The 144,179-nt window shown below is 45.1% G+C and overlaps 2 protein-coding genes across 5 annotated transcripts in view; both read left to right on the forward strand.

Moving 5' to 3' along the window:
* The first annotated feature begins 24,870 nt into the window (after positions 1 to 24,870).
* On the forward strand, positions 24,871 to 114,683 carry rerea (arginine-glutamic acid dipeptide (RE) repeats a). Of its 4 annotated transcripts, none has more exons than XM_041945074.1 (22): positions 24,871 to 25,359; positions 42,618 to 43,128; positions 50,995 to 51,065; positions 74,931 to 75,036; positions 76,831 to 76,927; positions 78,464 to 78,568; positions 83,282 to 83,330; positions 84,624 to 84,748; positions 86,904 to 87,003; positions 87,715 to 87,813; positions 97,042 to 97,122; positions 107,100 to 107,262; positions 107,380 to 107,472; positions 107,993 to 108,192; positions 108,453 to 108,614; positions 108,708 to 108,821; positions 108,923 to 110,295; positions 110,942 to 111,164; positions 111,261 to 111,981; positions 113,747 to 113,920; positions 114,031 to 114,211; positions 114,315 to 114,683. In XM_041945074.1, exons 2-22 carry the CDS (start codon positions 42,762 to 42,764, stop codon positions 114,346 to 114,348), a joined length of 4,638 nt encoding a protein of 1,545 aa, XP_041801008.1. In that variant the 5' UTR covers positions 24,871 to 25,359; positions 42,618 to 42,761; the 3' UTR covers positions 114,349 to 114,683. The 4 variants fall into 4 exon arrangements, with proteins under 4 accessions (XP_041801008.1, XP_041801009.1, XP_041801010.1 ...); XM_041945075.1 differs by having other exon boundaries at positions 24,877 to 25,359; positions 113,777 to 113,920; XM_041945076.1 differs by lacking the exons at positions 24,871 to 25,359; positions 42,618 to 43,128; positions 50,995 to 51,065; ... (1 more) ...; positions 76,831 to 76,927; positions 78,464 to 78,568 and adding an exon at positions 80,547 to 80,613.
* Positions 114,684 to 129,603: 14,920 nt separating this feature from the next.
* Positions 129,604 to 144,179, forward strand: part of samd11 (sterile alpha motif domain containing 11) — an 84,596-nt gene continuing 70,020 nt past the window's right edge. Inside the window, exons 1-3 of the mRNA XM_041946661.1 lie at positions 129,604 to 129,679; positions 132,937 to 133,077; positions 135,978 to 136,099. The gene's annotated coding sequence lies outside the window, so the exon portion shown is untranslated. The remainder of the gene's footprint in view (positions 129,680 to 132,936; positions 133,078 to 135,977; positions 136,100 to 144,179) is intronic.

Below are 144,179 nucleotides of genomic sequence, written 5' to 3' on the forward strand. Positions count from 1 at the left end.
TTGCGAGCACTCTGCCAGACAAGTTTCCAGGCACTCAAAAGCAGCAAATCGACTCACTGTAGGATTCACTGTCACTTAGCCGAGCTGGGGCATAGCAGCGCACTAGGAGGCCAAATCCTCCTCCTCCTCCTCTCCCCATTTCACCGCCTTCTCAAATGAAGAAAATGCTATTTGGCATGGCATTGCTGAGGCCTGGTACTCAGTATAGATTGGCTCATTCAAGTCTAGCCCTCCAAAACCCTTTTTTTTATGCCTCTTCAGTTATACATTAGAGGGCTCACACTGATGACGACTTGATTAAGAGCTTGTCACATTTCAGATAAGCCCAACTGCAAGGGTCTAGTGAGCAGCGTTCCATCTTGCTCTGCTTCATTTTAAACAACACAATTGGCAGGCAAGGTGTTTTTGTTTGTGCACAGATTTCTATATCGTGATTGAGCAAGAGCAGAATGCTGTCAGAGTTCCGGGCCCTTCCTTTTCTTCTTGGCACAAAGCAAACGATCCGCTCGGCACAAAGCCAACGCTCGCTACGAACACCGAACGTACTAAGTTAGAGGAAGGTGGCTTCGCATCGTGCTTGTGCACATGCACTTAGATGGATGCATGCACAAGCATGCAGACACATGCACACAGTGTATTAAAAGCCCCAAAATTCTCCTGACAGCAGGAGTTTAAATTTCACTCCTCAGTGCGACAGCTTTGTCACTGGGAAGAGATTCACCACCCCTGGCAGCCCGCAGAGACCCTTTCCTGGAGAACCAGCAGTCATCTCTTATTTTCTCCCTGTTTCCCTCTGTATTTAGCACTCTTCCTTTTCCTCTAATCAACGACAGGCTTGTGAAAATCTCTACATAAAACAATGCACAATGCTGCTTTATTTTTTTTTCTTTCCCTCTGCCTGACTCTTCCCCAGAGTTCTTTTTGTCTTGCCTGTGCAGCTGCTGCTGTGAAGAGGATGACAACAGGCATAGAAAACTAAAAGGACACGTCGTCTTGACCCCCCCCACCCCACCCCCCTTCTCTTTTCTCTTTTCGCCTCTCTCTCTATCTCTTCACGCTCCTCTGTAAGCAGCTACCTTGCTAACGTAGCTGCTTACATTACACAGGGCTCGTCCACCTTGTGTTTGCTGTTGCAGAGAGATAAACACGATGAAAGTGAGAAATACGTGTGACGCTCTCTGGGAATGTAGCTCAGGAATTTGGGTATACGTGTGGGTGTATGGCAGGGAGGATGGAGGGCACATGAGTGGATATTTTATGTATTTATTTATTTTTTTTAGATTTGTGTGCATTTTGTTCGTAAGCAAATGGAGAGTGGGAGACCTCGTGGGCACAGAAATCGACAGGCGTGTTTTAATTGTTTGTGACATGTGAAATGAGGAACAATAACGTGCGACTCGTGGGCCCGGGAGATTACAATCTGCTCGGACACTTAAAGGAGTGTCAGAGAGATGCATTACCACATCTTGGTTTCCCTTTCTGCCCCTTTGAGCCATAAGCCACTCACAAGCATTTAGCCAGCAGTGATTTGTCCTCGGTACACCTCCTCGCCCTGTTTGTGATCCTGTGGAGCTGCTGGTGGAAAACCTCCCAGGCTTCTTGAATGGATTCTCTAATGTGTGTGTGTATGTGCGTGCGTGTCTGCCTGCTTGCAGCCCTGTTTCTCTGCAAATCTCTGCAGCACCACCTGATTTGACTTGGTAATGGGGCATTGATGAGTCTTGGGGGAAATCGGAAAAGGAGCACAAAACCGTACAGCGAAAACCCACTGCTGTGAGGCGGCGGTAAAGACAGCGTCAGGTTTCTCAATAGCAATTGACAAAAGAGGAAAAAAGATAGGGTGAGGTAAAAATGGAGGACTGTGGAGATATAGCTGTCATCTGTCCATGTCCACGGCTGCCTGCTATTCCTACAGGATAGAGAACGAAGCTTACAGGTGGAGATAGGCTTCAACTCGATTTGTATTTCTACTCCACTGTTCTGAAAAAGCCGGTTCTCTCCCCAGGACAGCAGATTATTTACATCTTTAGCAGAGCTCATTGCTCACAGAATATTGAGTTCAGTGTGGAGGACATAAAAGGTATCCAAGCCAAGAGTAGTAGGAGAGATAAAAGCATGATCGCTTAAGCACTCTGTGTTATTTGAAGCACATTTCTACCGCTGTTGATGTAGCCACTAGCCTAATAATTCATCTTGCCTGGTTTTTATCACTCAGTGCGCGCCCACGCTCATGCACACACACGCACACACAAACGCACACACACATGCCCACACACAGTAACTACTCACAAACACAAATTCCCCTCGCCGGCAAGGGTAGGCCCCCTCTAATATAAAACAAGCAATTCAAAGATGAAATGCTCATCATTCTGCCGTCTCACCACGGCCATCCAACAGATGAGTAGTGCTGCTAACAAAAAGCAGGGGCTGCCTGCGCCCGGCTCTCTCACAGGGGCCTCTTGTCTGTGTTATCACTCCAGCTAGTGCTGCAATTAATATTAATGTGCTTTAAAGCACGCTCCAGCAACCCTGCTTCCCTCTCTCTCTCTCTCGCTTTGTGTGTGTGTGTGTGTGTGTGTGTGTGTGTGTGTGTGTGTGTGTGTGTGTGTGTGTGTGTGTGTGTGTGTGTGTGTGTGTGTGTGTGTGTGTGTGTGTGTGTGTGTGTGTGTGTGTGTGTGTGTGTGTGTGTGTGTGTGTGTGTGTGTGTGTGTGTGTGTGTGTGTGTGTGTGACTCAGGAGGAAGAGAGCAATAAAGCCAGCAGGGGATAAGAATCTAGGCAGGATATGACAGTCCTCATGTCAGCTGTCTTGGAGCTGGAGGGATATGTGGATAAAGACAAGGGATGAAACTGAATCCCAGCCAGCCAAAGAGGCAGGTACTACGGCGTGTAGGTAGAGACTCCCAGCATCCACAGCGGCTGGGCCGGGGGGGCTCTGCGCAGCCTGTTTATTTAGTCATGTTGTAATAATGCTTGACCTTTTCTTTCAAGTCCGCGGCCTGACCTTTAGCACCTTACTCCTCTGCAAATCAGTGAGCGTGTGTGTCTCTCTCTCTCACACACACACACACACACACACACACACACACACACTCATGCCCACACATGCACATGCAGAGAGGGAAACGAGCACCTCCTTTGCAGGGAGCTTCATGGTCTGCCAACTCCAGGAGTGGATTGTTCCAAATTAGTATGCATTAGGTGGTTAGTGCAAAGCATTTAATTATGTGAGATGGCACTAAACTGTCTATGTTATGATTAGCCCAACACGTTACAACCTTAATTTCTTCATTTTTTTCCCCCCTCTCTCTTTCCATGGGTGAGGGAGAGGTACAGGGTGGGTAGGGGGTGGTGAGGGAGCAGGGGGGAGGTGATAGGCTGCTGAAGGAAGACAGCTATAGCAATGCTCCCATATTCCCATTAGATGTTCCAAGTATCCCCAGTATCTCTGCAGCCAATGTTTTCTCCCCAGAAGGATTTTGATATTTTCTTGTCTCCGCTCCTTTCACTCCCTCCGCATGCCCCCGGTTACTTTGTCAGACGATATTGAATCAAGTCACTTTCTTTTATGTGTGTATGTGCACGTCCCCGCTCTCTGTTTTCACTGAGCCGCTTTTCATGGTAGGCAAGGCTTTTTAATCTTGGGCAGCAGGCAGCGGTGGCAGAAGCAGCCTGGGCAGAGTCAGAGCGAGCCAGGCAGCCATCCAGCCAGGCAGTCAGTCACTGCAGTGGAGCCCCAGCAGCTCCCCGGAGGAGCCCATTATACAGGAGAGATATCAAACCATGAATCATTTACGCCAGTCCTCCCCTCCCCTCCCTTCTCCTACCCTCGCACGCAGCCTTGACGCCCGGCCGGCCGGCAGCCTGCTTGCTGCTGTCTGCATCTTTAATGAATGATTATTGCGTTTCATAAACATGGGCTACAGTAATTAAAGTATTATTGATCCTTTCTATGTTGGCTCTAAGGTGGACAAAAATGCTTTTTTCTTTTCCCCCTATTCACAAAACATCTTTTTTGTCGCTATGCTGGATGGAAAAAGTCCCTCTAGGAACAGCAGACGGTGATTTATTTAGCCTGACGGTGTGATTTTTTTCCCCCCTCCTGTTAAGGCATTTCAAGAATAGCCTTCATTCAGGGAGGAGGGTGATAATACAACAGGGTGGGGTTTTTGGGTCATTCTCATTGTGCAGCGTGTTGTGAGGATTGTGTTGGAGTGTTTTTCCTGCGCTGGTGTTTTGTGTAAAAAGTGGAGGGACACAAGGGTTAATATGCTGGAAAAGAGTGATTTAGGTCAGTGGTCGTGTCTGCATCTGTCACTCTGACAAGCTGCCGCTTTAGGAGGCTGTGCGGCGTTGAATAAAGGAGCGAGTGAGAGACAAGTGAGGAGAGAGCTGGCTCTTTCAAATGGAAAAAAAGGAAACCTGACTTGACTGTGATTTGTTCTCTCAGCGACAGGCACCGTGTTACAAGCAGCCGTTTGATATAAACCTAATCAGTTTCACCTCTTTATTGAGGATCAAGACAGTTAAAGCCTCTGCAAATAAGTGCACTCCCTGCCTCCCTCCATCTTTTCCCCCTTCTCTCTCTCACCCTCCTCGAGCTCTCCCTGCTATCATTTCTCCTGGTCATTTTTCCTTCTCTCTTCTCACTTTCACTACACTTGTTGTTCTCTCTCTCTCGGCATCCCTCCCGTGTTTCCTCATCCGTCCTCTCCACCCGTTTCAATCAGGAGCGCACTTTAGTTTCTGTGTAAATACCACAATCACTGATGAGGAAAAAGTGCTGGCATCTCCACAAGGGGATTAGAGAAGCCATTTTGTATATTACTTATTAATGTGTCTCTTTCTCTTTTTTTTTTTTTGTTTGTTTTTTGCATTCCCCGTTAGCTGTATGGATTGTTTCCTGCTGTACAGGCAAACATAAATCTGTTCACGCCCCGCAAGTTTTTACCTCTGTAATTGTTTGACAATTGTCAGAGTTCAGTAGTAAAATTTTATGTAGAGATTTATGTTTTGATGTGATATTGGTTAAACCAAATTATGTTTATTCACTGCTGTTGTTTTTCTTCATAAAACTGCTGCAATAACATCATCATAAAATTAGACAATCCAATTGATCCAGCCATTAGAAGTCTGAGATGGCCTGCCTCAGCTAGCCTGTGCTGATTGCTAGCCTTCTCTCTCTGCCCTATGGCTTGTCCCTTTTGTTAGTGAGCCACATGGCTCTCCACAAGGCTTAGTCTAATCAGTGCTAAATATGCAGTGGTAGCCCATAGCCTAATCAGCCAGAGCATAATCATTGTCAACCAATTGCATTCCTCTTGACCTCCCAGACGGAGGTAAACTGCACAGCCTCTCCATAGCGCCGCCTCAATTACTGCGGCAGTAATGGTGATAAAGAAGACCACAGGCTCAAATGAAAACGCCTGATTGATGTGGACACACATGGCTTATAATTGGATTATAAGGAAGGATGTTAATGGTGTTAGGGGCACCGTGGTGGAGTGAGATTCTAAACACTGACCAGGTGTTTAGTGATTTACCCCTCCTGCCTCCTCATCTAATGCAGTTGTGCATCATAGCAGTATCCTCGGGGGTCTTGGCACCTAAAGCAAAACCCTCTTGTCCCGCCCCTGCTGCGGTGTCAAATGTGTGTGTGCGTGTGTTTGTGTATAAGGAAAATGCCTATGTGAGCTGTCAGTGACTGGCTCTCTTATGCGAGTGACAGCTGTGGGGTCAGAACAAAAAGCTGTCTATTTCCAAAGCAGCAGCTCTCCATGTCCTCCTGTCCAACTCCCACAGAATGAGTCTGTGGGAGACTTCGGGGAGACGAGATATGTCTGTCCTACAGTAGCTGCAGTGGTGAACAAGGCTGCGACTGAAGCTCATTTTCCTTATCGGTTAATCTATCAATTATGTTTTCCTAATTGGGTCTGTGGCCTTCCCTTCACAATGTCCCACAGCTCAAAGTAATGTCTTGGAATTTGTTATTTTGTCCCACATAAACAAAAGTATTTAATTTACAATCCAATGAAATGGAGAGAAGCAGCAATCCTCACATTTGAAAAGCTGTAACTGTGAACATGTTTAGTGTCACATAGTCCTTCTTGGAGATAGTAGTAGACTAATTGATTTATCAAGAGAAGGAGGAGTTGGTCAGTCCTGCAGTTTCGGGGTGGAGGGTGGGTGGTTCAGCACTTCCCTGTGTTGTCAGACTGCTCCCCATTTACTTCTGTTTATCCTAATGGAGAGCGCTAAGAGAGGGATGTAATTAATTGACCCTGGCAGCTCAAAGGGGGCTGTGGTCGAGTCTGGGAGCAGGTGCTGACTGTGCTGCTCCCCCGTCTCTTCCGCTAGTCATCGTCTCAGTGTGCATATCTCTGCCGAGTGCCCGTGACTCCCCGCTGACCGATTGGCTCTCGGTAAGTGCAATGATGCTGGATGCCTGAGCCTGCGTGAACGGCATAATACCATCTAATGCCTGAAGGAGTGCTCTCCCTGTTTCTATCTCGCCTCTCCCCTCAGCCGCTGCTTAGCCAAGCCTGGCCGGTGCAGAGCAGAGCTGAGTGCCTCCTTTTCTACTCTCACTCTGCTCTGCCTGGCAGTTTATTAAAGGGAATACTAGCTTTTTCCTCGCGCCCGGGCGTTTGATTTCGACAGCAGCAGAAGCTGTCATGGCAGATAAAAGGCAGCAGGGCCCCAGAATTACGGTGCACGCAGCATCTGTATTTACTGCGTCATTCTCCCTGCCTCTGACAAGGGAGGAGGAGGAGAGGAGGAGAAAATGGAGGACGGGCTGCTGCATTCATGTGTCTTTACATTGACATGTCTCATCAGGGAGAGAGGTGGACAGACAGTCTACAGTGAAGCCATCAATCAGCCCTTTTCAATACGCCCGTCCAGCACACTGTAATACTGGCACATAAAGACTGACAAAGGAAGGCATTATTGCTGCTGTTGACATGTTTTTATAAAGCTAGTTTTCAGCCGGCTGTGTCAGATGGAGTAAAATAGTAAGGCGATTGTGTTGTGCTGGCTAAAAATGTCAAGAAAGCACTTTTATTGTTTTGACTGAGACATATTGGATTGATATTGTTGTTGGTGTTGCTTTGATTTTTTTTGTTTTACTAATTATTACCGACATATAAATAGGGCTGGTTGGTTATGGCAAAAATCATAATCATGATTGTCACTGATATCGTGATTACCCATTGGAAACATCATACATTTATTGAAACTTTTAAAAAAAGGTCTTTTTCACAGTGAATCTCCTTGAACTTTAAATACAATTCAACTGCACCCCCCTTAAAACAAATAATAATAATATAATGAATATAATATAATATTATCCTTTTTGGCCGCTCCAAGCACCGTTGCTGTAACAGGAAGGAGAGTGGTGCTTGATTTTTAACACGAGAGAAAAAGAGAGAATCACTGTGAAACAGGATGCAGCCCAATAATCAATTTATTTTGATGATCTTGTTTTCACGACTGTTGGAACCCAGGATCGTAATCGAAAATAAAAATCTGATTAACCGCCCAGCCCTGCGCATAAATGATACAGTCATCGTGCATTTATAAAGGGGTATAGAGAGCAGTGCTTTGTTCTCATCTGCGGTGTAATTGATTCTTCAGATGTTTGCCACTTCTCGTTAATCAGATAATTGGTGAAATGATGATTTATTTTTATTTCAGTTGCTAAAAAGTGTTCTCTCTGTAAGCCTCGCCTTGAAAACAACTTAACAGAGAGGGCCATTTTCCTGGCAGTATCCCTCTCTGAGGCTGTGGGTCATGCTAATTTTTCATTGGCATCATTTCATTGAGCTTTAATTAACACAACAAGGATTCGGTGTCCTCCAGTGTCATCCACTCAGACGGCTAATACAAACTCATTAGCCTAACTCCCAGTAACTCTGAAACAAAATGTTATTACACTGTTTACTGTTTTGGTATATATTAGAATTGATTATGCTGATGTATTCATCCACATAAATTAAGGTTTTCAGATCATATCCTGAAGGCCATTTCATCTGCTTCAAATCAGAGGTCTAATATCAGCCTTTGTTCAATACGATACAATCCTGCTGCTAGTTTGCTCACCCTGCTCCAGCAGCGTTTGAAGCAACCAGCTGTCCGTCTCCTTCGTGCGTCTCGATGCTCGATCTGGCCTGTGGTGACAGCAAGACTAATGTATTCATGCCGCCGCCACGGTGAGAGGCATTACTTTACCTTTGCTTAATTGAGGGGAAACTCCCCTGACACCTGCTTAGCGCAGCACTCGGCTGGCGGAGCGGCCATACTCAACCCTAGGAGCTGAGGCCACTGAACCCTGACTGAGAAATAACACAACCCAAGACCACCCAGGGACTGCCGAGGGGAGAGATGATTTAATAATGTTGATGAGATATTATGCCAACCCCTTCCTCCGCTGTCTCTCTCTCTCTCTGTCTCTCTCTCTCTCATTACTTCTTACCTGGGTAGGGAGACGGCTCTGACTCGGTGCCTGAAGGTGTATAAAGATGGTGCTTGCTAAATATTTCACACCCTAAAGACAGAAGTGAAAGAAGAAGAAGCAAAAGGGGGAGCAAAATCAGTGCAGAGGGTTTTGACATGGATTGTGCAGGAGGTTAGAGAGTGTAGTCAAGGGCAGTCAGGGCAGGCTTGTAATTGGCTGACACCAGAATGTAGCTCTGTGTGTGTGCGTGCGTGTATCTGAATACTGTAAGGCCAAATATATCGCTCCAGCCAGACTGCATTGCTTTCAGGGTGTTGATATGCTGCCATCACCTCACACTACAGTGAATGTTGATCTCAAGTACAACAGGCATAGTGTGTTATTTTCTTTGGGCTCCGATACCAAACTCCCCCCTGCTTCTGCAGCGATACGGGCAAGGTCTCATCTGAAACTCTACATGACAGCTCCGCTGAGCCCCTGCCTCGTTTTTAATTGTCCCATGCCCCAGGGGCTGCTGGGAGCTAGCTGGGCGGGGCAGAACATTTTCTCCGGGGGGACGAGGGAGAGGTGGGTGACAGAACACTCGCAGTGTCAGGTGCAGGTGCGGAGAAAGGAGATGGAGAGGGGGCTGACAAGGAAACCGCGGGGAGTCGAGTAGTGGGAAACCATTCACTCACATGCGGAGAGGAGAGAGCTTTATATAAGAGGAAGAGCACACAGGAGGCATCCATCACCTCGCTCCAGCACCACTGCACTCACTGATACATGCTATCCAGCTGCTCTATTAACAGACACCACCGCCAGTGAATGAATGCAAAGAGCACAATGTGGCTGTCGATGTTTGCACTGTAACTCATCCCGCGTCTTTTAGTTCAGACGAGGTCTTGTCAATGCAGGACTCTAGGAGTGTGTATGTCTGTATGCTGGACACAACATCATCCTGGTTTTATTCATAGCTGTCCCCACTTGGCGTCCAGTTTCAGACTATCTTGATAATAGATTATGCACTGAAGTAATTTTAAAGCAATTATGCTAAACATTTGATAGTTCCAGCTGCATAAATGTGAGATTTGGCTGCTATCTTAACAAATAAAACCATAAAAGTGACTCTTTTTGTGACTGTTGGTCAGACCAAAAGCTTTAGGGCATGTTTTTTCTGAAATGAAGAATCAATTAATTGGGCAAATGATCTGAAGATTAATTGATAATGACAATAATTGCATATATAGTTGCAGCCCTAGATGTGATCCACGTTTACATGGACTGCAACAATCTCACAATTGACCTTATTCTACACACATTTATTTTTATTAGCTGTTTATGTGGGTTACTAATTCCCATTGATATGCTACACAGCATGGCCCAATTAATATCTTTAGACACCTCCTCCACATTAAGTTGCGACATCAGTTTCCCTCCAGCATTCAGCCTCATGCTATGACCCTCTGTCATGTTGCTACTGTGTTATAGCGTTTGTACAGATTCTGCAATAACACTGTGCTTTGTACTATTCATCTTGCAGCTACATGAAAGCTGAGTCAGACGGTTGAGCCTGTTTTGTCAAGCAGTTGGTTTGCTGAAAAATACTGTCAAAGCTCCCAATTGTGATTCATCATTCCTTTGAGGTGCACACATATCTGAAATGCTGTTGAATAAGGCAGCTGGAATGCATGTCTTAATGTGATTATCCTCTCTCTGTATTCAGGTTGGGGTAATTGGAAAAGTATGTTTACATGGCAATTTGTTATTCACAGCGTTGTCTCAATTGGGGAGAATATTGAAAAATTGCAGTCCCTATAAGCGTAGTCATTGAGCTGTTGAGTCCTTTTTAGTCAAACGTGTGAGCAATAGCAGAGCTGTTCAGGGAATGAAATGTTGTGCAGCAGAGAGGAAGCAGCGGTGTGGTTTTGGTCTTGCTCTTCCTGTGTTGCTGGCACAGAGACGTCATCCAGCCAGTCATGCAGGGGTCAGAGGCTCTGAAAATAGCCCTAAGGGGATTCAGGCTGCACTGATAGCATACCTGCTGTTACCCTGAGATGTTATCCAACTGCAAGCCAGCCCTGGCTCCCACCCAGCTGCTGTGCTATGCTTTGGATTCTTCTGCAGTACCTCACGCAAAGATGGAGTGGAGCCATTATACCTCTGGCTCTGTAACACTCCCTGCAGACACACACACACACACACACACACACACACACACGTGCTTACTTACACCTGCTCAAACATGCATGCACATACCTGCAGCCATGCACGCCGTCACTGCATCCAGCTCTGCATATGTTTGTCTTTGCACGAACAGATCACCGCACACATACACGTACGTGACCACACGCATACACGTCAAACCAGATTGCGCCATCACCACAAAAAGCTTCGTCGCGGCAGCGCAGGCAGGCTGGCTTCTCGCAAAGGGTCAGAGCTGACTGCAAATTGCAGCCGGTGGCCGACCAAGGCTGGTGATAGATCTCAATGCACTCTGTGTTTACCCACACACCTGCACCCCCTCGGATGGGAGAGACGGCAGCACAGCCGAAAGCACACAGCCATTTTGTAACACCTCAAGGAACTCTCCCTCCTCTCCCTGTATGAGGAATAGATGAAGTGGTGCCATTAAGTGAATTTGCTGTTATTTCCCCAGGCTCTTAGCTGAAGATGTCAAACCTCAGCCACTGAGGCAGCCAAGGATGACTGCCGACTCAGGCAGAGGCAAACACACACGCGCCACACTCTCTGCCATGCACATGATCAGCTTTCATGCTTCTGTGTAATTTATCAAATTGCTTGGGCATGTGATGAATGGGCCCAGATCTCAAAAGGAGAAAAAGACATTTATTTTGCATTAGGTTGCTGTTATGCCCATGTAGCAGCTTAGAATTTAATTACAGTAAATGGTGAACCTTCGCATTTTCTGAAACAATAATTCAGTAGGTCTAATTGCGTTGTAGTTTCACATTCTACACTTGAGCGATTACACAAGTTGAATCGGCTTGTTAAACAAAAACTGCTCAATCCCATTACTTATACGACCAATAACTGTATTTTCTTAGTGTGCGGAAGGAGCAAGTAGGCTTAACGTTGCCTACATTTTCTCACAAATGGCCCGCACTCACACATCCTTACTGTAGAAGAGTCTGATTCTCTCCTGGTTATTTGTCACAGTCCTCCATTGTATTACCCACCACCTCTCACTCCTACTCCAAATCCCCCACTCCTTCTCTCTTTTCTTTCTCCCTCCCCTCCCTCGCTGCCTAAATCATTTCTTTACATGTGTGTGGGTGCCCCCTCTCGCTGTGATTCTGATACTTCATAACGGCGGGAGGAAATTGAGCTGACCTTGAGGCTGCCGAGCTGCTTTATAATGCTGATGTATGGGGCTGTGGGCGCGGGCAGCCAGTAAGTGAGAGGCATGTTTTTATTTGCCGGGGAGCAGGGCCCAGTGTCAGGACACATAACGGGGTTCATTTCTCGCCCACTCGAGCTAGCTAGCACGCCAGGAAGCTTAGCGTCAAAGCATTCAAGTCCACTAAGTGTTTACCTGTATTAGCCTTTGTGTACTGGAATACGCTGCATCGTGATGCCTAAAAGGTGATGATGGGGCAGAGCCGCACATGGAGTTAACCCTGTGGATAGATTGGATTGCCAAAGTGTTAGTAAAGATGAATCCATTGAGGATTGTTTCTGCCCAGTTTGCATTTTATCAAGCGAGTGGCGACCATGTTTTACAAAGTACAGTCTCTTTGACAAACTTACATCAACCCAGGCTGTCACTTGATGTCATTATTTGTTCAGTGTAGATGGCCCACTTTCTTCTCTTCAGCAGCTCTCTACTCATCAGCGCAATCAGCTACCTCCTAACACAATCAGGCTGCGCTCAAATTACAGTCATGATTGAGACCAAGTCGGTGGCAGGAAAAGACGAGGGGGCTCGTGATTCAAGCACGAGCGCTGTTCAGGAGGTGGACGTGTTGAGCTGGTATCCGTAAAGTAGAATGCAATCCAGTGCAGTAGCCCTGCAATGAATGGCACCTGCTTTTTATCAGAGAGGGGCTGATTCAGCTCTGAGGTAGTTTGAGGCTGTGTTCTCTTACTCTTATTTTGATTTGCATTATATTGAAAGCTGCTTCTGTTATTTAGTGTTATTTTTGAGTTTAAGTAATATCTGTACCACAGCCAAAGTCCAACTAGGCCTGCAACTAAACATTAGATTCATTATTGATTAATCTACCCGTTATATTCTTTGATACTCAATTCATCATCGAAGGTCCAGTGTGTAGTGTTTAGGGGGATCTATTGGCAGAAATGGAATATTCATTATTATTCATTATTATTGTCTGTTATCTTAATTATTTTCATTAGTGTGTTGTCATTAGTTTATAATCACCGAATATAAGAATCCCTGTATTTTTGCAACCTGCATGAGCTCCTCATATCTACAGAGTGAGTGGGTCCTTTTCCACGGAGTCTGCCATGTTGCACCGCCATGTTTCTACTGTAGGTCAGAACGGATAAACCAAACGCTGGCTTGAGAGAGGGCCTTTCATTTTTCGCGGGTTTCAAGGCCACTTTATGTTCTCCTACGCACTTGGAAACAGATGGCTGAGGCAGGGGGTATTCAGTTGTTTGCACTCTGCTACCTCACCAATAGATCCCATTAAATTCTACACACTGGTGCTTTGATTTTAGAAAATGTCAGCAAATTGCGAAAAATGTTCATTAACAAATTTACCAAGCCCATGGAGTTGTTTGCAAATGTTTTGCACCAGGAGTCCAAAACCCAAAAATATTCAGTTTTCTGAGAAGCGCACTATCCAGTTTAATCCATAAAACCAGTGACTTTTGTCCACATTTCTGCTAAAATAAATTACTTATACCAGAAATCGATTTTGAAAATTATTGCAGATTAATTTTCTGTTGGTCAAGTCATAGTTGTAGCACGCCAGCACGTTGGTCTAAATTAAACATTAAAGTCATTTGCATGGCTTATTTGATTGTAGTTGATCAAAGTGATGTTCAAAATATTGTGTCCACATTTGTGCATTTTTTTTTTACCTGTTTTATTTACCAAGCCACTCATACCTACACATATAAATGTCAGCATTAATTTTTAGTGATTGCATAATTCTAAACCTATTATTCAAAACAAATCTCACCTCATGCTGCTGAAGAAAAGAGGAAATGTCTGAAAATGTCACACGCAATTTAAGTGTCTAAATTCATACAAACTCAAACTAACTTCACCTCAGAGCTACGCCTGCTTGTTCACTTTGGCCAGTATGGCCTTCAGATGGCACTGCAGTTGTGTTGCAGACAGTTCTCATGTCCACAACCTCATATACGTCAAGATTGAGACAATGTAAATAAGGATTTACTCTACTTTTAGATCACACAGTGTCCTACCCTCATAATACAATGCAAGTGGAAGAGTGTAATTTGCTATGATGATACCTTTCCATCTTCCACACTCGGATGTTTTGTCTTCAAATGCGTAACCATGCATGTAGAACAAAACCATCTGCCTTTGCACAGTGTGTAAGTTAGAACACATTTCTTCTACTCACAAGCTCAAAATAGTCTTTCACATTGCGGTGGCGTGACTTCTCACAATGACAAAGACAATAGAAATAATGTACAAGTATTCATTTGTTTTGACTTTGTCAGGATTGGAATGTTAAGTAGTCATTTTAGCCCTAATTTGGAGCTTTGTGTGGAATGGTAGTGGCTGTGGTTGACATTAAGACAAGCAGAGGAAGCTGATCAGCCCTGCCAATTCGGCTCACTTCTCACATGGCACCGATCCACTTGCCTAACCCCATGTCTGGATGCTGCACTCTGAAAACAGGCAAGGACCCAATTCATTCACCGCTCATCCAACAACACATTGACTGTGTGCAAAATATGTTTTAGCAGCTTAACAGCGGTAGACTAATCAATTGATCCAGATTTTGCCGTCCATTGATCTTGGCACACCCTGTGTCCAGACAATTACAGTGCATGTATGATAATGATATCATTAGCAGCCCATGGCTGATCTATTAGGGCAGGGGAAATGCTAGTAAAAACCACCCGAACCATGCATAAAAACATTTGCACTGCCAAATGCTGGAGAGAGCGGTCCAAATCTGCTTTGCAAATGCCTCCCTGTCACTCTCCCCTCCCCGCCTCACCACAGTAACAGTAGCGTGGTAGCGCGGCGGATGAGCCTGCTGGTGCTGCTGACTGGCATTCTGTGTGTTGATGAATGTGCCGGCCTGACGGCTCAATGTGCTTACCTAATAGGAGCTGCTCTACTGTCACACTGAGTTTCTCCGTCTCTCTCTCACTCACCTCGCTCATGTCTTCTTCCTCTTTTTTTTTCCTCTTTTTTTTTTGCGGAGGTAGTAAGGAGAGCGTTCCACTTGGCTAGACACTGCAGCCTCCACACTCTGTTTCTCAAAGGTTAATGGAGCTGCCTCACAACGCACACTAATCACCAGGTAATTGCTTTCGTTTGGCTTGATAGGTGGCTGAGGTCAGCCATGATGACCAGTGTAGCCATTTTGGATGAAAATCAGGTTGCTGCTGTTTGCCAAATATGGTTGCCAAGACTATGCTTCGCCTTCCATGATCTTATAGGCTTTGCCCTGTTTTTCTGTAGAGCCGAGTGCATTTTCCCCTAGAGGTAGAGGTGTAATTACTGTATGTATTTTGGACTACATTTCTTATGGCAGCATGTTGTCTTCTGGAATCATTTCTCACATCCTAACATACTTGACACTCGCCTCTTAGAGTATGGAAATAGAGGAGATGCTATCTTTGGTCTCTTCATGTTGTGCAGTGGAGGTGGTTTAGCATGAGCCTGGTGTTAAAATAGTGGCTTTTCTGACAACCGTGTGCCGGACAGCCGGAGACACTGACAGACTGAGAGGCGGACCAAAGTCATGAAAGCGAAGCGCTTGTCTTTGATGTCAGCCAGCTTCCAAAGGGCCATGGTGGTCGGAGGGGATTGGGATTTCAGCACCGGATTTTGGGATTGTCGTGTCAAAAAGGTCTCTGTGGGGCTAAGCGAATTTTGGTGTGTGTGTGTGTGTGTGTGTGTGTGCGTGTGTGTGCGTGCCTGCGAACACATGCATATTCATGTACTAAGAGTGAGACCAGGCAGCTGAAGAAGGAACGGCCAGTTTGTCTTTGTCATCATCCGAATCACCCCGTGGTGCTCACATATAATAACCCTCAACTGGCAGAGCATGGCAGTGGTCTTTCACTTGAGCACACATGCTAGAATATAGGAGTGGACATTTCTAGGCCTGTTGAGCTTGTTTTAGTTGCTCCGTGTTGACTAGTAGGAGAGACTGGATGGATGGGCAGTTTGTGAAAGGAATGGTGTTGCATGCCTTGTGCTATTTGGATACAGCCTCTAGGCCGAGATATGAGCAGATTAAAATGGAGATAAGTTAGTCACAGACTGATTTTTAGAGGGTTTTAAAAAGCTGGGAGACAGATGAGTCCCTGTGTGTGTGTGTGTGTGTGTGTGTGTGTGTGTGCGCGTGCGCGTGTGTGCGCGTGCGCGTGTGTGTGTGTGCGCGTGTGTGTGTTAGCTTGATGGCCACATTGTCTGTCACCGTGGAAATCCCAGAGTTACTGAAGGGATTGCAAAATCAATGTGAGCTATTCATACAGGGATCTAATCCTCAGATTTACTGCCATTTAATCTGTGGTTATGGCACAGCTCTGATGGCTCTAATGCTGTCAAACAGATGTCCCTGCTCAGCCACCCAGGTTAGGCTGCACCTGGTGACACCGTTGAGCCCTGGCACTAGGTGGCCCACTGCACATTTCATCTTCTCCTCCGGTGGCAACTATTGTATGAAAACATGCATTATACTGTCATGGTGCATTTGAATCAAGCCAAATGTCTGCATCAAACGCATGTGACTGCGAAATCTTTGATCCCGGCGTGAATATGAATATTACGTGCCTATCTGGATTATTGTTGTATGTATTTGTGCTATTTTTGACAGCACGGCCTGCGTGCTGTGCTGTTGAACAGCGCTGAGATTCCAGGGATAGAAATACTTGGGTTTTATTCACTGCACACCTGGTGTTATTTTCAAATTCAACAAGGAGCAGACCATTTCACTTCAAAATGCAGGCTGAATTCAGGAGGCGTAGTGCATCAGAAGCAGAGAATGAATAATAACAAACTGTATCTGGTAAATATGTTGCCTTGTTTTGTACTGTCGATAAATAATTGAAAACCAACCACACCCTCCTTTTTAAAGCGAAATAGCTCAGACAGAACTACACATGTTCATCCTACAGTGCCCTACATATTCATTAGGTCATTTTATCTTGTCTTTAAGGTGTCTCATTCTCATTCTCATAATATTGCAGAGCTACATATAATGACAACAAACACATATACTAGGTATCATTCTAAACCATTTTGACAAATCACATGGGAAGAAAGTCACATGGGCAGACTGAAGTTGCTGATGGTTGATAATTGACTACAATGAACAGTGATCAAGAAAAAGAAGAAATCTTTTAATGATTGAGCTGTTGTAAAAATCAAGATGTCTCCACACGCCCCATGTGTCACTGCAGGCGCACACGCAGGACAGAAATACACACATGCTGTGCACATCCCCAGTCTGTGCAGTGTTAAAATGCTTACATTGAAATGTAGCTGTGTGTGCGCGTGTGTGTGTGTTGCATTTCTGGGGTGTTAAAGAGAGTAAATGCAGGGAATCTCTGTGTGTGGATGCTGAATGTGAAATGTCAATGTTATTGAACAGGTGCTGCGAGGCAGAGCTGTGATGTTTTTATTTCCAAGCTCTTGTCAAGCAAGGCAGAGAAGAGAGGGCTCATGGGATAATGGGGTAGGTTCAGGGGTGGGGGACTGTGTGTGTGCGTGTGTGTGTGTGTTTTACAGTGTAGCAGGTATGAGTGCCTAGATCTCTGCGTATCCAGAGAGGTTTATTGAGAAGAGCGAAGTGAATGCAGGCTTAGAATACATGCTCTCAGTCTCCTCATAGAAAATGTTAACTGCACTGTGAATGGTATTATTTTTATATTGTGCACCTTCATGTTTTTCACTGCCTGCATTGCCCATGTGTTAAACATTATGCCAAATATGGCAGCCGCCTTCACCCATGCATACACCTCTACTGTCAAGCTGTTATCACCTCGTTTGTCCCATTTACACATCGTTCATGTTTTTTCCCCTGTCCTCTGTGTGTGTATGTCTGCCCCCCCCCCCCTTCAGTTTTTCTCTTGCAGACTGTCGTTGTGTCAATACTTGTTGAGAGGCAATGTGGCAGTGAGCTAGGAGGTGAATGCAGTCAAGGTTAGTCAACAATGCTTCGTGACACTGGAGTGCTGACTAACACAGCGTTTGTTTTTTTTTCCTCTGTGCCCTAACCCCCCTCTCCTTCCCCCAAAATGCTTCTATTCCTGCCCCAGCCGGTGGACCTTGATCATGTTCTCCACCTGACCTTGGTGCTCTGATCCTTGGTCTTTACCCCTCACCATGCTTTGCCTTCTCCGCCGTCCTCGAAGCCATCTTTCCTGCTACTTTCTGTGCCAGTGGAGTGAACAGCTCAATCCTGTCAGACCCCCTGCATCCCCCAGCTGCTAACTCATGCTAACCCACTCCTGTGTTTGTGCCTGGATGCATCATTTACTCGTTTTTTAGCATTAGCTATACGCAGGCCTTTCTCCTTCCTTTGCAGCTAGTGCAGTGCTGTCTTTGGCCATGTCGTTCCTTTAATTGCCAGCGTTCATCATTGCGGTTTCACCGGAGATTCTTTTACTTTTCTAATGAACGCACGTGAAAATGTTATTACCCTGTTCCCATTTACACTCCCCTCCCCAGCCATTTTTTTAAAGAGGTGCAAGAGTGAGAGCAGCGCCTATCTGACTGTCCACAACAGTGGCAGAGAATCCAGCCACGATATGGAGGGGGGGGTGCTGCAGTTCAAAGCCGACTAGCAGGTTACTTAATGAGTTTGGTAATTGGCTTGCTGTGGCCTCCACGCATCTCTGCCCTCCTGCTGCTGATGTGTGCAGGAACAGAGAGAGCTGCCGCCTGCGCTCCCTCCCTCCCTCCCTCCCTTCGCCTTCCTTTCCCTCACTCGACCTGTCCATCTTTCCCTCCATCCTTCCCTCCTCCACGAGCTGACTAAAGGAGCTAATGCTGCGCCAAGCCTCCTCTGTCTGTTCCCCACCGATCCTTCCGTAAAGACAGCATGCTGCATGTTAGGTTTCCAGTCTGCTCAATATCAAATATCAACAGCGTTACTCTATCTCTCATTCCCCCAGTCTCTCCCACTTGGCTGCTATCTTTTACACACACACACACACACACACACACACACACACACACACACACATACATATCTATTATATGTTAGATGCTTCATGCATTATGCAGAATATGTGCATCCAAACAAGCAATTTGCAGAATTTCCAGCTCACCACTTCTGAGTAGTAATTCTCTGTGTGGCCACAACAGCATAATGAGAAACACACTTCCATGCTCAGTTGATTCATAAGTCCAAACAATAAAGACAAAGAGTAGCAGGCTTGCCATGTAATCATAAATGACACCTAACATATTATTCTCAGATTTCAGCACATTATCTCCTCACCAGAGACATCAAAGGGACAGCTATTCTTCTTGTCTCTCTGCTGTTATAATAATGTGTCATGAGGGAGGGAGGAGGGTGGGCGACGGCATCGTATCTGGTTTAAATCTCATTAACTCGCGTGTTGAATCTAAACTATACGTTAAGATAATTGTTAGGAAAAAGACCTAAAACGACCTTCGCGGTTTAGTTGTAACTGTGAGTGGTATGGTTTTTAGTCTGGATTGTTTATTGCTTTGTTTGTGTATAATAAACCTCTAGATTTAGTGCCTTTGGGGATCTGCACTAGTGAGGCTAACCTAATATATATTCTGGCTAATGAGCGAGCTCCCCACCTTCCTACCTATTCCCATTAATTTCCATTTTGTACCTTTAAAAGGCCATAAATAAAGCCTGCATGCATTAGTAAATGTAGCCGTCTCCAGTTGCAAGGCTGCTGCCAAGCTTTTTATCTACTCCCACAGTAGAACGGTTGATTCTGACCGCTGCAGGGGTTGGAAGGCCAAAGCACAGCTAAGTGGCTCCTCTTGACCTCAGCGCTGATCTCCAAACTGTCTGCTCCGACTGCACACAGACACATTTTGCCAGTTCGCTCCCACAAAAACAGTCTAATCTCATAACGCAGCCTGTCTGTGTGCCGTCTCTTTGAATAACGCGTCCTTTTCTCACCGCGCCCAGCGCTGACATGCTTGACCGTGCATTTGCTTTTGAGATTACTTCTGGCTGCTATTGTTCGTGCCAAATTTAAAAAAAAAAAAAAAAGAGCAATGTTAGGAAAGTACGAAAAACTCGAAATGTGAAAAATTGGCTTGAATGACTTGTGAATCCTGTTCCTCTGACCTATAATGGATGCACTTACTCTAGTTATCACTATCTATCTGTAAACTAGATGGCTGAATCATTAGCTTACACACCGAGAGAAGCCAAGTGTGACCAGAGGAATAATTGATTTCTGAACAAACGTTGGTACTAATGAAAAGGAAAAAAAAAAAAAAATTTGTCCGCCTTATTGAGCATCTGCATATCATGATTTACAGTGTATATGGAGAGAGTTTTGTTGTTTTTTCACACATTGTGAGCCTCCGTTCCCCCACTCCACCTCCCTCTTTTAGCACAGCAACAACGTGAAAGCTGCACCTCCCCTCACTGTCCATCGGGTGGCAGTGTGTGGAGGTGAGACAGCCATGTGCTCTGTGTGAAATGGAGCAGTCACTGGCTATTTGAGCAGATTAGCTCAGAGACAGTAACCACACAGGAATCACACACCCCAACCGCCACTCTCTCTTTTGCTTTCATGATCACGGACCCCGTTAGCTTTGCTGACTGTTGATCACATTTAAACACATTTAAACCCGGCTGGAATCGGATTTTCCTAACTGGATCCAGAGCTGAGCATCAGACACATGTACTGTTTGTTTATCTTGCTGTGTCTTTGTTCACAAAAGGATTTGCCTGAAATGTAAACTTCCTCTTTACGCCGCAGCCTGCACTCTGTGGCTCTCCTTGGAAATACAGTCTCATTCCTCAGAGTGTGCTCTCAGTGCAGCCAGGGCAGGCTGAACTGCTCTTTTATTCAGATGAATGAGGCCCTGTTTTCACCTGGAGAATCAGACAGACACAGACAGTCCATGTGAAAATCAGGGCCTCAGTGAAGTTGCATCGAAGATGTTACACGTGTCCGTTTGTTTTTTGTCTGTTTTCACTTAGTTGGCGAGCTTCTGGCCACGCAGAGCTGGCTGATTATTTTCTGGTTTCGCAAACATCTCGCAGCCTGATTTTCTTTTACCTCAGCCGCCTCCTTCATTTCAGCAAGCTGTGAACTAATGGAAACGGTCAACCTCGCAGACATAGTGTGAGCTTCTATTAAAAGCTGTTTGTTCTTTGCTCATATATATCAATGAGAAATCAGGTGTTGCTCTGTTTTGTAATGAGAAAATGTTGTGCTTCCTCTCACTAGCATTCCATCAGTTTGTCTGCCAGGTGGCAGCTACCTCCATCTGGAATAAGGTTTACTTACATTCATTTTTCTTAATATGCAATAGTTCTACCAAATGGCTGCTGCAAGCAAGTTTCCCTCTCTTGAGTAGCTTGTGTAGCTTGGCAAAGAGATTAGACATATGTAGCCTACAAGTGTCTTGGTTTTCAGAGGGTTGCGAGGCTGCCAAATGTGACTGTGAATAGCTATGTAAACAAGATAGCTATGTGAGCCTAGACCTTGCTCTGATTGCCTAAAGTGAAATACCACTCCTTGGCTTCTCTCACATTTTTACAACTGTGTTAATGATCGCAAATAAAGGCTTGCTAGGTAGCAGCTTAATTACTAGCTGTCTGTTTGGACCGTCTCCAAAGGACATCTTGGTACGGCTTTTTGCTTGTGTCGAGAAAAGTGTAACCTCTACTGTTTAAAGGTCCTTTATTCCCTTCTTTAATTAATGAAATGTTACTCTGTCGAGGACCGTTCTTTTTAGCTAAAGCAATAGTGCTTGAAACCCGTGAATCTTCATATCCACAAGCGTGCAGTTAACCATATTTAGTTGAGTAATTTCCTTGAGTTACTTTGTTGGGAGATTGGAGAGGATTGTTTTATTGCTTCCCCTTCTCTCAAGCCCCTCCAGGCAAAGTCTGTGTTTTAATTAGTCGTGTAAGACCCTATTTTCCCTTTGGATTCCCCCAACTTGTAAAGTGCTCTCTTAAGAATCCATGAAGGCTAAAAGGGGCAATGAATGATTTGAAGTCAGCTTTTTTTTTTTTTTTTTTGCTTGCCTGCCAGCAGAGAAGGGAGGAGGGGGCTATCAGCAGTTGCCGTCAGCATGAGGAACAGTAACTTCAAGCAGCAGTCACACAGAGTCTTTGTTCTTTATGGATTTAGTACGTGTGGCGAAGAGTCACTGCTTTAAAAGCCCATCTGGAAAAGCGCTGCTCAAGTTTCTAATATGAGTGGAGCAGCTCCTGTAGATAATACCTGCCCGAGAATGGTAAAACAGTCTCCAAGTTCAATCTAGCACATCCGCTTTTTTTTTTTTTTCCTCCTCCCGTATTATGTTTTGGCAGCAGGAACGTTAGCTTGTTACACTGTAGAGATTTAGTCATGTGTTAAAGTCGAGCTTCTGAAGTACACCCCCACCACTGCCACAACCTAGCCCTCCTCTTGGTTTACAAGTCTGTTTTCTTCTCTCAATCTCCCTTTTTTTCCCCCCTTCAACTTGTCTGCTCATCCCCGGTGAATGTATTAAATGAAGTTACTAGATATGAGTGCTTAAGAGGCCAGGGCCTCTGAGGCTTGCCAAGTCTCTCACAGGCTTGGCTCAGTCATCCATGTCACTTTTTTCTGTTGTTTCAGCTACTGGCTGACTTGCTTGTACCGCCGAGCACTTTCTCCCCCTGTCCCGCCTGCTCGCTGTGTTTGCTGCCTCTCAGTGGCTTGTTTTTCTCCACTGCGGAGAAATCAGGCTAAAGCAAACAGTGTGTCAGCCACAGCTTTTGTTAAGTATTCATTTTTAATGAGCGTAAGTGGCTACAGAATCCTATAAACCATAAACGGAGTAGTCAGACTGGGGGAGGAGGGAGGGAGGAGGGGGCATGTTGGCCTTTGATTCAGTGGCAGTCTTGCAGTCTTTTTGTTTAGTAGCACTTGTACTAATTATGCTTGATGTGGATGAAGAAAACATATTTCAGGATGATAGTTTGTGTTGCTTTATTGTGCCGCTTTTTTCTCCTTCCCTCACACGCCCCCTCTGGTTCTGTTAGCTCGTACAAGGAATTGTTCTCCTTTAATAATCTTTAGGAAAAAGAGTGTCGCAGAAAAGTGTCATTTTTCTCTTTCGAGCAGCGCGCAGCTCTGTTAGATTTCATTTCCTCTGAATTCAGAAAGAGGCACAGAGTAACCAGTTTTTGTTCTGTCGGGATCGAAGGCACCGTAGCTGTAGGAGGAGGAGGGGGGGTGCTCAGGGAAAAGGTATTGTGATGGGCCGTTTGAATGCTGAACAGAATTGAATAGACACAGTCAGCTTCCCAGATACATGCTTAGGCCTGTAGAATGTGGAGTGCTTTGCTTGTAACTGCACCGGTTGTCTCCTTTCATTATCGGTTAATGGTGCCCAACTTGACAGAGCCATGTGATAAACAGTGGAGCTGTGAAATCCTGGAGGTGGAGTTCTCGTCTGCCTGATAATGGGATCTCATCTGCCAGGGAGGGGAGCCTGCCCAGCCAGCCAATCCAGCTTTGCTCTGCACTGCCTTCAGAGAGGATTCACTGCACTCACCCTTCACTGCCGTCTTGGTCCCACTTAAGCCTCACAGACCTACTGAAGATGTTGGCATTCGGCTGGTTTCTGCGAATCGTTTCTGGAGCCTGAATATTCCCTCGTTAGGCTTTGATAGTGTGTGCATTTCTGCCTACTGAACGATCCTGGATCCTTACACATGTTTGTGTAACTGAGGATAGGAGGCAGACTGTGTGTGTGTGTGTGTGTGTGTGTGTGTGTGTGTGTGTGTGTGTGTGTGTGTAAATATCATAAACATTGACCTTGTGCAATGTATACATGCTGTGATAAGGGAGGAGCTGTGTTTGCTGTGGTGTTAGGTTACCATGTGGGGTGGGGGGACAGTTGCCTCAGGAGCTGGGGAAGGTTTTGGTTAAGGTATTGAAACAAAGACGACCAACATGGTTTGTAGCACAATGAAGGACCTCCTGCACACCACCCTCAACTCAATTGTTATTGATCTTCACTGCCTGTCTCTCCTGCTGCCCGGCTTTAATGCAAAAAAAGGAGCCCAATGCGCAAACTGTTTGCTTTAGTTAATTGGATTTTGACAGTGATCCAATATCATGTTTAAGACAATGAAAATGTGTCAAGCTACCCGCTCTGTGAAATGGAAATCATCCTATTAATTTATAACTTAATGGGGTCCATCTTTGTTTCGCCTGCTCCTCCAATGTGTGCGGAGGATTGTCACTTTTTTTTTTTTAAGGCGAAAACAATTAATGTATATTTTCTGCCACGAAATGAGCGCCGAGACCTTGGAAAACAACCAGGATCACATTTTGATGTGACGCGCAGGCCAAGCCATTACAATCAGCCTGCCAAATATTGCTAATGGACTATTCACATTATCATCCCTGCTTGTTTCTGCCTTTTTAAATGGGTGGGGTGACTAATTAATTCATTATCCAAAAATGCAAATGAGCCCCACAAGCCCAAGCAGCGTTCAAGACCCTCCGCTCATGTGGCGCTTTCCACACTCGTGTTTATTTTGCAACCAATAAATAATGAAATGCAGTTTGCTGTGCACCATCACTGCTGCTGCTGTTAGTAGCTTTCATTGTCTCGCTGTGGTGTTTCAGTCACATTCCCATAAGCGGTACCATTGATCGGTTGATGCTGGTCGCTCGGGCCACTTTGGCTGTCGTGCACCTCGCGTCCCCCTATGCAAGCGAACACACACACACACACACGTTGCACGAAGCGTTTTCCTACGGAGGCTGCCATCAATCAACAGCACCATTGGCGTCCCCTCCTACCCACCGCCACCACCCTTTTGTCCCTGACGATTATTTGAATCCAGTCCATGTTTTTGTTTCGCTCGGATTTTTTTTTCTCTTTTTTTGTTGAGTGTGGTCGGGGTAATTCTCCTTCACTAGTGTCTGGATAAAGAAAGACTAGGTCAGCCATGTGGATGCGTCTGTTGAACAGCTGAAGAGGAGGAGGAGGAGGAGGGAGCGATAGGGGGAGCGTGCAGAGTGTGTGTGTGCATAGGAAAGAGAGAGAGAGAGGAGCGGGGGGAGACAGAGAGAGAGCGTGTGTGTATGCGTGTGTATGTGTGTGTGGAAAAAGGAAGCGGAGCCTGTAAACGGCGAACTCGCTGGTTTCCTACCCCTCGAAACAACTACCAGCGCCGCGTTACTTTTCATGTGGACGCTATCAGCGACAGCGACACGGCCGAGGGGACAGGAGCCGTTTCGAGGGGGGGGGGGGCTGGTTAACGTTATAGTGCCTTTTTTCCGCTCGGCGATCTCGGACGTGAATAGTCCATCAGTAAAGTGAAACCGTCTTTTGTTGAAGCAAGTGCTCGCCTGAGCCCCTCCGTGCGGGCAGCGGGTTTTAAAAAAAAGAAACCGGGGATAAGAAAAAAAAAGAAAGTGTCCGTGTTCGCCTCGTTGTGTCCCGGTTCTTGGATTTGGCCCAGCTGGCTTAAGTTCGTCGGGTCATCTCGGGCAAGGATCGCGTTTTCAACTTGTTTGCAGCAGTCTGTGGGACTCCAAGAATCAGCAGACTGGCGGGTGAGTAGCTGAATACAAAAAAAGATTGCAGGACGGTTGTGGTCGGAGGAGGAAGAGGAGGAGGGGGCGCAGACAGGGGGAGCAGTGTGCGGGTTATTAAGACGAAAAAAAGAGAAGAATTTAGGTAAGAGTGTCGACTAAAGCCGGGTGGCATTTAGACTTTGACCTAAAAGCGTCTAAATTGTGTTTATACCCGGAGGAGGAAGCGCGTGTGACCTCGAGTCAAATGTTTGTGAGTGCTCCGCGAGCTGAAAGTTGGCCGCATTGTTGTAAAACTTGGCTGTCTGTGGACGCTGGAGCAGGACCCTCCAGCACCCTCCATGACCCGGCCGCACCGCAGCCGGCCTGCAGCAGGCCTGCAGCGGCTAGTGCTTTTAAAGGCAGAAGAATGAAGCAAACAGGGGAGAGAGCTCAAATGGCAACCTCGCTGTCCAGGAAACAAACATCAAAGATGTGAAAACTACTTGTGTGTGTGTTTGTGTGTGAGAGAGCAATCGATCAACTTCGAGGAAAGAAAAGTTGCACTCTGACAGGGAAAAATGTTGAAATGGATCTTGATGAGTCAGTGGCACATAAATTTGATGGGTGGGATTTCCCCAAGTTTCACATAAAGGATCGGCTGTTGGATTTACAGCCTCGCTCGTGTCATAAATTGATTATTGGGCTGTAATAATGGAAAATAGTTGAACCTTGTTTGAAAGGAGGGTAGGGGGCAGTGTGTGGGAGCCCAGCTGAACCAGTTGCAAACTGTTGAAGGGACCACCAAATTAACTTGACTTCCCCCTTTCAGCACCCCAGAGGCTATGAACTCTGGCCCAAGCACATGCAGCTCTCACTGTGGTGGGGGTTGGGGTGGAGGGGTGGGATGGAGGGTCTGTGCCTGTTGAAAAGAGCAAGGGGGGCTGCTGGGTGGGGTGTGTGTGTGTGTGTGTGTGTGTGTGTGTGTGTGTGTGTGTGTGTGTGTGTGTGTGTGTGTGTGTGTGTGTGTGTGTGTTTAGGAGGGGGCAGCTTAGGATTTGAGAGCAGACTACAGTTATTTGTCTGAAAGGCAGCTTATCTAATGTTTTCCAGTCGTAGTAGAAGGGGGACGAAGGCTTGTTTACTTAAATCACTGTAAAATTGGTCGTAGTAAGTCATAAAGTGAGTCTGCATGTGGGTCCAGTCAGAAGCTCAATCTGCAGGGTATGTGGCCACATAAGCACCAAATGATTCAGCCCTTAAATAAGATTTGAATCTGGGGGGATGGGGCCAGTGATTGCCTTCAGTCTCTGCCATATAAAAACAATCCCTTCCTGCAACCCCCCCGCTCCTTCCATTTTCACTCTGCTACTACATGGACTCAGATGTTGCATCGCTAATTGTGAGGAGCTAATCTCCACCATGCCCAGCTTCCTGTTTTGTTTTTTTTCCTGTTGGTCCTCCTGCTAGCTGAGAAGTGACCTCTAGCTTAATGATTCAGATGTGATTAATCCACTTGAGTGGGACGACACTGCACGGGCTAATGTATGGCACAAGTGCCACAGATAATGGACGGTGGTTGGAACATGAGGGCGTTTGCTCCACCTAAAAAGAATGAACATTTGAGGCTGGCTCTGCTTTAAAAGTCATGCGTATGTGAATATGGTGCGTTATATAAGTCATGAGGCGCAATTCTAGATGTAACGTTGACAGTGGTTGTCTGTCTAGTTGTTCCTGTCAGTAACAACTCTGAACGACGCTGAACTGTCAGTTGGTGCTCTCTAATCTTTGTCATTAACAGATGGAGTGTGGAGATTTTACAGACGACAAACCTCGCTTCCCTTTTTATTGATGATTTGCAGGTGATGCCACTTGTCACATGAGTGTATTTGCAATATGGTGATGTAAACAAGACACAGCATTCCACTCTTATTCATAGGTAACACTGAGGGCTTTTACATGCATGCAAATTTTCCACTATTATTACTGAATATGGCAATATTCTGAGATTGATACGGGTCATATATGCAACATATACTGTTTGGATATTCTGAATGAAGCCTCAGGCTTCTGGGATGTGCCCATATTATTCCGGTTTTAGGAGCATTCTTTTGACATGAATTCTAAACAAACCAACTAGCCAGCAGTGTGCAAGTCTGGGATAGAGATGCAGATTTCTGGTTGGAAGGAGAAGCACACCTACTTTCAAACATTATGAAAGACTATCAACAGGTTTTTGGACATGCAACATCCGTCAACCTTTTCAAGAAGGTGACTGAACGAATGAAATTCAGTACCTCTGTTGACGCCAGTATGTTAATCAGAGTTTGCATGGCTGCATGTCAACGGGAATATTAGCGCAGTATTCATTTTCATGAGCCGTGTAAACAGCCTAGTAGCAATATTGTCTTTTTTGGAATGAGGGCAAAAACCGCAGTATTTTTTCTGCATGTAAACAGCCATTGAGGCTTTTTCTGTTTTTTTTTCTTGTGGTCACTCTGAAGAGCTTTTTTCCTTTTAGACCATAACTGTTTTTTCTGTCTCTTGGTGGTCACTGAATCAGGAGAGGATTAGCCCTTTAGATGAGTGTCTCTGAGACGGTAGCGAGACATAAATCATTTTGGTTGTGTGGGGTGACGTGCAATCGCAGTCACAATCTGCAGCTTACACTGTCAGGCGGGAAAACTTGCATAGCTTGTCTTTCTGAACACATTTTGAAATGGCATGTTCCTCACTTCCCCCAGAGGGTTAGGATATCCATTTAGCTTCACTACTTGTGGATTGAATGGAAGAGGAAGTGGTCAGCCCTCTTAATGGAGTAGTACACAAGAGCCCGAGCTATTCTGCAGTGTGTGATTTGTTTTGGAAAAGGAGCGCTGAGGTAAGGCTGCTATCAGACGGGAGTATGGCAGCCTAAATCTTAATTATGTACACACGACCATACTGCTGTCGGTATCGCTTCACATCACCTCCATTTGCAGTGCTTCGTACTAGTGTCTGTAGGAAATTAAATCTGATGTGCAATTTGATCTGGGCCTGAGTCCGCAGTCTGTGTTGTTGATTCATGTAAACCAAGGGAAGCGTAGTAGGGGTGTGAGTCACCCCACACACACACACACACACACACACACTCTCCACAAACAAGTCTCACCGCTGACAAGGTACAGAGAGCTAGTAAACATTCAGCTCACATACAGGCGCGTGTATGAGTGTCACCTCTGAGGAATCTGAGGGGCGATATCCGGATCAAAGAGGCTGTTTCCGACCATACAGAGAGAGCGATGCTTCATAGAGTGAGCCTGTAACGGCTGTCTAGCTGCTCAGAGGCGGCTGAATGTTTGACAGGGCATTGGAAAAACGTTATTTAATCTGCTCACATGATGGTCCTCGCTGGGATTGCACCACGCTGCGTCTCTGGCCGCTTTTTTCTCCCTGTGTCAAGATGATGGCAGTTGTTGGCTGGTAGAAAAACACTCAGCGGTTGTCTGTTGTTTTTTAAAGATATGATGTAATGCGTAAAGAATCAGGAAAATTGTAATTGATGCAATGTTGGCAGGCCTCTAATTTTCTTCCTAATGAGTGAGTCTGCCGGGGTCATGATATCTTATCCATTTGGGCAGCAATCTAAATGACTGTATTCCATTGCAATCACAAAGAAATGACCCAATCGTTACTATAATAAGCCACATAAATGAAAACAGATGTGATGTTTGACCCATTAAAAACAAACAGTTTGTAGGAGGCTGATCAGATAAACGCACCTAAATTACACCTCTGGCATTTTGCTTGTCTGAATGTTGCTGGACTGCATATATCTCAGCCACACAAAAGGCATCACTTGCAGTTACCCTCCCATTTTTGACCCCAACAATACAGAAATGCGAGAGCCACCTTGTCATAAAGCCAGGCGGAAAATCAATGAGGAGTCATGGCTACCATACACCACCCTGCACAGAATCAGACTCATGGTTCTGAGGAGCGGCGATAAATCTCCTCAGGTCTCGTTGATTCTGTAGATGGGTTTCATCGCTAAATGGAACAATCCAGCTCGGCTCTTCCTGACCTGTTGTCCTTGCAGATAGTGGTTTACCAGTGACACATTTAGAATACATTAGCCACTGACTGACACAGTGCACATGAAACACTGCTAAGGAGGCAGTACCCTCTGGTGGGTGACTACTGAAATAGAGAGTGATGAAGGACTGAAGAGGTGCTTTGATTGTTCATAGGATATTCCATCTAATTTGTTGTGTGCACAGAGGAAGGGCCGATATCTTTAATTAACATAAACCTCGGGAGCCAACGATGAGTGAGAAATTGGGATAATTGAAAATAGGCCCCATCTCCTTTTCCCCCTCTCTGTCTGTACATCCTTAAAGCAGCTGAGCCCATCGGAGGGCACTTTCACACATGTTAAGTGGGGGGACATCTGGCCTCGTTAATTCAGTGCATGGTCATAAAGTGGAATGGCGGTCCCCACAGGGCCGCCTCCTCTGAACACCGTCAGATGGAGCCTGTGTGTCCTCGCTGCCTTCTAGTTCTCCCTGTTGACTGTTCCTTGGACACCAGCTCTGACACTTCAACAACGTCTTCGCAATCCCAGTGTGACACTTAAACTTTAGAGATGTAACGGTCTGTGTATTGGTCCCGGACCGTGTCGGCGCAGGACGTTTGATCCGGCATGCAGCTTCCTCGGATCAGTATGCCCTGTGAACCAAACAATTGTAAGTCTAAGTAGTCTATTTACGCCCACCTACTCGCCCACGTGGAACAGAAATTTCAGAACATGAGTTGAACCCGGATTGTTTTGGCTGCGTATCAGCTGTATCGTGCTGGCCGGCTTACCAACGTTAGTCAAGCTCATGTAGTGCCGCTTCTTCACTGTATGGGAGCGTTACAGTTTTCATAACCCTAAAACCAGGACACATCCCAAACCATGATGTCTGTGTATCGTTACGCCCCCATTAAACACAGATGCTGAAGTCTTAAGGAGATCGAGAGACAGAACGTAAATCTTTATGAGCCAGAAAATAAAACTGTGTAAACTGGAAGGCTGTAGCATGTGGCTTTGTTGACCAGTCCTAATTTTCATTTACTTAGTGCAACAAAGAAATGAGACGCTCTGTGGGATTTAAGCAATCAACTACACCTAAACAGCCCCCCCACCATATATAGGATATCAGCAGCCTGTGTCCATGAAGTGTTTGTGTTTTGATAAGGGGGCTTTCAGGCTTTATTCCTGTTCCTGCATCTTCAGGACTGGTAGCAAATAATCGAGTGGCTGCAGCAGGGAAGCACTCGTTCTGCGCATTCATTTCCTATTTTAGCAAGTAAACATTTAATGCGTTAAAATGTATCACAGCTTTATTTATGCATAGAATCTGCTGTTAAGTCTGAATTATACATTAGCCAATGAATAATGCATCAGTGCCATTCCTTAATGATTACTCGCCAGGCAGCGAATGGTAATATTTGTTGATAAATTTACCCATTGATCTTGCTTGTGTTTAACCAGGCTTGGAGAGATGATGTTTGCTCCATTTTGTGTTTGGGGAGGTTTTTTTTTTGTCTAAGATGTAATCAAAAGCAAGCTAATTGTCTGGGTATTTTTAAAGATGTCTTTTAAAAATGACAAGTGAACCCTGAGGAATTAAATCAAAGTGGATACAGTCCGAATTCTCTGAGCACATACTACTTAGTGCTTGTAGGTTTTGTTACATCTCAGCAAGGTTTGTGTGTTTACATACTGGTCTCTTCATGGCTGCTCTTAGGATGAGCTAGTTATCCTTAGACCATGACAGATCAATGTCCAATTACAGTTTTGTCTTTGTTGGCTTGTAGCCAACAAAGACAAAGAGTGTGTTTGTTTGACGTTAGGAGTCTAGACGATGTCTGGCGAGTTTGTAATTTAGCCCATACTTGGTCTTTTTTTGCTGTAGCGCCTTCATTGGTGCTGGTCTTACGAGCCACACTGAGCCAGATTATTGGCACATTATCCTTATAATGCTGGGAGTCTAGCGTTGCCTAAGCCTCGAATCACAGCCCGTTACTGTGCAGATATATTGCCTGTCCACACAATGAGAAAATATTGACTTGTTGTCACTCACTCATTTGATTAGTTGTGCGGGTGATTCTGCTTTTCATTTGTCACCCTGGCAACGTAAATGGGAAAACAGTAACAGCCTCTTTCTACCCAGTAATGAAGCACTGGAGCATTGCAGACTTATCACATCTGGAAAACCTCTCTCTAAGCAGGAATGAATGTCTTTATCACTCATTGTAGTATATTGGCACTTGTCAGCTCAGCTAGTATCCACAAAAAGCCAACATTTGACAGCTTTCCTCACTGCAGAATGTGCAGCTGCGTGGGAGTGATGTACTCCAACAATTCCACTTTGATTTTACAGCTTAGTTGAGTGAGATTTATCCGTATATTTACAGTGTTGGTGATTTACTCAGCTTTCTTTTGTCTGTAAGCAGAGCAGCTTAAAGCAGTCTGCTGCCGCTGCTTTGTGTAAGCCAGGTCGTAATGAGAGCACCTTACATTTAACCCAACAGGATTCATCAGTGGCCTTGTTCTTCCGAAAATAATGAGGTAGACAGTAAGGGCTGCCCCAGGCTGCATGTAGGGAGATGATCTCTCTGAACTGGCAAATCATTCCAGTTTTTTATGCTAAAAAGACAGGCTAATGACTATTCTTGATGTGTGTCAGAGCTGTAAGTTAACTAGCATTAATTCACGGAAAGATCTAATGGGCTTGATTGTCAAGCTGAGAAGCTGAGTCGAGGCAGTCGGTGAGAGGCTTGTGCTTGGGAGGGGGTGGGGGGTGTAATTGTTTTAGCTGGCGGTGATTCTCTCTGGAAGGGATGACTGCACAATCCAGATATGTAAACCAGGAGAAACTGAAAGGCAATATGCTGATACCTTGTCTGTTTCCTCTTGATCAACCCAGCTTTTGGAATTAAATTTCGAGGCTCTGCCCAAAAACACTCTTTGGATTCAGCGTGGCGGTAATGGGTTGCTTTACAAACCCGTGTCTGCTCAACTAAGCATTACAAACATGTAAATTGCATGTGAAAAACTGAGATCTTGGGCAAATCATTGTCTGTGGCGCCGCACCATAAAACAAAGAGAGGGAGAATTTAAGACAACAGATGCTCAAAGGGTTTGAATCTGCTTATTGGAGCATGACACTTATTTAGTCCAGCAGAGGATCTCCATGCGTTCATGATAGACAATGATACTGTGTCTTGCCAACACTCTGCCAGTCGCCTGTTCTCCAGAGGCATTCGTAGTGTCCATTTAATGTTATTGCATTCATCCAAACCTCACGTTTCTTTGTTTGCTCGGGCCTGGTGTCATATCTGCACACCCGGAGTCAAGTTGCCGGCTTTGCCTGCACAAGACAGCTCGTAATGTTTATCAGGCTACAGCACAGTAGACTTCCACCTCTTATGTTTCATAAATAACAAAGCTGCTTAGCCCCGTGCCAGAAAGAGAGGAAGGTTGCCGTGATCAAGTGAGCTGACTCTACTGGTCTGATAAAGATCAACTTAAGACCCACCAGGAAGCGGTCCAGTTTGCAAACACACGGTTTTTGGGGTTAGTGTTTGAGTCAGCGTCGAGGCAAGACTGGACATCTGTCTCCTAGTGATCTATAACGCCCACAATCCCTCCCACAGACTGTCAGCTTTGGCACTCAAGCAGTACACCGGTTGCTGTAGTACACCCAGCCACCCACAACAGTGGCTTATCTCACAAGCATAACAAACAGCGGGCTAACAAAGAGGATAGGAAGCAATGGGACACAAAGTAACACAGGGCCTTAAGAGCGCCGTGCCATCATAACTCCACTTCAAAATGGAGGCCTTTGTTCTGAGATTGTTGGAGAGGACATCATAACAAGGCAGCAGCACATCTTTTCATCCTCAAACACACTCAATCCCACTCATTCAGTCTGCTGTCGGTGAAGGAGATCCTCTGCCTGATAGGGCTTCAGAGAAAGGTATTCCTCTGGGACTGTTGTTGAGGGATTTCTACAGTTCTGCCATGCGCTGATTAAAGGAACACTTGTAGATAATCCTTTTAAAAAAAATAGGTCTTTGTTGTAGCAGTGGAGGAGTGAGGTGTGGGGTGCGAGGGGCAGAAAATCCCCACATTTGGGATTTTTAAATGGTTATCACCTCGGTATGATCGGCACCTCTGTTAAGATAAATATTTAATGACAGGGTGGCTGAAATAGAGCTGTTACTGACTGCTGGTGAGAAATGGCGCTTCTATTTAGAGCCCATACTGTTCCATAAAGTCATGGCATTGGTAGACAGCCCAAGGTTATTAGTGTGGTATGAGAGTAGTGTGTGTTTGTGGTGTGTCTGTGGGTTGCTGGAGAGTTCTCACTCTTTTCTTGCTGCAGTGATATGAAGGAGAGAAATGCACTCAGTCTGTTATTGAGCATTCACTCATGAATCCTTGATGGATTACAGCTGTGTGTGTGTGAGAGAGAGAGAGCACTGTTGTGGCAGCACTGTACTTAATGCACGACAGCGATACTGTTCAGGCGCACTTCACTTGAACTATTTCCACAAGCGAAACAGCTGTATGTTTTGCCCTTTACTACCTTAGTTTTGCTCCGTTTCATTTCACATGCTCCCTGCCCTCTGGGCTCTTGTTTGATGTCATTCATGTCATGCAAAATTGATTGCGAAGGCTTGCATCAATGCCTGCTGCAATGAAGTTATCACAGTACAAAGACAGATTTCTCTGCATTGATTCTCTTAACCTTACACTTTCACACTCAAGTGAATAAAACCTTTAAATTGATATCAGCCGTGCTTTTAGATGTTTTGGCAAGGATTATGAAGCGAAGCCTGTATTAGGACGTGAATGTTAGCGCATAGCTCATTTAAACACTGAGCTAGGCTCCGCTTGATTCATCCTGTTTACTCATTACATGATAGCTATGGCGAAAGCAATTACTTTCAGCTTTCAAGTACCTTGCTTTTGGTCACACTGCGGCTCCCAAGGCCCCGCAGCTTCCAATCAGTCCGGTGAATGGCACTAACATCTTGCCTCTTTGTGTAGGAAATAGGTGGGTAAACACAGCAGAGTCCTTGAAGCACTTCCCATCCCTGCTATTGGATTACCAGCTGCCTTTCCGGGTCTCATCTGCGCAGATGAGTGCCAAGATCAATGGAGCTCTTAGTGCAAAGCTAATTCGATCAGGACGGGCTTTGCTACTGCTGATCAGAGATCATTTTTTTTCACGTGAAACGAAAACTTAATCAAGTCAAGCCCATGTCCAATAGCCTGTATTTTCAGCCGCTCCGACTCCCATAGACATCAATTAGGAGGCATTTCATATTCATTATTGAATTGTTGGGTTGGCCTGCTGAGAAGAGGTGTGGAGATGGAAGTAGTGAACTGCTGCGTAAAGTGATCCGGCCAGTTTTGCTGAGTGAGGCAGGAAAGCTGCCTTTTCTCCAGCAGAGCAACTGGCATCATAAATAAGCTAAGAGCATGTTTTTAGAGGGATGAGGTGTCTCCTGATTTGACGGTGAGCCGAGAGGAAGGGTTGAAGGGCATATTGACCCTCTTGTTCTGGAAAACGAAAAGCAGACTCTTCAGTGCCCCTTGTTCCCCCATTAATTATTGTTTGATGCTAATAAAGGAGTGCGGGTGGGGGGGTGGGGGGTGGGGCATGTTATGAAACATAATTATTCATTGCAGCATTTCCCCTCGACAAGCTTTGTTCCCCCTCCTCTTATGCTTAGCGAGGAAGCTGCCAGGGCTGTCAGTTGAGTACAGCAGGCAAAGATGTCCCCTCAGCCTTTTAAGGAGGGGACAGGAGAGAGCAGGGTGAAGGGCGCCATTTGCCCGAGTGATATATGAGGAGAGACGGCAATATATGTAAGGAGCTGCTGAAAGACAGATAGAAGGTCAAGGCACATTACACTCCAGCCATTTATTGGCTGAGCACATACTCCGACCTGGACTGCAAATACAGTTGCTCAGCAGCAGCAGCTTTTTTTCTTTGTTTATATATATGTATGTGTGCGCTCGTAAGTGTGTGTGTGTGTGTCAATGGCCTACACATTTTAGATTGACATGTGTGTATACACATAGATGAATGCTGCACTGTAGTGAATATGCTCTCAATGGCTTTTTATAAGCTCGCAGATGCAGTGGGAATCTACTTTAACAAGACTGTAGCTCCACAAACCTGTCCTCCTAGATTTCTGCTAAGCGATGGCAGAAGCACAAGAGGCTGATTTCCTATGCATGAGCACGGCATATGGCGTGCTTAAAGTCGATGCAAGCATGAGATTAGTTAACAATTGTGTCTCCTAACATTGTGATAATTGAGTGCAGTAGAAACGGTAACTCCAGCACCGTATGTGTGTAAGTATATTTCTTCTCCTGCTGCTAACTGTTAAGAGAGCAAATCATTTAGCTGATGTTGTCTATATTTTAAAAGAGTGTGCTATTGGCAAAGGCAGGGCCAAATAGTATTTTCATCGTTATTAATGGCCCAGTGACGAGAGGAGAAGTGGGTGAGACTGCCGTGGTTTAAAGCCTAACATTAACATTCCAAGAATATCTGAGGCTTATTCACAGCAAGTCAGCCGCACAGCCCTCTGCATTCACCTTCGGTTTAAAAAAAGACAACAGGCCGATACTCAGCCGGAGCTGTGTTGTGTCAGGCGGTATTTTTAATGTGCCGTTGTTGTTGCACAGTGAGGGATGCAATGTGTAATCCAATATATTGCAGTTGTTAGGTGTTTGGAAAGATGAAAAATATGCAGCCCGTGTTTGCTGGAGGCGTAGCACACTATCAGTCAGGGATCAAGTCTCCATTTCACACATGAACAGGCAGAGTTAATCTGTGGATCACTACTGTACACTGCATGATATCCAGCCTCTACCCTCATATTTTCCCAAAAGCCCATTGTTCTAGGCCCCTGCTGCTGATGTTTTTAGAAAATAGTTGATGATGTGCTGGTGTGTATTTTTGGGTTAAGACTGAAGCGTTCACTTGTGGTCCAGGTAGTAAACCGTGCTGGTCTGACTCCTTCAGACTCTTTAAAATTAATTGTGTGTATTTGTAGCCTACCTGTGTGTGTGTGTGTGGCCTGTGTGTTTGTGGCAGGGTCCACTAAAATGCCAGTGCAGTAAGAGGCCCAGTCCCAGCCGCTGCATGTTTTATGAGCTGTCCTCTGAGGATATGGGAGCTCTGAGCTCAGATCCTGCTTGTTCCAGCAGTGTTTTCACCACCCCTGGCCACTTTTTTTTTTCTTTTTAGCAGGAATCCAGAATCTGGCAGCATCTACAACAGAGCCCTGTCTGTGGCTATAGTTTAAAAAGCGTGCCTAGCTGCATGGAGGCCTCACAGAGTCATGATTCATATTATTCTCCTCAAGCACACTGCAGAGGGTGCTTTCCCTTCTGCCTAGGATCACTGGCCTGCATGGCTGAGATGGTGGATGACAAGGCTGAACGCTACACTGAATATTCCACCTCCCTCGTCACATCCCCCGCTGACTGCTTTCTCAAGCCGTCCTATTCCTTGAACAAACACATCGACTGGAGAACGTTCGCTGACGGTGTCTATTTGCGGTGCTCACACATTGACTCGTGAGTTATAGCTCTGGTTGCGAGAATGCTGAAATTAGCGCGGAGGGTAAAAAAGAGGGGGAGGGGGTTGTGCGTAGAAGAGGAACCCTTTGTTTTATTTTTTTCGTAATGGCAGTCAATCATGGTGGTTGGTTGGCCATTGGTGTCAAGAGAAGTGTTTGCATATGAAATAATTGGGCTTCCTAATTAGAGGTAATACCATCCCGTGGTGTCTAGAGGTAGAGGTGTTTTTGGCTGGGATCATTATAAGACGTTGAATGGAAGGGATTGTACCCCTCCCCTCCCTGACCATCTGCTCGAGGATGGAGCAGAGTTTGCCACCACATAGCTAAATAATTTAGGCGGAAAAATGGTCTTGTGTACTGACCTAATGGCTTTGTTTTTGGGAACTGTTCTTGAAGACATCCCTCAGTGCCCCTGCTGGCCTGTGCTGTCAGTCTGAAACCTCAGAGCTGTCTTATCTGTCACTCTAATCTATTTATGTTAGTTTTTCCTCTGTGTTGGCACGTCGCTCTGTGTGACATAGTGATTAGAGTAGCTGGAGGATGTAGGGCAGCTGTAGGAATACATTTCCTCCTCTCTCACACTCATTTAGACTTCCAGTCGGAGTCGAACTGACGGAGAGCATCGTTAAGCTGATAGGCAGTTCTGGGAGGAAGAGTGGGGATATTTGATCACAGAATATCAGTGGAAGTGGTACGTGATTGAGTGCTCAAATATTAAAATCTCAAGAGTCCTTTCGTTCTAACAGAAGATGAAATTACTGTTGGGTTTTTTTTTTTCTTTCCCCAGTAATTCTCTTTTTACTGTATACATCTGATTGAGAAAATGTCATGTAACTCATTCTCTCCTCCCCTTGCTAGAGCGCTGTTTCGTTTTATAGAGATAAATGTTTGAAGATACATATATGATACAGACATTTTTTTGTACAAATCGGGCTGAATGTGTCCCTGGTGCATTTTTATACCTCTCCTGACCCCTGCTTTACCTTTGGGTAAATTTGCTATTACAACAGCATAACTCACCAAAAAATTAAATTGTCTGTGCCTCTTCCAAAGGTGAAAGACACTAGAAATCCTTTCAAATCAGGCACTTAATTCACACCGCAAAAAGAGCAGCACACAGATTTACAGGGAAACTCAATTAAGAGTTACATTCATGATAGCTGTGTCTGCTGCCGCGTGCCTCACATTCTCCCGCCTCTCTTATCAATGGCACATTGGGACAGGTCCTTTTACTGGCCTGCTCACGATTACATTTCTCAAGAGTGCCTCGTTTAGAGGAAAGGGGAAGGGTGACAACGGCCGACCATGGCATTTTCCCTCAGGAGCCGTGTCTAAACATGACGCCTTGCGAAGCAGTCGGAGCTGCTGAAATGGCCTTCAGCTTCACTCCAGCCACACAAACGCGGCGGTGTGAGAGGTGCTGTGTCTTGAAGTAGCTGGCATTAGGCTGCGAAATAAAGTCTTGCTCACAGGCCCTGTAGATAATGGACATCTTGGGTTGTGGAGGGGCCCCCTCAGGGCCATTTGGAGCTCTCGCAGAGTGCACACAAACAGGGACTAGAGTAGGATTTAGCCTTCCTTTCGAGATGGAGTAGAGGCTTAGACCCTGCGGAGCACACAGTCTGATCCTTACGCCTGTGGTTGAAAGTACCTGTGGACTGTTGGACAGAATACATGTTTGACTTAGTGGGTATCAGTTTATATCACAAAAAGAAGTAATGGATGGATGGCCCAGGGAGATTGTGTAAATTGCTGTAATATTTTTTGACAGTGATAGTTTATTGTTGCTCACAGCGTCATTGTGCATGAGAATCTGCTCTTGTGCTGCAGTGCTTTGCCTCTTACCACGGGAGTCTCTAGGCAGGTTTAAATGTTGATGTTGGAAAGCCCCAAGCCATCTTTTCTCGAGCTTGGCTTTTACCTACTAAACTAACCCCGGATGCCAGCTAAAAATAGAGCCTTTGTGAGCATAGCTTTAGCAGAGGGAAAAAAGATGTGGTTACTCATCAGTGAATTGAAAAACAAGTGGAGCAGACAAGTGTCTTTGCCCTGCCAATGTGCACTAAAACAGAGAGGGCCTCGGAGGATAAAGCAAGCCATGATTGCACCAGGTAAGACAAAGGGTGCAGAGACCACAGAGAATCCCTTATGAAGTGGCATACCCCTTGCCTCTAGCTGAGCCTTTCATTGTGCTGTTGTTTCTAGGGGGCTTGGATGGCAGCTTAGATTAGGCGGCACTGAGTAATGGATTGGAGCTGACGAAAACCTGCTGCAGCTCCACATCGCCACAGCTAGGATCCGTGCACTGCCGAGGATCTGGCTGGTTTATTCGGATCAATTTGAGTTGCCCTCATTGTTAATAACCCTGTGTATATTCATGCTAACATTGTTCTCCTCTAATCTGTATTCATGCGAGTATTTCATTCAATCCCTTTGCAAAGCTGGCCCTAAATCCTTGCCAATCACATTTTGCTACTTCATAATTCTCCAATTGAATATGCCATGAATGACTTTTCAGTCTCTCTCCCAAAACTGAGTGGATCACTGTGCTGGTTATTTTGTTGTTAGATTCTATTTTGCATGTAAATGTAGAAATTTCGAGTTTCTCTGTTATTTCTTCTGTAAAATGCTGTATGAATAAATGTCCGGTTTTTGAAAATTCATAATCTAAGATAATCAATTACCAAAATTTAGCGGGATTAAAAAGAAACCCTACAGCTGTATAGGTACTCAAGCGGAGCGTGATAATTTGGATGTTTATCCTTAGACAGGTTTTGATTAAAAGTACAGAGATGAGCATGGATTTGGGTTAATGTGGGAGTGATTGGAATGAATAAAACATGGCTTTTTAAAAGGCTGTTTGGGAGAGGGAGAGAGAGCGAGGGAGAACGAAAAAAAGCTGTGTTTAGTAACAGGAACCTGCTGTGTGGCCATTGTGGGGGATGATGTGTTAATCGAGCCACAAACTGTGTGGTTTTTCAGGCCAGAGGTCTCATTTAAACAGGCACGGGAAAGAGAAATGTATTTGAGCGGGGGCCCTGCTGGCTGCTAGCCCTTGACTCCGTCGCAGTAATGTAAATGGAGGATTAGGTGACGTTGGCTGGGACCCCCTCAGCCCCTCTCCAGCCACTGCCCCCTCCTTCTCTTTTCCATTAAGACAGCTGGTATCTTTCAAAGGGTCCTGGCCCAGTGATTGATGTGTAATAGCTCCAAGCCTCACCTGCCCCCTCACAGCGTTATTCATCGGCCAGGCAGCCAGCGCTGCGTTCTACTAAGCACTTTGTTTCCCGGGTAGTGGGTGGAGAGCCTTCTCCCTAGCTTTCCCTCTGTCTCACTTGCTCTTTCTCACTCTCTTCCCTGTCAGCCCATCAGTACATTAGGGCTTTTTTTTTTTGGCCAGTGTTACGACTTCACTTCACCCTCACTCACTCCTTTTTACTCACTCAGTTTGCTCAATTTCAAACTGCTCTTTTATCTGCATCAAACTACAGCTATTGATGTCCAACAAATTAACCATAGACACTTGAACATGTTCTTAATTGACTAGTAAAAGTTTTAACAACAATTAAACATGAGCAAGCACATGCCTGTGTCTTTTTTGTTGTTGTTGTTCTTGTTGCTTTGGGGGTTAATAAACACAATTATGTTAATGTCAGCAAGGTAATTGGAGATGCAAAATGTGGAATGAGGCAGTTGTGCAAAGCGTATCCAGATGCAAACTAATAGCACCTAGATTGTAAAGATACTTATAGAGGCTTACAGCAGCCCACATCATCAAAGGAGAGCGGGCCAGCCCTCCATTTGCAACAGTTCAGGGTCCTCATTGGTTTCAGTGGAAGAGGCTTATGTTACTGATTAGAGGAGAGAAGAGGTGCTTGCCTCATACACAGATTCTGGCAGCTCCCAGGACTAAAGCTGTGCTATCAAATGGTACCTTCATCTTTTTTTTTCATGTTTCTCGCACCTCCAAGTCATGCTGCTGGATATGGACGCAGGAGGGGGCACAGTGTGTATTTTGGCACACCAATGGAGCTGTGTATCCATTGTGTGTGCGTGTGCTTTTCGCACATGCGCGCTAGATCTCTCCTGAGCCCTTGTGTCCTGTGTGTGCACTAATGTGTTCTTGTGTGTATATGCTGGCAGCCCAGTGGTCGCCGTGGTAACTCATCATTAGGTGATTAATGGGGCTGTGACGAGGCTGCGGTTTAATCAGGCCCGGTGTTTGTGTTGAAGCCGACGACAAGAGCAGCTGCCCTGTCAGTTGGTGTCTGCTCACGAGATGACAGCACCCGCTGCTGAGGAGTGCCGTTGTCAAACGGGCTTCTGTGTGTGTGTGTGCGTGTGTGTGTCTGTGTGTGTGTGTTTCACTGTGCCTGCCAAAAACCTTTTCTCCACCTTCCTCATTCCTTCTATTCTTCACCTCACATTCTTTCTAGCTCTCTGGATAAACACACGTCCACTTGCAGACATGCTGTATAATTTTCACTCAAAGCAGGGTCTGCTTTACCTGGCTCGCTCTCTACCCCTCCCTCCTTTTTTCGCTCTCCCTCTCCCACCCTGCTATCATGGTAACACGGGTGCTGATTGCCTGGTCTGATCCCTCTGGGGGCTGTAATAACTATTTCTAGTTAATTTGTTGCGGTGGGGGTGGAGGGGGCAAACACTGGCAGTAAATGAGAAGCTGTCTTTGTAGGCTCAGTGTGTTGCAGACAGTGTGCTGCTTCAGCTCTGGCCGCTTCGCTGTTTATGGAGGATTTCATTATGGCACGAGAAGGTAGTAGCCGAGTTCCTTTTGAGTGAACGACGGGAGCTGAAAATGGCAGTGGACTGGGCATGGCGAATGACTGGCTCAGCCTCTCTCCTCCCCCTTTCCTTACCCAGTGGATTGCTGTGTTCTTCCCTCCAGAGCTGTCACTTCACATTAACACAGTGGTGACTGTCAGCCAGGGCAGAGGGTTGGGGTGGAGTGCAGTCCAGAAAGCCAGAGTACACACACACACGCACACACACCACATAACCACACACAGATGAGTAAAAATTGAGCCTGGTGTCATCACAGATGGTCTGCAGAGAAACTAGCCAGTTAACTCTGTCATTGAGCTTCACGCTGTGTCTTTTCCGTGGCATTGCAAAAGACAAGCAGCGTCTTGTGCCGAAAAGCCCCTCGACACATTATCTCTGAGGAATTCTATTGGCTGCGTGCCTCATCCTCAATGCAGCTCTACCTTTTTATACTTCGACTTCCCTTTAGCTTATTGTGTTACAAGTACTGTACATTCAGCATTTCACATTCAGTCTTTCTGCTTTTCTCACTCGTTTTTTTTCTATTCTGCTCCACTGTAATAACTCTGTTTTACTGCCTCTGAAAGAATGGAAATATGTTTGAGCAGGAAGCTAGAAGGGTCTGTTTTTTGATAAAGCTACTCAGTGCTCTCCAGAGTATACATGGTTGTGGAGGGGAGTGCCAACAATTACTGTGATGTTGAGAAGACTCAGCACAGCTGCCTGATCTCTAGGAACCATTCTTGTATTTCTCAGCCACAAAAGATCTCCTCCAGCTCAAAACAACCCTTTGTACTCAGAAAATGTTGCTTGTGCACTTTCAGGATGATGGTTATTGACATAGGGTTATGCTAATTATCCTTCTTCTGTCTTATCCACAGCTTTTCTGAAACACTGGGGTTGTTGGTGTGGCCAAATTTTCCCTGGATTTGACTGGTAAATTCAGAAGACTGAAGCCCAGGCTCACAGTCTACCTTTCACGGAGGCCCAGCCGTGAGAGGACTGAGGAAGGCACGTGGCGGATCATGACGGCCGACAAAGAGAAGGAGAGGGAGAAAGAGCGGGACAGAGACAGAGACAGGGACCGGGACAAGAGAGAGGCCGGTAAGTCCCGGCGGCAGGACGGGGACCGGGGCGACCGTGAGAGCGAGAGCTCCAGGCCCCGACGCAGCTGTACGCTGGAGGGCGGGGCCAAGAACTATGCAGAGAGCGAGCACAGCGAGGATGAGGACAACGACAATGGCAGCACAGGCGGAGGCAGTGGCACGGCCGAGGAGGCTGGCAAGAAGGGCAAGAAGAAGACGCCGAAGAAGAAGTCGCGATACGAGCGCACAGAGAACGGAGAAATCACGTCCTTCATCACAGAAGACGATGTTGTTTACAGACCTGGAGGTAAGTCCTGGTCACGGCCAATGTAATTGTGTCAATCATGTAAGCTTGAAGAATAAGCTTGTTTGAGGAAATAAGATACATTTTTAATGAATCAGCCATTGATTTCTGGGTTTCATGGCACAGACACATGTCTGTTGCAATAAGCTGTTGAGGGCCTGCAGCTCCTACAGAGTAGCAGCTCTCGAACAGCAGAAACACTCTCTCACACGAGATGCTGATGCATCATACAATCAGTACGAAGCTGACCCACTCTTTGCTTTGTCTTGTCCTAAGTCAATAAAGCAAAGCGGTGATTCAGTAGATGATGCGATAGTGACGACAGCCATGATGATGATTTCACCCCAGCGCCATCTGAATCACTGAAAGTATGAGAGCTCCGCTCGGCCACAAGGTACTCCAGTCTCCTGGAGCTGCGGTGCAGTGTCTTTATCACGTTGTGTGAATGAGGCTAAAATGGGAACCAACCTTTTCCGCGGCTGTAAACATGGCCTCTCTTTCACCCACTGTTTATAAACTGGTTGCATTAGATGAGATGGGGGGATGTCAGCACTCCCTGTCAGAAGGAAGCCAGGCTATACTAGCTGTGTGTGTGTGTGTGTGTGTGTGTGTGTGTGTGTGTGTGTGTGTGTGTGTGTGTGTGTGTGTGTGTGTGTGTGTGTGTGTGTGTGTGTGTGTGTGTGTGTGTGTGTGTGTGTGTGTGTGTGGTCTCGTCCCGCTTGGCTGCTCAGTGCCTGGCGACTAAATCATTGCCGTCATGTCTTTTCGTTTATCTAGCAGCTAGCAAAAGGTCAAGTAGTGGAGGGTGGGCATATTGCTTGGGGACTTAATGGGAAGACGTAGGAAATTATAGCCAGTGTGTTAGGTTATCTTCTTCTCCAACTACCTACCATTGCACACATCCAACAGCCCTCTTTTCTTCTTTTACTGGAAACACAACTTCAAGGAGCTGCAGTGAAACAGCCCCCCCCCATCCCACCCCACATTCTGTCTAGCTGTGTAATCTTGTTGGCCAAATTATCACTGTGTTGGTATCAGTGGAGGTCCTCAAGCAAGCAGTCACACTGAACCCAATCCTTGTTGTTGTTCACTCTCTATTTCTGTCTCTCTAATGCTCTGCAGTGGACTCCATTGAAGCCCTTTTTTGCTCTGCATTTCATGTTTAATAGAGAGAGCACTGGCGCTTTGTCTCATAGTTAACCATGCAGAGAGGTGGGGGGAAGGGGGGTAGAGAGGAAGAGAAAAAAAAAACGGAAGCAGTCAGTCACATCAATGAAACATTCAAAAGGCACATAAACAAAGTCGACCGTCTCAGTGGATTAGCCCTGCCGAATATTTATATTTCCACATCCGAGTGAACAGCACAGCCAGTGTCTGGTTGACGGGGAATATTTATGTTTCCTGTCTTCTCCTTCAATTAGTTTGACAGGTCTGGAGCAGCGCGGGTGTCGCAACCTGCTCCCACCACATAGGCTGGAGCTGTTAGTCTGATTTAGGTTAGGGATGAGCCAGGATTGGATAGTGGTGGCCCCAGCACCGGTACACTAGTTTGTAATTTACCTCCTATTGTCAACACGAAAGATCCTCCACCTCAGCAACTGACCCCCTGCTGTCTCCTCTGCTTATTGTTCAAGTGATAAACCCTCTGTGTGTGTGTGTGTGTGTGTGTGTGTGTGTGTGTGTGTGTGTGTGTGTGTGTGTGTGTGTGTGTGTGTGTGTGTGTGTGTGTGTGTGTGTTTTCCTCCTCCTACTTGGTCATTGGTAGCAGCCTTCTTGCAATCAGATTTGATGTGTGCAGCTTAGGCAGGCACAAAGCCTGCAATGGATTATGCTTTACTAAATGTTAAATCCCTTTATAGCCGTCTAGTGACACACAATATGTAAAACTGACCACCCTCGGAGAGGGATTTGCACCGCCCCAGACATGGGGAGAGGGAGGAAGTCGGTGTTGGAAAGCGTTGCAGAAACCCAAAGAAATGGTGAACCAAAATACTGTTGGGATTGCTTTTGTCACAGGGAGCTTTCGAACCATATAGGCCCATGTCATCACATAAAAAAATAACAGGTAAGCTAGTATTGAAACCGTCTGCACACTCCCAATCTCCAGCCACCGTCCAATCTCTCTGCTTAGCCTTTCTATCCCTTGAAGATGGGTTCAGGCAGCTTAGTTCACATCGATTGGAAGGAGAAGTGCAATGGGCCAATAGGTGGGCCTGCAGCTAAATCTAGCTCCGCTGCTGTTTAAAAAGGATGGAGGAAGGTGGCTGTGATGGTGGCCGGGGGACTGTGTCCCAGGTCATTTGTATGGTCGAATGCTGGGTCGAGCAGCCCAATGCAGTGCAAGCAGACTTACCAAAGCGATCTGTGCCCTGTGGCTGAGCTCTCACCACTTCCCCAGGCCCGACCAGACACCTCCAGAGCCCGCTCTCTACACTCGTCCACCCCCTACCCCCCACCCCAGATTATAGATCCTCTCTCTGGAGATTATACACACCGCCATGGGGGGATCAATAGGAGACACCCTAGAAGCTCGGACACGCACAAAAAACATGTCAGTGTGCACATATACACAGCATGCTGGTAACTGGTATTTGTGCACACTCACAAGTGTACTATAACACATATACATGCACACACTAACACATATACAAGGCATGCTTTTAACAGTCATAGACATGGTCCCTATCTCCGACAGGCACACTCCTGCAACACACACAATCTCAGATAGATACACACACATAGTGCTATGGCCTCTGATGGTCCACTCTCTCCACTGCAACAGGACTCTGCCTGGTGCTGCAGGTGGCTGCCGCCCATTGCATGTCTCCTTACTGGCTGGTTGGCCAGTCTGATTAGACTAGCCAGCCTGTTTAGACTAGACTAACCAGACAAACCCCCACCCCACCTTGGTTTATTTCCCAAAACGTGGCTGCCACAGCCATGGCAAGACTACATTTGATTTGGTAAAGTAATATCTTCGGTTTGTGTCATAGCGAGCGTGGCGTATAGTGCAGAAAGATTGCGGGCTAGTTTGGAAAAAAAAAACACCTTGTGTGTATGAGTGTTGGGGGAGTTGTTGATGTGGACAGCTGGCGCTTCTTGCCGCAGCCACCACAGAACCCTGGTGTGTGTGTGTGTGTGTGTGTGTGTGTGTGTGTGTGTGTGTGTGTGTGTGTGTGTGTGTGTGTGTGTCATGTGCACACAGAGTAAGCTATGCAGCAAGAGTATGCTTGACACACACGTATAGCTGGATTACCAACACACCCCGCCTTTTAACTCAGGACCAACTGTTGGCAGTCACACAAACCTGGCATGTTTGTCATGTTTGCAAAGACTTCAGTTATTCTTTCTTACACAAGTGTCAGCTGTAGCCTTCTTCATGTTGTAGGTAATGGACAGTATATTTCTTTTATTGCTAACGAGGCACAGTGTCTATGTCGCTGCGAATGCTGACATCCAGTGCAATTTTAGAATTGTTTTATTTTCATAAAAGTCTACGGCTGTCTTACCAGGACAGCAGGTGTAGGCGCTTAGCTGCTCCTTCACAGTTGCTCTCATACACCAAAGCTTGTTGGATTCTTTCATTTGGGTTTTAAAAACATAATCAGTACCTTTTAAACGTGAATTGGTAAAGTAAATTATACTTAATTGCAGCGCCCTGAATTCTGTTGTCAGTATGGTTCCTCTTATGATTCCAGCATAATGTGGTTCAATAAGTGTTGGAGTGGTTATTCTAGATCCAAGACACCCGAGGCTAGAGGAGGATTAGCATAGCACATTCCCTCTACTATAAAGGCTAGCTGTCGATCAGTTTGTTGTTTCCAGTGAAGCTAACATAAGGGACAAGCCCTTGGAGTCATCTCATATTGAAAGATAGCAGTGTGAATCTGTAGCATGTCGCTAACTGAACAGATCTATTTTTAAAAAGCCCTCTCTGCTCTCCCATCTCTCCCCACGCCAGAGACTCTGGGAAAAGGGCTTTTTAGTGAAATCCAACCACCTGCCGACTGCTAAATGAGAAAGTGTGGGCTAGCCGAGAGGGAAAGGAGAGGAGGAGGAGGGGGGGGTGTTGTCAAAGAGCCTCTGTTCTCCCCTAGGAGCTCAGTCAGCTGTAGGCCTGCCCTATTGTAGAGAGCTGATGGTATCGGTTGCCAGGTATTTCCCACTGCTTTTCCAGTGAGGAGAAGGGAGAGTTGTTGGACTGCTGGATGAGGAGAGAGGAAGGAAAGTCGGGGTGGAATCAAGTGTCCGTGTGCCTCCAGGCCTTGACTGCGTGTTAGGCCGCCCCGCTGGGACCGACCCAGCAGGAAGTGGCACAAGGCAGCCTTGGTCATCAGCTGGTCTCCCTTGCAGAAGCACTGCGGTCGGCGGTGGATCAGTAATAACACCAGTCTCCCTCTTTCTCCCCAGCTCTCTCTGTCTTTCTTGGCCCTCCAGTCCCCTCACACCCCTGCGGTTCCATTATTGCATTCCTTGTGCTATTTAATTTTAGGATCAGTACACTCAAGAGGGGGCAGCTTTGCTGAAGCTGTGCATGACTCTGCCGTGCGTGCCTGCTTGTGTGTGCGCCCCCGTGCATTTGTGCATGCGTGCTCTGCCAGTCTGAGCCGAGCACTACTTCTAACAGTCCAGGTGTGTCCTGCCTCGTGGCTAACACTCACCACCTGCGAGCATGGCTTAAACAAATGCTCCTCTTGATTTAATAAGCCTGCCTTGCATCCTAAAATATGCTTTGTTTAGCTGATATCATTCCACGGCACCAACCGCCACCACCCCCATCGCTGTTTACAAAACATTGGCATATATGACTGTGTTCACAATGTGACTTTTCCCATTGTTGGCGGCTCGTAAAAGAAAGCCATGCTGATATTATCTAAGAACCCCCCCTCCCCTCAGCTGAAATGCTGCAGTAAATTAAACAGTATCTTATTTGCTTGATACGGAGCGAGGAGGACATGGCTCTTTTGCTGTGAGGCTAGGTGTGTTTTAGATTAGACATGCTTGGCAGCCGTAAGAGAATGGCTGGCTGAACAATGAGCTACAGCTGAGAAAATTGCCGTGTGTGTCGTGAGGTTATAACAATGAATATTCCACTGCTTGAACTCAGTGGCGACAATGTTCAGGATCAGGTTTCAGCGAAGTCGCTCGGCTCCAAGGAAGTGCCGCTCAGTAGCTTCGCGATCATCTCCCTGTGTGGAAGTAACTCTCTCTATCCGTCTGGGTGGTGTGGCGGTCGGCAGTGGATTGCAGGGCGGAGGCGAGTGGGAGAAGCTAAACTTATGGCTGTTGAGGGAGTGAGAGCACTCTACTACAATGGCCCTGCTATGGTTCTCCCTCCTGCAGCGAAGGCTCCATCCATCCAACAAGCCCACACTTCAACCCTAAAAAAACGGCCCACCCCCCACACACACACACACAGACCCTCACCACAGTTAAACCTCTCGTCCCTCCCCTTTCCACTTCACCACTTGAGCGAGGAGACCCACTTCCAAATGCACAAAATGGCAGGAATGTTTAACAAGCCAGGCAGACCCTGGAGGAACCATGTGGCCCGCTTGGACGAGCCCCCCTCCAAACCCACCCAACCTCCCTGTGCTCCGTTGCCTCCTTTTCGTTCAAAAGGCAGATTCAAGCGTTAACTCTGGTTTTAACTTCCACATTCATTGAGATTCGTGTTATAGTCGCTTTCAGAGAAATGCCCTTGAGGTAGTAGACTTTTAGTGCCCAGGATGAATTCAAAATGTGCTTTTGACGTTCGAAGAATAGACTCGCTCGCTGTCTGTGAATGATTAAACTCGATCCCTGTCTCTTTTTATTTTTTCTCCCCACCACCTATCTCTTTCACTCTCGCTGTCTGTTCTTTATGCCTGTTGTTGTGCTCTGGGGTGCAGACACGGAGATCTGGCCTCTCTAAATGAATGTGCCGACGAGGTGAAGGGACACTAAACCCTAATTCCCCCGATTTGACTCCTCCGAAACATGTCATCTCATTCAGATTAGTCTCTTTTGTTCTCGGCCCTCCCCCCACTCCCTCCCTCCTCCTCCCTCCTCCTCCTCCTCTACCCGCTTCTCTCCGTCTCTCTCAACACACACACACACACACACACACACACACTGTGTTGCTCACAGATCACACAATAGCACTGATGGATATTTTCATTCATGTTATCTTGTAAATGACTTCCAGGGATGGTGTAGAGGAGGGAGAGGGGAAAAGCGAGAAGAGGGCAGTAGTGAGAGAGATATAATGCGTCACTCAGAGCCAGCGAGGGCGATAAACCCCCCCCCTTCCCCCCTCCCCTCAGAACAGCTCATTCAGCCCACAGCAGATAACAAGCCCACCCTGGGGTTACACACACACACATACACACATACAGCCTCTCAAAAAACAAAGCCCATGATGTCACAGGCGCACTCGCTGCACACCAGCCCCTCTACAAATGGTATCTTGGGTGTCAGAGCCATTTAATATCTTTGCCACCCCTCTTTTCCTCTGCAAGCGGTAAGATAAACCACAGCCAGATCGATAACTCTGTTGACACAAACAAATAAATAACAGATGATGGCACTGTCCGTCACTGGAAAAAAAAAAAAGCTCACCGCTCATCTTTTGTTTGGGAAAGTGCATCTAAGTCCTTCTGCAGGGGACAGCTCAGCATGCGTTTGGGGTGAAATGAGCACCAGCGGTGTGTTTTTGTCAGCGTAAATCTCACCAACAGTGGCTTTTTTTTTCTTGAATCAAAGCTAAAAGGGCTGCAAGTTATTGTCCGCCTTCGTGGCCTTGTGCATGTGTTAACATTAGCAAAAGTGCTACGCTCAGTTGCACCAAACGGTAAGCAAAACCAGCCCTGGGAGCAGTCAAACAGCTTGATTCATTGCTTCCATCTGAACAGAAGGTCAATTTTCAGCGTGTGTTATCTATTTTTCAATCAATTAAGTGTCAGTGGATTTTGATTGCTTTGCCTGTTGAGCGGGCAAGGACGGTCTTTTACAGGTTATTTAAACCAAAGAAAATCACATTTTTTTTCCTCAGTCTGATCACATTCCTGTTTTGTGTTTCAGCTAAAGGTGAACGGACCACTAATATGCTAATTTGACTTTTGTGAATTCAAATCTCTTTTCCTCTAATAACTCTAACCCTTGGCTGTTTCTGGAAAGTCCTGTGCCAGCCTCAGCAGTAACCATTAGCCACGTCCCCTGCCTCCTCCTCCTTTTCCTCTCCACAGAAGTGGCTGTGTGTTTTTGTCCTGTGCAGCGTGAATGTTTTTGTTAAGGAGATGAGGGTTCGCGACCTGGCCATACCACCAGTCACATCTAATTTAACAGCACAGCCGGCCAGGGCCACCTCCTCTCACACAATGTGAGAGGCCTGCTTTTAGCACTTTGGAGGGTTATGTAATTTGGCAACATTTTTAAACATGACTGAGAGGACAGACGGAGGATTTTTTTTGTTTGTTTGTTTGTTTCACTGCTAAGCTAACCCAAAGCTAACTGAACACACATAGGTGCAATGACAGAAGTTGACACTTTGTAGGAACGAGTTACAGTGACGACTAGGAGGTTGGAATGGGGTTAAAGCCAGTATTGCTCACTGGTGTATAAATGGAGTGGAACAATAACATAATTCCCCTTGGGCGTAATGTTTGCTTTGGAAAGGCAACCTTGTAGCGCTCCAAAAGTCCTTAATCCTATTACTCGCATTCCAATTGAATTTGACTCAAGGAGAAAAATGTCTTTTCAGCAGAGGTAACAGCACGCAAAATAATATATTACTGAGTCTGGCTGCATAAAAACATGAAAGCTTTTGGACGTGTGAACATCTTCTTTCAAACTCACGTTTTTTTTCTTTTTCTTTTTTCCCACTCGCAGATTGTGTGTACATTGAAAGTCGGCGGCCCAACACTCCCTACTTCATTTGTAGCATTCAGGATTTCAAGCTGGTGAGTACATTTTCACTTCCTGTCTGTCCTGTTCCATGTCCCTGTGTCCCCACACTGACCCGACGTTCACCACTAATCTCACCCACCCATCCTGTGAGTCCCGCGCTGGAAAACAGCGCTGCTGTCCGAGCATGCAGAGTTGCCCCAAGAAATCAGGACTACGGTGGCGTGTGCACCATAATTAGGGGATATAGAGGCAGGGCTGCACATTTTTGTTGCACCGTGCAAGTCTGTTGTGAATTAAATGCAAATCATGGTGACATACGATTTATAATCAGCTTGTGTCCTGAGGTTTGTTTTTAAAGGGTCATGTAGAAAATAAAAATCCCTCTGAGAATCTGGCTTGAATATTAACTACCTTTGCGATCCACTGGCAGTGTAATAATGCTTGTAATGGAAATAAAGATGTTTGTCGATGCACTTAATTGATTTAATGAAGGAGACCTTCACCAGTTTTCGATTGATTTTTTTTTTTTTTTTTACAACCTAATGCGGCCAAATTGCCTCTTTTGCTGAATAAAGAAAGAAATTAGTTTTTAATTTGCTACTGAGAATGGCTGATTCATCAGGCTCAGTCAGTTTAGTGAAGTGGTTTCTCTGCAACAGGACACCTAAAATGTGCCACGCACACACACATACACACACACATTGATTTTCCCACACTGCATTCTTTGCTAAAGGGGAAGTCGCATCTGAATTTAGATAGCTTGCTGCACTGTACAAGTGTTTCTTTTGACTAAGGAAATTTGCCAGTCAAAGTTCACCAAATGCAAGCCCACTGGTGAGGCCTGAAATCGATTATGCAGCTGAAAGTGATTGTTTTAAATTGGTCCTCTGTATGGTTTCCAACTGCCATCAGGGGAGAGCCAAACAGATTTGGGTGCAGGTTTGCAGTAATGGGACTGCCATCCGATGTGCAAAGACTACTTGAATATGTAATCGATGGGTCCGTGTGTTGCCAAATGAAGCAGCATCTAACCCCGCTGGAGCGAGCATCGCCTGTCTTTTAACAGATTGGTTGTCTAAGCCGAGCGCAGAGGGCTCGGTGAGGGGCGGCCAGGCCCCAGGGGGCCAAAGTAATGGCTGCCAACAGTCAGGGTGATGATGGGAGGTCAGCTCAGAGGCCACACACACCACTTTTAGAAAAGGTGGAATAGTATGTGTATGTAGATATATATGTGTGTGTTTGTGCGTGTGCATTTGAGGTCAGTGTGTTGGCACTTGTGAATACTTCTGTGCGTGAAGGGCAGTTGTTGGGTGTGGAAGGGGTTTTAAGGTGAGCTGCAGGCCTCGCCGATAGGAGGGCAGCCAGGCCCCACAGCAGCAGGGCTTTAATCGGATTGCTGCTAGAGAGTGCTGAGGAAAGCAGGAACCCTTCCTCGTGCACACACACATGCGCATACACCTCAGTCGCACACAAAAAACCAACGCACCTGCACCTTGATTAAGAGCGCCAGAAGAGGTCTGGGGCAGACAGAGGTAACTGTCCAGCGAGGGAGAGAGAACACTGGCTCTGTTAGCTGACCGCTCTCTTACTTTTCTCTCCCTCTCTGTGTCTCTCGCTCTCTGTTACTCCCTCCCCCATCCATCTGTAATTAATGAACAGCCATCTGCATGCCTGTATGTGTTTGAGCAGACTGTACCCTTGTCCTCCTATGTTAAAACAACAAGCCCCGCTGGCTCTCTAAACAAGTACAGCGTTTTTCAATGAGCTCACTTTGTCACCGGGCTACAAATCACAAAAGATTGGCACTGTGCTGGCTACTTTGAAAACTCATAATCTCTATTTACTAGATCAGCACAAAATCCTCTTTAAGGGTGATCGCTGAGTTAGGTTGTAATTGCCCACGTTGGTATAAACAACTATCTGGCTGGCCGACCTCAAATCTACCCCGCCGCCCACCCCTCAAAACTGGGCCACAGACTTGCGCCGTTGGTGGAAAAAAAAACAGTTCATCCTCTCATTCTGGCTCCTTTGTGGGACATAATGGTCAATGTAATTTCATTTCCTTTTCTTGCGACAACGTATTGAAAAGGAGTGGCAACTTGAGATCTGTGTAAGTGAACCACACATTAGACGTCAACTCATTTTCTTATTTTCTTATCCTCTCACCCTTCCCTGCCTCTGTCTCCAACCCCCGCTTTTTCTTACCGCACAAATTATCGATCAACCCCCCTCAAAGCAGGGCTTTGGAGGCGCAGCAGAGGGGGAGGAAATTTCATTGGTCCTGAACCAAACAACCTCATCAATATTGCCCCTCTTGCACCCTTCTCCTTTTTCCTGTCTCTCTCTCCCCCCTCAGTCTTTAGGCTGCAAGGGTCTCACTCATGTACTTTATCTAATGACCTGTGAATCCAATTAGTGGTGTGTAGAAATCCTGAATGCAGCCATCAATCTCCCCCGTGTGGGGAAGAACAAGGATTGAAGCCCGCCTCTCGCCTCTCTGTGTCTCTGCGTCGTGATGATTCTGAGACGAGTTGTGTTGCATGTACGTGCGTTTCCTTGTTGCTTCTGTGCACTCTAAGGCATGCAGAAAAAAAAATCCATTCTGAAACATTATTTGGGTCATTTTGGACTTGAAGGACAATTATTTTCCCTAGTTTGTTTACTCAACAGTGGCAGCTGTGGTGCCCACTGTAACCTCTGTGACATATTGATCCCGCTGTATAGATTTCACTCTGCTGCCTTCCTCCTAAAATGTCTGCCCAGAAACAGGGGTGACCAGTAGGAGGCCATTTTAACTGTTGAGACAAAAGCAAGACACGGAAAGGCAGCCACTCTATTATTAATTCCCTTCCATGCCCATTTTTAGATTACTAGAAAAGGGGAAGATGTAATAACAATAGTGAATGCTGACAGTTTCCTGAAAAAAAAATCTGGCAAAATTATTTGCAAAACTTTTGAAACAAATTCAAATACAAACAATTTGAAGAAAATGAAAACAGTGGCACCACGAGACAAATGCAGAAGAAAACACAGCTGTCACAAACACACACACAACCTGTCAAAGTCTATAAAATGTATATTAAGATGTATTTAAAATGCAACCTGTTTTTAATTCCCTCTGATGCGATCACTTAGATCAATTTAGGGCCAACAATCCTCCGGTGTCTTTCCCCACAAGGGTTAGTTTCAGTTTACGTGTGGTGCCATGACCTCGTAATGTGTTTACAATCTATATTTGATGAGAGTAATGCAGTGAGCCTGGCGACCATAGACTGTGCATGTGTGCGTGTGCGTGTGTGTCATTATGTTTATGTTCTGGTGGTGCAGCTGATCGCATGCTCGTGCAGTTTGTCTACATATTTTTCAGGTTCAACACCACACATGCACACACAGACCTCCTGTTGTTGTGAGAGGAGGACATAAGACAATAAGCCATCTGACAGCGACTGAGCACTGAACAATCTGCAGCCATATCTGCCCATTGACCCTGGCTTCAGTGATCCATCCTGCTTTTGTACCTCCATTGTCTCTTCTGTCTCATTTCTCTCCCTCTCACTCTCTACACCTCACCCCCCCCATCCCCACTCCTCTTTATCTGCTGTCACTCACCTCCCTCTCTTCTCCCATCCCATGTTCAAGTCATTGTGTCCATGTCCTCGATGCTCACTGACCCCCCCCCCCCCCTTGCTTGTATCTAACCTCATTTGCTGTTATTGGCGAAGTCAGCTGTGTTCCATCCTCCCTCCCATCCCTCTCTCTTACTCCCCCTGCTTTCTCCCAGCATCCCTGTCTCACTCCCTGTTTCGCTAATGGAGTGATTGCAGCGTTTCTCCCTCAGGGAACGCTGGATTGAGGAGCCCAGTACGCCAACACACACCCACATACAGCCTCTCTTTCACTGTTAGCCGCACACACACATGCATACACACACACATCTCGACTCCTGGATCTCCCTGCTTATGGACATTTAATTAGATGCCATGTACAATGCAATTATCTTGCCAGGAGTCCAGCTCATATGTTGCAGGCCTGATCAGCTTAAAAGGATGAGGGATTTTCTTTGTCATATAAGCAGTATACTCTGTATGTGTGTGTGTGTGTGTGTGTGCGCGTGCACATACTGTATTGGTCTTCATTTTGTGCCTCTCATCATTGCATCAGTTTAGAAACTCAGTGTAAGGTTATAGTCATTTCAAGGTTGAGCTTGCTGTTTGCTCTGTGGAGATGTGTGCGAGCAGATCTTTGATGTGTTTAGCATTCACACGTGTGTCTGGTGAAAGCATGCTGGACGCATTGGGTTTATCAAATGGCAATGTCCACGAGTGCACATTGTACACGTGTGTGTTATTGAAAGTAATTGATGTATCAGTGTAATTAATGAGTTGCGTTAAAGCAGAAGGTGTGCCTGGAGAGGAAAACAATTACCTAGAAACCATGGCTCTTATTGATTTCTGCTGGCCTGGCATCTTACATGCTGGATTTGTGCATGTTGCGTTTGCATGACCTCTGGCCACCTAATCATTAAGGACACACATGGCATTTTTTTTAACTGGCGCTAAAAGAAGAGTCAGGCATGTCCCGATCACTCTTATTGCTGGTGTATTCGGGCTCTTTTCCCCCATATTTATTCTCCTTTCGCCACTTTTACTCTCTTTAAACTGGCAAATTAAGCAAAAATAATTAGAAATTATCTCTTAAAATTAGCTTTTAATATTAAAATGTGTAACACCTCACATTTTTGCAATAACGGTATGACGCGCATGTGTGATTCTTAGCTGCTCAGCTAGACATATACCCATAGCTACATAAAAAAAAACATTCGACACGTTGTCTGTCATTTTTCCAGTGTTTTTTTTTTTTATCATTTATGTTTTGAAACTGGTAGAAATGATTGATAAGAAAGCCAAAACACTTAATTAGCAGGTAGCTTGAAAATGACAAAAAAACAAAAAACAAAAAACAGTTATACTTGTATAGTTCTCTCCATTTTTGTTTAACTTTGCAAAGCAGTACAATTATTTCCAGGATTATAATCGAACAAATACTGCAGTTATGTTTTAATTATGCACAAAATATCATCCAGATTCATACGCCACCAATAATTTTCCATGCAGTAATTTGTCTGGCTTCTTGTTCTGCAGTGAAGTGTTTTAAATACGATCCAGACTTAAAATAGTGCAAAAATTATAAACCCATACAGTTCAGATTGGATTATAAACCAGGACATTTTCAGTGTCCATGTGTGGTTATATGTGTATTTAACATGCATGTTTGTGTTGGATAGATATAACAGCATAGCTTTCCCAGCTGTCATGTAAACAACGTGTGTGCACCTCCACTGCACACATAAACCCACCCGCCCACACACACACACACCCCAAATGATAATTGTATCTCAAACTGTTTCCTGATGCTTTTCGATGGTGCTTATCCTACAGTCTTGGAAAATGGCACCTATTGAAAGCCCATAATTAAAAATGTTTGATAAAGATGCAAATATATGTGCATAAATACGCATGCTTAACATGAACAGTTATTAGGTTTTCCGTGGACCCTGAGTACAGTCCTAATGGAATCCAAAATGCTGAGAATTAGCTTAACAATGAGATCCACTAGCTAATTAGCTTGCGGCTAGCTTGTCTGCACATATTCAGATCAAGCCAAAAAAAAAAAAAAGTCTCTTAATGTGCAGTGTGGCAAGTGGCGTTCCCTGCCATCCTTCCTCAGATTTCTCCCTTTATGCAAAGCTGCAGTGCCTTGTGATGCATGCAGCAATCAATGAAAGGAGGAACGCCGCACGGTGGTGCAGAACCTGTGCGCTTCTTTCACCGAAAAGTCTCTCTCCGGTGCTGAGCCACCGAGATGGTGGTCGGGGCTTGACTAGACAAGCATCACTTGTCTCTTGTCTCTGCCGAGAAGGCTGACTTCCCTCTTTTTATCTTCCCGTTTCTCCCTTCACGACCACCCTCCACCCCACCCCCATCGAACATTTTGAAATGCAATTATGGATCAGTGAGCACCGCCATCAGTCGCACTTCTTGTTAATATTTATCGAGTGGAGCGGCTGCCGCTGCCATCTCTTGAGAGAGGGGCGCTACCCTCATTAGGGGCAATTTTGTATGTGCGTGTGTGCATGTGTGTGTGCGCGTGGTGCTCAGCTCTTTCTTTCATTCCACGGTCCACTCAGCTGCTGTAAGCGAGCTGGTACATTTCACAGACATGAACACGTGGAGGTGCAGCCTCTCACTATTGTATGTGGGGCTGTCTTAAGTGTCTGCTTGTCTCTGTGAGGAAGCAGCTTTGACAAGGGCATCTAGGCGTCTATAGACGTGGCCGGCCAGCCGAGCCTGCTGCAAGCTGTTTGATTGAAGCGTTCTGCCTGTAATGTTCCCCATTGAGTAGCAGCCTTAAAGCAATAAAACCACAGCACAACAGCTACTAAACACTGAATGGCCGTTCTTTGTCACTTACCTACAAAAGCAAAACCAGACCAGAAATTGTTGCTGACATTACACTTCTTAGCTGCGGTAGGCTGGAGCAGATTTAACATGAAGTGGAATAATTTTTTCTGATTTGAACAAACTAATTCTGCTCAGATTACCTGCCTTTATTTGACGAATAGCCCCCCCTCCCTCTCCTTCCCTCACAGTTGGCTGTGGCCAGACCCTGTGAGCAAAGGATTTTTTACTGCTGCTTTGGCAGTATCGGGTGACTTTCCCCATTATGACCATTTTGATTAATGCTCCTTTATGAGGAGGTGTGCACCCCACCAATCCTGCCCTCCCCCCTCATTCCCTCCCTCCTCCTCTGCGTCCGCACACTTGAAATTTCATTGAGGTGAAGCTATTAATGCCATTCTTTGGCGTAACATTAGGTCACTTAGCTGAGGTGTCGGGGTCACTGGCTGCAGCAGCTGCCGTTTCTGTGAAAGCAGGTTCGTAAGCAGACGCATTCTGCGAGGCCGACAAGTGCTTGTCTTCCTCTGGTGTCAGTTTGCAAGCTCTGTGCATTTCTCAAATCAGATGGAGACAGGCACGCATCTCTCAGACAGCTACACAGCTCTGTCTCTCTTTGGGGAGGCAGGTTAGATTGATTGTCCACACGAGCGCAGCGATGAATAAATACAGCAATACAAATGGCAAGATGTTGAGATAACAACCCAGTTCAGACTCAGCGAGTGCAGGAGGCTGTATTCAGCTCCGCTCGTGGGTATAAAACCAAACCTACCCAACCCTCCCCTTGGCTTCCTTCTTCTACTCTCCCTCGTATCCCCCTCTTTTCATCTTTTGGACAGATAACACTTTTTTCTCTCACCCTCACTGCCCTCCCTGTGCATTAGCTAAATGCTGCTATGGAAACTAGTTGTTCAGCCAGTAGGATGATCTCTTTCTCTAGGATAGAAGATGGGAGGGAAGGGACGTAGAAACAGACTGAAATCAAAATGGGGTTTTGTGTGTGTTTTTTTATGAGAGGTGATTACCTTCCCAGATGGAGAGGGTGCAGCCTCTGGACAGTGGGGGTTGGTCAGGCTGAAGGGCCAGGCCAGCGGCCATAGCATTTTCATAAGAATCTTTTTAAAAGCTCAATCAATAGCCACCTCTTTGACCCACCACTGCTAAATTATTCAGCAGAGAGTCCTTTTGCCTGCTCTTCTCCCATGGAGTTTCATTTGTTTAGTTTACTTTCACCGGCTTAGCTGCATTTCTCTCACACACACACAGATGCATGCAAATTTGTCACGTCATTTATCAGTGACAGATGACATTTGGGCCTAGCATATATATCCAAGTGCTAATTTCACCCCTTGTTGCTGAGTTGTTGAAATATTCAGCGGCTCCTTTGACACTTTTTTTCTGGCACATCACAAGTGAAAATGTCTCCTCTGATGTCTTCACTAACATCTGAAGCAAATTCGCTGCGCTGTGGTGTGGAGCACTACATTTTATCTTTAAAGCAGGAGAGCAAACAGACAGTGCTATCTTCATTGGCACCGGCTTTGATGAGAAAGTGGGAAAACAAATGAAGCGGAGATGGCAAGAAAGGCAGGTAGATGTAACCTGCTCGCCGCATATGAAAATAATGTCAGGGCTGTTTAATTACCTGACCAGGTCTTCCTGTTGAAATAAAAGTAGTCGACTCCTCCATAGGGGGTTGACTGTAAATTAGAGGGTGAGGGGCTGTTTGAAGTAGGCTAATGTTCATAGCATCTCACTATCACCGCGACTTGATGTTTCCACAGAATGATAGATGTGTCTTTGCTCATGATTTCTGGCTGTAAGTATCTCAGGTAGTATCTGTTAGTAGTGTTAGCGAGGCCCGGCCACCCAGCACTCGGTGTGGTAACCAGACACTAAACACATTTGCGTGGATTGGTCAAGCTTTAATTGGATTGGCCTCTGCTCCGAAAACGGGCGGCTAATTTTAACCCACCTCCACGTTCCTCTCCCACTTTACATTTCCACTTCCCTCCTGTCCCCTATTTTTCTCCTTTCCGCCCTCCACTTTTCCCTGCTCTCTCAGCTTAAGTGGGTATCTGGCGTGCTTCACCACTGGTTCTCAGCTCAGCTCAGTGTAATTTCCAGCTTGTCCAATGTGTGACATGCCAATAAAAAAAGAATGAGAGAGAACAGGAGAGGAGGAGGAGGGGCGAGAGGGTGATGCTGTGGAAGTGGAGATTTACAGTGGTATCGAGTTCACACGCTTCCACTAGGGCCCTATCTCCCCCCTCTGCTTTTTTTCCCGTTTCTCCATTGAAGAACACATGGTGCAAATTAACTCTTGCCAGCAGAGAGAGCAAAGGGAGGAAGGAAAGAGGGGAAGAAGGGCAACGGTCAGAGAGAGGAGCAGACACGAAAAGAGGAAATTTCAGGGATTGCTGTGAGGTCTGAGGAATGTCTACACTTTGTACCTTATAGCCCGCTGCCTCACACAGCCCTTAAAACAACAGCAATATCACCACAGGCTGCCATCTCCAGCGGCTCCCCTGCAGCAGCACTGCAATCTCATACAGACCCTCTGACATTTTGTACATGTGCTACAGCTTGACTCGCTGCTAGCTTTATATATTCTCCGTCTCTGAGCGCTTGTTGATCTAATGCAACGCAACTGGCTCACATATGCTCACGCTTTGATCATGACAGGGGAATATTACTCTGTCTAAGAACTCTCATATGCCATTTCTCCAGCACAACACAGTCCGGTCGGTACACGGGAACAAGAAAAATCCCTCTTAAACCCTGAAACCGAAGAACCGAGAGTCTTATCAGTCATGTCATCAAGATTTAGACACTGGAGCTGCTCCATAACCAACAATTAGGAGTCTTGAAGGGCTCACAACTCAAGCTTTTACACTCAAATGAGGATTTTCTTTGCAGATTTTGTAAAAATCCTCTGAACCATAAAATGCACCAATATCCCCAGAGACTGGCTGAGTGCAGCCTCCCCTTCTGTGATAATTCTGTGTATAAACTTAGAAAAGCAGGACAAACAGGTTTTCCAGATTTGACTATTTTAGACTGGTCTTTCCTTGGACACAGAAGGAGGATTGTGTGTTTTCCCGTTCAGTGCGTCACATTTCCGCCCGCAGTGGTTGTGACTGGTGTTGCATGTGCTTTGATGGGCGAGTCTAAATTGTGTTTGCCTGTCTGTCACCGCCAATGGATCACACGGACCGCGGGAACTGCAGCTGCGAGGGCTTGGAGACGCTTCACCTCACATGCACACACACTTCATTTATTCTGCGCATAGGTGTTGCTGCAATTTTGTGACTTGCATCCGCACACAAAACAGTGCACACTCCATTATTCCTGCGTTGTGTAATCTTACAGCTCTCTGTCGTGCCTACCAAAACCCATCCCGTCCAAACCCCTGAATTCCCTACCATCTCCTCTGCTCGTCTGCAGCACATACCTCAACCCCCGCCTCCCCCCCTCACAGCCCCATTTCTGTGCTGAACATCATCTCTGCTGAGATTCCTCGCTACTACCAGTTGATTTTATTGTTGCCTCGATCTCAAACAGTAAGCTATGAAGCAGCATAAACACTATCCGCGATGGTAAAGACATTTCCTGCCATCAAAGGGCTGAGCTGTGCTATCCCCTCAGTAGCTGTATTCATTTCTGCTCCCGCCACGCTCAAACGCTCTTTGTTCTTCTCTTTATAGGAATGTACTTAACAGTTTGGCAGTGTTGTGTTTGTGAACAGAGACGCCTTTGTTCCAGCAGGCAGTTAACACTCGTGTACAGAGCAGAGGGAGGAAAGTCTGCGTTATTAAGCCTACTGTTAAATTAGCCTAAGAACTATCTTAATGAAATGATTAAGAAAATTCAGGCCCCCTCTAAGTCCCTTTTTTTTTTTTTTTTTTTTTTTTTTTTTTTGCAGTTGTCAAATCCCCATGCCTTTCGTTCAGTGGCTTCTCCTCTGCCCGTGTACACATGTTAAGGCAAGCCGCTGCCGTGGCAATCTGTGTTTGGAGCTTTGTCTGATGTGTTGCTTAATTCCTCCTCTTACTCGCTCTGGAGCTAATTGAAATAATCAGAACATTTGAAATAGGTCTACGTTTTTTAAATCCAGATGGTACTGGCTGAGTGTTTATGGTAGGACTAATACAGTCAGCTGTATAGACTTTCACTGCAGCATCACGACAAGCTAACCTTGGGCTATTAGGCTTAACAGCCCATTTATGGATCGCCATAATGCCCTCCCCATTTGAGGGTGAATAACTCTTTATAGGCTCCCATCATTTGCTTTTTTCCATATCTTACGGCATTCCTCTCCTTATTCCACATTATTTCTCTTTGACTTCTCCTTTCTTCCTCTCCTCTACTGTCTGTTCCTTGTGATGAATCTTGTGCCTGAAGGCACTGTGGGACGGGGGGCTGATTCGGGCCCATTACTGATAGGGGCCCAGCACGTGGGCATGTCCGAATCGGTTCACAACCCAGCAAGAAAGGACAGAGTAAAAAAAAAAAAAAAAAAAAAGAAAAGACCACTCCGGTCTTCCTCCCACTTCTCTGTCTCCTACCTTCACCCTCCTCTCCAGGTGAAATGGAATGATTTAATGTGCGGCCCTGTCGGAGTGGGTAATGGAGTTGGCGGATGAGTGCGAGAGGCTCGCTCCATCAGCGAGTGGAGGGTGTGGAGGGGTAATGGAGGTGATTGAGACCCCCGTCTGTCTGGGTGTGCTCCTTGTATAGACAGTGACCTCTCGTCCTCTCCTCCCCACAGAGCCAAGATCCACACATTTACACAAAACACACACCTCATTTCTTCTGTGTGTGCACCGCAGTGGAACTCGTGCTTACACTCTTGTAGCTGTAGACTTGTGACAGGACCTGTAGGGGACTGATGGAGCTTGCTGTTAACAGATGGCTGACTGTCTCATGGAGTACTTTTTGGCCCAAAATGTCATCTCTAAGGATGTCTCATTGAATCATTAGAGGGGTTTTTAGATGCGCTTACTTTGAGTGATAATGAGACATAATGTTATTTATTTGTCAAAGTGCTGCTTTAGATTTTTAGAAGCTGCTAATTGAGCATTACGTGTAGGTTAATTCAAGACTTTTTGTTTATCGGATCACACAGTAATATAAAGTGACTTTGAGCCTGTCTAAGAGGTTACACTGCAGTGCAATACAAATACTAATTCAAACAGTGAAAGGTACAGAGGAGGAATATTGATTACTACTATTGATCAAACTCACACTGTCCTTGCTTTCCTCCTTGTCTTTGTTTGGACTGTTAACATTTTACATGTTATAGAGCCCCTTAAAAAATGCCACAGCATTAAACCCAAAGGCAGAGGTATTGGTAAAGAGAGTCACTCTAACAGCCCTGCTCTTGTTTGGATGGCTCTCTGAGACTCCCGCTTAACTCCGGACACAGCAGAAACTGGCCATAATTAGGTGCAAACTGTTTGCCGCCACGCTAAAATGACATTTAAATGCCAAATGGCAGCGAAGGTGTGTATAATATGTGGGATCTCTGGCCTGTTGCTGGAGACTCTCGGCTGGATTGTTGCTGCTGCCTGAGATAGGTCAAATAGAGATAAGTGGTTGTTCTTGCAACATCAGCCCGCCGTGCCCTTGTTAGGGCGTCAGCTCGGACTCCCCATCTGAAACCTTTCACATTCCAGCAGCTATTATCAGCAGAGATGCTATCTGCTAAGCAGGACAGGCTAGGTGTTTGACTCATTAATATGCAAGTGTGTACGGTCGAGCCCGCTGCTTGCACAGTTAAGGCAAGCTCAGTTTTTAGTGTGGAAATTCACTGACGCAGCGTAGCTCTCCACTCACAGAGGAGAGCTTTATTTAATTCTCTGCTTCAAATCTGCTACAACTGTACACAGCTGTTTTTGGCTCTTTGATAAAGACTTTTGTCTGTGCAGTGCTGACACCCACTCTGTGCTGTTTCATTTAACTGCTTTGGCTTTAGCGGACTAGCTGCTAGTCTATTGCTAGTGAGAGCAACACCACAGGCCCATATAAGGAGAGTGCATCGGCTCTTTGTGGTTCTGCACAGAATCTCTCTGGAGCCCACCTGTCAAGCCCTACCACAGCCATCTTTAGCACCAGCCTGACAAAAACCGGCTTTGCGCCAGCCTGCTGATGTGCTATGCTAACATGCTATAACAGCCATATTTATTGTGGTGATATTTCATGCTAAGCTTGCAGTCACTGGTTGCCTTGAATGAAAAGAATCTGTGTTTTCACAGGGCTGCTGCAGCAGTCGCTGAGCTTTATAGCCTTTAAAGTAAAGCAAGGATACACATCCCCACATCCCTACCAAAGACTCTAGTGTGAGTGTGTGTGTGTGTGTGTGTGTGCGTGCGTGTGTGTGAGCAGCGTGTGTAATCACTCCTAGCTGGCGGGCTCAGAGGGAGAGGTGGAATCAATGCAGTGGGCTATGAAGAGAGGAGAGAGAAAGGAGGAGAGGAGAGGGAGGAGGCTGATCAATATCATAGCAGCAGGGTGGGGTAATATCCACTTCATGCAGCGCTGCCACAAACAGGGAGGATAGTGGGACTGAAGCGGGGTACGCAGACGAGAACACAAACGAGGGAGAGAAGAGTAGAGGGAGGGGCAACGGTAAAAAGATGCAAATCTCCATGGCGCCGGTAAACAAGAGGCTTTGTGTCAATCACCAGATGAAGTGGCACATTTAGCATGCTCCTCTCTCCGTCAACCATTCCAACACTGCTGGGGATTGTTTGCTTGGCAGCCGCCTGCCCATTGGTCCAGGCCGGGGATGGGGCGTGGCTGCGCTGTGGTAATGTATGGACTGCCTTGGCAATGGTACCCGCTGTTTAAGAGAGTCATCAATAACCCCGCCCTGTTATATTCCACAGACTGTAAGTCAATGTCTGCTGGATCATTCCATCATCAACCTATCATATCACTCTCCACACGCAATCTATTACAAGCAGCCTCTCTGTTACAAAGAGGCGGCTTTAAGAACACCTAATCACCCTCCACCCAAGGACAGGTGGATGTCAATCACACCGCCACAATAGAGGGGGGAAAAACAGGCAAGAATCTGCCAACAAAACAGGCTGAAGGCAGACGAGCTTCAGCGCATGAAGCTCTCTCTTCATGCTGCCGGTGCTTTGTCGTTTGAGGTTGCGTGCGCCCTACCAGATCTCATGCTGATGCTGATTGCATGGTATGGTGAACTGTGTCTCCTTTCTGCTTGATTTAACTTCAAAGCCGCGGCTGGGCTGAGCCGAGCAGGCTTTGCATTGCCGTTTAGAGCTGGGAGACAGGATGTGATGGCGGACAACTGAACTGTACACTGTAAACGGACACTTCCTGTGCGGTGGGTAGGAAGTCCCCGCCAAACCATATGGTCACACTGGGATGCACAGATCATCTGTGTGTGTGTGTGTGTGTCTGGGGGAGGGGTGGGGGTTGCATTCCATGGTTTTCCTCTGAATGTGTTTGCACATTTCTTCCTCCTCCTCTGTCGCTGCATATAGTATCTTGCCCTGAACATGCTGTTACAACTAATTACATTGACCGGGCCTCTTATCTAACACACGTCACGGCTATTTTTAACGTCTGAGGCAGATTTGTGTGTATGTGTGTGTCACCTTTCAATGATGGTGGCAGGGGGGCAAGCGAGGGGTGAAAGTGAAGCAATAGGTGACTGGCAGAGAAGAAAGCACCGTCTCAGACAGTGCGCTGACCTCTCCGTCTTTTCTTTGTTTCTCTCCTTCTCTCACTCACTGCGGGTAAACAGTCATCCCCCTCTCCTCCCTGACAGAGTGAGCTGAGGCAAGTAATTCCCTCGTCTACAGCAAAATCCTTTACCTCCCCAACCCAGCCCTGGATGCTGCTGCACAAAGCTAATGCAGTCTGAGCCTGTGTGTGTGCGTGCACGTTCAAAGTATGCCTTTTGATTTACAGGCACACACAAAGATAAATGGGCAGAGAAGGCTTTGATGTGCCTCGGTTGCAGAGAGTAGTGATGTTGGTGTGTTGTTCAACCTCTTTGTCTCGCACCCTCTCTCGGTGGGCGCTCTGTTTGTGTGTGTGTGTGTGTGTGTGTGTGTATATGAATGACAACCAATGTGTTTGACACACCACGCTCATCATGACTCCAGTCTTGTTCCTATGTTGTGCATTAGTGAGCAGTTGTTTGCTTAACCAGGTGTATTTTATTGTGTTACAGTTTGGGAAGTCAGCAGGGGAGACACTGCAAGGGGCTGCAGGTTTCATTCGCCAAGCCTAAAATGTGTTGTTTTTTTTTGTTTTGTTTTTTTTTTTTGTTTTTTTAAATCAAGACATGGTAGTATTTGCTATCCTTGCAAAATATTCACCCGTTCATCCAGTCTTTTGTCAGCTAAATGTTCTCTTGATACATTGCCAATATAGGGTTGTGAAAATATTCCGAAAAAGAAACAAAACAAAAAAGAATTTGGAAAGAAAAGGTCATTCATGGACCAGTTCTACATCCCACCTTCACTTTCCTGCTCTGAAGGAACTACTGACAAAAATACAATACATCATATTACACTATGGAGGATAGCAGCGGGTTCTTGTAGTCAGGTGCACACAGAAGTGTCTAAAGGTGTATTTTTCCACTTGGCAGTGGCAGTTCACAGCATGTCTGCTCTGCATTAGCACCGTTTCTCTGCCTTACCAAATTCAATAATTTATACTAACCTTTTATCATACTCACACCACCCCTTTTTAGTTTCCAAACAATAATCGGCTAATTAAAAACAGTGGTTTGCTTACATTATTGTTGTTTTAATTCAGATAATTTTTCTAATTTGCATTTTTTGCCTCATTAGCTCATTCTACCCTCAATACCAAACATCCATTTGACAGTTAGGGATAAACAAAAGGCAAACTAGCGCTTGATTTGTATGCACTAGAAGATGACTACAAGATGTAAAATCTAGTGGTGAGTTAATTGCGTAGGAGGAATACATAAAAATTTCAATCAATAATCCTCTAGCCTATCCCATCAATTGAAAAATGCCGTTGGACTTGATTTTAGATTTAGTTTATACTGATTGAATTCAGGAGGAAAAATGTTCAAACACAGCTTCACTGCGACTTGGAAATAATTTTCAGGTAGAATTAAACATGCTGTCAAATGGACTGAAATATGTCACACTCTCAGAAACTCCATCCATAATCGCGTTACAATGTGGCTGCTGTTATTGCCAGTCTAGACCGAGAGTCATGCAGCACGGCTCCTTCTCGCACTGGGCCAGCCTTGTTATTGCAGCTGTGTTGTCTACAATACATCTCTTGTTGCAGCACAGCAGGGGGCTGCTCAAAGCTTCTGGCCTGTATGTGCATGTGTGTGCGTGTGTGTGTGTGTGCGCGTGCACATGTTACAGTCACATTCTTCCATGCTGCGAGTAACCTTTTGATTTTGTGAGGTGTAACTGCATTTGGTGAAAGGCCTGTAACTTCTTTAAATCTTTCGTTAACACACACATCTGATAGCCTGCTGCATTTGCATCGACACTGATATATCGTCACACACATGGTTAGGTAATTTGCATGTGATTATTTGCATATTGTACAAAGCAAGCGCGTCTGACAGACCACCCACTGCTCTGCTTGTGCGGCATCTGGCTGATACACAGCTTACATGATGTATTACTGATAGGACCGGTGTCATCACTAGAGACTGACAGACAGGCAAGGTCACCTTCAGACACAGAGCTGGAGGGTGGGGGTTGGTGTCTGTGTGTTTCGGGGGGGAGATGGATATCTTCAAAAGCAGTGGCCAGATAAAACAATACCATCATAACTGGTTGAGCTCATGGTGACATGAGCTCTTCAGGGCCGTCTGCAATGCTGCCTGTCCGGTTTCACGTGCAGCGTTAGATCTGTTTATGCATGCTTGAGCTCTTATTCTCTGCTTATTTGCCTCCATCTCTGGCTGTGTATGGCCACTCCTCCCTCCCTCTCTCGCTCTCTCCTGGGTGTGTATGTGTTTGTGTTCTTGTACAGAAACAGTATGCTGTGAGTGTGTTTCTGTGTATGTCATGAGGATCATAAATATTCCTATTAACTGTGTATTGATACGTGCTGACCATACATGGCAACACACACAAACACACACACAAGAAGCCTCTCGATTTCTCTGTATCTATGTCACTCTCACACACACTCCCAACAGACACTCCTCTGATGGCCTGACAGCTGCTCTTACATAGAGAAGACCTCCAAAGGATTCACACACACATAAACACACACTCTTCCTTTTTTTTTTTTTTTTTAAACCAACACTCAATCATCCCTCTTGAAACACACACCCCATCAGTCTTTGAAGTGGCCCGCATCCACACACACATAAACACACACATCCCACCCTCGGCCAGATCTTACTTGTTTTGCGCATTTATAACTGCCGCATAAACCTACAAGTTACATGTGCATGTGTATGTATGTGTGTGTGTGTGTGTGCCTGTGTGTGAATTGTACCAAGGGGGAGATCGATTAGCATTGGCTTAAGCGAGCCTTCTCATTTCCTGTCTTCCATTACAGCGCTCAATCAGCCCACAGCTCCTTTTCTGCCGTGCCCTGCTCAGGAGGCTGCCGCTAGTAGTCGTGCACACACACACACACACACACACACACACAGGGTACGGATTAGCTAGCTGGGCAGGCATCCAATATGACATCCACACACACACACACACAGATACACACAGAGCCTGATATTCATATCCTTTCTGCACGCCCCTCTCAGTGAGCAGCCCCCCCCTCTCTTCCTCCACAGCAGTAGTCCAGTCAGTATTAGTAAGATGTCTCATTAGCTCACCAGGCTATGCTAACAAGGCAAAGCTAACACAATGGATCACAGGCAAACAGCCTTCCAAACAAAACACCAGGCCGTTTAAACACTCTGCACAACACAAAGGAAGCCTGTGTCGGCCAAAGAAACGCCAGCATTCCTCAGTCTTTGTGTGTGTGTGTGTCTAACTCTGAGTCCTGACTCATGGGTATTACCTTGAGACCAGACAAGTCTCTACTCTCAAGAGAACATACCAGGCTCTACGCACACGCACGCACGCACACACACAGGAAGCCAGGTATCAAAGCGAGATGGCTTTGAAGCGGCTAAATGAAAGGCTGAAGGCAGAAATGACAATGTTTTCTGGCAGGCTATAACTGTGTGTCTGGCTGAGAGGGAGAGCTTGGGAAATAAAGTCAGTATTATGATCTGAACACCCAGATATGAGCTCTCCTAACCGCCTCCATCTGTCCTCGCACAGCCTGCGTTTGAAGTCTCACTTGGATCTGCGTTCTAGTCTATACTCTGCTAGTGCTGCAAGGATTTCTGACGGTGTTCTCAGCGAGAAAAAAAAAACAAAACAAAAAGAAGTGCCTGTGTATTTGTGTGTAGCTTTAAATCACCGAACACAAGTTGTCAGGTCCCTGGTGCTCCGTGCCTGTGGTCTGCAGATAATGATCATCATTAGTGAATGTATTCTCTGTGTCCTCTTCTCTTTTTGCCTTTCACGGTGCTGCTTGCTTCGTACCATCACTTAACTCGTCTTAAGTTTCTTGGCTAAAACCGCCGTGCAGCAGAAGTGTGTTGGAGGCGAAGACAAATATTTAAGTTGGCCACAGCCTGGCTATTTTATGGAGCGAGCGGCCAAGGCTAGTATTCTCAGTTCTCCACTGCCACTCTCTGTCTGGTAGGAGGGCCATGTGGTCAGCATCATGCACTTTTCTCATTATTTCTGCTGTTAATTTATGTTCTCCCACTATAACACATTTGAAATGAAGGAGAGACGAAGACTGGTGCAGTCAGCCCTGTTTGTTGTCAGCATGGCGTGAGACAAGTGTTGGACGACCTAGACCTCAAATGTGACAGTCATGTGTGGTGCTTGTGACTCTCTTGTGTGTAAAGTGTGCCTGTGGTTGGCAGTATGATCCACCAATAGTGGCCCTCAGCCCTCGAGTCTTAATTAGTATCATCTGTGAGTTCTGCTTGACTCAGCCCCCCTCTCCTTTTTTTTTCTTTCTTCTCTCCATCTCCGCCATCGTCCCTTCGTTTTTTGCCTGGATGACAGGAGGACCTGTCAGCGTCCTCGAACGTGTTGCTGTGTGTCATCAGTTTGTACAATGATGCGACTAGTGAGTCTGTCGTGAAGTGATTTACACGTGTCCTCTTGGTTCTTTGAAAAGGGGCTTTTAGATTTAAGGCAGGCTCCTGTTTAAAGGCGTGCACATGCACGCACACACACACACGCAGACGCACACAAACACACACACACACTCTCACACACACAAAGAGCAACAAGAGCAAATCTGCCCACTTTGAATCGGCTAAAGCTCATCCAATCCAATATGGAGCCAGGCTGACAGATGGGCCCAGTGTGTTCAAAGCAGAGGGCGCCGATTTAATATCCAAACAGGTCAAGCCAAAGAGAGGCAGAGAGAGAGACACCCCTGTGTAGGCACGGCGCAAAGGTCCTGCCAGCACCGCCACCACAGCTGGGACTCACCTCCCCTCCCTCCGTCCCTTCTTAACCCCCCCTCCCACACTCTCTCCATTTGTTCTTGTTGCCAGGCAGTGGAAGTAGGCACAGCCCCTCCTCGCAAACATTGTATCAGCATTTGTTTATTGTTATTATATGTGCCTAAGAGAAGCAGGTTATCCTTCCTTCCTCCAAGTAGCCAAGTGCTCAATGTGAAGTCCATAAGGACAGAGGAGGATTGCAGAGTGGAAGCCTGCTGCTGCTGCTGCTGCTGCTGCTCTGACAGCCTGATTTAGAGGTGCTTTTTCTTACCTCTGACACAGAGTCCCAGCCTGCCCCGCTCTACTGCAGGGTTGGGAGAAGAATAGTGGTGCTTATCCTGAAAGCCTGTTATTTGTGTATGTGTGTGTGTGAGAGTGAGTTCGCTCGTATGTGTGTGTTTGCTCACACAGCATGCTGGCATTTCTTTTTAACAACCTCCTTTGTCAGTCACCAAGATGTCGTAGATTGCGTGAGCACAGCAGATCTCTTGTACCTTGCCAGTGTACGTTCACACACATACAGTTTTGTGTGCGTGCATGTGTGTGTGTGTGTGTGTGTGCGTGCGTGTGTGTGTGTGTGCTGTAGTCCAGATGGAAGTGCTTATTGAGTGCTGGTGTGCTGGCAGATATCTGTCTCTGAGAGAGTGGGAGAAAATAAGGGAGAGAAAGAAGGAAAATGAGGAAGAGAGAAAGCAGAGTGGAAAACCCTTCCAATCAGATCCATCATCTTCGTGTGTGTGTTTATGCGAGTGCATGTGTGATCTTCCCAGCCAGCTCTTTCCTGCCTCCCCTCTCTAATCTTATCATGTCGGAGCAGCAGATTAGTCCTCCCAGATCCCATCTCTGCCTCCAAATGCCACAATCAGCCTTTTGTTCTTCAGTGGTGCTTACTCTCCCCTTGTGGCGGGCGAGGTGAACGCTCCCACAATCCGCCCTGCGTGCCATTTTGAGCCTCTGCCTGTCAATGTCACGCCGCCACCGGCCCTGATCTGCCGTACCCGAGCGTCCCCTGCCCCCGGGGCGTTAGCTAACCTTGCTATTAGCTCGGCAGCCTGCTAGCCTAGCCGAACTGCTTGACATTCCTTGCTAACACTGAGCTGCTGCTGCTCTTGTGTGCTTGACCTCCCTCCCTCCCTTCCTCCCTCCCTCCCTTCCTCCCGCTCTCTGCCGTCTCCTTTATCTGTGTGTTTGGGGATCTGTCTTTCCTTCCTTACTTCTGGCTGCCACCTCCTGAAGGAAGTCATAGATCCTGGCTTCTGATGTCACTGGTGTGGGGGAGGAGGGGGAGGGGGGGTCACTAACAGGGTTAGCAGAGGAAGAAGAGAGTGTTTGAAAAGCAGAGAAAATAAACAGAGGTTTCCTGTTAACGAGGTGCACTGGGGGCCTGTCGTGTGGGAGCGGGAGGGTCTGGTTTTGTTTAAAGCAAAGATCCAGTGTTCCAGTGCGGGGAGGAGGAGGAATAGTGCATTAGGTTTGAGGGTTACAGGTTGTAACAACGTTCCCTTCGTTTTTTTCACAGCTCAGCTCGGCTGCAAGGCGGTGACCATATTGTAAAGGCCACTGTGAACAGATGTGCCGCCGTGCACTCTCCCGAACACTGAACGGCATTAGAGTTGTCACTGGTTTTTGCACTGAAAAGCAGCGTATTGATTTCACACTCTTTTGGTGGTAAACATGGAATTAATTCCACTCTGAGTCCATCTTTTAAGTGTGTGTCTAACAGAGCTGGTCTCTTTTCAAAATTCAAGCCTTTCCTTGTGTAAAAGGAAAGTCTGCCCTCTGTAGTCCCCCCCCCCCCAGTCTTTGTGGTGGTGTAGTCATACACAGGGGCCCCAGCTCCAGAGTTGACTGCGCACACATGCAGCCACACAAAGAAAACTGCACAGCCATTATGGATCCAAGGGGCCAGCCACCTTTAGCTAGTCAGAGGGAGAATTAACCGACTCACACAATGCCTGGCTTGTCTTGGCTGCTTTTAGAGCAGTGATGAATGCATGAATGCATTGATTTGTTTTATATTAATCGTGACACATGTTGGATTCATTCTACAAGAAACCCACTTTCAAACCTTGTAATATTTCCAAATATATAACCTTTTTAAAGAAATGGCTGTCTTATAATCCAAGCCCTGTCTGATGAGTGTGCCCAAGAATGCCACAGGCCAGGCTGAGCCACTGGAGGGGGGAGGAGGTGCCATTGTGCTCAGCCCCAAAGCATGACTTTCAGATTTATATCTCCTCGATGAATAAAGGGGTAGCCTTGTACCCTGGGGGCTTCAGCAAAGCAGGAGGAGGATAGTTGTAATTTTAAGTCCGAGGAAATGAGAAGGTCTTGCTCCTCCTACCATAATCCAACCCCTTTTTCTCTCTCCTCACCCCCCCAGTCTCCTTCGCTCTGCTTCCTCACACTTTCTCTTTTTTTTTCTCTCTTGTGTTTCATTTCTTTCTCTCAGTAGTGGGTTAGTAAGTCTTTTGGCCTCTCCGCAGTGAGCGGCGTTCCCAGGGTTTAGGGCCCAGGAGGAGGGAGGGCAGGGCCATGTTTAGCCTCTGGCAGGACAGACAAAGATGGCTGACGATGCGCGGGGCTCGGCTCTCTACAGGCAGCGTGGAATGTCTCTAATCAATTCAGCATTGTGGGTTCCCTCTTATATGTTCTCTCCCTGTTATTTTCTATGGCAGGCTTAGCAAAACCCAGACAATACAACTAGTAGTTCGTGCGGAGAGTCTGAGCTGTCTATCATCCCCCTTCATTTTCTCCTTGCGTTATCTACTCATTTTTCCACCCCACATGTTTATAGAATTGTGATAATTGAAAGCTATGCTTCACTCCCACTACGTGCTCCATATGTTGCGCTCTCGGTCTTTCTCTCCATCTCCCTCCCTCTTTTGCCTGAGAGGGCTTAACGCCGCTGTGAGCTTCTAAACAGCAATCTGCTCAGGAGAGCGGCAGCTACTCCGTAGTGACGAGGATACTGATGACAGCTGAAGTAACAGTCACTCTCTGCTTTGGTTCGTTTGGTTGCTTTAAAATAATGCAGGTTCATGAATAAGGTGTGAAACGTGAGTGTGTTTGTGTGTGCGCGTCTTTCTGCCTGTGCTCTTCTGTTTTTGCGTCAGCCTGCATGTTCCAGCTCTCTGAAATCCCTTTGATTCTGTGGTGTTACAGGCAGAAAATGAAATGTTCAGGTAGCACACCGGCAGCATTTACAGTCTCCTTAAAGTATTAATTATGTATAAGCACCGGATAACTACTCGTTCTGCTGTGCCAGGCAGCCTATTAGTCTCGAAGGTAACAATGTCTGTACACTGGATAGACAAGAGATTGGGTTGGGTGGGCTAGCTGCTGGGAGGGGGGAGGAACGTGACGTCATTGCACACATTTCTTCACACACAGTATGGCTACGTGCTCGGGGGTCTCTGTCTTAGCCCATCAGTATGGCTCTCTGTCGAATAACAGCGAAATTGTGTGTGGTTGTGCGTGATGTTGCGTGCGTACTTCTGCACAGGCGTCCAGAGCAGTGAACGCAGCTGACTGACTGCATGCCAGCTGCTGTTTAACACGTCCAGGCTCACTTACTCACTCATTCCTCCTCCCTGCTCAAGGTTGGAGAGGGGGACGAACGAGGGAAAGAAAATGGAGAGTTGGTGGAGCGGAGGGATGGAATGAGAAAGATGGAGGAGGGAGGGAGAGAATGAGAAAACCAGAGGTGGGCTTGAGGGTTTAGGGAGGTGATGATTTGCTTGGCTGCGTGTGCTCAGCCTCCTCCCCAGTGACATAACAGAACAATGTACTCTAAAGGCTTTAAATATCTTTAGCGTGACCTCATGTTCCTGTGTGTGCTCGCGTGCACACACACACACATACACACTCACACACACAAACACACACACATACACACTCACACACACAAACACACACACACACACACACAATTAAGAGCCTGGAAAGAGCGGAAGTTACACTGTCTGTCTTCGATTACCATAGACTTTTTCCCCCTTTCTTCCATTTTTTTTTCCCCCATATGCTCATTTCTCCTTTGCTCCACGGGTGGTGTCAGTGGTGGTGCAGGTGTCAGTGCAGCGCAGTGTAGCCGAGTCCCTAATAAAGATGGCTGGGGCCAATAGGATTGTGTCGCACTCCAGCACCCACTGGCAGTCTCTCTAATGTTCTTTCAAACCACTGTAACGGTCAGTTGAGCTCATGTGAAGGCACAATAAATATTTTATAACATCAAATGAAAACAGTATTTTGCCCTTTTCATCCCTTACCTCAGCGCTGGCCTCAGTTTCTACCATTTTCTTCCACCCCCCCCCTCTTCTCCTTCCCTCTCTGTTCTTTCTTTGACTGGCACTGGAACAGCTTTCCTCTCACCTCAGTGCTGCCACTTGCTGGTCATATAAAGGATTACAAGCCTTTGCTGAGCTGCACTTTATCAAAGCACCAGTGGGTGGCAGCACTTAAGGAGTCTAAAGCCAAAAGCCTGGTAAAGGGATACAGTACCTGAGCATGAGTAAACTTTAAACGCCCTATTAGTAGGTTTAAATCATTTGAGTGTTGTCATGAAGTGAAGAGAAACCAGAAAGCAGACGATTGTGTTGTAGGAGGTAAAGATTGAACACTCATCCATCCCCCTCATCTTCTCTCTCCACACTTCCTGCAGCGACGGCCATCCCACTGTTTACTTTATTAAGGCTCTAAATGCTCTGCAATCCCTTTTTAATTGACTTGGTCTCTCTGCGTGTTTTTTGGCATCAGCCTGTGTGAGTCATAAACGGTGCGTCTGCACAGCACCGCTGTTTGCCAAGAGGCCAGTTTGTGACGTCGTAATCAAACAAAATGTTGTCTGTTTATCTTTGTGTGAGATCTTTTTTTTTCTTCCCCTTTATGTCTCCTGCTCACCCGCTCTGTGTCTCTCTGTGTTGCAGAGTAAACGGGACCATCTGCTGATGAATGTGAAATGGTACTACCGCCAGTCAGAGGTGCCCGACTCTGTCTACCAGCACCTGGTGCAGGATCGCAACAATGAGAACGGTGAGCCTGCCCCGTGTTCGCCAAAACACATCCGCACATGTGCACTTTCACAGCACACACACACACACACACACACACACACACACACACACACAGAGCAAGTAAATACACTTGCTTGCTCTATAACACAACACTCAATTTCTCTCCTGCACAAACACACCTGCCTCAGCTCTCCAGACTGTTGGGGGATATAAGAGCTTGCTGTGAATTGCATTTCAAACAGAATCCAGAAGACAGTGTCCCAGGCAGCCGAGCCAATCCCGTGGCTCTGTGCTGTTCCCCGGGTAACACTCCTTCAGGCCACAGCATCACTGTCAAGTGTTAATAACCCACAGTGTCATGTGGCCCTCGAGCACACATTCGCAACACCATCAATGCCAGCGGACTCATCACACTCTAACACATACACATCCACAGGAACATCAGCACCATCACTGTTTTTCAGCAACTGATTCTAAAATCCTGATGACAGAAGATTCCGGAGGAAAATCTGATTTAACATGACTTGAAATAGTTGGAATAATAAGTTGATGAATAAGTATTTTGATCAAATAACCTCTGCTGAGCCACGTACCACTATTCTGTGTCATTTCTTTATTCATATTAAATTAAGAAATTACTTTTTGACTTCAAAAAATCTTAATTAATAAAGCCATCACAAAGTTGTACATATAAATGTCTAAACTGAGTGAGCTTTCCCTTCCCTTCGGTTCTTTATATCCATCATTAATATTTCGTCAGTCCCTCTTTGAGTCTTGCAAAAATATTGTCTCAGAAATGTTGACTTGACTTGTTTGATGTTGTACTTTGCTGACGTGGCAGCGAGCACTCAGCATTCTTGCTATGATCAGTTTGTTAATGTACAAACACTTGAAATTTGATTATAGTTTTATATTTCGTTTTTTTAAAGGTATACAGCTACATGCTGTGGAAAACATAAATAAAACAGAATGACTGTGTAAAGGATGTTACTATACGGGCTCAGGAACACTTTGCTCAGCAGTTTTCAAATGATTGAATTCTGTTTTAATGTAGCTTTTATTGAGCGTCACAACTGTTTTGGCAGTGGGGTTGTAGATTCTTAGGTGTGTTGCTCTTAGAAATGCCTCAGTCACGATAAAAAGCAGCCACATATACTCAGTGTCACTCCAGGGACTCTTACCTGTGGACAGATCCCGTTAGCATGTACCAGTTCTCGTTAGCTGTCTCCGTTAGCCTCACAGAGTACAGCCCAACGTATGTGCTGTGTCATGTAACCAGAGAACACAGCCAGCTTTAGTTTAGGTATGTCATCGAGGTTATCAAGCAAACATTTTACATGCTGCTCCCTCCAGAAGCAGCCTAAGTGCGGTGCGGCGCTCCTCTATCTGCAGCTCGTCCTTCCTGTAGGGACTCAGGATTATTAGAATTGATGTCACAAGGCCGGAGCGCAGCGGCCGCAGAACGCCACAACTCGGGTCATTTGTCAACGACGAGTGCTGGCTCTCCTTGGTGCTGCTGATGCATCTTAACCCCCGGAAGGGTCATTTCACTTGAGAACTGAACATTATGTCCTCTCCTCAGGGGACTGCACTTTATTGGCTTTATTGAATTATGTGGCATAATATTGACCTCTGCAGAGGTACTTGTTACTTGGGTGTACGCAGAACTGCGCTTGGGATTTTATTAGTGAGTTCAAATGCCCGAGCTACTTTATCTCTGTTTCCTTTGTCATAGATGAATGAGTAAGCTTGTCTTTTGCAATATATATAACATAGATATGTACTAAGTACAACTGTGTTTTTCTTCCTCCAGACTCTGGCCGGGAGCTGGTCATCACAGACCCAGTGGTCAGAAGTCGAGAGCTCTTCATCTCTGACTATGTGGACACTTATCATGCTGCTGCTCTCAGGTAAACAAACATTAACACACACATCTACACATGCACACACACACACAGTCGAGGGAACCTACCGGATTCTCTTACAGGCAGTATCCAGTAACGTCTCAGCTGCTGCGACTGCCATGCTTGCATTTATAGTACAGTCCACCTTTTACACCACCTTGCTTCATTTGTGGTGTTTTGTTGCATGTGTCTGTTGAGTTCACAGTTGTGGCCTGTTCTGCTGTAATTTAGGATTTCTTTTTCATTACAATAATGCTTTACTGCGACTGATGTAGTTCTATTATACCAGCAATTCATCCTTCAAGCAAATACAGTTCTTATATACTCAAACTGACAAATGGCGAGCACCATCTGTGTTTTAATGGATACACAACTATTGTAAAATACTCGCCTGCTGTGATCCAGATTCAGGAGCCAGAACAATTACTCTTTTCTACAATGTACTATATTTGTCCTGATGGTGAACACTGGTAACATGGTAATATTACCACGTTACTGTTGTGGTTCTATTAGCTGAACCAACTCCAAAGTGCATTTATACAACGTGAAATTTAAATGCTATACCATGCTTAACTGCTGTGAGCAGGTGCTGCACACCGGATGTGTAAAGATCCAAAGCCATAAACGGGACATGTGTCTCACGCTGTTGTACGTGAAGAAACGGATTAAAATGGCTGTGCATCAACGCCCCCCTACACACACCTGTCACAACACGAGCATTCAGAGTCAGACCGATGGCACTCACTCTCTCTATGCTGAATGGAGAAAGGAGTATAGGCTCAATCGTCCTGCCTCTGTCTCTTCATCCAGTCCTGTCTGACCACCCCTCCCACCTCTCGCACTTCCCCTTTCTCTCTAACCAAAACCATGTGTGAGCAGCACAGCGGCGAGCAGCCAAAGCCGTGTCTCCCAGAAACCACTGATTTCAGGGCAAATTAGCTGCAACCTCTCCTACACAGAGCACCCTTTGATTTGACTTATTCTCCAGGCTTTAGATAAACGAGAGGGAATTCCAGTGGGATGCTGTAATGCCGCAGCTCTCCGAAGACAGCCCTCCTTAGCGCCCTTTAATCTTTTCAGGGGGAGGAAGATACAGTTTCTCTGCGAGGCAGCCCAGCTCCGCATGCCTGCGATGTCTGTTATTTTCATCCAGCCAGACACCAGAGTGCTGGAAACAGGAAATGGTATCAAGATGTGGTCAGAGCCTCGGCTCATTGGGGGTAAACGTGTCGGATGGGAGACGCACAGGTTGAATTCCTGTCCACATCTCCGCGGCGTCTGTCTCTCGTGCCTCAGCTGCTGCAGATGGGGCCTGGCTGACATGTTCAGCCGGTGTTTACGGGTTCAGTAGCCAGAGCCTGATGTCTCACCACAAACTCAGCAGGCACTGACAGGCACTAGATACCTGCTGCTGTACTTGTCACCTCCAATAGATGAACACCCCGAGAGCTTCTAATTAGGACTACATGTGCTCCTGCTAGGTTATCACTTTGTCATGTAGTTGTTGTTGGTGTCTAATAAAGCCTGTCTTCTCTCTCACAGGGGGAAATGCAACATTTCCCATTTCTCCGACATTTTTGCTGCCAGGGAGTTCAAAGCCCGCATCGACTCCTTTTTCTATATCCTCGGCTATAACCCAGAGACCAGGTGAGGAGCTTTCTGTCCAGTCAATTCCACCGATGCAGTCCCCTTCCTTATCATCCCACAGGCCAGATATCCACAAAAGGATAATGCTTGAGTTAAAATAGGGCTGCAGCTAACTCTAATTTTCTTTAATAATTACTAAATGTTTGGTCTGTAGGTTGAGAAGTGCTCATCACAGTTTCTTCAGCCCTAGATCCTCGAAATTACTTGTTTATACCAACAGTCCAAAACCCCCAAATATCCAGTTTATTATACAAATAAAAGGGCAATCACTCACAAATCTTCACAATGGAGAGGCTAAGACTAAATAATGTTTAGCATTATTACATTATTACTTGAATAATGACTCAAGCAATTAATCAATTACCAAAATAGAAGATACTCAAAGACCCTTTTAATTGTCTGTAGATTTGACTGTTCGATTAATCGACTGCTAATTATTTCAGCTATAAATTCAGAGTTCATGGGTTCAATTTATTTGCAATAAAAGTAGTCATTATTTACAGCCTAGCTGTATACAGATATAACGCAGTTAGAATGACGTGAGACAAGATGGTGGGGTTTATATTTGGTAATATCCCAGTAATTACCATAGAATACATCTCTAGGAGGAGTAAATATTGTAGATATCAAGTGATATTTGCTTTTTTCCAGTATCACCTAGTTGATAGTTAATATACATGCAAGTTATGTTTCTCAGTTTCATTACTGTGGAGCTTTCTGTTTTGGTGTTGGTTACACAGTGTTATGACTAATGATGCTCTCCGCTCATTACTGCTGTCAGCGTTATCAGTGCACAAAGAATGGCCCTAATGTGGTGTAATTATGGCGAATGAGCCCGTGGAAACTCCCATGGCTTTGCAATTGTTTGGCCGTTGGTTGATATTTGTCCAATTACATGTCAAGTTTGAATTACACGAAGATTAGAATGGAAAATGTGCACGAAGCCCATGGATGGTATTTTAAGTCACTGGCTGGATGAGGATGAAAGGCACTTTGACATGTCACAATAGGAAAGGAAAACAGATGTGAAGAACAAAATGAACGATGGCTGAATTCCATTCAGCCACTTCAGATCATAACGTCTCCCTGCGGTCGTGATGCTGGAGTTGATGTGCCCAGAAATTGACTTTTGATTTAAAAAATAGATTTTTAATAAGTTGTCTCTGTGACGCCTGCTCAGTTGGCTGCATTGTGAAATTACATTTCATTTATTTAGCTGCCACTTTAATCCAAAGTGACTTGCGATAAGCGCCTTCAGCCATGTGGATACGACCCAAAAGTGGCGAGAATCACGCAAGTGCATCAGCAAGTTTGCAGAATTGTTTCAAGTGCTTCAAATAAGAAAGAATGGAGAAGGAGGGTTTCTGTTTTGTTTTTGTGTTTTTTGGGCCAGGGCTATCCCAAAATATCCCCAAAAGGAAACATGTAGTTTGTTCAAAGTCTTCTGTGTTTTTGACGATGATGAGCTGTCACATTCATTAAGGTGTTGAAGATGGAGCTTGGTGGTTGTTCTCCAATTGCGTCTCACGTGTTGCAGTGACGGCCGTCCCTGTTCTCGGCCCCTCGGGTTGCCGGTCGGGAGCCCCCTCCTTCAGAGCCCTGCTCAGACTCAGTCTCCCTCCTCCTCCTCCTCCTCCTCTGCTCCGCTCGTTTGGTATTCTGAGCGGGGTGTCTGCAGCCTTGCAATTTCACTCTTGTTTATTATGGCGCAGACATACGAGGAGAGATGAATTCCGTATCCTGCACGCGTGTCCGCCTGCCTCCGTGTGTGTGTGGACGTGTGTGCGCTGGTGTGAGGTCGCAGCACATGCTCAGTAGTGTCTACAGCGGAGCGCGGCGAGCTCGCGACGCTGTACGTGCAGGCTGAGGTCACAGCACAAGCTCAGTGAATACCTCTCCGGGAGCGAATGCGTGGTTCTCCATTTTGAGCACCTAGAAATAGGTGGGAGAGGGGAGTTAATTCCAACGAGCATTTATACACACAGTGTCACTACCCAACCGTAGGGCTCGATGTCAGAAATGGACGATTTGTTCAGTCCCCGCAGGTAGGTTTGCGCTCATATTCTCGTGCTTTCTCGTGCCGTTCTCACTTGCTGCGCGAGTGTCGGCTCGTCTTTATTCGTCTGGACTGGAAAGTGTGGTGTTTGCAAGCTGTCCGCATCGCTGTCATTATGTTCAGCGGCTGTTGTTTGTGTCTGGGAGCACGAAAGCGAGCGTGCACACTGTGCCAGCAGCAGGAGGACTGATCGCTGTCACTGCAGATCACATACCGTTACGCGTTATTGTGCCGACGAAATGGAAGTACCGTTGTGTCACGCCTTTATTTGAATGTGAGCCGGTAAATGCACAGTGTTCGCGATGCACGCGCGTGTGTAAGGCTAATGAACGTGCAGCCAGCATGCTTTTATGGCCGTTGTAAGACCCGGTTACAGGCTGCCCTGGCTCAATTTTGCAGCTCCTGTTTACAATCGGGATGACATGGCGCACGGAGCGATGCTTGGGCTGCATACAAAGCTCCACCGGCTCTGGCGCCGCTGCGAGCGGCTGTGGTGCGTCCACGCGGCTCATCACGCCACTTAAATACCATGAAGTTGGGGTTTGTTTTTGCTGTGCTGCAATTATGTCAGTGTGCCACAGACTCGCGCTGCGATTGGCTGAAATTGATGGAGGGGGCGGGGTTATCCTTGATTGCACACACGCACGCACAGAGTGGACCAGACTGTCACGTTGTTGTTTGGTTTTAATAAGTCAGCCTGTGATCCTTTGACAGGATTGTGTGCTCATGCTGAGTTGCATGTGAACTTGTATGTAGCAACTGGCCATGTTGTACATTGTTTTTTGTACTGGGCTGCAGACTTGATGCAGCTTATTGGAAAAACATGAAACATTATTACAAGAAGTCACATAATGCCTTTTCAGTCTACATTAAGAGTCAGAAAATCAAAAGATTGGCTGCTGAGGATTTAGATTTTCCTTTTTTTTGTCAAAAGCAGAAATCAGCCATGAACATGGGTATTTTTGTTTGCTATATTAGTATTACTAATGTTACCTCATGACTGTAAGTGCTTTGTTGTGTCTGTAGTATACCTGCAGTCTTTATGGACACTGCTGCGAGCTTCCTGCAGCAATGCATCTGTATTCTGCCTCCTCTCTCAGGACCTGTACAGCATTCCTTCTGAATGTCTGCTCTCAGGTATTTGCCTTAGTAGAAAAATGGCTGTCTTCAAGACGCCATTCTCATTCTGTTGCACAGGTCCTCATTTGTCATCCTTTCAGCCTCCTGCCAAACATACAGCGGCCCTGGCCGACTGCGCATCGTCAGGAACGCGTTTGTAGAACTTTCTCTCAGCAGCAGCGCAGACTGGATTCAAACTCAGTATATTCTACATTTTTCTTAGTCAACAGACCACATGCAGACATTCACCATATAAAGTGTGTACCAAGCAGGATATGTCTTTGCTTCTAAACTTCTCTAATAATCCAAAGAAATAGTTTTTAGTTAGGCCTGTGCTGCTGGCTTGTAATTTTAAAACTTTCAGTCATAAACACTGCTTAAAGTAGACTTTAAGTGTGAATGAAATCATTCTGAAACCTTTAAAATCTAATCTGAAGTGCCGGTGACGCAGGAGATGACCATATTTGATCTTTGTCAGCGCTATTCATCGCTTTGGGCTCATGTCGTAAGTTTGTGTTATCTGCTGAGGATGTTTGTAACCGACATGAAATGGAGTGTTTCGACATGCTCTGGAGCAGCAGACAGTCCTGGCAGGCCTGGGGTCATTTACCGCAGCTGAAATTCAGTTTTTTTGGCCCGTGCTCATGTCGTCTGTGCCAGTGCGTCTGTCAGCCATAGTTCACGACAGTATGGATTATTCTCTCCTGTCTGAGAGGAGGAGGTCTGTTAAGAAAGGGCAGTAGAATCTCTAAAAGTACCCTTCGCAGGGTTTTGTGGTTGGGGGACCGTAAAGAGACCAGAGGGCTGTGGCCTCTCAGGTTTCCGCCAGGTCTCCGTGATGGAGTGCGAGCTTCTCTGGGTGCAAATCACACTGACAGATTCTGGGCCGCCCTGCGCTCGGCTGTATGAAAATCGGCGCTGTTACCTAGGCAACAGAGGGAATGGCTTTTCAAAAGGAACATCTTGTCATTTTCTTTAATCCGCTGCAGCTGGAGATTCAGAACACTATTATTAAATTGCAGTTGCTATGGCTACCAACATTTGTACCAGCAGCCGTTTCAGACGCTCTTGCCCTGCATATCCAGAGCCAGCTCCCCCACCTCCTCCTCCTCCTCCTTTTAGGGGATTCTGTTTTATTGCTGCATCCACAATATCAGGCCTGCAAATGTGCTCTGCTCAGCTCGCTGTGCAGCAGCAGTCAACCAGGAATGTTCTCCTGAAATCTTTATTTGCTTTTCGGAATAAAACACTGTGTACTTTTCCTCACATGTGACTTGCCTCAGAGTTCCACAATAGAAAGAATGGCCCATGTCCCCTCGCACTGTATCCGATTGTGTTCAGGTCATGAATTGATAGTTTTCTGATGTTTTCTTTCTTCCCTGCTTTGAAGCGTCAGTCAGTTATGATACCCAGTTGTGACTTTGTGCAATTGTTCCACTCACTCGACAGGCACAATGCCAACAGGTTTCTTTCAGCTAGTTTTGAAACGTTGCCAACAAAATGTTTTGTTTCAATCTGCTTTCTTTGTCTCTTCTCAGGCGACTAAACAGCACACAAGGGGAAATCCGAGTGGGACCCAGTCACCAAGTAAGACACTGTACAACACACCATCAGCCAGCAGTTGACTTGAGAGATTTCTCCAGAGTTGGTGAAAGTTGGAAACAGCATGCAGCCTCTTTGTTCCAACATTTAGTTACCACACGATTACCTAACAGCGCTTCTCTTACCTCATAGATGCCATTTAGTCTGAGTCGCTTGTCATTTAAGATAATCAAATCCAAACAATATGTTGACTCACAACAACAACATAATTGATGCTGATAATAACAAGCTAGTTTGGTCTTCTCTGCAGTGCTGTTCTCACACGACGTTGTTATTTAAGATGCAGAACCTCTAAAACTTTCATTCTGGAAAAAAAACAAAAGTCAAGCATGAGAATCAAGCTCCTTTTATTCAACATTCACAGCTCACATAGAGGTTTGCATGACAATTTACTGTCGTGTTTGCATCTGCCAGCCTGTGCAACTGTACTGTAACATTGTGTAATAAGTGTGTATACAACCCTAATGCCAAAACAGTTGGCACGCTGTGTGAAATGTAAAAATCCGAATACAGTCATTTGCAAACAAACTGTGTTTACCAAAAGCGGGTTTACGAAGTGTTCTTGAGCCCGTGCAGTAACATCCTTTATACAGTCATGTGTTCACAAAGTGGTGAACCTCGCTCCATCCTCGCTTGTGAACGACTGAGCCTTTCCAGGATGCTCCTTTCATACCCAGTCGTGATACTATCACCTGTTACCAATCAACCTGTTTACCTGTGGAATGATCCAAACAGGTGTTTCTGGAGCATTCCACAACTTTCTCGGTCTGGTTTTGCTCCTGTCCCAACATGTTTGAAACATGTTACTGTATCAAATTCAGAATAAGCAGATATTTACAAAAACACTGAAGTTAATGACGTCAAACATTAGATATATTGTCTTTGTACTGTTTTCAGTTGGGTTTATGTCAAAAAGGATCAGCAAACTGATCCCATTCTGTTTTATATTTTGCACAGCGTTCCAACTTGTGGGAATCAGATTTGTACTCACAAACTTGCTTGAGTTTAAAAACATCAGTAAGTCATATATGTGGCCACCAGGATGTAGACAGGATGTATATGTTCTACGTTTAAAAGAAAAACACAAACACCTACAGTTCTGTGTTGTGTTAAAATATTGAATCACTGTGACTTGTCCCCATTCCCCACTGCCAACACCCAGTGAAAAGCTGATGACAGGGGGGTTGAAAGATGATATTTTCTTTAAGCTTGCATGCTATTTGTAGTGTGACACCATCTGTCCCTCTCCTTCTCCTTCTCCTCCCTGGACCTAATTAGGCCAAGCTCCCAGAGCTGCAACCTTTCCCCTCTCCTGGTGGCCAGGCTGTGACCGAGAATGAGGAACTGGTCTGGATGCCAGGGGTCAATGACTGTGATCTTCTCATGTACCTCAGAGCCGCAAGGTGAGCCCAGAGAAACACAGGAGTTCATGGCTGCTACTGGTTCAAGGGAAATCTATCATCACTAAAGTTAAAGACCACAATCTGTCCCTTGCCCTCACTGTATTGATACCGGAGTGTTGTTGCATAAATTCAGAACGTAATAATATCAAGACATCAAAGACACCCATCAGTGAAAGGGAAAACATGTACAGGACAGCATTGGTCTCCACTCTCCACCGTTAACCTGCTTCTGTACCGAAGATCACTTGAACCTCTTTTCTGAAACTTTTTGTCGTCTCATTAGTGGTGTTTTAATCAAAGCACCAAACTCACTGTTTCCACCCAAACACAGGGTTCACTGTCCCTACATCAAGATGTTGTTTGTTTACTTTGTTATTATCTTCTATAGTTTCAGTTAAAAGTGTTAGCATTCACCGTACTTCTCCTATCAAACTGTACTCAGCTGAAGTACATCAGTGCATTTATTTACTGTAAATTTGTTGGGTTGTCCCATTAAACTGTAGTTCACTGTTGAACGCTTCATGTTCCTCTGAACAGGAGCTGGCAGTCCTGCTGCGTGTTTAGCTTCATTAGCTGTTAGCTATGTTAGGTCCATTAGCTGTGAGTTATTAGCTCCATTAGTTGTTAGCACTACTGACTCTCTTAGCTCTGTTAGCTGTTAGCTCTGTTAGCTCTGTTGAATCCGTTAGCTGTTAGCTCTTCTGACTCTGTGAGCTCCATTAGCTTTTAACTCCATGAGCCAAACACACCACAGGACTCTGCTGCCCACTGGCAGCTAACAGCTAATAGCTCAGCTGGCAAATTCCACATGGATCTTTACAGTGTCTCATTATCAGGGAAAACAGTGTGTGTCCACCATCAATAGTGAGTATTCTGCGTCCTTTCAGATTTGATTATCATACTTTTTGTAGGTCTCATCCTGGGTTGTCAAACACTGGTGGTAACGGCAGTGACAGCATGAGAAGACTCTATTGTAGTCAATTCTCCGTTTACTTTGTTCTTTGGAAAGTGATCGTTAAATATACATACATACATACAAATACCACTTTCATCCTGGAGGCTTCCTGGAGACACATTTTCTGTCGTCCCAGGAATGACGGGACCCCGTTAGTCTCGAGCCCTCTTTAGTGCTGCTTATTAATGTCACACTTCATCGGGTGTTGTATCATGGGATGAAATCCTTCATCAGTGTTCCCCGTGATTTCGTTTCAGTGAAAGTGATATATCTCAACAGGTTTCTGTGTTATGTTGCACTCAGGGGTCACAGAGTCGTTAATCACCATCTGTCACTATGGCAGATGGTGTTTTATAAATTCCATCAAAGCCTTTATTTTTCCATCATATTTGTTTTCATGCCTACCAGTATTGCATAGACCTATATTATGTTGTATTTGTGTGTATACTGTGAATTATAATGTGCTTAACGTCAAAACTTGGCTCTGTGAAACGTTTTTTTTTTCTTGCTGGAACAAGCATGCATAGGAAGGAGGGAAATCAAAATAGCTTTTTTAATGACAACAAAGCATTTCTTTGAGTGTAGTGTAGTCAAGGTGATTATTAATACATGTATCATAAATGTAAGAGAAATAAGGTTTGCTGCAGGAGAGGAGACTTACAGCAGGTCTGGTGGTTGTTCTAAGTTTCACACTCCGTTCTAGGGCTGTTTGATGCTTAAAACATCTGAAAACTGTCTGGGAAAAATGCCTATCACAACATCCTAGAGCCCAAGGTGACGTAAGCAGTCCAAAACATCAAATTATTTGGTGTGGGATAATGTAAGACCTGGAAAGGCAGCAAATTCTCACGTTTGAGAATCTAGAAGACATTTTCCATTGGATGACTGATCAATTAATAGGCTAATTTTGCAGCTATACTCCATCTATTATGAAGCTATTCAGTTTATGTCTATAAATGCAACCTTTCTTGGCTTGCATTCACTAAACCTGTTCTATTGCCATTCCCCTTACTCAAATACTGTGCTGTCTTGTTACAGTCTGATTGTATTTTGATTTTCTGAAGTTATGTCATTACCCGTGTGACATGATTTTAAAAAATGAGCTACATGGACATTGAAGTCAGTTAAGTGATATCAGAACAGCTCTTTGTTGTGTCTGTGACTGTTTTAATGTTGAACTTGTACATGTCGTGTCCACAGGAGCATGGCTGCCTTTGCAGGGATGTGTGACGGAGGCTCAACAGAAGATGGGTGTCTAGCAGCCTCTCGAGATGACACTACATTAAACGCACTTAACACTGTAAGTAGCCATGCAACAAGTCTAACTAAAAAAATCAAGCCTACGTAGTAGAAAAAAAACACTAGTCCATCTCCGTTTCACAATAAAATGTCGTGTTTGAATTGCTGGGATTTTAGTGCTGGTGCAGCTCCACGGTGATGGGCAATGATAAAGCCCCTGAGCCAGTAGAGTAGCCCCCTGTAGTAAACCCAGCCTCAGAGGCTTACAATGCATCAGGCGTAATGAGAGATTTGTCCGTCACATTGATAATGAATACAGAGGAATCAAGCACAAGAAAGAGATTAGAATCATCATAAACAGGGCATTTATATTCCGAGTCTATAAACTGGAAAATTAACATAGCGGGCAGGTCATTGTCTCTCGACCTTCCTCTCTATTTGCAATTCCAATGAGTAATGCTTGTTTATTCTCAGAAGAAGAGCTCCAGCGCTGCCTGTTTTGCCCGTTTGAATGTGACACAGGGCTTAAAGCTGCGCAGCGTTTGCCTTTGTCACTGCGTTGTTTATTTTTTCCAGGCTCTTTGCACAGAATTTCCTCTGATGCTCGAGCATCAGTCACTCCGGGTTGTAACTGAAATTGTAATACAATAGCTCAATAAAATGTGTCACCACAGCTCAAAATGTCCCTGCTGTGTCATAAAGAAAGTTCACACTTTAGTAAGTGTTCCTTTTTTTAAGATTATTATTATTATTATTTTTTTATTATCTTCAGCTTCACGAGAGCAGCTATGATGCGGGAAAAGCTCTCCAGCGTCTGGTGAAGAAGCCTGTACCCAAGCTGATAGAGAAGTGCTGGTCCGAGGACGAAGTGGTAAGAGAACAGTGCCTTTCATTTGGAAATGCATCAACAAAAACACAATGCTTGTAAAAAATAATAGGCAGGAAGGAATACATGTCTGAAGCTGGCATACATGAGAAACTGATCATTTATGTCAGGGCGTCTGTCATTTTCTTGGTGCTTCTTGGTATTTCTTATATGGATGGCTGCTGTCAGAGCTTGGTTTGTGTCTTTAGAGGGAGCTGTTGAGAGAGTTAAAAACAAGGCTCTTGGCCCTGTCTCACAAGACATCAGTAAAAACACTCGTCAGTTTCCAGCTCCTCCAAGGCCCGAGAGCAGCTGCATCCTGTTTATCACCCACAGAATAAATCTTTAGCATGGAAGTCTGGAAAGGGAAAAGACTGAGGGCTGGTGATGTTAGCCTCCATTTGAATTTAGATGTGAATTTCACCACAGCTGTTGAAGGGCTGGAATCAGAAAATGGCAGCCCTTCTTCCTGATCAAACGACACATCATGAAGGGGTAGGAGGGGAATGAAAGTACTGGATATGCACCATGTCAGAAACACCTGAGAGCTGTGGTTTTGATGCATTACGACACACTGCACTACGTGTTTGTATACCCGCTCTCCTTTAAAGATAACACTGCTGACTGATCTGTCTGTAGATCTTAGAAAAACAAAAGGCTCCACTGCTCCGATGCTTCTGTGTTAGTTTTCCCTCCTCCTGGGTGAATCATCCTTTCTCCACTTTGATATTGTTTGGTAATGCCGACGCCTGGCAGCCTTTTGTCGTAGCTTTGAATCCAGCCGCTCAGATCCGGTGGAAGTGAATGGGTTGATTTGTCTTGTAATTGAACATGAAGGCCACACTTGAATAAAGCCAGAGTCCGCAGCAGGACCGCAGCGAATCACAACAAATGAAGTCAGCCATCTTTTTGAGGACTAGTTACGAGTTCGCCTTTATTTATGCATGCTTGCTGGCGCCAAGCTAAACTGCTGTGCAAGAACGATCAGAGCTGGGGACAGGCATGTTGGTGGGAGGCTTTATTGCCATACTCCACCACAGCAGGTTCACCACAGACCACTTGTCAAAGAACACAGTAGGGGCTCAACAGTAGAAGCTGTAAATACCCTGATACAGAGAATAGAGCGATCACTTCAATAATTTACATTTGGCTTTTGTGTTATGTATCTGTAATGATAGAGCCTAATGCATGGTAATGTATACAGCATACGATAGCACAATATAGCCCAGCAGATGCTGGAGTTTTGAGTCTGATACATCATCTGATAGTTATTTCTTTTAAGATAAACACATAACATCAACCAAAAAATATTCATTGTTTTTGCTTTTTATTGAATTATGACTAAGATGCGCACTGAGCTGGTCATAATACAGTGTAAAAATAAACAGGAGACACTGTTGATAAATTACCCCAAGCTAGTTTGGTATTTTTGTATTGCAATTTCTTGTTAGTTATTGGCCGGTACACATACAGTCAGTCGATCAATCATTTATTAAGGATCGCACCACTGAGATCAGTGGAATTTGCTTTTGATACAATATGCTCAATTCAGCAGTGTCATTAACGTCAAACAAAGGTAGACATCAACACTTGGGTATGTAAACACTGATCCGAAATGTCTGCAAAAGCACATAGAAATCATCAAATTTATAAATTACTAATGGCCTGTGTTCCATTGTCATATTACATCAGATAAAACACTAAACACGTATGCAACCAACGCCTTTATAACCAATTTTCATGGTTTTTAGAAACAGAAGGATTGAAATATGCTATGATTACTACATTCCACAGGAGGACAAAAACATTGAGTTATTGTCCTGCCCTGAATCCTCATTTAATTTATTCTGCAACCTCGTTTAAGCATCTCAGTCCACACGTTTACACCAGAGTTTCATCATGTTCAGACAACATTATGTAAGTGAAGTGGAGGAGCTGTCAGGGAGTCTAGTACACATTGTTAGCCAGGTTCAGTGGCGGCTGTGTTTTGTGTCCGCGGGTGGAGGCGGTCAGCGGGCTTGTCTGTGCTCCACCTGCCTCACAGTGCATGCAGCCTGCAGGCGCAGCATCTTGGCTCTGGCCAGCCAAGGACACAGCTCCCAGTGATCTGATCACCAGTTGTGCCTTTTCAGCCCTGCAGCCTTGAGGGACAGGTGTAAATGTAGCTCCAACCTTACCGCACTCAGAGAAATCAGCCCTGCTGCTCTTCATTTATTTATCACCCCTTGCTCTGCCTCTCCTCCTCCCTCTTCCATCTTATCCCCCTCCAGGACTTGCTTCATTATTCCTGCCTGCTCTTTTTTCACCCCACCGCTGCATTCTTTTAGAGATGTGAATGAAAGTGACAGCGGGGGCAGCTGGAATGACAGAATCAGCCTGTCTGCAGGGTCACTTGTCACCCTCTCCTCCCCCCTTTGACTTCTCTTGCCCCCCACCCCACCTCTCCTCTCTCCGCTTGCAGCTGCTGCCACATAGCACATAATCGTGGACCTTATCTCAACCCTCCAACTCTAGGAGAATATGTAGAATTTCTCCCTCACAGGAAGATGAGACTGGTGCGATGATCATTTGTAAGCTGTTTCGTTGCTGCTGTGGAGGAAGTGACAACGTTGCAAAGAAGAGTATTTGCTTCATTTTTATTTTCTTCTTGCTGGCACAGAAAATCATTTTGCTTCAGGAGGATTTGTCAGAGTCAAGCCCTGGCAATCTTTCACCGTGACACTATTGGTACAACTTTCAGAAACTGAAAATCCATCACCTTGATGTGAGCACCGCTCAAAGGACAACTACAGATTACACTAAAGAAAAATCTCAAGTGTTATAAAATAATGCCTCAAATCCCAGTTCCCAAAAAGTTGGGACTCTGTGTAAAACGTAAATAAAAAGATTCATGCAATCATTTGTAAGTGAACAGACACATTCACACTCACATTGAAACGCTGACGGCACAGCTGTCGGGAGTCATTTGGAGTTCAATATCTTGCCCAAGGATAGTTCAACATGTGGACTGCAGGGGCCAGGGATCAAACCACCAACCTTATATACATTATACATTATATAAGTACAATAGTCAGTGTATCACAGGACATCTGTCAAATGCATTTATATTCAGCAGCAACAGACAAGCACATGGCACGTAGCAGAGGAGGTTTTCCTGCAACAACACAACAACCTGTGACCAGTATCGATCCATCCTCGAGCTTCAGTTTTAAAGTGAATCCTGCTTTGTTTCGGCAGTCAAAGCAGTCTGAAGTAAAATGATTAGCCCACGCATGTAGCATAAGAGTCTCCCAGTTGTTGCGGGGACATTTCCATCGAGTTAATCCACTTGGTTTTCACTCCCTCGGATGGTGAGAGTGGATGAGGACTTTTGTGTTGTGTTCTTGCATCCAACAGAAATTTGCATGCCTTGCTTGTAATGTTCTTCTTGTTACTGGAGTCTGCGCTTTAATGGGGAAAACAGTTACTGGATGTAACTGCAGTTCTGTGAGTACCTGCGTAGACCTCTACCTGCATGTTATTGCAGCCACAGTAAAGCACATTATTTTTGATAGATAATTTTTGCTAAAACATTTGTGACAGTAATGACAGTATCAAAACCCATGCCGTGGCAGAACATGACACCAGTGATGGTGACGAAACCAGTCTACCGCCCACCCCTATTATCTACTCAGCGGGCTGTTGAGGGTAGAGGAGTTGTTGATTTAACCAAGAAAAGGGAAAATGTGATTACTAATATAATTACTGTTATTATGGGTGGGTGAAACGTTTCAGACAGACAGAATAATCCTCTGCTTTTTCTGAAGTCTGAGAGAAGCGCTCCCACTACACCACTTCTTTATGTGTATTTTATCAGAAGCCAGATCACCGCCCACACACAACTCTCTTCCCATCCTTTTGATCGTGCAATAGTCTCCATGGCAAAAATAAACTCTTTAAAACCAAGAACAAACAGCACGTCAAGTGAAAAGCATACAGGTAGTTTCCATTTGTTGCCATTAAATGTTTCTCCGCTGATGCCGTATTGCGATATAACGATGTTGCACACTGAGTAGCCCTCTTGTCTAAATAACCATTTGTAAAGTGTGAAACCACATTTCACTGACAGGATATGATTATCAACACCTGCTTTTCAGGGCAGAAAGCTCCTGTTACTGATTGATACACACACACACACATCGATGCATGTTCCACATTACAAAATAAAGTTGTGTCTCAAAGATTGTATGGTGTACGGAAAAACTAGATGCTATGGAGTGCAAAGGCGCTGCTTTTGTTGCAATAATAAGTGTTTTTATTTACTTTAATTTCTGATTTATTCTATAGTTGTATGTAATAATAAAATGTGCTCTATTAATATTAATAGTAATAATAATAATCATGGTAACAGTAAATAGTATATTGATTTCCGAGAACTTATAAATCATGATGAAAGAATACAGAAAAGTGAAAAGGGTATGACCACAAATATGTTTCATTATGATGTATTTACTTAAACAATAAATACATTACATCTAGTATCTCCCTCCTCGTGCAAATATCAAATCTTAAATTCACACCCACCCTCACATGCAGTTATCTTACTCTATCATTTGCCTCTGTTGATCTCAAGAGTGTCAAATGAATTGATTTGAATCCAAAAGTTATTTATTCAGACGTGTCTCGGTAAAATCCAAAGTAAAGTCAGCATCAGATTGATTCCCCTGCACCTGCCTTACCAGCAGACCTGGTGAAGGTCATCGAAGCATTCTCTCCCTCACAAACCTGACAAAATAAAATCGCCCCCTCAAACGAAGCTGCTGCCTTGCCTGATTGTGCATTGCCAACAGGAGGTGCCACATAAACAGTCAGAAGCAGTGGTGGCCGTCGTGCTGAGTGTCGCCATGTCAGAGACAGAGAGGCTGATCTATGACTGCTGTTGGGCGGCAGGTCTATTCCTCAGCCAGCTGCACTGTGCCGCGGCTTATCTCCGGCTGTGTCTTCAGCTGATGGATGACTGAAGCAGGCCGCCGACAGCACCGAGGCGGGAGGGGGAGGGAGGAAGACGAGGGAGAGGAGAGAGTGGCGGCCCCCCAGTGGTTGAACACAAGCCTACAGACCTGAGACACGCCACCCGACCAAAAACACCACAGGCAGATAAAAAACAACACGCCGCCCTGCATCCCCCTGCTGCAGGCTGTAAATTATTTCCGACGAGCAGCTTCGCCTCAGTCTGCAGAGGGAGCCCTGTTTGCTACACCCAGAGATTTAGTGTCAACAGTGTATTTTATCACCATTAGAGTTCAATGCCAGCAATGCTTTTTAGGGTTGTTTAGTAACTAAATAGCAGGCAGGATGGGTGTGTGCTGGAATTTCCTGTCACCTTTTGTGTCAGCGCAAGCCAAAGGAAGCCGAGGATGTTACTTTGCCTGCTAAAAGTTGGCACAATATGTCCATGTTTGTTGTTGGGTAAATATTAAAACAGGGCTTTTGCTGTGAAAGCAAAAGGGTAAGTCTCCACTCACGTCTACATACATTTTAGCATATCTAAACATAGATTTTTATCTTTCTGCATGGTGTCAGTGCAGAGAGGATGTGGGTAGTCTAGTGTCTGCCAGTGCGGTCTCCCCCTCTCTTCTTCAGGCATGTTGTGATTTCCTATCAGCGCACCATGGCCAATCTTATTACTTGGCAGATATTTCATAACAGACAGCAGTGTTTTTACCCTTTGGTTTTGGTGAGCAGACTGACTGTTCTCGGCCCTCTGGGTTTATACACAGCCGACTTTGAAAGGTCAGCTTTAAACAACGAGTCAAGTATATAATGAGTCCATATTGAGTGGAAGTGGCTTTGTTTGCTGCTGGACGGTCTTGCGTCAGTGTTTTCATGGAATGACATTTAGCAGGAATTATGTTCCATATGTGAGCCTGCACTCTGTTTGTCATCACGATACCATCTTTGTGCGCATGTCCGCATTATCTTAACCAGTTTTACAACTCCCAACAATCGACTCTCAAGCAGGAAGTGCGCACAAACAACAATGGCCTATTGAATCGTTTTTTCTCGTTCTCCTCCTCCTTTTATACGTATCCTCTCCAGCCTCACAATAGTCCTCTGTTAGCCTCCGAGGGGGAAACTTGGGGCGGGTGCAAAGCGCCAGCTCTCTGGAACACACTCAGAGAGAGAAGCCTGTTGTTTCTGCACAGCGGATGGCCATTTGGTAGCGCTTCCACCCAGCTCACCCCTCCTCCTCCTCCTACCCCTCCTCCTCCTCTTGCTCTCTCGCCTGCTTGCTCGCTCTGGCTCTCTCGGCCCCCCTCCGCTGCTGTGTTGCCTAGCAACGGAGGGCTGGAGCAGTCGGAGCAGGGGCAGAGCGATTCAGGGAGCAGATTGGCGGATGATTTATTAGCTGGGCTGGAGAGCAGTGAGCCCAGGCAGCTGAAATGGAGCCTTAAACTGGAGCCGACGTGAAGGGAGGGAGCAGGGAGTCAGCGAGAGAAAGAAAACGAGAGGGAGGAGGGAGGGAGCACGCACACAGCTCCTCTGTGGAGACGGACAGACAGACTGTGTAAATAGTACAGTTGGGGAACATAATTAAGGTGACATAATTAGGACAGACGCACAGGCTGCATGGGCAGTTCAAATTGTCAACTAGTCCTACCATCACTGCCAGGCAGGAGATCTCAATCCAGACTCTTCTCCTGTACGGCCCCTCGGTGGTGGAACGGGTAAACAAACGCGATTCAGTCAGCAGAAGCCCTCCCTGTCCTCAAAAACCGGTTGAAGAGCTACCTCTTCTGAGAGCACTTACTCTGTCACATGCTCTTTCTCTCGATCCTTCTCTAGCTGTCTAAAAATTGGAATTTGCTTTGCACTTATATGTTACTTCACACACCTGCAGCCATGTGCTGTGTCAGGTGGGGTGTGGAGGCTCAAATTATTGTCATTTATACGTCATTTTGGACAAAAGTATCTGCTGGATGAATAAAGGTAATTGATCAGAACATCATGTAAGATGTAGCACTTTCACCCTACTGCTGCTGAAGAGACAGTAATCACATTCTCAGAAGTAATTCAGCTTCAAAAACAAATATTTGTGCCTCATTTTAGAAATTTTGCCCCCCCCCCACACACACACACACAAACATTGTTCTTAATATTTCAAAAGAATATTTATCTAGTCTTGTCATCACCTGTCAAACAAGCCCCGTAATGTTGATCCTCTGAAGCCCTGCAGTGGTTATATGTAGCTCTGTGGAAGGGTGACTGACAGTCCAAATGGTAATCTGCTCTTAACCCCTCGAGTGGTTGGAGACGGGTGCCGGATGTGGGGGAGTGCTTGCGTTGGAGACGGCTCCATCTACTGGTTAATCAACCGCTACACCTTCAGCCTGATTAATGCAAATTAACTGCTGTCTCATGTCACTGATAGGGCAGGCTTTTTTCTTTCTTTCTTTTTTTCAAGCTGTCAGCTCTGATGCATCTAGCTTTTGATCAGGCCTCTAACGTTGATTATTTAGTCTGGTTTAACTTAAACTTTCATATTTTCTTCCTCACAATTACACAGTTAAACTGTCAAACTTGAGACTATTGGGTTTGTTTGCGTGATTGAGATAAATACAGTCATCCAGTCCCTTTGTTGAGATGGGTCTGTCTCTCTCGCCTGTAATTGTTCCTCCTGAGAGACAGTTGTGTTTTGGAGCTGGCCGTGCTACTTCTGTGCATTTGGCCTTTGTTCCCCGACCAAAGCTGGGTATGTAAACAATCTGTGGTTACATAATGCACCGTACACGGCATGGAAAATGAACTCCTGACACTCAGGGAAGAGACTCCACGTCTGGTTTTCTGTCTCACTTGTCTCCTTCCACCATGTCCAAGACCTTTCTCCACACAAATTGTATCAGGCTGCCTCCTCTCTCGGGCTGGCAGCTAGTCGAGTTTGTTCCTCTGTGTGCGTGCTCAGCTCGAGCTCTGGGCGCATTTAAAGGACTGCTGTAGTTCGTGTTTGAGTGAGAGCTGTGGTGTGGTGTTAAGACCAAACGGTGGGCTGGCTTTTCCTGTGCGGGGGCAGAGACGGTGTGAGAGGATGGAGAGCGGGCTCTAATGAGCGCTGTGACCGACGCTAACATGAAGCGCAGGGCTCCGCTCCGGGTTTTCCAGCCCGCCGCGAACCAGAGGCTCTCTTGCAGAAAGATCACATGTAAAGCCTTCCCCTTTGTAGTGGAAGAGCAGAGAGTGACAAGCTATTTCTTGCTTGTAAAAAAAAAAAAAAAAAAAAAAAGGGAAAAAAAATCAGTGTACCGTTGGAGACACTGTGGATTTGCCCCGTTAATTTTTCCTTTACCTGTGGCTGGACGTAGAGATCTGTGCCGTGCTCCCTGAGGACTTTTCCCTGCTTTTCGCTGGAGTTACTTGGTGGAAACGGTTGGCTGAGACCACTGAGGAACGGGGCTCGCCTCTGGAACAAGAAAGTAAATCTGTTGGTTGTCTGCTTCGCTGGTTATGAATGTTTTCAGCCTCCGCTTTTTATGGCTCGCAGTCTGTGGCTCTTAAAGGAGAAGAAATCCGCTTCGCTTGCTCAGCTTTTCGCTATTTGTTTCGTTTGTGCCGCTGTTTCTGTGCCCGCTGAGGGTGAGGTGGTGGGTCCACGCTCAGTTTTTATGTCAGCTTGAACCCGATGTTGTGAAGTAGCAGTTTCTGTCATCACGCCGCGCACCTCCTTTCACTCACGCGAGGACACATTAATATATTTTCCGCTTTTTTTACGTATTTTCTTTGCTTTTACAACGGCCAGTACGGACAGCCAAAAATAGCAGCTGTCCACCGTACACGGCGAGGCGTTTACTCGCTTTTCAACTCTCAAGTTCAGGTTTTGACTTTAAACTTTTCACGTGCGCGATTATCGCGTTTAACGCGCGCGCTATTGCGTATTTTTTTAATGTAACAGATCGTATTTTTCGAGCTGTGTTTGCTGTGCACGTGAAAAGACGAGCTTAATCTCGGCGTCTCTCCTTGCCTCACTTGTCATTTCCTCTCCTTGTTGCCCTGACATGGCTGTTTTTCTCCGGAGTTTAAACGGCTTTCTAGATACGCATCAAACCTCTGCAACCACAGCCGAGCGAAATGAAAACAATGTTTTCTGTCGTGGTGCTAGCCAGTAACTTTATGCGGTCGCAGTTTAGCTGACTTCACAGCTAGTAACTGGGTCTCTCTCTCTCTCTCTCTCTCCCTCCCTCCCTCTGTGAAAAATTGCAGAAGCGCTTCATTAAAGGGTTGAGACAGTTCGGCAAAAACTTCTTCAGGATCCGGAAAGAGCTGCTGCCCAACAAAGAAACGGTAAGATGATCTCCTTCTCTCTGTACGCCTGAACTTTTTCAGTGTGTGTCATCTGGTTTATAGTGCTGAAACACATAAAATGAGGTACATGTGGTTTGCTTGTAACTAATGGAAAGCTGGAGCAGTAAAACATTTTTAGTGTGATATTTTGAGCATGGCTGGTTTTGAACCCGCAGGCCTTATTGATAAGAAGTAAGCGCTGCCTGCCAACAACAGTGCTGCAGTATTGTCAGAGCTCCCTTCAAGCTGTCTGGGAAAGTAAAGACCTTGTTATACCTGAGAGGGGGAAAAGGCTAAACGCACTTTACAGACAGTTACACTCGCAAGTGGCACACTGAGCATTAATTAGCACCCTCTGTTCGCGAGTGGTAAACAAGTTGTGCAGATGTGATGCGAGCCACTGTGTTTACAGCTCCTCTCGGCCCTGAAGTGCAGCCGTCTCTGTAGCGCGTTTGTGCCGAGGCGTTCGAAATTTTCTATATTTTCAGCCAACTTTCAGAGCAGTTGACTCTGAAGTGCACCGTAATGTCCACCACGAGGATTATAAAGCAGGTTACAATGGGAGCCTTTTACATAAATGTGAACTCTCTGAGAGTTGTGCTTTGAAAGGAAACAAAATTACATTCAGTGTGTGAAAGTGGTAAAACTGAAGTTGAACGATAGAGACAGCATACAACTGAGACTTTAGCGCTTAGTTCTCTTTTAAAGGCCAGATGAACCCTTTTTGGGGCATATAAATTAGCAATACACATACATGAATGCAAATTTTAAAAAATTAGCTTTTTTGTGCTGAAAATATTGGATCCTTTGTTTGCTGACATCACCGATGTCAACAAACCTTTAACAGCATCAGAAGATGTGCTGTCCAGTGTGAGTCCTTGTATTCAACTCGAGAGTGAAAGTAGGTTACAAATGTGTGCTTTGAAATTGGCGGCTCATTCTTCTGTTTACATTTGGAACACAGGTTCTCGTGTTGCGCTCCTTCTTTCTTTGTAGTTTTTAAGGTTTGTCAGTCGCTTCTGAACGTCTTGACTGAAAAAGACAAAGTGATTTAATATCTGTCAGGCCTTGTGGAGCGCTCGTAATTGTGTTTATGTACACGAGCAGAAGGATTTTTCTCCAGTCAGAGTTTCCCTCCTCCTGTGTGCGGGTGCGCGCACGCGTCAATGTGTTAATCAGCACCGTACAACTGTGTGACTTGTTTCATTGGTCAGATCCAGGCCTAACAATGATTAACAACAGTTGACCTTATTAAGCATGATCATTATGTGGAAACCAAACATGGCAACCACACTGACTTTGTATTCCTCTTCAAGCTAAGTTACAGCATTTTGCCATAATCTTTGTCTCGTATATCTGCACAGGGAAAATTCTTAAGAGCTTGAGAAGTGCTTGGTTTTTGTCTCAGCCGTAGTTGGCAACAAAGAGAACATGTTTTGCATGTACACGTTGCTTCATAGTGCGACTTAGCTGTTAGATTATTCCTGGATGTGCATTTCGATTCATAAAGCAGTGCAGACCTTGCTGTTTCTGTGAGGCTGCTCCTGTTGGAAGTGTGCCGATGCAGTGCTGACATAGACATCAAAGGAAAATCAGAGGTGTTCGTCATACTTCTCGCCACTTCATTTCCTTGTCTGCAGTGAGGATACGTCAGCCCTGCTCCTTAAACACCCCCCTGCACGTCATGTAATATTTTTATTCAAGAACTCTTTAGTGTCACTTCCTTTATGCAACATTTTTTATTCCTCAAAACCAATTTGAACCTCTTGAATAAGAGATTAAAGTGTATGAATACAGTTTCCTCACAGAGGTTTCTTCAATTATTTTTTTTACTGGTTTTGAAATATATGACTAGTCCAGTTGATTGGCTATAAAGGAGGTATTAATGTAATTCAACCTGGAGGGGGAGTCTACTTGGCAGGAAAGGTAATAGACCTCCTCCAGGATCTAGGCCTGCCACCACCACAGAGCAGAGACAGATTAATTTTTCCCCTGCAAATGGAAAATAAACTGCCCTTTAAACTCATGAAAAGAGGAGAAAGTGACTGGGAGAGCAAGAGGAGGGTAGCAGCGACCGGAGGAGAAGGGGTTAGGTGGGGCGTTCGCTCAATACAGAGACGCTGAAAAGCCTGGTTTGTCGCACAGCGGGGGGACAAAAAACTCTTTGCTTATGATTGAACTTGCTTTTGTGCTGTTAGACTGATCTGAGCGAGTGCCAGTCAATACCCCGAGGAAAGCTCCATTTATTTTCTACCTGCTCATTCCCAAATCCTATATCTGGAACATGAGCGCAGCAATGTCTCGACATATTTTAGGTCAGGGAAATGACAGAGATTTTCCCACAATCTCTGCCCACGGGCTCGTATTTCTGTTGTAACACTTTTATGCTAAGCCGTCGAAAAATAAGCATGTTGCAGAAATTAGGGTGTCCCTGCCACACCACTGACGTTGAGATCGGAGTGCAGATCATGAAGCGCTTGGGCTGATATCCAGAGGTAGAGTACAGTGTGTCTGCCCCTCGCCGTTCCTCCTGCTAGTCCCCATTAGCCGCGCTGCCCCTGAAGCGCCAGCGCGGCTCAAACAGCCAGTGCCAAGGGTAAGCACCCAGCGCTGTGTAAACACACCAGGCCTGACTAACACTCAGGAATGCTTTATATAAAGTCACATAAAGGCCCAGAGGGGGAAGTGGGTGTGTCGTCTGACCGTCTGCAACTGGCTCTGCTGCCACCATTTCCTTCACTCCAGAGAGGACGTCATGGAACATGAGCTTGCTGCTTTCAGTGTTTAAACAACTAAATATGCTGAACGGGCAGATCACAGATAACTCTGCGCCTGATATTTGCACTGGAGGGGCTTTCAGAAAACTGTGGTTTTGGGGGATATCAACAGACCGTATTTGCTAAACAGATTTGTATCAGAGAAATTGACAGCTGAAAATTAGATCAAATTAGGACGCTTAAGTTTTTGGCTCGTATCCATACATGACTGAGCCCGACCCTTTTCAGTGGTGAAAAAAGGTACAGCAGTTAACTTGCTAGTGTTGTTGTGTAACATAACTGGACTTCTGCTATTTTCATTAAGTAAAATGTGCCTGTGTCTTTGTGTCCTATGAGGGACATTATAAATTGCATGGAACTACGAGTAATTTATTACTTTAGACTCATATATCAGTGTATTGTGTATTTATAGATAATAAAAATGTTTCACAAAAGAACACAGACCAACTATAATCTAATAAACTCAATGAAGCACAGTAAAAGAATTTACAAGCACAGAACAAAAGCTTTGAGGAGTGTGTGTGTGTATGTTTATCAGTTCAGTTTCCCCTCGAGGGTCCGTTCCTGCATCCTGTTGTTTATTCTCTTGTGACTGCTCGCCTTTACCCCACGTTTAAATATTAAAAGTGCATGCAGAATATCGGCACAGAATTAGCATGAGCACCGACACAGTTAACTAATTGTGTTTTAATGATACTTTCATGTGCAGAATTCCGCTTTATAAACGTTAGAAGTTTATTCATATAGTGGTATAATCCGGTTTTATTAGTACAGTCAGCTGGTGCTGGCTCAGAAAAATATCAGCTGTGAGCCGTGTACACCTACAGGACAGGAAAAAAACACTAGAACATTAATCTGATTGGGAGAGACATTTTTCTGCTGCTGGTTCCTGCTTTGTTTTGGCATGAAGGTGGAAAAGACAAAAAGGCGCAGTGGCAGCGTGTGAGAGACGCCAACACAGGTGAGAGCCACAGTGTGTGTTTGGTTCATGTTAACGTCATCAGTCAAACAAATGTCCTCAGATGGCAAACGCTTTGATACCAACAGCAAGGCAAGTATGAGCCATAAATTAACCATAATGTGTAATTCTCTGTGATCTCAGTGATTTATCTTGTGACTGGCGGAACAGCGCAGGCCGAGAAGTCGCTGTGGCTGAAGAGCATGTTAATTGTCAGGGCAGAGGGGTGACCTGAGCTGTGTCTGATTTTTAAAACGCTGCCTCGTTTGCGTCGGCACTCCGATCGAGCAGGAAGTGATGTGCTGAGCGGCTCTCGCAGCATCTTGTACTCCGGGAGAAAAGAGAGCACCCCCTCCCACACACACACACACACACACACACACACACACACAGAGCCTCCCCCCCAGGCCCTGTCATTTACAGGATGGCCAACAGGAGAACAGTGTTCTCAACACAACCTCACAGCAGATGTTTGCCCTGGTACAATCTGTACAAACGTCAAATTGAATTCATTGCCATGTCCTTAGCTCAGCAGCCAGAACCTTGGGGATGACTGTGATTATAAATACTTTGGTTCAAACACTAATTAAACCAGCTACAAACTACAGGGGCCTGGTCCAGTTGGCAGCAGCTGTCAGTGGTGTGACAGAACAGCTTTCGTGTTTGGTAAATGATATAACTTGTTTAGACAGTGAAATCACTGTCGGCTGATGGAAGCTCGACCAGCATGTATTGACGTTCTTCCAGCAGACCACAGGCAGTTTAGCGCGGCGGAGTGGAGGCAAAATCATTTTTTCAGCCTAATAGATGCCGCACGGAGAGCCAGAGCTGCCCGTGTAATTGAGTTCTTTGGTAGGCCTCATGTTGTGGTTTTTGGGGACTAGCTTATCAGCAGAACGCGCAGGATCGACCCTCCAGCAAAAAGGCACTGTTGCCATCCAATCTGCTTTCACTGGCAAAAGCGCTTACAGCAGGAAAAACATGAGTGCTGATTCTTCAGCATGTGCATCCCTGACCTGTGAAAGCAGAGCTTATTCAGTCATTCTCCTGCAGAAAGGCTCAGCGCAGCAGGGAATGGTTGTCTATTTAACCTCCTTGCACATACACTCCGCGCCACCAGCCAAGGTCCTTTGCTATTCAGTCGCCGCAGTCTGCAAATGGGCTTTGAGGCATCACGGCGCTGGAGGTTTACTTATGAATCGACTGCATACATGTGGCTAGTGGCCACTTTGACCTCTGGATTTTATTTCACAGAAACTCCAAGGTGAATTATGCAGCTTTGACTATAGGAACAAAAGGTTAAATTAAAAAAGTTACATTGGATTAAATGTTTCTCATTTCAGAAACAACCAATTTAAAAATCCAAAACAACTTCTTTCTTATAGCAATTAAAAGTCAGTCTAAAGAGGACACCACCACAATATTTAAAATTCTATGAAATCATTTTTATTCACCTGGTACCCTGTCACATTGCAGGAATGTTCTTCTATTAGCATTTATGGTCTTTTGCCAATCCTTATTTACTGAGAACTTGTTTGTGAATCCAAAAGCAGCTTCTAGCATGAAGCTAACTATGTGAGCAGCTGTCAGTGACCTTGAAGGCTTGGAGCGTAATTTTTGTGGCGTCTACATCCTGTAAAGTTTGCAGATGCTTTAATAGGAATGCTGTGAAAAGACTCCAGATAAATAAACATGCACTCTTTCCCACAGCAGAACACGTTAAATGGCTCTCTGGGCTTCACAAGTACGCTTCTGACCTGTTTAACCACATAAGCATTTACAAAGTTACCCCCTACGGTCCCAGTCAGCGTGAGGATGATGGAAAAGTCAAGCACCACTCACTGAAACGCTACACTGTACAACCTGTCACGGACGATGAAGAATACCGAGGCCAGGGGTCGAGCACATACATAATTAAACCCTGGTTTGATTTAGCTCGGAGAAATGCATCCCCCCTTCACCTCAGTGAAATGAATCAGGAAGCAAATCCTCCCTCCTCGGGCTACAGACTGTGGAGGAAGCAGGAGGAGCACAGGTTCATGCTGCACTAATGGATGTTTACACAACTCTCTCTCAGCCACCAGAACCCAGAAATCACATGCTCCCTGCGCGCTCCGCTCTCACGGCTGCCCTTAAACTGCCACAAGTTTTTAACCGAGAGTTTTATTCGCCGAGAGATTTTTAGGAAGGGTTGTGGTCGGAGTGAATGCTGATTGTCCATTGTTATCCTCTGCTGGCTCTTTATTCCTCTCTCTCGGCTCTCCTCCACACTGGGCCCTCCCCCTCCCCGGCTCTCCCCTGTTCTCTCCTCCTTCCCCTGCGCTTGCCAGTAACGGCCTTAACCGTTTGGCTTCATGTCAAAGCAGGGGCCTTTTGTGGCTCTGTCACAAATCTGCCAGGAAAAACAGAAACCATCTGTTCAGGCCTGGGCCTGAGAGGGGATGAGGGTGTAAATACACGAGTTTAGCCCTCGCCCTCAGCCCTGCCGGAGCACACAGGACCACCGAGCCCAGTGGAGGATCCTGCACTCCCACTCAGCCTCAGCCTTCTCTCCCACCCGCAATTATGCTGTAATCTATAGTGGTTTCATGCTTAATCTTACTCAGTCTCTATCTTACAGACTGGAACATAAGATAGTTTAAAACACAGTGACTGAGTACAAAACTGAACATCAGTAATTATTTTCAGGAATTACAGCACACTAAAAATTGCAAGTATCTAGAGACGGAGAGTCAGTTTTCCTCGATCAGCTGTTGTCTTCTGTTCCAAAAATAAATCTCATTTAATTAGAAAAATGAGGTTTAGATACTGTTAAGATGTAGAAATGTATTTATGTGCCAGCGCAGGATGTTTGCAGTTATCCTGCAATTTTTCTGCTATTACTCTTAAGTAAAATTACAGTAAATGGAGGGGGAGTAAAAATCTTTGCACGACTGATGAAGATCTCGCCATGTTTCTCAGCTGCGGTTAAGTGTCACAGAAACACTGCTGTATGTCCATTTCACATGTACATGCTTGTATGTAGACGACCATTTTAATTGGCAATAACTGGGATGGAAGCCCTGAGTGTCGTGATAGGAGGGTAAGCCCGTTCCTTGTCGGATAATCCACCGGCCAGAAAGCTCCTGCAGATGGAAGCAGTCTAAAAGGCCTTATAATACAGAGCTTATGTTGTCACTATCTCATGTTCTGTGGAGCGGCAGCACACTCTGTACTGCTCTGCAGTGATTTAGTCGACTGGGGGGAAAATGCTATTGCAAAGGCCACCGCCAATCTACATTTCTATTTCAAGTGTTCCAATTATTTTTTACTGGATACTGGTAAACTGTTTTCACTAAAAGTTCAACAGTTTCTGTTTTCCTCTCGTCTTCATTTTCTGAAGAAATGCTAACTTTACTTGGAAGCCTCAACAATAACACACAAACCTGCTGGCTAAACACCCAGTCATAGAGAAGAAACTCAAGGCAATGAAAGTTTAGGTGTTGCTATGGGCATATGACTGCATGACAAAGTGATTGAGAGAAAAGTACACAGCCAGTGTGAGAGATCAGGCCTATGTGGCTTCAGGGGAACCAAATTTGACATGCGGGCAGGCTGAGAGGTAATCTGTCAATCTCCCTTTGACACTAATTTACAGCGTAAAGCCTTCCTCAGCCACAGGAATGTCATGTTCGTCTTCAGCTGCACTTCACTCACAGACAGCGTATGTAATGCCTGTGATGCCTTGCAGACATCAGTCTGTCTTTTGTCAATATGACTGTATTCAAAATAAAGGTAAAATACACAGTCTAACAAACATTCCAAAAATTTGCAGTGTGCATTTTTAATAGATGCCCAGAGCATCTGATTTCTGTTTTTGAACAACTATTCAACTCAACAAGTTTACTCTGAATTTGTTAAGCTGCTTCTTTTTTCTCCCCTTTCCATTTACATCCGGCTCACCAGCGCACCTGTTATTCCCATTCAAAAGCCCAAGTTAATGTTTTCATTAGCCCCTGCCTAATGTAATGCTACTTGACACAGTGTAAGTGATGGAGAGGCAGGGTGACCTTTCGCCTTGTCTGCCAAGCTGTTGTTGAGGCCGTGTGGTTGTCAGCCTGCAGCGAGGAGGCAGAGAGGCACTGCTGAGAACAGTCATTAAGCACAGAGCAAAGCCAGCACTCGGCACCACTCGACACTTTTGATCTGCACATTTCAATTAGATTTCACATCAGGACGCCTGCCTTCCCTCAGTTAGCACCTGCGCCCTGCCCTCTTCTCCCAACTGGCCAGCCAGGCTGAGGAGGGAGGCACGCAGGAAACAACTACAAAGTTCCGCCACCAGCCTGACATAGATGCAATAAACACATGGCAGCATAATAGAGTTTGTTTGTTTTTTTGCTGATATGACAGCCATTAACAGCTCTGTTCTTGGCATGGCCATGACCTAAAAATGTTTTCAGGGTTCTTTGAAGCACTGCAAGTGTTTCACAAACAGAAGGTTCATCTTTTCTTCTTTATCCTATTGCTTTTTGTGTTTTAAAGGAGCCCTACTGATTTCTCTCTGCTGAGCTTCTACATGTGGTATCATTCCGAGCACTCCACATGTGCTCATCTGCAACTGTCTTGAGGTCTTAAAAAAAAAAAAAAATAGTCAAAGCTGTGGGGCTCTGGACAGCTAGAGCAATGGCTCTACCATTACACAGCACAGCACCTTAATTTACCTTGAAATTTGAGAAGGTTTCATTGAGCTCAGACACCCTCAGTAAATGTTCCCAGCACTGCTTTGCCTGATAAGACGGAGTGCTACAGCCAATGGTAGATATGAATTTCCCCTAAGAGCCACATGAAGGGTAGATCTTATTAAATGAGCCTAAGCCCACTGAGTTGAGCATGTTCTGCCAATCAGAGCAGTGATTGAGAAAGACTTAATGTCAGATACTCACACGATTTGCTGAAGCGATAAAGCAGCAAACACGCTCCCTGACCTGTTTTTTCTCCTAAATAGTTTTTTTTTCATGAGATAACGTGTAAGAAATTAAAGCTGCAGTTACCTTTATGTTTTCGTTAACACCAGCCTATTATACTTTGAAATTACTGGCTTTGTTACAGTGTACTTTTCTCTTATTGTTAAAATAAAGTTGAGTGACAAGCTTTTTATAGCCATTTAAAACAGTCCACCACTTCATCAAATCCTTTCCTGCCATTGTTTGTTTTGGTACATTTTGATAGAGGATGTTAAGCTGTTGCTGAAAAGCTGTTGATGCATTTTAGAGAGCAATGCACTGACTAATTTAAGTCAAGTTTCTCAGCTGAAGCCAAGAAGGAAAACAATCGATAGCCATTAAACTCTGGGAGCTTTGTTGAACAGCAGTTTAACAGACCTCAAACAGTAGATGGTGCCCTCTGGGCTTTAAAGATTACAGGTGACTTACTGCTCACCCGACAATCACACCACACCTTCATGAATAAAGCCAGTGGAAGACCCCTAACAAGTGAGAGTTCGTGGTGAGGAGGACGAGGGCAAAGCCCCACAGGAAACGACATAATTCTCCCTGACTCCTGTCGCCAATTTTCAAGGCTTGTGTATTATGAGTGTGGCCGGAAAGCGGCAGTTAATATGCACAAGCTGCCTCAGCAAAGTGCTTTCTGATCCATGATTGCATGTGTTAATGTTTCAGTTGGGTATTGATTTCCTGGCGGCCTTTTGTACACTGGATTTATCCGCCTCGCTCGCTGGCAAGCGCGCCCCTCCGAATGTTTGATTAAAGTTCAATTGACTCTTCCAGTGAAGGGGCGAGGAGCCATTTCACTCCCTATTTGTAGCACCAAAGCTCTGCCTGACATGTTCTTTTGTTCCTATTCAAGCTCCTGCCACCCAGGCAGCCACCAATGCACTGATCCTAATATCCCTGCATTCAGTGAGCCTCCTCGCCTAATCCTGGGACAGACAGGGCCGCAGCACAAACATGCCCGGCCAGCTACAAATCCTGGCATGGACTTACCTACTTCATGGCCTTTCACTGTGACATACCGTGCTGACTGCTAATGTGTATTTTCCACATGTTTTATATAGCCTAACTGCAGATTTTCAGTGACTTTTTTCCAATTTTTCAACAACTTTGACAAACAGACATTTATCCCCTTCCATTCAGTCACCTCTTTGCAGTCAAAAGTGATCTCTCCTCCTCATTACACACACGTTTGTGTCCTTGTGACATATTTGCCCATTTTAACCACATTCGCTTTGTGTTTAATTTCAGGGAGAGCTAATCACCTTCTACTACTATTGGAAGAAGACCCCCGAGGCCGCCAGTTGTCGAGCCCATCGCAGACACCGCCGCCAGCCAGTCTTCCGCCGCATCAAGACGCGAACCGCCTCAACTCCTGTCAACACTCCCTCACGCCCCCCCTCCAGCGAGTTCTGTACGTATATTTGACCTTTTCATTGGCAGCCATGGAGCAAAGGGGCAGACATGACCTGATATATTCTGGTATGAGAGAGATGTATTGGAAGTATTTTTTTCTTTTGCTCTCTTCCAGTGGACCTCAGCTCAGCCAGCGAAGATGACTTTGACAGTGAAGACAGCGAACAGGAGCTGAAGGGCTACGCCTGCCGCCACTGCTTCACTACCAGTAAGACGACGTTCCTTTTACAGACACTCACACTCTTCATATGGCTTTGTTTGGCTATTCCTGTCCTGATTAGGATCAGCGTGGGCCTGCACAACACAGCGCTGTGTGACAGATGGGCATCAGAAAATGTCAGGACTAATTTGATCAAATCAGACATGAGCCCACAGCTCGTTCTCTCTCTCCACCTCATTATCCTTCCCCTCTCCACACAGCTGGCTCTCAGTGCCAGGCTTCCATCTAATGTGCCATCACAACAAGGGTGGCTAATAACTTTGGCTTTGCAGTGTTAACCCATGTAGACATTAGTGCATGACTGGAAATGTAAGTACAGTATGTAGTGGGAGGCAGAACTATACATTATCCTTGATTCAGCTCCTGCATGATAAAATAATATCTATCTCATTAGATGTTGATGAAGGACATTCTTTATATTACTGTAGTTCAGAAGTCATTTCTGTGTGTTTGTGCTTCGCCGGCTGTGAGAGTGTGTTATATCACAACTGTAAATGGCTTTCCTCAGCCTCCAAGGACTGGCACCACGGGGGCCGGGAGAACATCTTGCTGTGCACAGACTGCCGCATTCACTTCAAGAAGTACGGTGAGCTGCCCCCCATCGAGAAGCCTGTGGACCCTCCGCCATTTATGTTCAAACCTGTCAAAGAGGAAGAGGATGGACTCAGCGGGAAGCATAGCATGAGGACCCGACGGAACCGAGGCTCGGTAAGCACACGCTCCTGCTCTCCATCCCTCTATTTTCACCTTCAGGAACCATAGTCTCAGAGATATCCCCACAGTGCTGCAGAGCCATGCTACAAAGTAATAAGCGCATCTTCTCAAGTCAAGAAGTTCAGGGACAGCTTTGTTGCACGTGGTTTTATAGATTTGGTTTGGACTTGCACACTGTAAACGCCCATCTTAATTTCTTCTGTATGTAACCCTTAATGTTAGTCATGATTCATGTTGTCTCTTTTTGTTAACAGATGTCGACGCTACGTAGTGGTCGTAAGAAGCAGACAGCCAGTCCTGATGGCAGAGCCTCGCCTACCAACGAGGATTTGCGCTCCAGCGGACGTACCTCACCCAGCGCAGCAAGCACTGACAGCACTGACAGCAAGACAGACTCCATGAAGAAGCCCAGCAAGGTAAACGCTGCATAGACCGTTTGGAACTTTGTCTTTCTATGCACGTATCTCTGTGAAATGTACGCTAATGGCTCCGCTGCTTTGGCTCCACAGAAGATTAAAGAGGAGGCTCCTTCACCTATGAAGAGTGCCAAACGCCAGCGGGAGAAGGGAGCCTCAGACACAGAGGAGCCCGAGAGGGCCAGTGCCAAAAAGTCCAAGACACAGGTGAGTTTGTGGTCTTCATTTTGCTGTTTGGATCTGTTTCGATGGAATGCATGAACTTGCTGTTCTGATACACATCCCTCTCTCTCTCCCTCAACCCTCAGGAGTTGAGTCGGCCCGACTCGCCCTCAGAATGCGAGGGGGAAGGGGAAGGCGAGGGCGAGAGCTCTGATGGCCGCAGCATCAACGAGGAGCTCAGTAGCGATCCTAAAGACATTGACCAGGACAACCGGAGCTCCTCCCCGAGCATCCCCAGCCCGCGTGACAATGAGAGCGACTCAGACTCCTCTGCCCAGCAGCAGCAGCTCCTGCAGAGCCAGCACCCTCCGGTCATCCAGTGTCAGCCGGGCACCTCAGCCGCCACCTCAGCACCCCCTCCACCTACAACCTCAGCCCCCTCACTTCCCCCACAGGTCTCCCCCACAGCAGCCTCCACCTCTCTACCTCCCCAGCCTCTGCCCCAGGCAAGCCCGATGTCTCTTATCCAGTCAGGAGCGTCCCTCCACCCTCAAAGGCTTCCCTCTCCACATTCACCTATGACTCAGGCCCCGCCTCCTGGCCCCCCAGTCCCACCTCAATCATTACCCAGCTCGCATCACGGGCCCATGCCTCCCATGCCACATCCACTTCAGCCTGGCCCCTCACACATGCCTCACCCTCACTCCATGCCCCCCCAGGGCTTCCCTGTGAATCAGTCTCAGGTCCCACCCCTGCCAATCTCTGGCCAATCACAGCAGAGGCCACACACGCCTCCATCCCAGTCATCAGCTCAGAGTGGAGGCCAACCTCCCAGAGAGCAGCCCCTGCCCCCTGCCCCAATGTCCATGCCTCACATCAAGCCCCCGCCAACCACACCCATCCCTCAGATATCCAACCCACAGTCCCACAAACACCCACCCCACGTGTCAGCACCTCCATTCCCTCAGATGCCTTCAAACCTGCCTCCACCTCCTGCCCTCAAGCCCCTCAGCTCTTTATCCACCCACCACCCTCCATCAGCACACCCACCTCCCCTCCAGCTCATGCCTCAGGGGCAGCAGCTTCAGCCCCCCCCAGCCCAGCCTCCAGTCCTCACTCAGTCCCAGAGCCTCCCACCATCAGCCAGCCACCAACCTCCTCCAGCTCCTCCTCTGCCGCCCTCCGCAGCAGCCTCACACCCAAACGGGCCACCGCAGCCGCCATTCTCGTCTCATCCTTTCAATACAGTTCTACCTCCGACGGGCCCTCCCCCATCCTCATCAAACTCTATGCCTGGCATACAGCCTTCCTCTTCCTCAACTCCATCCTCCTCCATCTCTATGCCACTGCCTGCCTCGGTCGCTTGTGCCGGCCCGGGCCCGACACTCCCACCCGTACACATCAAAGAAGAGCCTCTGGATGAGACAGAAGAGCCAGAGAGCCCTCCACCCCCTCAGAGAAGCCCCTCCCCAGAGCCCACTGTCGTCAATACGCCCAGCCATGCCAGCCAGTCAGCACGGTATGTCTACAAGCACAGTTTTTACCCAAACACTATCCGTAAAAGAGGAAAACATACACCTGCACAAGCTGTTATTTATCAATAGTCTGTTGAGCTGCTTACTCTGTTGTCTGGGGGATGCTGATTAGCTCTCAAACACATCCAACAACAAAGAGTCTCTGCCTTCAGATTTTAAGGCTTTGATGTAAGCAACAAATCGAATGTCCTCAGCAAAACAGGCATCCAAGGCCACAATTAGCCCTGAGCTCTGAGTGGCTGATGGCTAGGAATTATCGGGGATGGAGAGCAGGGAGATTAATTACAGTGAGATGCGAGTGAACTGAGGCATCTGAATATGAGTATCTGTAGTTGCCTTGTGCTTAAGTGGCTCTCAGACTGCCAATGAATAGCAATGAGGATTTTAATACATACTCAACGAAGCTGCAAAACTGAATGCCAAGGGAGTTTGTTTCCTTTTGAATAATGGACCAGTGTAAGCTAATTCAAGCTGTCTTTTCATCTAATGAGACATTATCCTGCCATTCAAAATGCAAAATTAAATATGAATATCATAGCTTTAAGTATTAATTTATGAACTGGAACATCATTCCATTTTTCTGAGTAAACACTGAATGTGCTAAATGTTCCTTCTTTGCCGTGACCACAGGTTCTACAAGCACCTGGACCGGGGTTACAACTCGTGTGCGAGGACAGATTTCTACTTCACTCCCCTGGCTTCATCCAAACTGGCCAAGAAGCGAGAGGAAGCTCTGGAGAAAGCCAAGAGGGAAGCAGAACAGAAAGCAAGGGAAGAGAAGGAGAGGGAGAGGGAGAGGGAAAAAGAGCGAGAAAGAGAGCGGGAACGAGAAAAGGAAGCAGAGCGAGCCGCGGTGAGTGGTTTGTTTCTCTCCCTTTTGTTTGGCAGTAGTTCATTTTTTTATTCTCACATCTTACTAAACATGGCATTGTCCCCCCCCCCCCCACAGAAAGCCTCCAGTTCCTCTCATGAGGGCAGAATGGGTGAACCTCAGATGGCCGGCCCCGCCCACATGCGTCCACCCTTCGACGGCCCCCCCACTACGATTGCAGCTGTGCCTCCGTACATTGGCCCCGACACCCCTGCCCTGCGCACCCTCAGCGAGTACGCGCGACCTCACGTCATGTCCCCCACCAATCGAAACCACCCGTTCTTTGTGTCCCTCAACCCCGCAGACCCCCTGCTGGCCTATCACATGCCCAGCTTGTACAATGCTGACCCCGCCATGCGTGAGCGCGAGCTACGAGAGCGGGAGATGCGAGAGAGGGAGATTCGTGAGAGGGAGCTGAGGGAAAGGATGAAACCTGGTTTCGAGGTTAAGCCTCCAGAGATGGACACACTCCACCCTTCCACAAATCCCATGGAGCACTTTGCCCGGCACGGGGCCATCACGTTGCCCCCCATGGCCGGCCCTCACCCCTTTGCCTCCTTGCATCCAGGCCTGAACCCATTAGAGCGTGAGCGGCTGGCCCTCGCCGGGCCCCAGCTGCGGCCAGAAATGAGCTACCCAGAGAGGTTGGCTGCAGAGAGACTCCATGCTGAGAGGATGGCCACAGTGGCCAACGACCCCATCGCCCGTCTACAGATGTTCAATGTCACGCCACACCACCACCAGCACTCACATATTCACTCCCATCTCCACCTCCACCAGCAAGATCCTCTTCACCAAGGTAAAAGAAAGCCCTTTATACACACACATGTAAATGTCTTTGTGTCACTGTGACAGTTTTAACTTTTTACATCAAATGAAATTATTGCAACCATGTAGTATATGTTATTAGATTTGGTGAATGGCAAAAGAAAATTGGCAAAAAACATTTGTTTTGTCCAAAATTTTGCCCATAAGTTTGAGTATTTCGTAAATCGTGATTGCAAATTTATTGTAGTTTTGAGATGACAGTCCTTTTGTCAGAGCAGTTTTTCATATTTCCTCATATCTCATTGAGAATGAAATTCTTCGTTTTAACACACTTTCACTGTCTAGTCTTCTACTGTCTACTGTATAAAACAGTAACGTAAATATTTATAAATAGACAGAAAGATGAATCAGACTCACCTTTACACATATATTTAGCATGTGATGCTGATGATATTTTAGTATAGTTATTCCTATCAAATTTATTAACGGATGTATGCATATTTTAGCTTGATTTTCTGAATGTTTTATTGTGTGATGTTGATGTTATCATTTCATATTTTGTAATTATACATTTTGACAGGAAAGGGAGATCTGTATCATAAGCACAAAAATAAGATAAAGAGCCTTTAGTAAATTCTCAATCTATTTAGGAAATAGTAGAGGACCAAGAATAGAACCTTGGGGTACTCCACAGATTAATTGTTACCTCTTCAAAATGCAGCAGTTTTATTTAAGTGTTAGCAAGCTATTTTAGTAAGGCATTATGAAGTCAATTTTTGAAAGTATACTGAAAACAATATTGTGTTTAATAGTACGAAAGAATTCAAACATTTTTTAATCAGAGGCAGCAAAAATTATGCTTATAACTAGTTGAAACAGTGCCAATACTATAGTATAGGTAAAAATACATCTGCAGTTACAGGATGTTGTGTTCAATTCTGAGTTTCAAGGTTGTGGTTAGTTTTCTTTGAACAATCTTTAAAAACTGGCTAAAATGACAATCGATAATATAAGCAAGAATTGGGACCACCTGGTTTGTTATGAGCAAGTTAAGTAATGTACAATAAGGACCCACAAGCAGATGAAAATAAACGGGGCTTAGCATTAGTCAAGTATCTTTTCTAATATACAATCCTCGATTTAAAAAAAAATTGGGACATTGTTCTTGGAGCATTCCACAACTTTTGTTGGGAGTCTTTAGTTGCTCCTGTCCCAACTTGTTTGAAACACGTTGCTGACTTTACATTCAGAATAATCAGATATTTACAAAAATTAATGAAAATGATGAGGCAAAACTTTAAATACATAGTTTTTGTATTATTTCCAACTGAGTATATGTCAAAAAGGTTTAGCTAATGATCACATTCTGTTTCATTTAGGTTGTAGACAGCGTCTAAACTTTTTTAGAATCGGGGTTGGGCATCAATTAGTTTGCTGTAATATGAGTCAACTTGTTTCTCATCACAGTTGAGTGAAAAAAGGGACTTTTTAAATGATAATTCCACTTCCATCTTTCCTACTTTCAAACATTTACCGTTGGATCTGAAAATTCTCTGTAGTAACTTACAGAACACAGAGATTAAAGTCTGTTATAGCCTCATTAAGTTTCTAATAGAGCGAGCAGACGCTTTACAGTGTATAAAAATAGTGAAGTGGTCTCTGTACTCTTTTGGTCAACCTTGAGTGGAGTAATGTTATATTAAGCTGTGTATCACTAATGCCTGTAGCATGCACTGTCTGTGATACACTATCTTGTAATGAGTGCACCCTGAACCTAAGACTCTGACACCCAGAAGGTGGTGGTGAATGTCTTGTGTGTCCTCCAGGTTCGGGGGCCCATCCCCTGGCAGTAGATCCCTTGGCAGCAGGACCTCACCTGGCCCGCTTCCCTTACCCGCCCGGCGCTATCCCCAACCCTCTCCTCGGCCAGCCACCGCATGAACACGAGATGCTGCGCCACCCAGTCTTCGGTAGGCTCTCTGCCAATGGCATCTTTCATTAAAAGTAATATCACATCCAATCTGTGAATCGGAGCTCTGCCAGACTGCCTGATCAAATCTTTTGTTTGTCCCTCCTCCAGGTACTCCATACCCACGGGATCTACCAGGGGGCCTGCCACCGCCCATGTCCGCAGCACACCAGCTGCAGGCCATGCATGCCCAGTCAGCTGAGCTCCAGAGGCTGGCCATGGAGCAGCAGTGGCTCCACGGCCACCACCACATGCACGGAGGACCACTGCCTGGCCAGGAGGACTATTACAGGTCAGACAGGCAACAGATATTAAACTGCAGAGTATTTAGATAAACTGGGTTTGTGTTCCTTTGATTTGTCAAGCATTAATTCTCGATGTTGTTTATGTTTCAGCCGGCTGAAGAAGGAGAGTGACAAGCAGCTGTAGCCAGCCAAGGGAGGCAGCGACTGACAGGTGCAGGACACGGGAAGTTGTTACAGAGTTGTTACATTCAGTTTTGAAGAACAGAAAAGGCCAAGTGGATCGTCTGAGAATTCTTCTGATATTTGGTTTCTGTTCCTGTCAAGGACTTTTGTTTTTTTTTTTTTTAATTATTATTTTTTCAAGACATTGACTTTCTTTGGTATATAGCCAGTAGTGACAACGTCCTCAAGACTCCTGCATGACAAGCTTCCCTGACGTTTTTTTTGTAGGTGCTAGAACAAGACACTGTGCTTATCAACAAAAAAAAAAGAAAGAAAAAAAAAAAAAGACAAGACCGGTCAGGCCATTTATGGAAAAATAACAAGTGCTATCTTAAATTCAACATTTATTTTAATACATTGTCGGAGGTTTTTCATAATTTTAAGAAGAGCTACAGCATGGCGTTTTTGAGTCTGTAAATAGTATATATAAACATATAATTATTATTATAATTATTATTATTATTATTACTAGGTGTGGACTCCAAACCAAGTCGTTTCAACCTCCAATATAATTGTTTTGAAGCATTATCCCTTGTTTCAGAGGGGAGCAACCATGGCATTATATGAGCAGTTTCTGAGAGAGTTGTGGTTCAGTTGTGGCGTTCCTCTGACATCACTGTGTTAGATTTAGTCCCACATACACAATGTAAACCACAGACCTGTCACACCCACATCCATTCATCACACACCTTTGACACGCAGCAGGTTGTCAGAATGTGTAAAGTCAACATGCTCAGTTCATGATTTGAAACACTTGAGGAGGCGACGCAGACGTCGCTGAGGTTTCTGTGGAGTGCACACATGGATTAAAAAGAAAAAAAAAAGGTTTGCACTGAGAGAGTATCCTTGAGCTCCACTCAACTGGTTTTATCCTTTTTTGCTTAAAATCAATCTTTAACTCTACAAAATGGAGTAATACTTTATTACTTATTTTGCTTTTACAGAGAATGATTTTAATAATGATTTTAAACATGTGGACACCAGAAACATATTTGGCTGAACTGAAGAAAAATTGCTTCAAGTTCTTTTAAATTATCGGGACCTGGATTTTAACAGGACTTTAGGATTGTTTTAAACGTGTGAATGGTTGCGAGCCGTCGTGTTGTCTCCCGTCTGCTTCACCTGGTCGGGTCACCGGCGTTCGTTGCAGGGCTCATGTCCGACTGAGTCGTCCTCCAGCTAGGCTGTAATAATGTTCACTGTGACACTAGGGGGGGGGGGGCCTGCCAACACGTGACCACCAGGAGGGTAGATGGTCGATGAATGTGTGCGAGTGTGTGTGCGTTCCTCACTATGTTTTGGTATGCCTTGGTTCCTGAGCGATACACGCAGCCTCCTGGGCCTCAGGAGGGCTGTGTTTGTGCTTGCCACTGACTCAAGTCTTGTTGATCTGTTATACCAGTGCACAAGTTTTTAAATTTTATTTCTCCCATTTGATTTTGTTTTTTTGTTTGTTTTTGGTTTAGCCATGACACGAGTTCTGCATTTGTTCCATGCACAAAGACTGTTTGACTGTCATGGACATTTTGAAAACTGTGGCTATTTTTATTTTTTTTTAAACCAAATGAAGAAACTGTACTTGCATTTAAAAGTGACCATATCTACCCGTGGAGCACTATAATTTACATTTAAAACGCTTGTAAACATCATCAAACTCATGGCCTCTTTTGAAAAATCCAAAACAGTCTTTGATTCCCCGACACGAACCTGTCACTCTGTCTTACCATCTCCGACCGATTCCTGTCTCTCTCCTGACGACGAGCTCCTCACCATCATCTCTGCCTCGTTTCCTGGCGATTCCCTTGCCTTTTACTCCCTCTTTTTGTGTCTCCAAAACCTTTGATGTTAAGTGTTGTCAATGGTTTAGCTTCTTGTTTCAAAGCGGCAATAGCAGAATGTAAATTCTGACTGCTAAGATTTATATATATACTGGTATCTTGAAGCTTATTGTATATATGAGTAGTCGCCATGGGATGACACAATGTAAACAAAAAGTAGAAATAATAAGAAAAATTGTGAGTCCTGTGTTCTCTCCATTTGAGTATTTTGTAATTTTTTTGAAAAATTTGTGGAATTAAAATAAACGACTAAGTTACACCACAAGATCCGACTTGATCTTCTTCTTTTGTGCTTCTCATACACCAGTGATTCCTCTTCATTTGTTTGTAGTCACAGTTGCTTGTAAGCACACGCATAGAACAGCCTGCTGAATCTCATGAGACAGTAATCCCTTTCAGGGTAAAACATTTTGATTAGAGACAAAGAAAACACTCTTAATTCCATCTGGTTTTTTTAACGTTTGTGAAATTCTCCAGCTGAGCAGAGGGACTGATGCTGGATCTGTTTTGATAACACTCATGTCCTACATTTGCTCTTGAATAATACACAATTTTTGCTCGATGGGAGAAACGTGTTACAGAACAGATCAAGCGTTCCTGTTTCTCCTGTTTTCTCTCTCGCACAGCTTCACAAATACTGAGCTTTGAGAGATCACCTCAGAGCTGAGGAATATTGCGCTGCTACGGTATAATAACATCAAAGCCGGGCTAAGCCAGAAGGAACACTTACTCAGGCTGAGATGCCTCGCTATCAGCGGGGCATGCCTGTCATTTCATCCCGTGTGTGGGGAGTGATAGACCAGCAATCTGTGATGGTGTGCCGCAGCGATGGCTGTCATTTTGAGAGGGAGCTATTATTCTACCGCTGCTCTCTGAAATGATGCCCTGTCCTCGGGAAAATCGAGGCTCCTTGGATGCTCTATCCTGAGGCTGTCATGTGACGGCCGCCTTGTGAGGAGGTGCCGCTTGTTGTTGCCGGCTCGCCTCACCTCCCCGTAAGACACAACAAGACGTCAGAGCCGAGCAGCGCTGGCTGGTTGAATAATTCATCTCCTCCTCCTCCTCCACACCGGCGATGGAGCGACTGTGACTCGCGTCAACTCAAATCCTTCTCATAATACTGTGTGTACCCCTGCGGCAGGCACACAGGGATGCACAGTCTCAAAGAACAAAAAAAAAAGATCTGCTCTCTGTGTGTGAATAGCAATATGTCCTGTGCTGTTCTCGCTCTGTTATTGTGTCTGCTGCAGCAGGTCTCGGACACACAGCCTCCTCGTCTCCTCCGTCCTCCTGTCTCGTTGCTTTCGCTCCAGCGGGCCTGGCTGCTGCAGAGTGTGATGCTCGGTGGCAGAGAGGAGCCTGCATGCCATTAGTGCGTTCAGTCGGAAGGTAGCTTGTGTTCCTCCGGGCGGGTCGCTCTGCGGCCGCACTGCAGCCGAGCAGGGCCCTGTTTATCCAGAGAATGAGCTGTGTTGACACAGAGAGCAAATCTGCTGTTGGTGTTGTTCCTCATCTGCTGTCTGAATTAGATATATAGGAGAGACAAGATGCTAAATATTTCATATGTCTGGAAGTCTCCCAAAAACCACCGCGGCTGTTTGTCAGTTTTAAGTGCCTGGTGTGGAGAAACTCACTGGTTCCATGGTTTTATTCCTCCCTCACTCAGAGCTGGGCCCTGTCCTTCAAATGTGGCGTAGTTGTCATGCCACAACAACCCTGTTAATTCTCACCCAGATCATTTGGTTCTTCTTACTTCAGTGCGCTCTTATTTTGAAATTAATTATGAAAAAACTTTTTTTTTTCTGAAAGGCAAAATGAGTAGAGAGTTGATGCCAGGATCAGCATTCATGTGATTGGCTGAGTGCTGATCATATGATTGTAGCTGCATGAGGCAGGTGTGTTGGGAGCCCTCCCAGCGTGTGGATTCATGGCCATTTTATGTGTTCCTGCGTTGTTACTGGTGTCATTTTGCTCGACTTTGTTCTCCGCAGCATTTCCAATGGTTCCACACTCTAATCACTGTTAAACTGGTAAGGCTACAAGTGATGTTGGTGCGTGATTGGTGGGATTCTCAGTGATATCGGATGCCTGCTTTGAAAAAGAAACAGGACTAAAATCTCTAACAAAGCAGCTTAAATCGCCTGAACTATTTTCAGCAAAGTGAGTTCTGAAATTGTTAAATAACAAACTCATGATTTCACGTCGAATGAAGCCATGTGTTCTGGCTTCAGTCAGGTTTGGATTTGGATTCATTCTGTCTTCAGTGCACAGACCTCTAAACTCATTAAATTCTAATAATTACACCAACAGATCATAAAAGTCTCAATAAGCTGCATGTTCTTTCATTATAAATCGAACGCGAGCAGTTTGCATCTGAAACTGAGTTCATGTCCAGTACGGGATTCACCCGAAAATGCCTTGCTCATGATCCTGCACTTTTGCAGGTTTAGGTTTAAGTATTTGTTGCTATGACAACAATTCCAGATTAATTTAAAACCATCTTCAAAGAACCGACGGATCCAAACTCGTGAAAATGTCCACATTGTTATCAGGATAACTCTGTTACCCACGCAGGAGGAGCGAGGCCCTGGACCAGCATTCAGGCACTTCTCAAACAAGCAACCTGTGGTTATGCACAAACTCCACTCAATAAATGGAGCACAGCTGTAGGAATTTGATGCATGCAAATAAAGGTAATTAAACACATCTAAAATGCAAATGAACCTGTCTCAAATATGCATACATGCATTTTATTTAAACAAGGTTCATCCCTGCATTTCAGACATCTGAATATTTATATCAATCAAACAACCTTCATTTTCCAAGGAGAGGTTAAAGCAAGGTTTTCCTGTAAAACACTGGAATGATAACTACACCTGGGAGGATAAACTTTTAAGGTCTGCTACATGGTAAAATACTTGTCATGTTGCCGTCTGCTTTCAAGCACTTTGCCTGTAAAGTCAGAGGAAAGGTCCTGCAGAAAACTTTGGCTCTGCGTTTGTCACAAAGCAGCCGAGGAAGCAAACCTGCTGCTTCGTGAAAGATGATTTCCAGATATTTCAGCCGGCGGTTTGTCCAGCGTTCCTGACCCTCTCATCCTCTCCCTCCTCACCGAGCGTGGCTCACGGCTTCATCCGGGAAGAAGCGTGTACCGGTGTGTGGTCTGCTAGTTCAGAAGTTAAGTGTGGTTTTAAAAAGGAAAGGAAACAGGAGAGGATGTTGGGCCTTTTTGCTCTGCGCGTTGACATGGATGTAACGATCGGGCAGGAAATATTTCATGGTCTGGGGATCTCTTCTGGCAAACGCTTAGTTTTCATGCAATATGCGATCCAAGACTTCTTGACAGCTTCCATGACCCTGTTCATTAAATTTTGATACAAGCCACAGTTCTTTAAACTATTTATCTAATGTGACCTTTTTTAGCATTTAATTGGTAACTCTTTTTGTAAATATTTCATTTTGAATGACACCTTTTATTTTTGTCGGCACTGGTGGAATGACACTAAGAACATCAACAAGTGTAGGAAGCGTATGTTGCATTGTAACAGACGACTCAACAGTATATGAAGAAGTGAAAACGACCTCCACCGTGACTGACTGAACATTCAACTGCTTGCATATTCATGAATCAATACCTACAACCCAGCAGTTCAAGAATTTAACACTGACAGGGACCATTCTGCATAATGGCCACTTTTGCTTTTGATAGTTTTTTCATTAGATTTTAAATGCATTGAGCATGTTTTTTATAATTTCGTATGACTACTTATACTTAAAGCAACTATTGGGAACTTCCATTTTGTGTTGATTTTGGCGGCCCCTGTGGACAGAAGCGGTAGTGTTTGATGTGAAAGATTGAACTTACTTTTTGGAACAGAGCAGTTCACAGGAGGCTTAGTGATGAGCATTAGCCCTTTTTTTTTCGTCTGTCAGTTGTCTGTTTGCTGATCGTACTCCAGTAAGAAAAACATCCTCCTTCTTCTGAACTGGCTAACGTACTACTCCTTGCAAAGCTTTTCCTGGGAAAATGCAAACATCTTCCCGTCAGCCTCTTCCTGTCATTTCGTCTGATTTCATGGGGAATCGTGCCCGCGGACAGACATTAAGAATAACTGTATAGAAACAGCCAATCATCTTGCTGATGGTCTGGCTTGCGTATGTAGGTCATATATCAGTATTAAAGTGAGCCTGTTTCATAACCAGTTAAGAGCTCCTGAATGATCTGAATATTTCTTCCACCACTGCTTCACACTTCTACACTGTGTTTCAGTGTTTTTGCAGCTTTACTGTTATTTCAGATTAAAGATGTAATCGAAAACATATGATCTGCGTATAACATGCATATGCTGAAATGTTATAGCCGCTTAGACCAGCTACAATGTCTATTATCACATTGTGCTTTGATACGTATAATAAGCCTGAAAGGAGCCGGCCAGCATGATGAATGATGCTTGCTGCTCATATATCCTGTAGTCTAGTTACGTTTTTAAAGCAGGACCTGTTCTTGGATTTTAGCTTTAAAAAACAGTTCATCTTCATCGATTTGGCATCACCCTCAATTCATGAAGGGCAGTCTCTTAAAGGTGATGTCTCTTGAGCCGACGCTGACTCGAGTGACATCACCTGAGGCCATTCGTCAGATTTGATGCGCCTCTCCGGAGCCACAGAACAGCAGAACTCCCACAGACCTGTACAGAGACTTTGAGGTGTAAAATGGGTGGTGTTCTCCTTTAAGACCTGACTGGCACTTGGTTTAGGAGGGAGCTGAGGGTCGGCGTGGTTTGTTTTCATTAAGCTGTCATCATAAGAACACTGGAGCTCCACGCTGCTTCCTGGTTGGACACTAATAAAAAGAAATGCATAAAGAAACAGAGGTTACTGCAGCTCTGCACACCACCACAGCATAATATTTCATGTCCAAGAGTCAGCTGCCATTTTGATCCTCCTCCTAATATTCAGTCTCTGCATGTGTGCTGTCATGACTTTCCCAGTGTGCCTGCGTCAGTTTATCTCTGTGTGTGTGTTTGTGTTGCTGCCTGCTGTGCGTCTGAGGCCTGAGCTGCAGCTCCCATGCTTCTAATGATATCCTGCTCTCGCATTCCTGTCATAGCCGATCTGGATTCCCCCTTGTCTGCACCAGTGGATCAACCCAGTGCAGCCACTGGCCCGGCCCGAGCATTCCTCACGCACACACACACACACACGCACACACACACACCCACCCTCAGGAGGCCTTTGCCGACGCCTACCGCAAACCTCACACACGCTGCCTCCCTTTCTCCCACAGTCGTTCTCCCTTCTGTTTCTATTGTCTTGAGTTCGATTTCAAGGGAACAGCCTGTAGCCAGAGTCGGAGGAACTCTTTGTTCAATAAAGCGTGCCAGGTTCGGTTCCTCGCTGGCAGAGGATAGACAAAGCAAGGCCCTCGCACGCTAGACTTCCAGGCTCCTCTTTAATGTGTTGTCATAAAACATGCAGCTGGCAGAGACTTAACGTTCAGTGGGACTGCTGCAGCACACCGAGCCCTGGGTATTGCCCTCCCAACTGTCCTCATACATGTTTCTTTCTGCGGCGTCTGTGCACTGTCAGAGTCACATCGACCTGACATTTCTGCTCCTTCACAGCACAGCATTTCAGTTCACCGTTCAGCCAGTGGAAAATCTGAAAAGAAAAAGAAGAAGTCAGGAGTACTGCTGGGGCTTCAGTCTACAAAAATGTCCTCCACTGTCATCACAAAATATTGGGATAGTGGAGGGATATTGGTTCTTTTGGCAGTGCACTCCTTCAAATTTATTTTTCAGGTGAAAATAAGCCTTCAGGCTGTCATCTGATTTACGTCTCCTCTTGAAGGGAAATGAAAGCCGGAATGAATTTAAGAAACAGCCTGCATGCTGCTATGCAGCTTACCCCTAACCCCTTTAATGTGTAGTCATGAGGGTTTCATAACCTTTTATAATGCGAAAACAGATTTGTTTTATTCTTGCATTTACAAACAAATTCTGTTAGTCTTAAACAAGAGAGTCTGTAATAAATCCCAAACCAACTTGCACAGACACTGGCTTCATGATACAGTTCAGGAGTCTGTTTCCCATTATGGACTTCGTGATAAAAAATAGCGGCATGTAGCTGCACGACCCAGCGCTCGCTCACTCCTGATGCACTGCACTTTGCTCTGATTCTTTGTGCAGGTGCTGGACTTCAGTGAAGTGAACTGAAGTAACATTTATGTGACAGCACTGTCCTTCTCATCTGTTGCATCTAGTATGAGTGCGTAAAACTTTGAAAATGAAATAAAGATATGGAGCATTAAGTAATAGATGGAATAGATGAATCACTACATCAATATATCCCTGTTTTACCTGAAAGGTCTCTTTTTAGTTAAAGGAGAAATGTTGAAGTGTGAAGCGTCAGAAACAGGAGGCTCAGTGTTGTCAGTGTAGTCCAGAGAATTAAAGTCAGGTAAACCTGATAGGAAACTGATTTGTGACCCACTTTTTTGAGCAGAAGACAAACCTCGCAGTCCTGTGAGCTTCTTGTTTTTGAACATCACGTTCATGGACCGCAACCAGCCGACCAGTTCAGGCCCACGACAACTACATCCACTCACGCTGTAATACACATCCATGCACCAACCGCAATTAAAACTTCATGAGGAGAAAAAAAAACAGTATCTGAAGCTAAACGTGAGACTTCTGTGAATTATTATGTGAGTCACAATATACAGAAGTTAAACAACTTCAACACGCATCACCTGTGAATTCAGACCCCACCTGAAGAAGAAGTGCTGGACGGTGCCTCAACAGACGGGGACCTCTGTGAAGCTACAAGCACAGTGGGAACAGAGGGAGAGATGGAGTTCTATTAAAGGTTCAAAGAGAAACTTGTACAAACTCTATTAGACATGAACAATCAATCATGTAACATAGATATTGTGATATTAAAACCGGGCAAGTCAGCCGCCAACTTTCATCGTTTCAACCTATTAGTTTAATGGGATGTGATACAAAGCACTGTGTAAAGCTCTCTCTGAAAGACGAGACCAGTATATCCTCCCCAGCTGCTCAACAATAATCAAAGTGGGTTCGTATTAAAATGACAAGGTTTTCATAATATCACAAGAGGTTCAAATGAAACCGCCGTCGACTGAGTCTTGTCAGGCGTTTTTGACAGATTGGAGTGGAGACGATTTGACCAATAGTATCATTGCTGAACCTTTTAGTCTACAGCGATCAGTCAGGAAAGGACGCCCGCTGTCTCCATTGCTGTTTGCTTTGGCAGCTGAAGCCATTGCAGCAGCAGCAAGGACACACAGGTTAACCTGCCACTGAAAACTGGCAGACAGAATTATTATTATTGTTTGGAATAACAGAACAGCTTAAATTATTATATAAGAGGAGGATTTAGCTTCCCAACCTTAAACGGTATTATTGGGTCACCCAACTGGGCTCTGCAGTGTCTTACTTTTCTTTATCCTCCACACCTATCTGCGTAACAGTGGACAGAAACGGGTTTCAGATCTACCAATAAACTCCTCCACCTAAAAACCCAGTATCAGTATGATAGACAGTGCGAGAAAATTGGGTGAAATAGTAGCTTCGCCACAGTTTACTCCTGTCTGGGTAAATGGTCAACTTGGATCTGGTGAAGCAGACTGGGGATTGAAATTAGGGGCAGAAAAAGGCATTCAGATGCTTTCAAATCTTTATCCGGAGGGTGACTGTCTTTCATTCTGTGTATCTGAGTATCAAACATTTGTTCAAATATTTGCATTTAAGAAGCTTCATAACATCAAAGTGTAAAGAAATGAAGGCCGTGCCCCTGTTTTTAGTTACTGAGGAGATTACACTTAATAATTTGGAAGGTAGGGCACATATATACATTTTATAACCTGTTGGAAACACACTCAGCAGAGTCAAGATAAGATAGATGGAGAACACACGCGCAAGATAATACTGAGGATCAACAGTCAATTAACACAAAGTTAAAATGACTTCAGTAGTAGCTAAAGAGAATATATAGGTGTAAAACTTCATCATATTTCCCCTCATGGTTCAGGTATTTGTGTTAAGTGCCTGAATGAGAAAGTCACTTTGTTTCATTGCTTGCGCCCAAAGAAGCTCGATATTCTGGGAAAATGTTGTTAAATGTTAATGGCGGATGATTAAAAGTAACATCGCATTGAGGGCAAAATCATGTGTGCTAGGAGTAGACCCCGAGGACTTTGTGAGAACAACAAGGAGGATCGGCTTTGGACTCCTTCAAACCAGAAGAATGACTGCATTATGCTGAGAAATGAAGAATCACTGTCTTTTCGAGTGTGGAACAGGGAGCTTTGAACGTATATTGTTAAAGTGGAAAGAACTTTATATTTATGTCCATCCTGCAAAATGAAACATGCATTACTGACTCAAAAGAAAATGCATATTCAATTGCATTCATACTATATATTTATTTAAATCGATTTGTTTTATTTGAAACATTTGTGTGACTGTGCGATCCTGACTGTGTGGCACATGTTTGTATACTGATGTGGGTTTTTTTGGTGTTATGATTGATATCTCAATAAAAACACCTAATAAAAGTGCACATATTAACAACACATGATTTTTGTTGGTGGACACAGTCCCACAGTGCACTCAGTGAAGGAAACGCTTTTTTCTTGCTCACAGCTGGAAAACATGAAGGAAAGGAAATTGTGGCCGGTGCTCCAGGAATATCTCAGAGAACAAAAGCATCAATTAAAAACATTTTGATGTCTGTTTGTGAAGTTGCCAGTGATGCTCAGATGCTGTAGTTTGAGAAAGAAACAGTAGCCTATAAGTTAGTTAGGATATAGTACTTTCTTCTTGCACATAGCCACTGAAAAACTGAACAGACACCAGATCGTCATATTCACACTTCCTCCTGGCGTTGTCATGCATACTAAAAAACTTCCAGTGGACGCAACAGGTTTATGTGATGTTTATGTGACTACTTCCTTCCTTCTTCTTCTTCCTCATATCATAATCTGAACTTCAGAGCTTCTGTTCTGTGCTGGGTGCTGCTGCTGTGCTCATTGCCAAGATTGACTGTATAAACATTATGCCCAGTTGTTGCTTTTCAGTGCTACCTAACATTTAACAAAGGAGATGCTCCGAGCTGTGCATTCCTCAGGGTGAATTAAACAGCACTGCTGCACAGGAGATGCATTTCTGATTTTATTTTTGTCCATCTCACTTCAGTAGATACTGTATATTCCCTGCACTGTGGATGGGCTTTGTTGGCCGCTAGCCACACGGCTGGTGCCCGTCCCTCCATAGGGGGTGCATGCTTGACAAAGTTTTCTCCTTGTGGTGTCATGTGCCCAGCAGGCCAATGGCTGCATGGTGACTGGTCAGCTGTGAGTATGCAGATTTATTATTGTCATTATTGTCTCTGCTGTGCTGAGCTTCACGTAAGATGATCTCACAACGTAGGTGCCAATATTATCTTTACTCATGGTCCTTATTCTCATTAGGGCTGTAACTAACAATTATTTTCATTATTGATTAAACATTTAGTCTTAATGTTACAGGATCGTGAATAATGGCAATTACAGTTGCCCAGAGCCCAGCATGACGTCTTCACATTGCATTTTTTCTGTCCAAAGATTTTTCATCGAGAGTGGTATGAAAGTGCAAAGAGGTAAATCTTCACAGCCGAGAAGGATGAACCAGCAGATATTCAACATTTTTTCTTGATAAATTTCTAAAATAGTTAATTGGTTAATAAAATTGTTGTCAATTAAGATTGTGCACATTAATTAATCCACTAATCAATTAACCGAGTGCCCATTTTTAGCAGTAATTCACACACATTATCCATGATAACAGCTGTGTTTAAGCCTTTAGTGAGATAATTATTACTTACAGGAAACAATATTTCAATAAGCTGCTCATGAATCTTTAATAACTTACTTCAACATTTAGTTTAATTAGCTTTGTGCAAATCAACCTGTTTCTGTTCACACAGCTATGCGTTGGCTGTTTTCTTCAGATGTCATTAGTGCCAGAGATGAGCACAACAGATGTATTTTTGGGGATCAAATGCCAATGCCATTAACTTACTGAGCTAATACGCTATAGGTCAGCCGCTCCACACAGTCCCCCGTCATTCAGATAACCCAGGTTCGACCCTGGCTTGTCATACTTGCTGTGGTGGCTTTATAAAGCCTGCCTGTCTCAGGGTAGCAACGGCACCAAAGCTAAATAAATCACAGCCAGTAAATGGCTTCTACTCCTCAGCAATTTCCTCAGCTATCATCAGTCTGTGGGCCGGGACTGATAGCATGCTGTCAGTCGCCTGCTACTTTGGAGTAACCCGGCACTGGCTTCCTCTGCACTGGTAGCTGGTTAGCCTCCCCTCCTGTTGTTCTAAGAACTGGGACAGCAAAGGAAAAGGTGGCCTGGGGACCAACCAGGGGCTTAGAGGTGCAACTGGGGTTGCCATGCTGTGGCTTGGGGGGCGAGGAGAGCCGAGCAGCACCCTGACCTTGTGTTTGTGTAATAGCACCCGTGTGATAGATGCCGTTGTCCTGCTGCGCCGTGGGGCTGTCCACTTGCCCTGACGCAGATGGATTGGCCTTTGTTTTTCCCCTCACCTCCGCCGTGTAATTAATCTTCAGTGCGAGTCCACGGAAGAGAGTACAGTCACTGCGACTGTGGGCTGCCGGCCGATACACTCGCCTGGCAGCTTTCAAGGCCCTGAGGACAAGCACCACCTAGGAGATGGCAAAAGAAGATGTTTAAATGCATGCTGCTCCAGGCCTCCTCGCTCACCTTGGTTATCAAAAGAAGGGGCGGCGAGCACAATATTTGTCCCTGCTGCAGAGTACAATTTATCTTGGATGAAAACAGCATCTCTGGGAGGATTCAGCTGTAATAGACCCTCTCCAGCACCACAGCCATGACATATTTTACTCTGAGGCCTGGTTTCTCTCTACCTACTGCCTCATCACATGTCTTCTGCTCCATTTCACAAGATAATAAGGCTGTGGGCTAAAATGGCTTAAAGCAAATCAACATGTCTGTGCTGCTATTTTTTTGGATTCTGTTTGAATACATCAGTGTGAAGACTGCAAATTGGCCACGTTACAGTGGATTAGTTCAACAAAGGATACACAAGCAGAGCTGCTTTTTATGTTTGACCATAAAGGAAAACACAATAATCTGTTATCCAAATAATACATTTTATCCATATAATTTAAAATCTTAATGTCATCATTTTAGAAGGCAAGCTTTAATTTCCTCCCCGTTACCTGTTCAACAGTTTGTGTATGTTGACCTCTAACGCACAGCCTCTATTGAAACAGCAGTATTTAATGGTTGCACACACTGTTTATAACTTATTTATGACTGGTTATGATAAAAACCTGCATGAGTGAATAATTTGTTCCTAAACAGGCCTGTGTGTTTGTTCTTACCACAGAGTAGAACAACACTGTAGGTTTATAGAGAACATGTGGTTTTACACAGAGATCCAGAGCTTAATATTTGATCTGATGGGCTCATGAAACTGCATCTAAGTATTTATTATAGAATGTAATGTAAAGTAATAACAAGGTTGATATCTCTATAATGCTGCAAATGAATATGGCGTTTTTGGAGCTTTTTTGAGCCAGGTTTGTAGGCAGTGTTTGTGATTTGAGTATAAAATCCTCCTTCGGGTGCAGTAGTGGGCTGCTAATCAGAGGCTGTGGCTAATCCCTTGGCTGTGGAGCTCTTCACCAGCTGAGAGCGGTGAGGTTATGGACAAACTGAAGCCCCCTCGAGATGGAGGTGTGAAGCAAATCCAGGCAAATCACTGAGCCTCGAAATGAGCCAAACAGAGACGGCATAAAAGAAGTATATACTGTAGTTTTTATTAAGAGACGAAAGTCTTCTGAAAGCTGTGCTTTAATACTGTGCAGAGGGACAGGTCAGTTTAATGAGGTGATGTGAAGCCTGGAAATGAATAGTGTTGTGATATCCTGCAGCACAGCAAATAGAAGCACTGGGAGCCATTGAGCTCCGGAGCCTGAGGCGCAGGACTGCAGAGCAAACAGGCACAGTGTTAGTTCACTAAATGATGCAAGGATGCTGGATAATCACCACACTGCTCATAAATTCTCCTTTAAATGCACCTTGTAGAATAGACTGACTGCTTTCTCTTTAGTCTATATGGACACTGTCCAGATGATCATCTCATCATGTGATCCAAACATAGACCGACATTATAGTAGAATAACCTGATTTGAATTTTTAAGTTGATGAATAGACATGGCTTTAGAAAAAACACAATTTACTGTTGCAAACAGACCAGACGCATCAAGAGGGAAGCACAGCGCTCATCCTGATTATCTATGTTCATGTTGAACATTTCTCTGGTGCAGCCCCTGGGGTTGTGGTGGAACAGTGCATGGTTTAGTGGAGCCCTCCTCCCTCCCTGTAAGCCCTCCACTCCGGTGGCTGGCTGCAGATTTAATGGGCTTAGCAGCTGTTGAGGAAAAGCAGTGAGGGCTTGTGGCATATGCTCTGGTTAGAACAAAGAGCAGCGAGCACACCACACGAGCTACAACTGCCTGAGCCGAACGCAGTGCTGCCACAGGGGCTGCAGTCAACCATTAAACCCTTTTACAGCTTGTGTTCATTCAGTTTATTTGATTGACTTTTTGTTAATGCGCTGTTCTGGATTCCGTCTACTATTATTAGTGTTTTTGATCATTTCTCCCCAGTCGGCAAAACAATTTGAAGAATATTGGTTTTTAGGCCTTTAGGTGACTGTTTGCAAGGCAGCGTTTACGTTCTCTTAATGTGCGAGGTTGCACAGTAGGCGTGTAAGCTGTTAATTCATGAAAGGAGAGCAGAGGATGGTGTGTTTCCTTAAAGGCATTTGACAAGGCCGCCCTCTTCAGGAAGAGCTGTAACCTCTCCAGCACGTCTGCTTTCAATGTGTTTCCTGGTGCTGTTTGGATGGAAAGTGGTGCAGAGAGTCCTCTAGTGGAAATAGACGCAAATGGCTCTATTTTTAACACAACATGCAAACAGGCACTGTTTGGTCCCGGCTGACGTGCGTCAAGTTTCTGACAATATTAAGTTTGAAAACCAAATTTCTATTTTTCAGGCAGACAACAACAAAAAACTAATTTGGATCTTCTGCCTGCAGCATTTTTATTTGACTTGGCAAATTGCTCTGCTGCTGCCTGCAAATAGATCAGATTATTAGCAGAAAACTAATTAACTCTGGCAAATATGTGATCCCCAACACTGGTTTTGTTGAGCAGAATGAGCAGTAAAGGTTCCCTACCATTACAGCTCTGGTTTGAATATTACATACAGTATTTCCTGCACATATAACAACCTGACAGATTGCACCGATACTTCCTCTACACATACTTCTGGCCCACGCAGTCTGGTTACTCCTACAATTACCAGCTGTTATGGACACACACAGGCTGATGTAAGTTTTATTGCAGTTTGCACAGTTGCTCTGTGCATATATGAGCTTCAACAGGCAGTATGTGTAAACAGTGATAATGTTGTGTTTGTGCAGTGTGTGTGTGCGCGTGTGTGATTTGCTCAGTTTCCCTAACTGTTAGCAAACACGCCGTGGTGCCATGTTCTCCCACTCACTGCTGACAGAAACAGCTCAGTGACTGTGTGGGAGTCAAGTGTGGCAGGTTTGCTAACTGTCTGTGCTCGTAACAGTACAGTATAAGCTCTCTAAATCAAGATGCTGCTCTCAGTGTGTTTGCGTGCATCTGTAGGGGTGTATGAATAAAAGTAGGTAGCAAAAGCTGTCTCTTGCATTGCCTGCTTGCCCTCATTAAAGCAAAAAAAGAAAAAATGTCCTCGCACTAGCTACGCTGCAGGGAGGCAGGCACGTTTAAACAGACCAAATGGCTTTCAGTGGAACAAAAGTAAGATGGTAAACACTTGACATTGTGTAAGAGATACGGAGGAAGGCTGTGAAGGGGGAGGAAAGGAAAACGAGACCAAGCGAGAGGCCACTGGGTGAACAAAGGCTTATCATGTGTAATCTCCACCAGTGTTGCTTGTCAGTCTCATCATGGCTGACCTTGTCTCGAGCTTTGCTATAAGCGTGACCCTGTGTCCCGGCTTGGCTGAGCGGACCCGTCACACTCTGTTTGTCTGTGAGCTTCTCGCCCGCACAACACCCAACCAGCTACACCTCCTCTGTGTGCACCGCACTTCCATCCTAGTGCATCGACACGACGTTCAGCTAAAGAGAAATAGGTTGCATGTAGGAAAAGTGTCTCAAAAACACTTACTGTGTGTTGTTCATTTATTGTGCTGCAGTGTTGTATAACTGTGTGTGTTTGTGTGTATGTGTGTGGGTGGAAGGTAAAGGGGAGACGGAATCGCCAGAGCAAAAACTGAATAAGATGTCAAAAGATTGCAATGGCTTTGTTTTAACAACCCAAAATGGCTGTAAACCAACCACCCATGTATGCCTCCCAGAGGACATTGTTGCAGGCCACCTTACACCAAACAGCAAAAACTCAGTCATGTCTCCCCTAAAATATTTTGCTACAGTGGTGACTTGGTGTGTTTTCAGCAGCACAGATGCTTCTGAATGATCGTAGAAATATTACAGGACTCCTACAGGCAGCATGTTTCTATGATCCTCTCGCTCTTCTGTGACTACATGTTTCTACTTTTATCATGAAGGTGACACCACTCTATAGAGTACACAGGATATATTAGAGTATAGAATTGAATATTTGGTATACACTTTAGAGAATATTATAGATCCAAGATGAAATTGACAGCAGGGGACTGGGAAATAAAGGTGCAATTACAGGTCCTGATAGTCCTGATCACCGGACTATGGAAAGTGACAGAAAATTCATGCTGAAATATACTGCAGACTGTATTACTATGCTATATTTGATCTAATATTTGTTATATTGCTGTACTATGATATGCATAATGCTATATTACTAAAATTTGCCTTATAATATATCTCGTATCCCATATTATATTATAGATTATTATAATATTAGAATAGTTAATGTGCTATCATGTTTTTAGCATTATACTATAGTATACTATATTATATTTCTATTCAATTCAGACAAACACTAAGTATCCTTACATAATCTCATGATATATTAGTCTGGTGCACACTGTTAACATATACTAGACTGACTGACTTTACTGCTGCTAATCACACAACTGTCACTTTTGCCTTGTAGTTTTATTTTTCATTTCTCCTGTAAACGTATTTCAGTTTTACATGTCTCATGTTGTTTACATTTTACTTTTTCTATTCATCTCTACTTATTTCTGTCTCTGTGCTGCTGCAACAACATGTTCCCTCTGGAGATCAATAAAGGCTTATCTTATCTTAATATTGACAAAAATGCTTAATTTTGACTAAATGGTACTGCATTATTTTTGGAAACCCTTCTTGAAATGACAGTGAGAGCATCAGAGATCATTAAAGATTTGTTTAAAAAAGTAAATGGTTTATTTAAGGCTGTCTGGTCTAATTCAGGGCTAAACTGTGCAGCTCAAGCTCACAAGCTTTGATATGCAGGCTAATTGACTTGCAGGAGGTGGACTCCGAAGGAGATGCAGACATGGAGGTCAACCTGTGAGACATGCAGTCACACAGACCACCTTAGATTAATACAGTTCTGTCATCAAGGCAGCATGTGAAATGTAAACGGATTTTAATGTAGAAATTATCCAAATAGGACAAAGGACAAGGTTGCACTGTTGCATAAGTCTGTCTCCATGGCTGATATTTTTATTTTAGTATGACTGATGTCTCTTTATGCCCAACTGAGCCTGTCCTCTAGAGTTCTTTGACCAAAATGTTAAAAAAAAGTGGTAGTGGTTTTAAAACTTTCAGTTGCAAATGAATTAAAGTTGTATCAGTGTTAGGAGGTCACGCCCCACAGTCTACCATAACACTCAGAGTCACTATTTTTAATTAAAGAGCTTTTCACCTTTTACAAACTTGTGCACTGCAAACTATTTTCTATTGCCTCTATCTCAAATGCAATGATGCATAACATTTTCCAGCAAACTGTGACTTCCAGTGTTTCTTTCCAATATTGTTATTGCCCATTGTCAGTGTTGATGGGCCAGCAGAGGGTGCCAGAGCAGCATTCCAAAGTCTTCTCCAACCAATTTATTATTTCTCTACTTTTTTTGTCTTGTTTATGACATTTTGGGACCACCTATGTGCGTGACTGTAGTTTATATGCAGAGAAAATATTTTTTTGTACGAGGGAAATACTTTGTTTAATACAAACTCTTCATTAAAACCAGTTGTCCACTGAGTAATGAAGAAATTTGTACTATTATGCATTTGTCTCTCTGTTAAGAATCAACATGATGACAATATTAAATGTACAATTAATGTAACAAAGAGGATACAGTAAAAGATGAGCAACCTAATTTAAGAATAAACACTTTTTATAATAAATATTCATGGTAAAGTTAGCTCTTACCATTTGATGCTTTTATACAGTTATTTTTTAATTTAATTTAATGAATAAATATTAAATGAAAGGTTTGTTAGTGCCATAAAAAGTAGATTCAAAATTAGAACAAAACCTGCTAAGATTGAAAGTCTGTAATTTTCTCTTTTATAATTTGTTTGATAATGATTTGCATTGTTCAAAAACAGCAAACTTTTTACCTTGAAAACTAACCGGATGTGTGGTCCTTTTATTTGTGCAGTTTAAACGAGTGATGACCGGAAATAGTAGCCCATCACCTGCCGCTTCTCTGACAGGATGTCGGTGCCAATCACAACAGGTGCAAAGATAGTTTGCATGTCAAATGTGAATGAAACAATGAAATGCAGTTTATCAACAACTGGTAAGTAACCACGCTAATAAAGGCCATTAACCGGAATTAGTCTCTCAAATAACTGTCCAACATGAAGGAGAGGAGTTACCTAAAAACACTAAAACTAACGGTAGTTTGGTTCTGCCGCTGAACGTCGGAACCACCATCAACTAACATCATTAGCTAACTTGTTTTCATTTTTGTCACAGGTGCTCCGAAAACACAGCAATGGTGATGGTGACAGGATTGGTTATATCAAATCACAATATCGTCACAGTGGTTTAATGTTGTTAAATCGCAAAAATGCTACAAATTTGAGAAAACGATATTTGACCGCCGTAGACCTTAACTGGTGTTACGTTCGCTAAGCTAGCTGATGGCCTACCACTGGTCGTTTGAGGCGTCCGCACTAAACACATAAGCTATTCCTGTAAACTTACAGTTTTCAGTTTGAAATAAAGACGGCCTGTGACTGAGCTTACATTCAACTATTGTAACTTCACTTATAAGGTCAAAGTATCCAGAGTCCTAGTACATATAGACTATGTAGCCTATTTGTTCGCATTCAGGCACACAAATATAATAACATTATTGTTCACGTAGTTGTTATTCAACTGTTTTTATTGCACTTCCACAACATAAATTAGCAATCAAACAGTAACCAACCAACCAATCAATGTCAATGCCAGCCCACAGCTGCCCCACACATACACATGTAACATCAGGGGAAGCAGAAAACACACACATAAACACAAATCAATGGGGATTTGTCCAGTTTTGGAAATATAGCATAAAAGGTTGCTAGATCTTATAAAATGTTGTGGTTGAGTCTTGAGTAGTAAAGTATGCTTAAGCTGTTTGAATTTGAGGTATGCCATTATCTGTTGCAGCCAGCGCCGATGAGATGTTGGTACAGTTTTTTTTTTTCCATTTGAGGAGAATCGGTTGAGTTAACAGGGTACGAGAAGGCCGCAACTGCAGCTTGGTGTGTGGTGATCTTTCAGTCTTCTGAGACCACCCTGAATGTGGCCTTCTGAGAGCTGGGATCAATAACTGTGCCACAGACATTTGAAAGGCCATCAATAACCCTTCAGTTGTGGACAGGACCCACACATATGGCAGTGAATGAGTCATGCCTGCGCCTTATACTGTTCTCATCCACTCCTGAATAAAGTTTTGCCAATTGCTGCGGGTCAGATGGAGCCTGTAAAGTACTCTAAACTCTAGTAGCCCATGTCTGATTCATATTGATAAGGAATGAACTAGACCAATTGCTTGTTGCCGGGCTCTTCTTCCCATTGCAGCTTCATGTGATCTAAGGAAGGAGATGCAGCTGCGCAGATTGGCTTGTGTGAAATAGATACATGCTTTAGCAGTGGGATAGTCTTCTGTCCAACTATTTTGTGGGGGCTCAAGAATCAGAGAGAAAACAAAAATGAAAAAAACAAACAAAAAACTGTGTGTATCGGAAGAAATTAGACAGGGGAATGCCAAACTGTGTCTCCAATTGTTAGAATGAGACCAAACTATGCTCTCTAAAGGTCCTTCATACAGCTCACACCTTTTCTAACCCTTAGTTGGAAAGCTGAACCAATGATGAGGGAACAGAGAATTACCCAAAATTGGAGCCTTGAGTTGTTTACAATAAAACGACTCCTAAACTGGCCCCATATCTTAAGAGCCCCACAGACAACAGGCTTGTTCATAAAAAGAGGCTTGCTTAGTGGCAGCAGGGCACAAATCAGAGAGCTCAGTGATACCAGGTTGTAGGAGTGTTGTCCCATGTTTGCTCCTGAAGGGCTTCTTTATCCACCTCCTCCTGGTCCCAAAACACCAGCTTATGGATGTTGGCTGCCCGATAATAATACACATAATCTGGTAGAGCCATCCTTCATCCTCCCTCTGCCTTTCTAAAAACTCTGTCCTAATTCTAGTTTTTTTATTTCAGATGTACTTACAATGTTAATTTAATTTGTTGAAAAAATACTTTGGTATTGTTTGAAATAAAAATAAAAAAGTTGGCGTAATAAATAGTCGCATAATTAAAAATTCTCACAGAGTACTATTGCATATTCTTGGAATGACAGCTGGGAAATGAGATGTCTGTTTCTCCCCACAAGATGGAGCTGAAACCAAATCATTTGTTTTTGTTGTGTTGGAGCTTGTTAAACTTCAAGGCAGATAAGAACCAGGAAGCGCTCAAGCCAGGATTATAGTTTACAGCAGGTGGTGCTAGTGATTTATCATCTTAGAAAATACCCTATTAACATAATTGGGTATTTCAGCTATGAATAAGCAAAAAACTCTTAAATGCTTAAATATCCCTGTTAAGAAACTATAATTATGTTGTTTTATATTGTTTTCACAGTCACCTCCATACTCACCCACCTACATGATTTATTGTAGTGGCATCTTAATAAATTGGATTGTTTTTACTGGATAGAATTCAAGCTGTTGGTGTTTTAACTGTAACTCTGACTGGCAGTTAGTTTAAGCCCTCCCACCCACATTATGTAGCTAAACGTGGTTTTAATTGATGGGATTCAGTTCCAATCCATTGCCCCATCTTTTTGCAAAATGAAAGGAGTATTTTAAATTTAATCGTATTAGACAATAAAAGTGATGGAATTATTCTCACGCCATAAAATTCAAAGTTCACAATCACACAAATATCATACATTTATCTCAGTAACATTGTAGTAGGTTTCCATTGGCTGTCAGAGGTGAATTTCAGTACGGCCACCGTAAAGTCAGAATATATTACCACCATGCCCAGCAGAGGATTATAGTAATTTCCGCAATGATTTGACTGTAGGAGGAGAGCAGGGTGGAATGTGTGTGTGTCTGCATGTTTATGTGTGTATGGGGGATAGGGGGTCATCATTGACATTGACTATAATGAAGTCTTCGCCCTTTCACCCCTCCCACAGTTGCAAAAATGCAGTACAGTCTGAACTGGTTCCGATGTGGGACAAAAGACCAGTCAGATCTACATCGCACATGACCTGAAACCTCCACCGAAACACCTCAGAATCTAGATGGCTGTCATAAGGTAGAGTATGCTAGATTTTCAAATATACAGTGTACATATCAGCCTGACTATCCACATAAACAAGACCTGTACAAAGAGACTCCCGGCCTCTTTGGCCTCCATTTGACATTTTACAGTGGGTGCCACTAAGGTTTTGCAAGCAAGCTGACTGGATAATCCATGTTTATTATCAGTTAACGTGGGTACTTTACTTGATTTAGTTATGTGAAGCAAGTTTGCAGTGAGCCATATGAAGTCTTTGATAACATGCCTGATGCTGGGCAGACTTAAGGTCAAAATTGACACCATATTTACCTCATGTTTTATTAAAGCTGAACTGTAAAGATCAAAATTAATCATAGACATGTAGAAATGTAGGCAGCGTCTTTCTCATTTGTCTGTATACATTTTTTCAAAAATTCCAAAATTTTCACATTTTGTTTTTACCAGCAACATGCTATTTTGGTGCCACTAACATTACTCCTGTAAAGAAGTCATTTTAAGTAGCTATAAAAAATGCCAGCCTTTTCACTAATTCTTTTCCTGACTATATTTTCTATGAGTGATGTAGATTCTCAGCTGAGGGAATATAGATGCAAACTTGCTGGACTGTACATCAGTAACATAACTGAATGAAGCTGTGTAATTACAGCAGGTCAAACTGTATGCATTGTGTTGTTTGTGCCATGGAAATCACCATGGATTCAGGTGGTGATGCAGAAAATATCCCATTTGCTTCAGGTAATATTAACACTATAGACCACTTTGAATTATATTTTCATGCTTGGTCCTAATTGGCTGCCAAGTCTTTTTTACACTGCTGGTATTGCAGCTAATACAACATGGTTGACTATTGACTGGTCTGTTGGTATTTATCAGAGATAATATTTAGTTGGTAAAATCCATTTCACTTTGATTTGGACAAAAACTAAAATGGTTTCCACGTTCCTTCATTAGCAGCAGTGCTACACCTAAATGCAATTTTTGAGTAGACTATAATGTTTGAATAGGCTGTGCTGTATCAGCAATATTCAGAGCGGTCTACAATGTGCAGTTTACACATTAGAAATAAATGGTACTAAGTGTCCAACGAGTGGTAAAATACATACTGTATATGAACTTACCAATTTACACCAGTAGTGGTTTTCTACCAGCACTCCTCTCTTGCCTTATTTCTAGCAACAGTGTTGCGTTTTGCTGTAATAACGTTTTTATATTTTTCTTAGCTCACAATTATAAAGGCCCGTTCATTTTGGTCCATTTTGTGCAGAAGTTAAATTAAATGAAACAGATGCCCCTTTTTAATGGAAATGCACACAGAGTTTGATGAAGAAAACCTGGGTTGATAACCTGGCAAGTTGATAATCACTGTGATACCCATTCTCTCTGTCTGGGTTCTTAGAGTTAGTCAAGCTAATGCAAAGAAAGCCTGGCTATGTCAAACTTGCTTTCCAGTACACCCCTCAGAGGGTTTTGAAGTTAGATGATCTTGTGTACCTAGATCTGTCTCATCAAGGCCGCAGAGGTCTGAATGACTGGAGTTAATTCCATGTGAGTAAGTCTTTGGAGAGCTTGAAGTAGTTACCTAATTGTCTTTGATTTTGAAATTTTTGAAAATTGTGGCTTTTGTGTTCATTTTCTGGTTGACTAGAGGCAAGTTGTATGATATCTATGTTACAGACAGGTATTTTCTTTCACCTCAGGTTCCCTGAAAACAACTATTATTTTGTCGTATCCTCCACCCCAATTAGCTGCGTGGGGCGGAGGATAGGACAGGACGTGTGCTTCCGTGGAAGTGGGTGTTTTTGTTTATATTTTGCGTGTGCACCCTTGTGTATGTTTGGCTGTTTTTATGTCAGTGTAGCCATACATTGTAGTATGTGCTTGTGTGTTAACGAATGTGTACTTGTGTGTTGCGGGTGATGTTGGCTTCCTGAGGCTGATTACCACCCTCATCCCAGCGTCTTGTTTTTGCCCGTCTCTCCGCCTGTGTGGAAGTTGTGTGGGCACCCTCTGGATTGCCTCACTGCCGAAGCATGCCGGACCCTGTTATCCAGCTATCCATCTGTGTTATTGATTTTTTTCCCTCTTTGTAGAGTTTCATCTTTCCTCCACTTTTCTGTAGAGCGATGGAAAGGGAGGGAGTGTGAGAGAGAAAGGAGGGGCGAGCAAGGGGGCAGAGCAGAGATCTGAGAGCTGGTAGAAAAGGGGGGATGGAGGGATGGAGCATTGGAGGAGCGGAGCAGCGGTGGGGCTTCTGAGGGTAGGGGTGTAAGAGGTTGGGGTGGGGGGGGACTCAGCCTGGACTATGGATGAGCAGAGAGAAAGAGAGAGGGGCACTCTTGAAGTGTTGGAGCTTTTTTTTCTCTCTCTCTCCCTCTCTTCGTTTCTCTCCACTCTCATGGGAGCCCCCCCCCCTCGATCGTCCTCCTCCTCCATCTCTTCCTCCTCCATCCTGCTCCGAGGCGCCTCTGGTACACACGCTCCACTCGCCACCCCCCTCCTCTTCCTCCTCCTCCCCCTCTGCCTCTCGCTCCGTCCGCCTGCCTGCCGTCTCTCCTTCCCGGGGGGCTCGGGCAGTGCTGGCGGCACAGCCGTGATTTGCAGGAGATTTGTCTAAGTGAGAAGCAATTAGTGCGCCTAAGCACCGCTAATGTATGCATGCTGGGGCCGCCGCCGCCGCCCCTTCCGCTTGGTGGTGCCAGAGCCAGGCCAGGCCAGGCCAGGGCACCATTGGCACTCTCTCTCCCTGTCTCTCCTTTTCATCTACAGGCCGTCATCATGTTCTCACTTCCCTTTAGATAATCCGGCCATCTCTGTTTCTATCAGCACAATCATTAGTTGACCAATGATGCTGAAGTCTGTGTTGTTATTTACCACGTCACTTTATTGCAAGTATTCAGATGTGTGCATCAGTATGTAAATTACTCTCTGCACTCTAGAGGCTTTTCCAAAAGGTGGAGTTAGATTGTGAACCTTTGACGTTCCAAACTTAATCGAGCTTCATGTGGGGATTTCTGTTCCTCGTCTTCTCCTACATATGTTTCCATTGTCGATTCGAAGGAGGCTTCAGCAAGCCCGGAAATTTCAGTCTGTAAGTGATGGTGAGTGGTAGCACAATTTGAGTGCAGTAATCCATCCACACACTAGAGTATACACTCAAATGAACACACACACACACATCACAAACATGCACAATAAAGTGGAACAGTTGTGGGTGGTAGGATTCCCTTTGAAACCTGAGTTGCAGAAAGGCTGGTTTGCGAGTGCACATGCATGAGGGACGTTCTGCATGCTGCGACGCCTCAACTACTTGAAGATGAACTTTGCCCTTTTCTACACGTTCACTCTCTCTTACTCTGACAAAAACAAGATTAAGTCTGCTCATCTTTACGCCGCACTGACTGCCTTCCAAGTGGGAGCCTACATGGACCGTGGGTGGTTTTGGAGCGAGGTGCTCGTTAATTAAAGATAGGCTAATTGCTGGCGCTTCTTAGTCTGGCTTTTGCGGCGCTGATAAGAGGATAATCCTGGAGAGAAAGGCGGAGATCGAACTGGTCCCCGGTAGACCGGGCCTCCCGCTCGACTGGGCTGGAAGAAAATGCACCCCCATTCCTCCAACCCCCCCATCCCGTCTCTGCTTCTTCACAGAACAAGCAACCAGAGAGTATAGAATATTCAAGCAGGCTGCACTTCAGCTAGAGGAAGCCTACATAAAAGGCTCAAAGACATTAGCCATTGCTTCTTAGGCTAGGGGTTTCAGAGGGTTTTTTAAAGTTACATCCACTGGCTTAGCTGAATTTGGCAGAGAAAGCATGATGGTGTGTCGTGTGTCTAACGGTGACTTTTTTGATCCCTGTATGGAAATCCTGTCGTCACTTTTTCCCTCTGTGGGAGTCTTGAGTACAGCATCAGCTATAGAACTACGTGCCTGTTAAGTGTTGTGATGGTTGTTAATGGTCGCATCATCAAAATCCTACTAACTTATCCATTGTTGCCTTCCCTCATTCCAGAGAGAGAGAGACACTAACACTCTCACTCTCACACGTAAACATGTAAATAATCCTATTTACAATCCACCTCACACTCACATGACTGAAAGGTTGCATGACCCGACTATCATTCTCGTGTCTCTAACCCATATTTTGTCATGGGGAGTTAGCCATTAGCACTTGCTGGGCTGTTCCCATATGCTGGGCCTCCACAGATCTATAATTCAGGGGTGGCAGATGTCCCCATGCATTATTCATGAGTGCCGTTCCATGCTGGGCTAGCAAGCAAGCCAGCGGCAGAACCGTCACAAGGTCCTTGCATATAGATGGTAGCTTCCATATTGACCTGCGAGTGCACCTTCCCTGCAACTCCTTCCTGCACATGAACCACAGCGAGCTTTCCAGAGGTGGAGAGTTTCAGGTTTCTCTGTCAGATGACAGATAGCATCTTGGGAATTAGAAGCCACATAGAAGCTGTGCTGATGTCCGTTTGTTTAGTACATATAATTGTGATAGTCATGAAACATTGGAATTCTTTTTAAAAGGACTCCATCAATCTAACATGTCAATCAACTTGTCACAGGGAGTGTTACAGTATATCTCTTCACTGTATAGTGTCTTCTGTCATGTTGAGAAAGCATTACGGGAAGTGTTGCATCCAGTTTTTAGCATTCATCCCATACTCGGGACTGAAACTGGACATCTTGGTCTTTTTGCCAAAATCACAGAAAACAAACATATTTTTCACTTATCTCTTGTGGTATGTAGCCATGTAGGATAGTTTTGGTTTTAATGTCTGGGTTTTGAGATATCTTTCGCCAGTGCTTTTGTGACTGTGGTGGGTGGACCTCAGACCCTCTAGGGGGTCTGGGAGCATACTCCCCAAACAGAAAATTCTGTACATTCAAAAGAAAAATGCATCAATCTGGTGCACTCTGACAGCAGAATTAAGAGGCTAGATCTATGAAGTACTTTGTGCTCTTGGAAACAATTTTGTGCACTAGTAAACACTTTAATCATAAACACATTGGTTGTATAGAAATAAATGGTGATGACAGGGAAAAAAGTCACACCCACTAAGCACAGTAAACTAGAGAGAATTTAACGCAGTGCACAAACGGTCAAAATGCAAAAGCTACCAGAGCATACATTTGAGCCAACTGTGCAATTTCCCAGCTTGGGATAAAAAAAGTCTGTCTGTCTGTCTGTCTGTCTGTCTGTCTGTCTGTCTGTCTGTCTGTCTGTCTGTCTATCAAAATCTCAGAAACTGGTATCTCTTAGTCAACAAAACTATCTGCATGACTTAGTTAGACATACCTAGAGGTAAATGAGAACACGTTTCTTTGTAATTTGCATTTAAAACTCCTCATCTCTTCTTATTACACATAGGACTGTGTAATGCAGTATAGACTATTCCAAGTGCTTTGGAGCAGAGGAAGAGGTCAGATTTTGCGTTTGTGCGCATGAGTTTGAAGCGTCTACAGTCTACACTGTAAATCACACCTACATACCTGGAGGAGACAGCAGCGCTGTGTGCCGATACCCTCAAAGAGTGGGAGATAAAACACACATCCATACACAGGCATCCAAGATCACAAGCCGCCGCCAGCGCCAAGCCTGGCCGGCGCTGAACCGGCAACCCGATACCTCCTCCGGAGCCCTGCGGAGGGGGAGAGTGGGTGTGGGAGAGAGGCTTCCATAAAGTCTGTCCCGCCGGTCGGCCGTAACCTGAGCTCCCAGCAGACAGCCGCGGTGCCTTGCAGTCAGGCACGGAGGAGTGTGCGTGTATGTGGGTGTGTGTGTGTGTGAGAGGACGGGTGACATGCTGCCACACGCTCGTTACCACGCTTGGGATCAGGCCTGTGTGTATGTGTAGATTACAAAGACACACACACCAACACTAAGACCGCTCCTTGACATTCTGTCTTTTCAAGACTTTACATATATATCCCCTAAATCACCTCTCAGCAGTGTGTTAATACATCGATTCATTTCCACACAGACCCTTCCTCTCCCTGAAATTGATACAGATGATGAGATGACAGGACCTTTGTCACCCAGCTTTTCTATCCTTCAGGCTTTACACTTTTCTCCAGTATCTTCTCCCTCTTTTCCCTCTGTGAGCTTCCAACAGGATCGTCATCCAAAACATCTGGCCGTCAGTGAGCTTAAAACTGCCGTCAGCTGCCATATTGCTTGCTGTTGCTGCCAGGGAGCTGCCCTTTACGGATGTGAGCGCAGTATGTGTGGTTTGGGAGCTGGATCGGGGGGGGGGGGGCGTCGATTGTGCTTGTCTCTGTGCTGGCAGAGGGACAGGAGCCCCTTGTGCGGTTGCAGTGGGTGAGGAGGTTAACTGAGCCACAGCAGAGCCAAGACGCTGCCTGGGATATTGACAGGTTGGAACCTGAGGGCTCCTGCAGGATAGGAACACACTGCCAGAGGCTTGGTTACCACCACCGCCTGCCTGCCTCTGAGGGAAGGAGGGGTATAAGAGGGAGGGAAGGATGAAGGGAGGAGTAGGAGGGAAAGATGGAAAGACTGGTTGACGGCAAGAATCTGAGATTTCGTCCTCAAAAATGGCTAGGCAAGGAGGATCATGGGGAAGGACATGACATGCAAATGAATTTGCTGGGCTACGTGGTTGTAATCAGTATCACAATATTGATGTATTGATGATGACTGATGATTTATGTCAGAAATTTGCATGTGTGTGCAAAATTGCATGTAAAATATTTTAATTGATGTGTATTGCAATGAAGCGTGTTCTGCTCTAATGCTTTACAAAACTCTTTGACATGCAAAACAAAACCTTCAGTACCTCATTTGTTGTTATTGAATTACAGTTTAGTTGGGATCATTAAGTTGTTCAGCAGGATTTTGTTAAATGCTATGATCAAATCATCACGGTAGGATACTGCTGAAAGTCAATAAACAATAATATTGAATTATGCCCGAGCCCTAGAGGGTGATACAAAAAAACATAGCTTATGCCAGGCACCACAGCATAATAAACTGCCTTTAGTTAAGGATTTGTTGTAGCTGCACCATCTTTGCGGAGCTCCACTCTGCTGCTTTCACTCAGTAAGGAGCGGAGTATATGGTCTGTGATGTTCAGGGTCATTTGCCATGGTAACGGTGGACCAGGTCAGAAGGTGATTGGCTTAGCTGAGGAAGGTGCTGGCGGCTGTTTGTTGATTCTCTGATAGGGGTGACCTACCCCTGACCTCCACACAAATCAATACTGCCTCCTTAAACTTTCATTTGTCCTCGTTTGCTCATGCTCACCCCCGTTTGGGAGCAATTAAAGTGGGGCTTTTCGAGTCTAAAAAAACATGATTTTAGCCTAAATTGAATTGGGATAGAGAGGTATGCGTTATTATTTCTTACTAGTTGAGAGAAATTCAAATGAACTCTCTATAGATTTCTGTTAAGAACTCTAAGAAGAGCTTGAATTGTACAGATTTGCTGCATGTCAGTGTTTCAGGTCTACAGCTTACCACGAGTAGATTTAGATGTGAACTAGCATGGCCTTTGTATTGAAGTAAGTGAATCTGGTGTTGGTACATTTCCAGTCGCTGTATGATTTCAGAGAATCGTTTTTGTACTGTGTTTTTAGAGAATCTGCATGATTTAGGGAGTCCCTCCAACGCAGGAAAGCCTTTGAGAAGCTCCTTCCTGTATCTTCACCTCCTCTTCATTGCACTTTTCTTTCTGTCTCTCCTCTCACCCCCTCATTCTCACTTTCACCACCCGTAATCCCCTGTGTGGCCTACGAGGTTGCTGTGTTCCTCTGCTAAGCAGCAGGGCTGTGTGGGCTCATGTTTTTTTTTTTTTCTTCAAAGTTTCATATCTATTTCTCCATTCTGGGGTCACCCTTTTCCACTCCCCCACACAGGGAATCACCTCACTGAAAGGCACTGTGGTTGATTTAGTGGGTAGTTGCACTGAAAAGTTACAGACTTCCACAGTATGAGTGACATGACACGCTGTGCTGTTAGTTCCCAAAACTGACAGGTCAAAATACAGTGTGTGCCTCAGAGCATCTTTATTACTGTGCATCAGACTCAAGCCTCAGTGCTTTATTGCCATATCAACATAGATGGCAGGAA

This window comes from Chelmon rostratus, chromosome 10, assembly GCF_017976325.1.
Source record: "Chelmon rostratus isolate fCheRos1 chromosome 10, fCheRos1.pri, whole genome shotgun sequence".
Classification (NCBI taxonomy): domain Eukaryota; kingdom Metazoa; phylum Chordata; class Actinopteri; order Chaetodontiformes; family Chaetodontidae; genus Chelmon; species Chelmon rostratus.

Excerpts from the sequence above, each read along its gene's own strand:
- rerea (XM_041945074.1), top strand. The coding sequence starts at position 42,762 with ATGACGGCCGACAAAGAGAAGGAGAGGGAGAAAGAGCGGGACAGAGAC. Across the intron at positions 43,129-50,994 it reads TGTTGTTTACAGACCTGGAG|ATTGTGTGTACATTGAAAGT; the intron begins GTAAGTCCTGGT and ends TCCCACTCGCAG. Across the intron at positions 97,123-107,099 it reads TGCTGCCCAACAAAGAAACG|GGAGAGCTAATCACCTTCTA; the intron begins GTAAGATGATCT and ends GTTTAATTTCAG.